Here is a 144,179-nt window from a genome sequence, read left to right on the forward strand (position 1 = left end):
CTGTCCAGCAGTTTCCTTTTTGTCCTGCCGATATATTGTTTAGTACAGCCACACTCATTTACATAAACGCCACCTTTACTGTTGCAGTGCAAATGTCCTTGTATTTTAAAGCTCTCTCCCATGCTTGTGGATTGAAAAGGCTCTCTAATGGATTATTTTTGTGTGTATCTACATAAAAAGCACAAAAGTACATATTTTAAAACTGCCACCTTCAGTTTGAGTTTTCCTGCAGTTGATTACGGTTGGAGCAATCATATTGTTCAGATTTGGAGTCCGTCTATACACCAATTTTGGTCTTTCTGACAAAATACCATTGAGGGTTTTGTCATTTTGTAAAATATGCCAATATTTATTAATAATTTTCTTCACCCTGGGTGCTTGTTGGGTATACTGCATGTTGATACACAGTGGAAAATCATGTTTTTAATTTACTTTCTCCTCAATCAGTGCATTTCTATTTATCTGTTTCACTTCTTGTTCTACTTCTAACAAATCCCCAAAGCATAATTCCTATCCAAAAAACGTTGCTGGATTAAACCAGATTGAACTTCATAATCAGCATCACTGGAACAGTTCCTTCGCAGTCGCAGATATTGACTTTTAGGGACATTACTCAGCCATCTCAAAAGATGGCAACTGTCCCAAAAAATATAGCTGTTCATATCAACAGCTTTAAAAAAAAAGTTTTTGTATTAAGCCGGTCATTGTTCCCAAAATAACAAGTTAGATCCCAAAAATGAATTTCAGACCTACTGTTCTCATACGTAAACTTTAGATTGTAATCATTTACATTGAGCCATGAAAGGAACTGCTCCAGGCTTGCCTCTTCCCCTCTCCAAATGAAGACCGAGTCATCGATAAATCGTTTCCAGAGCACGAGCTCCGCACCGGGGCCCTCCCGACTTCTCAGAACTTTAAGTTCCCAGTAGGCCATGAATAGATTGGCGAACCCCGGTGCGAAGAGCGTGCCCATTGCGGTGCCAACACGCTGTAAATAATAACTACCATAAAATTCAACATAATTGTGCTTTAAAGAGAATCTGTACTCTAATATTCTTACACTAAAAAGCATACCATTCTATTCCTTATTTTCTCCTGTGCCCCTCTGTGCTGTTTCTGCCACTCTCTGCTGCAATCCTGGCTTGTAATTAACAGTTTTAGGTAGTGTTTACAAACAAACTAACCAGCTTGTGATAGGCTCACATAAACAGAGTGTGTGAGTCATACAGAGTGTGCAGGGGGCCTGCAGAGGGTGTGTATTGCTTCTATCTAATCACAAGCAGCCCTGCACATTCCACATTCAAGCCTTAGCCCGACAGACACGACAGAGGAAAGGAGATAAGATTTATTACAGAGACAGTGCATTTAGGAAAGGCTGCAGTAAGCCAGAGCACATTAGAACAGGCATAGGAACTTATAGGATAGAAGAACTAAGGCTGAAAAATTTGTTATAGAGTCTCTTTAATATAAACTTAATTGCCTTTGCAATAAATTCTATTTGGATCTGAGGGATTTCAGTATATTCTGAGAGGAAAAAGGTGACGGCGTCTTTCCTTTTCTGATGATCGATAATTGTATAAAGGGAACCGATGTCCGCTACACATAAGATATAATCATCCTTCCATTCTATATCCTCCAAGATACGCAAAACATGTCCAGTGTCTTTGAGGTATGCTGGAGTTTGAACTACTGCTTGTTGCAGGAAATGGTCTATATATTCTGACAAATTGGCAGTCAATGACCCTATCCCGGAGATAATCGGCCTCCCCGGTGGATCGGTGACACTTTTGTGTATCTTTGGGAGGTGGTAATAGACCAGAAGTCTAGGGTGTGTTTGTAAAATATAGTCTGCTTCTTGTGATGACAGAATACCTTCCATTTCCCCCTCATTAATCAACAACTTTAAATCACTCTGGAGCCTGTTACTGGATTCCTTTTTAACATTTTTATATGTTATAGAATCATTAAGCTGTCTACTAGCTTCTCACATATATTCACTCTTGTCCAAAATCAACCCCCCCCCTTTTGTCAGCTGGACAAACAATAATTTCAGAATCCCCCGAAGTGTTTTTATCGCCGTCTTTTCCCCTTTCGTCAAAATTGTGTGTTTTTTATTTTTCTAATGTCTTTTAACACCATTTAACAACATTTTTTTTATCCAAATCAGTACTAATCTCATCTGTAAGTAATGTTCAATTGCCTCCAGTCCCCCTTCATGGGGTATAGATGTATACAAGCTGTTGACATCCATTGTAACCAATAGAACATTTCTCCTAAATCTCTGAAGACTGATATTGTCTCAAGGAACTCCTGTGTATCTCTTAGATAAGAGTCCAAGGTCAAAACTATAGGTTTCAAAATCCTACCTAGAAAAATAGCTATATTGGAAAAAACAGATCCTACCCCCGACACGATCGGTCGCCCTGGGGGAAGTTCTTATGAATCTTTGGTAACATGTATATAATTGGTATTCTCGGGTTCTCCACCATCAAAAACCATATGAGTTCCTTACCAATCATTTGCAATTCCTCCGCCCTAATCAACAGTTTCTGTATCATCTGTAATAGGGTCCATGGTCAATTTCTCAAAAGTCTTCATCACTCAATTGTTGCATTGTCTCTCCCCTATACATCGATGTATCCAGGACAACAATTGCCCCTCCCTTATCAGCCGCTCTTATGGTCACCTGTAACGATCGGTGTAACACAGAGAGGATCTGATTACCGGTGATCTGCAGTATCACTGGGAATACAGATATACACCAGATTATTGATGATCTGCAGTATCACCGATAATCAGATATATAAGCTAACCTCTGGACACCTGAGTAGGGTAGGAGTGTTTGATGCAACTGTAACACTTAGAGGACAAGGCCTCGGAGCAGTAAGAAGTACTGCACAGATTCCTTCCGAAGACCTGAACTCTCACAGGGGGAGGAGTCAGGCTGAGAGTAGGAAGGACAACCGAGAGCGACACTCCGGAGGGAGTGTCACTACCAGGGTTGGGAACCGCCTCTAAAGGTAAGGTCGGTTCTCGAGGTCGGACTAACCAGGTCGTAACCACACAGACAGATACAGTACAGATTCAGAAGGCAGATGCGGGGTCTAATAAACAAGCAGGGTTCGGCAACAGGGTATCAGAAATATCGAGGTACAGAATCAGGAGGCAGATGCGGAGTCTTAGAGCGAGCCGGAGTTCGGCAACAGAGTATCAGAATAGCAAGGTACAGGATCAGAGTTCAGAAGAATAGTCAGGCAAGCAGAAGGTCATAACAAATAATACAGTATAATTTCCTAACGCTAAGGTGTGAGATCCGTGGCCGTCAACACCTTTGGAAACTATGCTAGAACACAGATACAGACAGGTCTAAGTGCTACCACGTTGTGATCGCAACGCCAGACAACCAGCAACTGAACAGCCAGCAGTATATATACACGGACACTCTCCAGCACCTCCCTAAGTGCTGGACCAATGAGAGGAAACAGGATTGTCAGCTGACCAGCTTGGTCAGCTGACCTTCTTCTGGCTGCCATATAAGTTCTGCCTCTCTGCGCGCACGCGCGTCATTCTGAACCTTGGTGGACTATCAGTCCCAGCCACACCAGTACTGTCTTGCAATGTTTCTGCTGCCCCGTGCGCGGGGTTGGTCGCTCCGCCAACAGCACAGGCGGCGGCCTCCCCGCGCTGGGCAACAACGTCCGCATCAGGGCCATGCGCGCTAACCGCCGCGTCAGACGCGGCGGTTTCTCCGCGTTCCGCCATGCCCCTTTTCCGTGATTCCTCACAGTACCCCCCCCCCCCCCCCCCTCGAGGAGTGGACTCCGGACAGCTCCTTCCTGGCTTTTCAGGATGTAGAATGTAGAATTCCTTTTTTAAATTGTCCGCATGCATGTGACAATCAGGTACCCATGACCTTTCCTCAATCCCATAACCTTTTCAATGTACCAAGTACTGCAGTGAATTCTGAACTAGACGTGAGTCTAAAACTTTCTCAACTTTGTATTCAGGTTGATCGTGTACCATCACAGGAGGAGGAGGAGTGGGACCCACATGGACTGCTGGCTTGAGCAGTGACACGTGAAAAGTTCTTACGCCACGCATGCTGGCAGGAAGGTCAATGGCATAGGTGACATTGTTGATCTTTCTAGCTACCGGAAATGGACCGACATACCTGGGGCCCAATTTGTCTGATGGCTGTTTCAGGGTCAAGTGACGTGTGGAAACCCAAACCAAGTCTCCTGGCTGGAATCTCCACTCCAAAGAACGCCTCTTGTCAGCTTGACCCTTTTGATTCTGAAACGCCTTTTCCAAAATATCTCTCACCGTCCCCCAAATGTCTTTAAAAGACCTTTGCCAGGCCTCCAGAGCTGGAAACGGAGAAGAGGCCACTGGTAATGGTGAGAATTTGTGCAATCTTCCAGACACTACCTGGAACGGAGAAAATCCGGTGGAAGAACTTTTCAGATTATTTTGTGCAAATTCTGCGAAGGGCAGAAATTTGACCCAGTCATTCTGCGCCTCTGCAACGTAACACCTCAAAAACTGCTCCAATGACTGATTGACCCTCTCCGTTTGACCATTGGTCTGTGGGTGGTAGCCCGATGAAAACGACAGCTTCATGCCCATTTGGTGGCAGAATGCCCTCCAGAATCTAGATACAAATTGGACTCCCCGATCGGACACTATGTTTTCCGGAATGCCGTGCAGCCGGAACACGTGTATGATGAACAAGTCAGCCAATTCCTGGGCCGAGGGGAGTCCTTTCAAGGGCACAAAATGGGCCATTTTACTGAAGCGGTCGACCACCACCCAAATGACCGACATGCCCTCAGACCTCGGAAGCTCACCCACAAAGTCCATGGACAAGTGGGTCCATGGCTCACTCGGGGTGTGCAAAGGCTGCAACGTCCCTACAGGTGCCAGCCGGAAGGGCTTGCTTTTTGCACATACCGGACACTCCCTAACGAACTCCTTGCAATCTGCTGCCAGGGAAGGCCACCAAGCACATCTGGCCAGCAGATCTTGCGTTCTGGACGCCCCAGGGTGTCCAGCATTCTTATGTGAATGGACCATTTCTAGTATCTGAAGACGGAATGGTAATGGGATAAACATAACCCCATCCGGTTTTCCTTCCGGAATGTCCTGCTGAAAAGGACTTAAAGTCTCCTTCCAGTCCTCCCAAGTCTCGGTTGTGGCTAACACCAATTTCTGTGGGACAATGGTTTCTGGGACGGAGGGCTGTGCTGTCTCTGGCTCAAAGCACCTGGAGAGCGCATCTGCTTTGGTATTCTTACTGCCCGGAGTGTACGTAATTATGAATCTGAACCTTGAGAAAAACAGGGACCATCGAGCCTGACGAGGGCTTAACCTCTTAGCCCCCTCGATGTATTCCAGATTCTTGTGATCGGTATAAACCGTGATCGTATGCTCTGCGCCTTCTAACCAATGACGCCATTCTTAAAAAGGCCAATTTAATGGCAAGGAGCTCCCTGTTGCCTATATCGTAGTTTCTCTCTGCTGGAGAGAACCTCCGAGAAAAATAGGCACATGGGTGCAATCTACCCTGTAAGCCTGAGCGTTGGGACAGCACAGCCCCCACCCCGACCTCTGAGGCGTCTACCTCGACCACAAAAGGGAAGGAAGTATCCACATGTCTTAGTATGGGTGCTGAGCAGAAGAGCTCCTTCAAAGTGGAGAATGCCTGTAGAGCCTCAGGAGACCAGTGAGTAGTATCTGCCCCTTTCTTTGTGAGACTGGTGAGTGGTGCGATAACCGTGGAGTACCCCCTTATGAACCTTCTATAGTAATTCGCAAAGCCTAAGAAACGCTGCAAAGACTTCAACCCCACCGGCTGAGGCCATTCCAGAACAGCTGAGACTTTGGCAGGGTCCATAGACAGGCCCGAGGTAGAAATTATGTATCCCAGATGTAACCTCAAAGATACACTTCTCCACTTTAGTGTAAAGGGAATTCTGCCTCAGTTTGTCCAGTACAAATCTGACATGGGTCCTATGCTCAGAGAGATTTTTTGAAAAAATAAGTATATCGTCTAAATAGACTAACACGAATCTCCCTAATACCTCCCTAAAGACCTCATTGATGAGTTCTTCGAAAACGGCCGGAGCATTACACAACCCGAAGGGCATCACCAGGTACTCGTAGTGCCCGTCGGGTGTGTTAAAGGCCGTTTTCCATTCATCGCCCTTCCTTATACGCACCAGGTTGTATGCTCCCCGTAAATCTAATTTCGAAAAAATCTTAGCATCGGTGGCCTGTGTGAACAAATCGTCTATCAGTGGCAACGGATAGCGATTCTTCACTGTGATATTATTCAGGCCCCGGTAATCAATACATGGCCGCAGACCCCCATCTTTTTTCTTTACGAAAAAGAAGCCTGCCCCGGCCGGCGATCGGGACGGGCGAATGAAGCCCTTAGCCAAATTTTCACGGATATACTCCTGCATGGCCAATTTTTCTTTCCCAGACAAATTGTACAGATGGCCCCGTGGGGGCATACAACCAGAACGGAGATCGATGGGGCAATCGAAAGGGCGGTGTGGAGGTAACTTATCAGCAGCCTTGGGACAGAACACATCAGAATATTCAAAGTATTGCTCTGGTACACCCTCCACCTGAATCCTGGTTTGACCCAATGTCAGCTTCCCTAAACACTGCTGGAAACAATGAGCTGACCATCTTGTTAGCTGACCAGTGGCCCAATCTATGTGTGGTGAATGGACTTGTAACCACGGCATGCCTAGGATAATAGTGGAGGTTGACATATGCAATACAAAAAACTTAAGTTGTTCCCCATGCAGTACCCCTATAGTGACCTTCACCTCTGGTGTCTCTGACGGGGAACGATTCCGTTGCAGGGGAGAATCGTCCACTGCCGTGACTTGGATGGGAGGTTTCACTGGTGTGAGAGGAATACCCAATTTCTGAGCGAATTCATAGTTCATAAAATTAGCCGCTGAGCCAGAATCAATAAAAGCCTCAGTGGCTACAGACTCGTTCACCCAAGTAATCGTACAAGGAAGAAGCAATTTTTTTTCTTTAAGGGACGAAAATTGTGTGCCCAGGGTGTCACCCCCCACAACTCCTAGGCAAGCTTGTTTCCCGACTTATTGGGGCAATTTCGCACTCTATGACCCTTCTCCGCACAATACAGGCATAACTGCTCTGACATTCTACGTCTCCGCTCTACCTGAGATAGTTTTGACCGACCTATCTGCATTGGTTCGGGTGGAGGTAAAGCTGGTGGAGGTGGTGTCTCAGGGGGTGCTGCGTAGGACACTAACTTAACCTGGTCCTTGCCCCGGGTTTGGTGCTGATTGCGTAATCTGCAATCGACTCTGATGGCCGATGAAATGGCTGCATCAGGAGTCGTGGGCTCAGGCTCACTCAACATGAGATTAGACACTTCGTCCGACAACCCAGATAAGAAGCAGTCTAACAGGGCGTATGTGTCCCACCTGGCTGTCACTGACCACCTTCTAAATTCAGAGGCGTAATCCTCGACTGAACCCTTGCCTTGACGCAACAACTTGAGCTTCCGCTCCGAAGTCGAGGCAATATCTGGGTCGTCGTAAATTACTGCCATTGCTTTAAAGAATTCAACGACTGATGTCAGGGCTAAGTCTCCCTCAGGTAAACTGTATGCCCAGGTCTGAGAATCGCCCGAAAGTAATGTCTTGATAAATGTGACTCTTTGGGCAACAGTGCCTGAGGTTTGAGGTCTCAACTCAAAGTATGACAACACTCTACTCCTAAAATTGCGGAAGTCTGTGGCCAGTAAATTTCTCGGGCACTGGCATACGTATATCAGAACTAGGAGGGCATCGTACCTAGTCTACAGCCGTCCGGAGGGTTTGCAAAGACCCAGATAATGAATCAATCAGTGTCTGGTGGCAACCCAGCACTCGATTGATGTCGTCCATTGAGGAGACAATTGCCCCCAGACGGTCAGAGTGTACGTCCATATTGGTTTGGTCTGGCGTTCTGTAACGATCGGTGTAACACACAGAGGATCTGATTACCGGTGATCTGCAGTATCACTGGGAATACAGATATATACCAGATTATTGATGATCTGCAGTATCACCGATAATCAGATATATAAGCTAACCTCTGGACACCTGAGTAGGGTAGGAGTGTTTGATGCAACTGTAACACTTAGAGGACAAGGCCTCGGAGCAGTAAGAAGTACTGCACAGATTCCTTCCGAAGACCTGAACTCTCCCGGGGGGAGGAGTCAGGCTGAGAGTAGGAAGGACAACCGAGAGTGACACTTCGGAGGGAGTGTCACTACCGGGGTTGGGAACCGCCTCTAAAGGTAAGGTCGGTTCTCGAGGTCGGACTAACCAGGTCGTAACCACACAGACAGATACAGTACAGATTCAGAAGGCAGATGTGGGGTCTAATAAACAAGCAGGGTTCGGCAACAGGGTATCAGAAATATCGAGGTACAGAATCAGGAGGCAGATGCGGAGTCTTAGAGCGAGCCGGAGTTCGGCAACAGAGTATCAGAATAGCAAGGTACAGGATCAGAGTTCAGAAGAATAGTCAGACAAGCAGAAGGTCATAACAAATAATACAGTATAATTTCCTAACGCTAAGGTGTGAGATCTGTGGCCGTCAACACCTTTGGAAACTATGCTAGAACACAGATACAGACAGGTCTGAGTGCTACCACGTTGTGATTGCAACGCCAGACAACCAGCAACTGAACAGCCAGCAGTATATACACGGACACTCTCCAGCACCTCCCTAAGTGCTGGACCAATGAGAGGACACAGGATTGTCAGCTGAACAGCTTGGTCAGCTGACCTTCTTCTGGCTGCCATATAAGTTCTGCCTCTCTGAGCGCACGCGCGTCATTCTGAACCTTGATGGACTATCAGTCCCAGCCACACCAGTACTGTCTTGCAATGTTTCTGCTGCCCCGTACGCGGGGTTGGTCGCTCCGCCAACAGCACAGGCGGCGGCCTCCCCGCGCTGGGCAACAACGTCCGCATCAGGGCCATGCGCGCTAACCGCCGCGTCAGACGCGGCGTTTTCTCCGCGTTCCGCCATGCCCCTTACGGAAGCAGCCGCCACACGCTGAGTGGAGGCGGCTGCTTTTCCGCGATTCCTCACATCACCACATCATTTTTAGCCAGTGCATATATTGCTTGTCTTTCTTCAGTTGACACATTGCTAATGATGTGTTTCATTTTTTTAGCTTCAAAATCAGCTTTACCTGGTCAATGCAGCAAAGATTGTGGTAGCCAGGAAATGGAAAGAACATATCGTGCTTACACTTAAAAAATGGTTACAGAAAGTAAAATCAATTTACAGAGTAGAGGAGATAGGATTACTAAAAACAGATACGTTCGAAAATACATAAAAAATGTAAGAAGTCAGACTCACTTACTGTAACCCAATACACAGAGCATTTAAATCTTGCTTAACCTCCCTGGCGGAAAGCCCGACCTAGGGTTGGGCTAGCCGTCGCAGGGGATAACATGGCCCCGGGAGGATTTTTTTAAAATAAAAATTGCGCTATATGCTTCTGCTAGCACTTCGCTAGCTAATTATGTCCCCCAAGTGCCTCCCGTCCCCACCGATCACCCCCGATCACCGCCGTAATACGTACCCCCCAGGGATCCCACGATGGCGCAGCCACAGCCTTCACCTCCAGGCTTCGCTATGGGGAGGATCGGGACTGCGCATGAGGTCATGTCCGATCGCCTCCATAATGACGAGTGAAGCTGGATCGTCAAGCTGCGGCTCTCGTGGGATCGCAAAGGGGTAAATATTGCCGGCGTCGATCGCTAAAAGAACGCATCAGAGAACATATTAACAACATTAAAAAGGATTTGAGCAACATAGTGTTTCTTTATACGTTAAAGAAAAACATCAAAGCAATCAAGCCGGATTACATTTCTGTGGAGTGGAGAAACTGATTCCAAACTGGAGAGGCTACAATAGAATTAGGGAAGTCACAAAGAAAGAGACAAAATGGATTTTTGATGTGCAGACATTGAGTCCAAGTGGGTTAAACGTAGAATTAGATATCAATTGTTTTATTACTAATAACTAATGGCAGTTTATAAGTTTTATGGATATGTGATATAACTGTTTGTAATGGAGTTTCTCACATTATGACAGAAGGGGGCACCTTAGATATATTTTATATGGGGTGTTTTGTGGTGTTCTTTGGAGATCCCCTTTCATTTAGGGTGGGGGGATGGTATTTTGGATGGTGGATCTGGCCCTTGGGGTAGTTTTAATGTTGTGAGTAGTATATCTAATGCCCGTGTGATATGACCCCTTGTTCATAATGTGGCATGCTCATTTCCCCATTAGGGACTGTAATTTTAAATCATTTTTTTTGTATATGTTTGAATGTACTGAGAATTGATGTAGCATGTTTGCTGCCCTCTGGTGATGCTTGCACTCTATGTCCGCTGAAGATTTTAGTTATATTTCAAATCGGAGTATCCTACTGAGAGGGGGGTGGCGTTTGGGTATATAAGAAGCTGGCAAATGTGATGACGTCAGCCCCTGATTAGTCAGTAAGCTGACGAAACGTGTAGGGCGGAGCTACGTCCCCACGTGACCGGTTGTGAGGAAGTGGATATCGGAAGTCTGGGATCTGATGCGGCAGGCGTGAGAGCGGTGTCCGGGATTGTTCAACCATTGCCAATACAATGCGCTTAGACCCTTCTTCCTTTGTGAGTGCAATATATGTTTTTAAATACTTGTGTTATGCTATGTGGAGCCTTTCAGTTGTAGTGTCGCCGCGATTGTCCATTGCAATAGTGCCTGCTCTATGGTGATTACAGTGACCTCTATCATCCCGCTTGCTATTGTACCCTACCTCCGGATCTGTGGAGGCCTTAGAGGGTGAGTGTGGGTAAAACGGGGGGTGCCCACGTCTGGTGACAGCACGGAGTGGAGGGATTGCACTGGAAGCGGTGGTGGTACATTGAATTTGGAACCGGTTATGCTATGTTCCTCTTTTCTCTTGTTTACATGTGACGTGTCGGCTGATACATGCAAAGAGACTGGTCTGGATTTGGATTGATACTACTGTCTGTTGGATCGATTTTGGAATCCTGTTCACACTGGTGATATGTGACTTATATCTTTCCTGAACTTAGTCTTGAGCACGGTCATTTTTATTGAGCTTGGGGGACATAATTAGCTAGCGAAGTGCTAGCTTAAGCATATAGCGCAACATTTATTTTAAAAAAATCCTCCCGCGGATGCAGCCTCTAAAATTGCGTACCGCCAGGGAGGTTAAAGGAGTTTTAAGGTAATAAAAACAAATCTTTATTCGCCTGGCACTTCTTGAAGCCCCTAGACCAGCTTGGTCTGCGGCCTTCTGATAGTGATAGTGGGACCCTGGAGGGAATAAAGGGGACAGTGTGGGACCACAGTCTTCTAGGGGCTGGTAGAAGCCCTAGGTGAGTAAAGATTTTGTTTTTCCTCAGAACTCCCACTTAACGACCAGCTAACGCCGATAGGCGGCGCCTGGTCATTAGTGGTACAGCATGGTTTCCATGCCAGTTCACGGAGGGTGCCTCCATGAACAGTGTTCGAGCCGCCGATCGCGGCTCGCACACGTAATGTAAACACGCGGGGAAGAAATCCCCGCTGTTTACATCATACGGCGCTGCTGCGCAGCAGCGACGTAAGGCAGATCGGCGATCCCCGGCCTCTGATTGGCCGGGGATCGCCGGCATATGATAGGCTGAAGCCTATCCTACAATGCGCAGGACGGATATCCGTCCTGCGCAATACATGGAGGCAGAGGTAGGGAGGGAGAGGGAGGGAGCGCATAAAACGCTGCGGAGGGGGGCTTTGAAGAGGCCCCCCCCCGCAAAACGCAGCAAGCCGGCGGCGATCAGACCCCCCCAGCAGGACATCCCCCTAGTGGGGAAAAAGGGGGGGGGGGGAGTCTGATCGCCCTGGCTAAATCCTGATCGGTGCTGCGGGCTGTAGAGCCCATGCAGCACCGATCATTAGAAATTGCTGTGGTCCTTAAGTGGTTAAATCTGCCTCTTAGCTCAGAACGGCAATGGAAGCACGATCGAGGATGCACACAGCCAGGCCATGCATGCGCAGTGGCCATCGACTCTCTAAAAAAGTCACCCAGCCAAAAGAGGGGCAATGCGGAGGACTGGAGGATTGCTCAGTGGCAGGATGGACACAGGGCGGCTGCCGGGGGCTGGTAGAAGTACCAGGTAAGTTAAACTGGCTTTTTTATTTACTTAAGATTCCTTTTAAAGAAATGTATCCTGACTGTTCATTGGAAGGAGCAAAGCTCCTTCAAGCAAGTTGAACCTGAAATACTTTAGACACACAATGAGAAGGCAGGACTCATTGGAGAAGACACTGATGCTGGGAAAGATCGAAGGCAAAAGGAGGAGGGGGCGGTAAATGCTGAGAAGGTATATAGTATCGTGGAAGCAACAAACATGAGCTTGGACAAGCTTTGAGAGCCACTAAAGCAGAGCTTTTCAACCCTGTCCCTGTCAACAGTGCATGTTTTGTGGAAATCCACAGAGGTAGTTAATCAGCTCTGCTGAGACACTAATTACCTCACCTGTGAATGTTTGTGGTTTTCTGAAAAACATGCACTGTTGGTGGTACTTGACAGTGTGGAAAAGCCCAACACTAGAGGATACAGGGGGCTGGCGTGCTGTGGTCCATGAGATTGCAAAGAGTCAGACACGACTGAATAGCGACTGAACAACAACATTCTAAAATAAATGGAAGATATGTGGGTAGCTTTTGAATTTTCCAGAATCCAAATAACAACACAAATTGTCCCTTTCCCTGCTTTCCCAAAATTTGACACGGTAGTCGGTAGGTGAATCCCTAGATCTCTCTTCCCACGTCACTGAATTCCTCTACACCACACAATGTAGAGCACCTGGAAGTGACCATTGTAAACTGATTAAATCATTTGCTACTAATAGCATAATACAGGGTAATGGTCAGTCGTTCCTCAACCAAGCAAGGACGTTTTGGATAAATTCTGTAGAATGCATCAAAGAAATCGGAAGCCATTAACATGGTTGTTCTTGGTTCATGGATGTGCCCTTAAAGTGATCCCAAGGTGAAAATAAACTGATGCGATAAACAAGTGTATTTATCCTACTACACATAAAAATTACTTATTTTAAATATCCCATGGTTTTATTATATACAAAGCACATTGAATGTTTTGTTGTCTCTGCTCAGTGGCAGCCAATTAAGTGTCCCTAAATGGAAATACATGAACTATTGACCTTTTTTTATCTCCCCCTGCTCTCAGAAGTTGTATTCTGCCAGGAAAACTTGTATGGCTGCAATTAACTTACCAGTGATGTTTACTATATTCCTGACAAGGTTCCGACAAGAGAGAAGCTGTCACTTCCATGCCTAAAAAATAACTCTTTGAAACAGTAAAATAAAACAAGTAAAACAGCCTGGTTATTAATATGTTATGCACTGTACATGATTATCTCATCATGTCACATGACGCCTCGGGTACAATTTAAATGGTGGTGTAGGGGATAGTATTCCTGCCTATCAACACTATGGTCCCAGGCTCAAATCAAGGCCAGGAGACTGACAGAATGCAGTCTGTATGTTCTCCCGGTGCTTTCTTTGATTTCCTCCTACTTCCCAAAGACTTGCAGAGGTAAGTTTCTGGGCACCACATTACAGGAAAGATACTGCAGTTTTAGAGCAGGTGCAGAGACGAACAACAAAATTGATACGAGGGATGGAAGGTCTCACTTACCAAGGAAGGTTAGATAACCTGGGTTTATTTAGTCCAGAGAAAAGACGCCTTAGAGGGGTTCTAATTAACATTTATAAATACATCAGAGGGCAATATAAAAAGCTTGGCGGGTGAGCTTTTTGTCCCTAGTCCTTCTCAAAGGACTAGAGGACATGATCTATGCATGGAGGAAAAAAGTTTTAGCCATTTATTTAGGAAAGGGTTCTTTACAGTAAGAGTGATTAAGATGTGGAATGCATTGCCACAGGAAGTAGTTACAGTGGCTTGCAAAAGTATTCGGCCCCCTTGAAGTTTTCCACATTTTTTCACATTACTGCCCCAAACATGAATCAATTTTATTGGAATTCCACGTGAAAGCCCAATACAAAGTAGTGTACACGTGAGAAGTGAAACGAAAATCATACATGATTCCAAACATTTTTTTAAAATAAATAACTGCAAAGTGGGGTGTGCATAATTAATCAGCCCCCTTCGGTCTGAGTGCAGTCAGTTGCCCATAGACATTGCCTGATGAGTGCTAATGACTAAATAGAGTGCACCTGTGTGTAATCTAATGTCAGTACAAATACAGCTGCTCTGTGACGGCCTCAGAGGTTGTCTAAGAGAATATTGGGAGCAACAACACCATGAAGTCCAAAGAACACACCAGACAGGTCAGGGATAACGTTATTGAGAAATTTAAAGTAGGCTTGGGCTACAAAAAGATTTCCAAAGCCTTGAACATCCCACAGAGCCCTGTTCAAGCGATCATTCAGAAATGAAAGGAGTATGGCACAACTGTAAAACTACAAAGACACGGCTGTTCACTTAAACTCACAGGCCGAACAAGGAGAGCGCTGATCAGAAATGCAGTCAAGAGGCCCATGGTGACTCTGGACGAGCTGCAGAGATCTACAGCTCAGGTGGGGGAATCTGTCCATAGGACAACTATTAGTCGTGCACTGCACAAAGTTGGCCTTTATGGAAGAGTGGCAAGAAGAAAGCCATTGTTAACAGAAAAGCATAAGAAGTCCCGTTTGCAGTTTGCCACAAGCCATGTGGGGGACACAGCAAACATGTGGAAGAAGATGCTCTGGTCAGATGAGACCAAAATGGAACTTTTTGGCAAAAGACTTGAGACTGGGGCAGAGGTTCACCTTCCAGCAGGACAACGACCCTAAACATAAAGCCAGGGCAACAATGGAATGGTTTAAAACAAAATATATCCATGTGTTAGAATGGCCTAGTCAAAGTCCAGATCTAAATCCAATCAAGAATCTGTGGCAAGATCTGAAAACTGCTGTTCACAAATGCTGTCCATCTAATCTGACTGAGCTGGAGCTTTTTTGCAAGGAAGAATGTGCAAGGATGTCAGTTTCTAGATGTGCAAAGCTGGTAGAAACATACCCTAAAAGACTGGCAGCTGTAATTGCAGCAAAAAGGTGGTTCTACAAAGTATTGACTCAGGGGGCCGAATAATTACGCACTCCCCACTTTGCAGTTATTTATTTTTTAAAAATGTTTGGAATTATATATGATTTTCGTTCCACTTCTCACGTGTACACCACTTTGTATTGGTCTTTCACGTGGAATTACAATAAAATTGATTCATGTTTGTGGCAGTAATATGACAAAATGTGGAAAACTTCAAGGGGGCTGAATACTTTTGCAAGCCACTGTTTGTATTGGCAAATTCTATATCTACATTTAAAGGGGGCTTAGATCCTTTCCTCACGTTGAAAGACATCCATGGCCATAATTACTAGGTAATACCCGGTGGTGTTGATCCAGGGATTTTATCTGATTGCCATCTGGAGTCGGGAAGGAATTTTTTTCCCTTGTGGGGCTAATTGGACCATGCCTTGTAAGGGTTTTTCACCTTCCTCTGGAGCAACAGGGATATGTGAGGCGGCAGGCTGGTGTTGTACTTTGTTTTCTGGTTGAACTCGATGGACGCATGTGTTTTTTCAACCCAAATAACTATGTAACTATGTACGGTAAGTTAATTGCTTCCCTCCAAAATGTGCTTTATATGTTGATAAAGACATATGATTATAGTAGTGATCAGATTGTGAGCTCCGCTGAGGGACAGATAGTGACATGACTATGTGCTCTGTAAAGTGCTGTGGCAGATGTCAGCGCTATGTAAATACACAATAATATTAAAAAAATGTCTTTAGAAAACAACAAATCTCATTGCTCATCCCAAACAATGGTATTCTTCCTTTCATTCTGAGTGACAAGAACAGTGCTTTCATCTGGGCTTTGTGTATTAAAAGGAAGGTCCCTTGTAATTGTTCTTTGTTTAAAAACACAGAACCTGTGCCAGAAATGTGTTGTCATATGTGCTCCTCCCTCTGGCATTCCTATGTAATTGATTCATGTAAAGCGACGATGATCTGCCTTCCTAGCAATACCTGCACAGCAAGTATTAATAAACGTAGAACAATTATACATGATACAGCATATACAGGATCCAAACACACGCATGCAAATTTAAACTCAACACGCTGGTTTATTAACAAGGTCAACCGGGGTGTGGGCTCCTCCCATATCTGTCATTACTTCAGTATCTAGTCGTTTTTAGTTAGTGTAAATGCAAGAGTCCAAGGCACTGACACCAAACCAGGAGTCTATAATAACTGCACAGGGTTCCTTCGCTGCTTACCATGGCAGGTGAGTGAAAAATATTTGTCGCTGGGCCATGTAAGATAGTGTCAGGCTGACTGCACAGAATGTATAGGCAGCGATGGTCTGTTGCTTTGACTATAGATATTATATATTATATCATATATATTAACCTGTCAGCACACGTTACTCCCTTGTTGATTAAAAGGGTGTGTGCGTCTATTTGATCCCGGTGAAGGAAAGATGTTGACTTTTTGTTCTGGCTTTTTTTTACTTGGTATATCAGTGGGATAATATTTTTGCTTATTTACTCGTGTCTCATATGTCTTCCAAGATGGTCGTTCCTATAAAGTTGCAATGGTGTAGAGATTTTAGGGCAGACTTTGTAAACGGTGGATTTGAAAACAATTAACAAAACACAAACTATTTTAATTATGCAGGAGAACAGAGGCGCCAAGAGGATAAACGGAAGCTAAATGAGCTTAAAAACCAAATTCTTGGTAAATAGAGGAGGTAGTGGTGGACTTACCTCCTCCAAGTAGACAGACAACGACTGTAGTAAAGACAGTCAATATATTTTATTTATGAACTCCAAATATGTAACGCGTTTCGCAGGTTTGATTCCGCTTCATCAGGCAATAACAACGGAGCAATAACGTATGTGGCCAGTAGAAGAGCCAGGCACCTCTAGGCATGTTTAGAGACGTTTTCTAAACATGTCTAGCGGTTTTTGGAGCGTGTTTGTGTTGCAGATATCAGATATAGTTACAGTAAAGCTGTTACTGAACAGCTACTGTAACAAAAACGCCTGGAAAACCGCTCTGATGTAGCGTTTTTCACAGCGTTTTTCCACTTTCTACTATACTTTAACATTGAGGCAGAAACACCTCAGGAATCTAAAAAATGCTGCAGCCCCTGAGTTTGCGTTTGTGGAAAAAATGAGCCGCTCTGGTGTGCACCAGCCAGTGGCGGACATACGGCCGTGCAGGCCGTGCAAGCGCACAGGGGCCCCTCAAGCTCCGTTTTTGAGGGGCCCATTATGTATTGCAGGCGTTTTTTGTTTTGTTTTGTTTTTAGTTTTTTTTATCCCCGGGGGGCCCGACTCTTATCACTCCCTCACCTCGGCGGGCCCCCCTCCTGTTATGCTCGGCGCCTAGCGGGAGATACAGCTATTGTCTCCGGGCTGCAGCAGACACTAGAGCACCAGCCGCCTGTCCACTCCTGTCTCCTCCTCAGCAATACCGCTCTGCACGCACTGAATCAGGAAGTAGTGCAGAGCGGTATTGCTGAGGAGGAGACAGGAGTGGACAGGCGGCTGGTGCTCTAGTGTCTGCTGCAGCCCGGAGACTAATAGCTGGCTGTATCTCCCGCTCGGCACCGCGCATAACAGGAGGGGGGCCCGCCGAGGTGAGGGAGTGATCGGGCCCTCCTCCCAGCCTCGGCAAATAGTCCACCCACCAGGTAATCTTATCTTTCACCCTCCCAGACCGACCAGCCCGCCCCCCCAGGTAATACTACAGCTTCACCCCCCCAGGTAATCCTACAGGCCCCCCCGCCAGGTAATCCTACAGCCCCCCCCAGGTAATCCTACAGCCCCCCCCCAGGTAATCCTACAGCCCGCCCCCCAGGTAATCCTACAGCTTCCCCCCCCCCAGGTAATCCTACAGCCCGCCCCCCAGGTAATCCTACAGCCCACCCCCAGGTAATCCTAAAGGCCCCCCCAGGTAATTCTACAGCCCCCCCCCGGTAATCCTACAGCCCACCCCCAGGTAATTCTACAGCCCCCCCAGGTAATCCTACAGCCCACCCAACCACCCAGACCCAGGTATTCCTACAGCCCACCCACCCAGACCCAGGTAATCCTATAGCCCACCCACCCACCCAGACAATCCTATAGCCCACCCACCCACCCCCAGGTAATCCTATAGCCCACCCACACCCAGGTAATCCTAAAGCCCACCCACCCAGACCCAGGTATTCCTATAGCCCACCCACCCACCCAGACCCAGGTATTCCTATAGCCCAAAGGACCCAGGTATTCCTATAGCCCAAAGGACCCAGGTATTCTGATAGCCCACCCACCCACCCAGACCCAGGTATTCCGATAGCCCACCCACCCACCCAGACCCAGGTAATCCGATAGCCCACCCACCCACCCAGACCCAGGTAATCCTAGAGCCCACCCACCCACCCAGACCCAGGTAATCCTAGAGCCCACCCACCCACCCAGACCCAGGTAATCCTATAGCCCACCCACCCACCCAGACCCAGGTAATCCTATAGCCCACCCACCCAGACCCAGGTAATCCTATAGCCCACCCACCCACCCAGACCTAGGTAATCCTATAGCCCACCCACCCAGACCTAGGTAATCCTATAGCCCACCCACCCAGACCTAGGTAATCCTATAGCCCACCCACCCACCCACTCAGACCCAGGTAATCCTCCACCCACCCAGACCCAGGTAATCCTCCATCCCACCCTCACAGGTAATTTTATTAGCCCACACACCCACCTACCCTCCCGACCAGATAATCTTTTAGCTCACCCACCCTCCCGACCAGGTAATCGTTTAGCCCACCCACCCACCTGCAGCACTTTACAGAGTACATCGTTATGTCGCTCACTGTCCTTTAGAGGAGCTCACACTACTCCTACCATAGTCATAGTTGAATGTCTTATCATATTATTATGTATTTATATAGCTCTGACATTTTCTGCAGCGTTTTACAGAGTACATAGTCACGACACTGACTGTGCTCAGAGGAGCTCACTATCTAATATCTTCTATATGTATAGTAAATAGCGCATAATTTTTTATTAGGAGACAGGGCTTTACTCAAAGTTCCCTGTTGATGTCAACTGCTGAATTAACTGCTGCTAAGTTCATGTACCCGTCATCGCACGTACGATTGCACGTATTTTCTGGGCATATCTGCCGACTTGCTTGCACGTATTTTCTGGGCATATCTGCCGACTTGATTGCACGTATTTTCTGGGCATATCTGCCGACTTGATTGCACGTATTTTCTGGGCATATTTGCCGACAAGATTGCACGTATTTTCTGGGCATATCTGCCGACATGATTGCACGTATTTTCTGGGCATATCTGCCGACATGATTGCACGTATTTTCTGGGCATATCTGCCGACATGATTGCACGTATTTTCTGGGCATATCTGCCGACATGATTGCACGTATTTTCTCGGCATATCTGCCGACATGATTGCACGTATTTTCTGGGCATATCTGCCGACATGATTGCACGTATTTTCTGGGCATATCTGCCGACATGATTGCACGTATTTTCTGGGCATATCTGCCGACATGATTGCACGTATTTTCTGGGCATATCTGCCGACATGATTGCACGTATTTTCTGGGCATATCTGCCGACATGATTGCACGTATTTTCTGGGCATATCTGCCGACATGATTGCACGTATTTTCTGGGCATATCTGCCGACATCATTGCACGTATTTTCTGGGCATATCTGCCGACATGATTGCACGTATTTTCTGGGCATATCTGCCGACATCATTGCACGTATTTTCTGGGCATATCTGCCGACATCATTGCACGTATTTTCTGGGCATATCTGCCGACATCATTGCACGTATTTTCTGGCCATATCTGCCGACATCATTGCACGTATTTTCTGGGCATAAGGAAATAAATATGGCAGCCTCCATATCACTCTCACCCCGGGATCACTTTAAATTACAGTTAGCTCCGCCCTTATCCGGTCATTGCCACGCCCATTTTTTGCCGCGGCGCTACGTGCCGCAGGTTCTATCCACACCCATTTTTTGCCGCAGGTTATAGCCACACCCATTTTTTGCCGCAGGTTATAGCCACACCCATTTTTTGCCGCAGGTTATAGCCACGCCCATTTTTTGCCGCGGCGCGCTTCGCGCGCCGCAGGTCAGGGGGGCCCACAATTGATATTTTGCACAGGGGCCCACTGCTGGCTGTGTCCGCCACTGCCATTCACTTTCTGGTTTCCCCCCTGCAAGCATTTTAAAAAATGCTTCAGAACCGCTCTGGTGTGCACCAGCCTGAAGACTGCAATGAGAGACCTATCCATCTGCAATCAGCATGCAAACACTATCAGTAGTTTGCGTGCAGGGAATTCAGCACTGTTTGACTGTAGCTCAGCTGCAACAAACCGATGTCCCAGGTGGGATAGTAACATTTTTTTATTTATTTTTTTTGCATAGTTTATGTCTTTAATTATTTTAGTTATTTGAACCAAAAAGTTATTTTGCAAATTAGGGTGTATTTATAAAACTGTACTAAAATTTTTACAGATTTATTAACCCTTTGAAATAGCCCTGAAGTAAACTTGGGCTTTATGAACTTAAGAAATTATGCTTAACGCTATAATTCAAAGCTACTGCCTGTGAAAAATACTAAGGCGAAATATTCAGCATTTCCAGCAAATAGAGCTGCTGTAAATGGAACTTAGATCTTGAGTTTTCCTGCTGGTCAGTGAAGCCATCCATCACAATAAGGGGCCAATAATGAAGCTTCAAATATTAAGGGGAGGGACTTCCTTCTGACACTGAGGGATGTCCTGTCACTTTTAACAATAGTTGTTCTACTCCTGGGTATATCCCGAAACTTTTTTTGTTAGTTCTCATTGGTTTTTTTATCTGACATTTATTTTAATGTTGAAAGTATGTTTTCAAATGGATAACTGATTTCACAGCATAAAATATACCTTATAACTTTAACTCTCTCACACATAATGAACTAAGCTCTGGTTTGCGAACCCATTATTTTTTTTTTGTTTATCACAGCTGCACTTAAAGGGAATGTCAGAGGATTACAAAAAAAAAGAAAAAAAAAAGATCGACTTACCCTGGGCTTCTTCCAGCCCCTGGCAGCCGATATGCTTGCGATCATGCTTATGTGACCTGCAGGCGTAGAAGATGCTGACCTAGCAAGGTCGACATCTCCAACAGAGGGGATCCCGGGACTCCGGAGCTGCAGCGAGGGACATATCGGCTGCCATAAACAGGAGGGAGCCCCAAGTAAGTCGATTTTTGTTGTTGTTGTAATCCTCGGATGTTTCCTTTAAGAAACAATATGTTGCCAATGGTATCTTGCTTTGCAGTCTAATGTGGTAGAAACATTGCTTAATGTTGCCTTAACATGACAGAACTGCGTTGTTTACCATAAGGCTAGTGAACATATTTTGAGTTCAAGTGACTTTCTTTCTGAACTCACTTCTGGACGGCAGTGACTGAAATCTATGCCCTGTTTTTATGCTGCTGTTCCGGCCAGGGTGTAGATTTCACCTCACTGCCACCTCGTACTCTTGCCGCTCATTTCGCTCCCGCCGATCTCGTCGCTGTCTCCCAGCTGCAGCACACTCGTCCTACCATCTCTATGACAGCAGAGGTCCATGAGTCAGTCAGACCCTGTCATCAATGTGAGCAAATCCTGTTGGCTTACATTGATCACACGGTCAGGAGCCAATAAAAGCGGCTCCTGACCGGTTCACAGAGCTCTGTCATCATTGAAACAGCAGAGTGGGTGGCCTGAGGTGACGCCTGTGCAGCGTGTATGACAGAAGCAGCGGTTTCAGTTTGGCAATTCGTCCAAAGGAGCTGGTTTTTTTTGGTGTCAGTGGTCTTTTGGCTTTAAGGGGAGAGAGACCGTCCGCTGGTAATGAATGGGCTAAAATTAACAGCTCAGCTGAAGTTTTACTTCATTAACCTTTTAGGATTTTAAATTAAATCAAGGACATGGAGGGCTAGAATACCTTATGGTGAGAGGCTAGATGCTTTTTTTGTCTTCAGGGTCCCTCCCGCTCACTGGTCCTCTTCTTCTTTGACTGGCTCCATCAGTTGAAGAGCCTTGCAGAGGTTTCCCCCAGCAGTTCTGAACTACGCATACACAGCAAAAGGAAGCACTCGTCCACTGCACATGTGCGGTTAGGAACTCACTCACGCACAGTTCACAATTGCTGTCACTGCTGGGGTAAGCATCCGGGAGGCTGGGGACAGAAGAGCACCGGCGGTCAAAGCAGGTGATTTCGGCATTTGGCGAATAGTATTTAACATCGCCCAACCCCCTCGGAGGCGTACTAATACATATGTCAGGTAAAGGGGTCCAGGAGGAAGCATAAGACAACTTAGAATTCCATGAGCTTAATTCAATTGTCTTCCCCCCAATTCAGGGATTATTTAAGATGTATACAAGTGCTGGATAAATGTTGTCTCAAATTATCTAATCAGGGCCGGTTCTCTCATGAAGCAAGGTGAAACACTTGCATCAGGTGCAGAAATTACAGGGCAGAGTGTTTGTACTGTGTGTTTACACTTACAGCATGCAGTCAGAGTAGGAGGAGAAGCAAGAGGAAAGTGAGGTGAAGAGGTCATCATTGAGGAAAAGCAACTTGTTGTGTCGTGTGAGGAGTCTGACAGTGAGTGAGGAGGGGGGAGGCACGAGAGCAGTGGAGCGAAGGGGGGGGCGCATCCTCACAGGTTTGCCTCAGGCAGCAAAAAGTCTAGAACCGGCCCTGGATCTAATTGCTTTGGCTGACAGATTACCCTCAATCAGTATACAGGTGAAATGCTTGGCTCTCTGCCCAAGAAGCACATTCTGTTCTACAGGGAGGTAGGGGCGACAATAAGCATGATTTCCTCTGCTTCCTGCAGTGAGAACTACAAAAATCTGTCAGTCATCAGTCAACCGCATCATCACTGCAGAGAAGACATCAGGGGACAGCTAGATACATCTGAGGGCTGGAACCCACCAGAGCGCTTTTTTGAGCGTTTAGGGAGCGTTTTAAATCGCTTGCGATTTCCCTAAACGCTCTGTCAATGTAAATAAATGTAACAAATTCCACAGTAGTAATTGCGATTATCAAAATCGCAATCGCAGGACATGCAGCATTTTGGGCGCGTTTGCGCTTCAATGTGAAGTATTGAAGCGCTGGCAAATCACTCATAACTCGATACACATAGCGATTTGTGTGCGATTTTAGATTACTGCAAACTGTAAAAACAAATGAAAATGAATTGAAAGGACCAATCAGAATTAAAATCGCTAATCGCAAATCGCTATCACAATCGCTGTCAAAAAGCTTACACTTTTTAAAATCGCTACCAAAATAGTCGGAAAACACTCATGAAATCGCTTACAAAACCGCGAATTAAAAACACTAGCGATTGCCTTAGATTGTTATATTACTATCATGTTATTGTTATCCAAGACATTTACACACTATTGTTTCAGTTTATGGAAATTGAGTGTGCGCATGTAGCTTTACAGGGTTTACGGAGAGTGTAAAATTTGCCCTGGGGCCCATGGCTGGATAGCAGAGAAGGTTTAAAAGAAATGGGGCCTAAGGCAAGGTAGCAACTTGCGCTCTAAACGATAGTTTTTCTAATAAGCTGAGGCAGTAGAAGGGTCAAAGGCGGCGGCTGCTGGGCGCCTTGACACCCACAAGGCCCCAGGCACCTGTGGGATTGCTTTGTGCATGATCCTGCTCTGCTCTGTAGCTATGCCAATACACTCAAAAGACAACTGTAGTGAGAAGAATATGGTAGCTGCCATATTTACCATATTTCCTTTTAAACAATACCAGTTGCCTGGCAGCCCTGCTGATCTATTTGGCTGCAGTAGTGTCTAAACAACACCAGAAATAAGCATGCAGCTAATCTTGTCAGATCTGACAATAATGTCAGAAACACCTGATCTGCTGCATGCTTGTTCAGTGTCTGTGCATAAATCTATTAGAGGCAGGGCTGCCAGGCAACTAGTATTGCGTAGGAAATAAACATGGCAGCCTCCATATCTCTGTAGTTACAGTTGTCCTTTAAATGCAATTATAATGATATAAAAACCCCTCTGAGGATATATGGAACTCTGAATGGACAGAATCAGCTATTTGGGGATCCAGTCTGGAAACATAGCATATTTATGTTTTATCTTCACTGGAACAAGGAAATACAGCTTAACTCCACAGGACTGAAAACCAAATAACCAAAGCTAACCTGCTTACTGTTCCTCACACCAATAAATCAAAAGATTATCTACAGCATCAAAAAATGCACAATGAAGTGTATTGCTAAACAGAAAATCACTTTACAATCGATATGTGACAGCTGCTTGTATCTATCTTTACTTTTTGCTGTTGTGAAATAAACCTAATTGTGAAATATTTTCCTATGTCGCAGATTACCTTTGAATTCATATTTATATTCATTATTTTCCTACATTGCAGCAATTTCACGTGATTAGCTCGGGACCTAACGATTGTGTTTGATTGTATTTCAAGGTGCTTTTAAATAAAACATCCTGATCTTTATATTTATTTTGGATGCCTTGGTCACACTTAGGGCTCATTCACTCTAGGAGCGTTTTCTGCCTTTTTTCAAGCACAGGCGATTTTGTAAAATCGCCCACAAAACGCTTGTGCAATGAATCTCTATGAGAAGGTTCATATCAGCGCGGTTCGTGCGCTGTGCATTCCGCAAAGCGGTGCCTGTACCATTTTTGCCGCATTTTTGCTATAATGGAAGCTATAGGAAGAGTGCTAAACGCTCACAAAACCGCTTTATGCTGCGATTGCGTTCACGTATTTATGAATAAATACATTGTATTTATTATTTTCTGGGTCAAAGAGTTCACTTCCTGACTTGTGTCAGGGAGTGAATTACACAACCACTCTGGAAAAGCGCCTAGAAAAGCACTTTTACCAGAAACGCAGCACGCAGTGAAGCACCGGGAGTGGGTAAAAAACCGGGAGTGGGAACAGTTTTAGGTGTGCATGAGGCCTTAGCAGAATTAACACAAAATAATCTGTATGAGTAAGCATGTAAGGTTTGCATTATTCTGAAATCACTGAGTCAATTACATTACCTTAAAGTGTACCGGAGGCGACGTGATATGATGAGATAAACATCTGTTTGTACAGCGCAAAACATATCAATAACCAGATGTTTTTTTATTTCGTTTTTTGATTTTGCTGCCTGAAAGAGGCATGCAAGCTACAGCTTCTGTCTTGTCAGTACCTTGTCAGGAATAAAGTTTTCCTGGCAGAATACAAATTCTGAGGGCAGGGGAGGTATAGAATAAGGGCAATAGTTTAAATATATTTTAACTCTGGGACACTTAGTAGACTGCCATTGAGCAGAGATAACAAAACATTCAATTGACTTTGTAAATGTTTAAGGCTTCTTGCACACAGGGACGTTACAGGCGCACGTTAGTGCAGCCTGTAACGCTCTCCCAACGCACAGCAATGTAACACAAGTGGGCTGTTCACACTGCCCACGTTGCGTTACATTGTAACGAAGCAAAGTGCTGCATGCTGTGCGTTATGTGCAGCTAAGCCGCGTTAGACTGTTTGCACATGCTCAGCCATGTTGGGGAGGAGGGGAGAGCGGCCGGGCACATGGATAATTAATATTCACTGCACTCAGTGACATGCAGTGTTTACTTCCTGGAGTGGCAGCTCTGTGCGGCGATTGGCCGGGCGGGACCACGTGATGCCGCATGCGTCCAAGAGTACGCATCACGGCATCACAGACGCCAGAATGAGCTGCACAACGCGGCTCACTCCGACGCCCACACCAGAGAGCACCAGGCGTTGCGTTAGGGGCACGTTATGTGCCCTATAACGTCCCCTAAACGCAACGTCCTGGTGTGTAACTAGCCTAAATATAAAATAGGATCATGGGACATCTAAAAAAAAATCATTTTTAGGAGTAGGAGGATAAATACAATTATTTATCTCATCAAGTTATTTTTACACCTCAGGATCCCTGTGAGGGCTAAAGCTACATAATCCACAGAGCAGTCACTGAGTTTACAATCATCAATTACAATAGGCTATGGCCCTGGTTTACAAAGTGACAGTTAAAAACACGTGATCCTGCAAACCACAAATAATTTAATTGTGCCACAAGGAAATGTGGGTGTGGCTAATGGATATACTTTCAATGGTTTGGTTATATAAAATATTGTAGGTGCAGCCTGTAAAATGTGGTCTAAACAATATAATTTTGGACACAATTACATAATTTAACAGTTATATACCATAACCGCTATATTTAATGTTACACAGATATTATTGGCTACAACAGTTTAAAAGTATAAGCATAATGTATACATGGGGAGAGGTTAGTATTATGATGTACCAGTTATATATACAACAGTGTAGAGAGCGGTTAGTGTTAGGTATAGGTGGGAGGGTAGTGTTAGGCATAGGTAGGGCATTGCTTAGTGTTAGACATAGATGGTATGAGGCTAGTTTTAGGAGAAGATTAGTGTTATGCATAAATAGTGGAACGTTAGTGTTAGGGGTAGGTAGGGCGTAGGTTAGTGTTAGGCATAGTTGGCAGGACAGCCAAACTCCTTAGCACTTGCTAATTCAATAAATCAAGCCAATCATGCACAACCCGGAGTCACCCCTTACTCAAAAAGTGATAAGCCGTGACCGCCCGCCACCAAAAGATAACCCAACAGAAGTTCAGGGCTTTGTTAACATTCACGCAAAAGCTTTATTTAACATATTGGGTAATTTAAAAAGGTGATTAACACTTACATTGTGGGCCCCTGTGACAGGGACCCAACTGATATAAGTCATAAGAATTGGAAGATGCTGGCGCTGTTGCAAAACTCTTGTTTATTATTTAAAACTTGCTGTTACATGATGATGATGATAAAAATGCATAATTGATTCTGGAATAAAGGTGTACATACCGGTGCAAGGGGCAAACCCAGGATTTTCAATGTGGGGATTCCTGAAAGTTCTCCCTCAGCTGTGCACAATGTAATATAATAATTTCAGGTGACTACCTCTTGAAGCTCATCAAGAGAATGCCAAGAGTGTGCAAAGCAGTAATCTAAGCAAAAGGTGGCTACTTTGAAGAACCTAGAATATGACATTTTCAGTTGTTTCACACGTTTTGGTAGAGTACTATACTTCCACGTGTTAATTCATAGTTTGGATGCCTTCAGTGTGCATCTACAATGTTCATAATGAGAAGGTGTGTCCAAACTTTCAAACTTTTGGTCTGTACCGTATAATATATATATATATATATATATATATATATATATATATATATATATATATATATATATATATATATATACATATATATTCTATTTATAATATTATTAATGTGTATGCGATTTTAAGGCTATTGATTCTACTACAAATCTATAAATTCATGTTATTTATGGTGAAGTATTTTAACCACTTCACAACGGAGGGGTTTTACCCCTGAAGCACCAGCGCTATTTGTGCCTTGCAGCGCTGCTTCCATTGATTGTTTTCAGTGATATGATTGGTTATTGGGGACTGGGGTCCCCATAACCAATCATTGCACTGCAGAGCGGGGGTGTGTGCGCGCGCGCGGGTCGCGGGGGCGCGCGATCGCGCGCTGCACATTTGTTTACATTTAATTGTTATCAATGGAGACTGCTTCTGTTTGAAGCAGTCTCCCATTGTGTCCGCAATCGGCGCGTCTAATTGGATTTAGGAACGCTTGTTCCTAACATCCAATTAGTCACCTGCTGTGCTGGCTGGCTGGAGTGTGCGCGCGAGGTCCCCGCCCACTCCCAGCCAGTAAACAAACAAGTGCGCCTTTCTCCGTCCCTGGGGGTGAAGCAGTGCGCAGAGGGACGGAGAAATTTAGCACTGGGGGGTAAAGTGGTTAAGGATTAAATATATTATTGTTTATATGTGTGTAAGGGTGTTTGTGCAGTGGGGATGGTTAGGGTTAGGCACCACCAGGGGAGATTTAGAATTAGGCACCACCAGGGAGGTCTTAGTGTTAGGCACCACCAGGGGGGTCTTAGAGTTAGGCAGGGCCGGCCCTAGACTTTTTGCCGCCTGAGGCATAATAAGAAAAAAATCCCCCCCCCCCCCCAGCCGTGGGTGGAGGGGGGGGTGCCGAGCTGGAGGAGTAGCTGACAGAAAGGGGGTATTGGGCCTAGCGGTGGGGAGGGGGGGGTCGGACCCCCCCCCTCCCTCGCCAGGTTCCCCCGATCTGCGCTTCTCCTCCAGCATTAAGTAACCAGCTGTGTGCATAAAGATGAAGAGGCAACGGGCTGGGGAATCACTCACCTCTTCCGCGTTCCATCGTGCGCTCCACCGACGTCACTTCCTGCAAGGCCGTCCACTTACAATACAGTGGGCGGCGTTGCCGAAAGTGACGTCGGTGGAGCGCACGATGGAACGCGGAAGAGGTGAGTGATTCCCCCGCCCGTTGCCTCTTCATCTTTATGCACACAGCTGGTTACTTAATGCTGGAGGAGGAGCGCAGATCGGGGGACCCAGGCGAGGGAGGGGGGGTCCGACCCCCCTCCCCACTGCTAGGCCCAATTACCCCTTTCTGCCAGCTACCCCTCCAGCTCGGCGGGCGGCACCCAGCATCCACAGACAGGCGGGTGCCGCCCCCCCAGATCTGCCGCCTGAGGCAAATGTTTCACCCCGCCTCATGAGCGGGCTGGGCCTGCAGTTAGGGGTTGGTTAGGAGTTGGTTAGGGAGGGTTAGGCATCACCAGGGGGGTGGTTAGGGTTAGGCACCACCATTGGGGTGGTTAGGGTTAGGCACCACCAAAGAGGTCTAGGGGTTAGGGGTAGGTACAGGAAGGGTTCTGTGTATGGTTAGGTATAGTTACAGTACAATATTTGTAATATATACAATTTATTAAATTATGTATATTTACAAAAGGGGGGGGTGTAGAGGTTATGGAGAGATCTGTGTGAGCCAACAGTTAGGTATAATTGCAGTAAAATACCTGTAACATCTACCTCTGTATTACTATGCTTAATACAAGTGTAAATATCATTTTTTGTCATACATGCTATTTGACTGTCATTTCTTATTTCGTCTTTTGTTATAGACGGTATTTTACCGTTTCATTTCCGTTTATTCAACCTATTTAGCATTAGATTTTTGTTAATAAGCTATTATCGAAATATATTGTTTTACATTAGAACTTAAAATTTTGGCTATATCCCGCGCCATTTGTTCCATGCGCCCTTTTTTGATGCACGCTCTCCAAATACCCCAACTGATATAAATTGGCTTGAGCATCACACACAGACGCAATAGAACACTGTAGTGTTGTAGAGATATGCCCAGTCTCTCTTCCCTACTGGTTTTCGGGAATACGCCGTTGTCAGGGGGTAAGAGAGACTGAGCAGAGTATGGTATCAAATAATTTAAGCTTCTTCCTAATGGCATCCCACGGCCCTATATCAAAATGTTGCCAGGTTTTGTATGTAGGCTGTATTAGTGTCACCTTTATCACCTACATCTTTTAGAGAATGCAAACCTTAGAGTACAATCACCTTCACCACAAGCATCCTGTTGCATTAAAGAGGAACTCCAGTGAAAATAATGTAATAAAAAAAATGCTTCATTTTTACAATAATTATGTATAAATGATTTAGTCGGTGATTGCCGATTGTAAAATATTTTAAATCCCTGATTTACATTATGACATTTATTACATGGTGACATTTTTACTGTTGGCAGGCGATGCAGCTGCTGCATGCTTTTTTGGCAGTTAAAAACAGCTGTAAACAGCTATTTCCCACAATGCAACAAGGTTCACCGACAGGAAACTGCCAGGAGTACCACGGTCCTCAGAGTTTCTTGTGGGAGGGGTTTCACCACAATATCAGTCATACAGCGCCCCCTGATGGTCTGTTTGTGAAAAGGGAATAGCTTTCTCATGTAAAAGGGGGTATCAGCTACTGATTGGGATAAAGTTCAATTCTTGGTCGGAGTTTCTCTTTAAATTATGAGCCTGTATGTAAAGGTGGGAAATTACATTTGTTTCTTTTTTCGGTTTCTTTTTTCTATTCATACATTCATTTTTAACTTACCATGACAGCAAAACAATAACGGCAAAGTTCTACCTAACTATGTAGGATTAGTAGTATAGACACAATGTAAACAAATTGTGTCATATCAGTTTATTTTAACTTCAGGTTAGCTTTAAGCAATATCTATGGGTACAAAAGGAATATATATATATATATATATATATATATATATATATATATATATATATATATATATATATATAAATCTTCGTGGACATACAATTCCACAAAAATTTGATAGATTTGGAAAAATTTGATAGATTTGGGGTATATTTAATCATATCTAGTATCCAGATTTAGCAAACTTAGTATGTAATAGTGGATGAAAGGAAGAGAGAAGCATTTGTCTCTGGTAAATATTGTTTAGAAAAAATAATTTTATATGTTACACTTTAATAAAAAATAAAAGAAAATCATGAATATGCAGTAAGACACTTTTTTATCTGCCTTTTAAACTGAATGAAATGTGATTGCAGCCCTGAAGTTAAAGAGCTTCAGCATGGAGGAGGAGCTAAACATGGAGCAACACCAGACTATCTACTACAACATCAGCAGAATGGTTCTGAGGAGAGGCCAAGATTTTAGGGTAGTGCTTCGCTTTAACAGGCCCATCCAAACAGGAGACAAGGTGGAATTCATTATTGGCACAGGTAAGGGTGACTATGAGTACTGATCTTGTTTTTAGACCAAACATAAAGTGATTCAAGTGTATCCTTATAGAGAACCCGAAGCGGGTATTTTAAATCTTAAGAGGACACAGAGGCATGTTCTGTGCATAATCACATGCCTTAGTGTCTCTATTGCTGCCTCTAGTCGTGTCCCCCCCCCCCCCCGGGGGTCTGCTGTGCCCCCCATGAAAAAAGCGCAAGGCTAGCGACAATCTGTTTGTTGCTAGCCTTGTATTTACCTGCAGCCTGTCATTCAGTCACTCAGCGCTCCCCCGCCTCTGTCCCCGCCGCTGCCGCCTCCGTAAGCTTCTTCCAATCGGAAGCCAAGCCGCAGCCTGGGAGGTACTTCCTGCTGACTGAATGACAGGCTGCAGGTAAATAGAAGGAGGGAATAGAGGTGGCAATAGGACACAGAGGGATGTGAATGTGCACAGAACATGTCTCTGTGTTAAAATACCTGCCTTAGATTCTATTTAAAATGATGGGCATTGACAACCTTCCATTAGTTTCCTCTAAAGGTTCTCTTCTATCAATCAAAGTCAAGCTTTATATTTGTTATAGAAAGAAAATGTCACCACTAGTACAAAGTACCTTTTCAATTCAAATGAGGTGAAGAAATAGGTAATAACAGCATGCCAACCACAACAGAGAATAGGCATGTGGGTGTGTAGTCCACTACAGAGTCAACAGAATAAGTGTTTAATTGTATAGACATTTCACATAACATAATATACAGTACAACTATACAACATTCAGAATGATGTTATAAAGTTAAATTGTATGGTAGCCACAATGCATATTAATAGAAAGTCCTAACTATCATGTCTGTCCATCCTTAGACATGTCATGATGAATCATATCATGTCTGTGGATTCTTAGACAGTTCATGATGAATCACACAATAACACATTATTGTGTCGCATCAAGACACAACACATATAATAATATACTCATTGGGAGGCAGACCAAGCTTGAGCAACGCAAATAATTGTATGTATGTGCTTTAAAAAGTCATACACAAAACTGTTAGGGCCAATACCAGTAGTTGATTTAAATGTAAGGATTACACTGATCTAATACAACAAGCAACAAAAGGCTGCATTCTGTAAGAGCCTGATCCACGTTTCGCCACTAATCTGGCTTCTTCAGAGTATGCACACCATAAGAGGGCATGATATTAATGTGTAGAGACCCCAATCAAAGGCACTAATTCCAGTGTGGGAAGGATGGGAGATGGACCAGCTTCATTGGCAGTGGTGGCCACAACATACCTCTATCACACTGGTCACTTGATTTGCATATGCTTTACAACTTGTGGCACAACTCGTGTTCTATTCTGTTTATTCCCATCACAATTTATTAACACTGTTATATCCTATATCTACTGCTGGATTGGCTGATTATTTTCCCTTGATGGCGTTCAAATATGGCATCATATTATTATCTTTCAGTGGTATTTCTAGAGTAACAGTACACAGCGAGGTCATGGGGAACTAGAACTCCTAGGAGTGCTTCTACAAATTGACAGCCTATGCTGTGATTCACTCCCTTAAGAGGCTGTGTTTACCATGAAAGGCACGTCAGGCACTTCCAGTGTGTATAAAGATTTCTAATTATTGCCTCGGATCAGTATAATCTATGTAATTAAATGAACTATAAGTATTGGCTGCAATTGCTGGGTGTCCTACTTTTTTAAGCACAGGTAAACTGTTGTGTCACTCAGGCTGGACTGGCCTCGAGTGTATAATCTTGATAAAATAATCATTCTATTTGGTCCCTCTAGTGGTTCTCAGCTGTAGTAGGCTTGGCATTATTAGCTGATTTGTCCTAAACGCTGTTGAGATTCCTTTGGCCAAGTGGTACTACTGGCCTACTAATCAACCCCCCTCCCATAATTTCCTTTTGGAGAGATGCTAATGTCATTTCTGAAGCTGAGGAATTCTATAAGTGAACATGGGGTCGGAGGGGGATAGAGTACTCTGCCTTTGTGTTTGATTTGTGCTTGACAGTGACTCTGGAGTCTGTAGTAAGTAACAAGGATATAGAGGCTTCCATTGTGATTTCCTCTCAAACAATGCCAAATGCTTGGCTATTTTGCTAATTCCTCTGCCTCTTATACTTTCAGTTAATTGCCCAGAATACGTTTGCAGGTCAGGTGCTCTAACTATAGTCTGACTAACCCCATACTTGTCATTCAGACACCACTGAAGCCAGAGCGATTAGTAGGACAGACAGGCAATATGCATTGTGTAAAAGTATATATATATATATATATATATATATATATATATATATATACACACAGGTCCTTCTCAAAAAATTAGCATATTGTGATAAAGTTCATTATTTTCTGTAACGTACTGATAAACATTAGACTTTCATATATTTTAGATTCATTACACACAACTGAAGTAGTTCAAGCCTTTTATTGTTTTTCTTATTGATGATTTTGGCATACAGCTCATGAAAACCCAAATTTCCTATCTCAGAAAAAATTAGCATATCATGAAAAGGTTCTCTAAACGAGCTTTTAACCTAATCATCTGAATCAACTAATTAACTCTAAACACTTGCAAAAGATTCCTGAGGCTTTTAAAAACTCCCAGCCTGGTTCATTACTCAAAACCGCAATCATGGGTAAGACTGCCGACCTGACTGCTGTCCAGAAGGCCATCATTGACACCCTCAAGCAAGAGGGTAAGACACAGAAAGAAATTTCTGAAGGAATAGGCTGTTCCCAGAGTGCTGCATCAAGGCACCTCAGTGGGAAGTCTGTTGGAAGGAAAAAGTGTGGCAGAAAACGCTGCACAACGAGAAGAGGTGACTGGACCCTGAGGAAGATTGTGGAGAAGGACCGATTCCAGACCTCGGGGGGCCTGCAGAAGCAGAGGACTGAGTCTGGAGTAGAAACATCCAGAGCCACCGTGTACAGGCTTGTGCAGGAAATGGGCTACAGGTGCTGCATTCCCCAGGTCAAGCCACTTTTGAACCAGAAACAGCGGCAGAAGCGCCTGGCCTGGGCTACAGAGAAGCAGCACTGGACTGTTGCTCAGTGGTCCAAAGTACTTTTTTTCGGATGAAAGCAACTTTTGCATGTCATTCGGAAATCAAGGTGCCAGAGTCTGGAGGAAGACTGGGGAGAGGGAAATGCCAAAATGCCTGAAGTCAAGTACCCACAGTCAGTGATGGTCTGGGGTGCCATGTCAGCTGCTGGTGTTGGTCCACTGTGTTTTATCAAGGGCAGGGTCAATGCAGCTAGCTATCAGGAGATTTTGGAGCACTTCATGCTTCCATCTGCTGAAAAGCTTTATGGAGATGAAGATTTCATTTTTCAGCACGACCTGGCACCTGCTCACAGTGCCAAAACCACTAGTAAATGGTTTACTGACCATGGTATTACTGTGCTCAATTGGCCTGCCAACTCTCCTGACCTGAACCCCATAGAGAATCTGTGGGATATTGTGAAAGGAAAGTTGAGAGACGCAAGACCTAACACTCTGGATGAGCTTAAGGCCGCTATCGAGGCATCATGGTCCTCCATAACACCTGAGCAGTGCCACAGGCTGATTGCCTCCATGCCACGCCGCATTGAAGCAGTCATTTCTGCAAAAGCATTCCCGACCAAGTATTGAGTGCATAGCTGAACATAACTATTTGAAGGTTGACTTTTTTTTGTTTTAAAAGCACTTTTCTTTTATTGGTCGGATGAAATATGCTAATTTTTTTAGATAGGAATTTGGGGTTTTCATGAGCTGTATGCCAAAATCATCAATATTAAAACAATAAAAGGCTTGAACTACTTCAGTTGTGTGTAATGAATCTAAAGTATATGAAAGTCTAATGTTTATCAGTACATTACAGAAAATAATGAACTTTAACACAATATGCTTATTTTTTGAGAAGGACGTGTGTGTGTGTGTGGTGTGTGTGGTGTGTGTGGTGTGTGTGTGGTGTATGTGTGTGTGTGTGTGTGTGTGTGTTGTGACAAAAAATAAAATCTTCTATGAACTCACCGTACTACTAACAGAATACCTTGGGGTGTCTTCTTTCTAAAATGGGGTCATTTGTGGGGTTCCTATACTGTCCTGGCATTTTAGGGGCCCTAAACCGTGAGGAGTAGTCTTGAAACAAAATTTCTCAAAATGACCTGTGAAATCCTAAAGGTACTCATTGGACTTTGGGCCCCTTAGCGCAGTTAGGGTGCAAAAAAGTGCCACACATGTGGTATCGCCGTACTCGGGGGAAGTAGTACAATGTGTTTTGGGGTGTATTTTTACACATACCCATGCTGGGTGGGAGAAATAACTCTGTAAATGGACAATTGTGTGTAAAAAAATCAAAAGATTGTCATTTACAGAGGTATTTCTCCCACCCAGCATGGGTATGTGTAAAAATACACCCCAAAACACATTATACTACTTCTCCCGAGTACGGCGATACCACATGATTGGCACTTTTTTGCAGCCTAACTGCGCTAAGGGGCCCAAAGTCCAATGAGTACCTTTAGGATTTCACAGGTCATTTTTGTTTCAAGACTACTCCTCACGGTTTAGGGCCCCTAAAATGCCAGGGCAGTATAGGAACCCCACAAATGACCCCATTTTAGAAAGAAGACACTCCAAGGTATTCCGTTAGGAGTATGGTGAGTTCATAGAAGTTTTTATTTTTTTGTCACAAGTTAGCGGAAATTGATTTTAATTGTTTTTTTCACAAAGTGTCATTTTCCGCTAACTTGTGACAAAAATAAAATCTTTTATTAACTCACCATACTCCTAACGGAATACGTTTGGGTGTCTTCTTTCAAGAATGGGGTCATTTGTGGGGTTCCTATACTGCCCTGGCATTTTAGGGGCCCTAAACCGTGAGGAGTAGTCTTGAAACAAAAATGACCTGTGAAATCTGTGCTTGGGTGCAGACTAGGGTGGCTGCAGCCTGCCCTGGTGGTCCCTCGGACACTGGGACCACCAGGGCAGGAGGCAGCCTGTATAATACACTTTGTAAACATTAGAAAGTGTATTATACACTTTGTATGCGGCGATCGCGGGGTTAACATCCCGCCGGCGCTTCCGTATGGCCGGCGGGATGTTGCGGCGGGCGAGCGGTGACAGGCGCCGGCGGAGGATCGCGTCACGGATGACGCGATCGCTCCGCCCATGCCCTTACAAGGACCGCCGCCTCTGTGGGTGAGCCGGTCCTTAAGGGCTCCACTTCCCGGCCGCCCCTGTGCGTTAGGCGGTCGGGAAGTGGTTAAAAGTGTATCCATTCAAGTGCGAGTTATGCACTGACTGCCAGGTATAATGTGCAGTCACAGATGCAGTGAAAGGTATGCAGTGACTGCAAACAGCCGTTTGTGTAGTGACGGCCGTGCTGGACTGGTGCGCACCATGACGAGAGTGCAGGTGATGGTGACTTTTCAGCCCATATGCTCGCCCGGCTGATGTAGCTGAATGACAGAACAGTGACTGTCCAGCTGATCAAATCTGGTCTGACCACAATGAAGCAACGACCTTATTATCTTTTGTGTGCCACCCCCACCCGAGACACTCAAATAGCCGGCGGTCATTGCTTCATTGTGATGCGCAAGCCCCTTCACTGCGGCAAGGTAATGATCACGAAGGGGGATGGGCACATGTACACGAACCAGAAAAATTAGTGTAGCGGTCGCTGCTAGCAGCGGCCTTAAAAATTCAGGAATCCGCCTAGAGTCCTGGACCCTGTTGGTAGTGGCGAAGAAGGCAGTCCAGCGGCCTGCAGGCAGAGATGCTGTGTGTGGGGACTGACTTAGTCCTCGGTCGTGCAGTAGCCCTCCGTGATCCATTCCTCATTCATTTTGATAAAGGTCAGGTACTGAACACTGTCGTGACTTAGGCGACTTCTCTTCTCAGTAACTATGCCTCCAGCTGCACTGAAGGTCCTTTCTGACAGGACGCTTGAGGCAGGGCAAGAGAGAAGTTGTATGGCAAATTGGGACAGCTCTGGCCACAGGTCAAGCCTGCGCAACCAGTAGTCCAAGGGTTCATCGTCGCTTTTCGCAGAGTCTACATCCACACTCAAGGCCAGGTAGTCGGCTACCTGCCGGTCCAGGCGTTGGTGGAGGGTGGATCCGGAAGGACTATGGCGAGGAGTTGGACTAAAGAACGTCCGCATGTCCGACATCACCCTGAGATCGCTGGAGCGTCCTGTTCTTGCCTGCGTGGACTTGGGAGGAGGAGGGTTACTGCCAGTGGTACCTTGCTTGCGTTGTGCAGCCACATCACCCTTAAATGCATTGTAAAGCATCATAGACAGCTTGTTCTGCAAATGCTGCATCCTTTCTGCCTTTTGTTGAGTTGCTAAGAGGTCCGCCACTTTGTGCCTGTACCAAGGGTCTAGTAGCGTGGTCACCCAGTACAGGTCATTCGTCTTGAGTTTTTTGATACGGGGGTCCCTCAACAGGCTGGACAACATAAAAGAGGTCATCTGCACAAAGCTGGATGCAGACGTACTCTCCATCTCCTCTTGCTCTTCCTCAGTGATGGGATGCAACTCCTCTTCCTCCCCCCAGCCACGAACAATACCACGGGAACGTGGAGCAGCAGAAGCCCCCTGTGATGGCTGCCGCGGTTGTTCTCCTTCCGCCGCCTCTTCCTCCTCCACAGAAACACCTTCCTCATCATCACCATCATCAGAGTCTGACTCCTCTCCTTCCACACACACGACTCCTCTTCTTCCTCCTCCTCCCCCCTCTGTGCTGCCGCTGGTGTTGTGGAAACATCGGGTTCGTGTGTAAATGGCTCCCACGACTCCTGCTGCCCTAACTCTTCTTGTTCACGCTCCTCCACAGCTGTATCCACCACTCTACGCACGGCACGCAGGAAGTAGGCGTAGGGGATCAAGTCGCTGATGGTGCCCTCATCGCGACTCACCAGTTTGGTCACCTCCTCAAAGGGCTCCATGACCCTGCATGCATTTCGCATCAGTGTCCAGTTGTTGGGCCACAACATCCCCATCCTCCCAGATTGTGTCCTTGTACTGTAATGATACAGGTACTGGGTGACGGCTTTCTCCTGGTCTAGCAGGCGAGAGAACATCAGCAGGGTGGAATTCCAGCGAGTCAGGCTATCGCAAATCAGGTGTCTCACCGGCAAGTTGTTTCTACGCTGAATGTCCGCAAAGCGTGCCATGGCCTTGTAAGAGCGCCTGAAATGCCCACACAACTTCCTGGCCTGCTTCAGGACGTCCTCTAAGCCTGGGTACTTGGACACAAATCTTTGCACGACCAGATTAAGCACATGTGCCATGCAGGGTATGTGTGTCAGCTTTCCCAAATTCAACGCAGCAATGAGATTGCTGCCGTTGTCACACAGCACGTTGCCGATCTCAAGCTTGTGCGGGGTCAGCCATTGCTCCACTTGTTTGTTAAGAGCAGCCAGGAGAGCTGCTCCAGTGTGACTCTCCGCTTTCAGGCAAGACATGTCTAACACTGCATGACACCGTCGCACCTGGCATGCAGCATAGGCCCTGGGGTGCTGGGGCTGTGTAGCTGGAGAGGAGATGGCGGCACCAGCCAAGGAGGAGGAGGAGGAGGATGACGACAGCGAAGCGGTGATAGCAGGTGGAGAGGAGGTGGCTGGAGGCCTGCCTGCAAGCCGTGGAGGTGTGACAAGTCAGTCCTCTGCGCAGCCACGTACTCCCTGCTTGCTGCCATCGGTCACCAGGTTGACCCAATGGGCTGTGTATGTAATGTAGTGGCCCTGCCCGTGCTTGGCAGACCAGGCATCCGTGGTCAGGTGGACCTTTGACCCAACGCTGTGTGCCAGAGATGACACCACTTGCCTCTCAACTGCACGGTACAGTTTGGGTATGGCCTTTTGTGAAAAATAATTGCGGCCTGGTATCTTCCACTGCGGTGTACCAATGGCCACAAACTTACGGAAAGCCTCCAACTCCACCAGCTTGTATGGTAATAGCTGGCGAGCTAATAGTTCAGCCACGCCAGCTGTCAGACGCCGGGCAAGAGGGTGACTTGCAGACATTTGCTTCTTACGCTCAAATACTTCCTTCATGGACAGCTGGGTACTGCTGTGGGCAGAGGAGAAGGAACCGCTCAAGGGAAGAGGCGGTGTGGAGGAGGGTGGCTGTGAAGGTGCAAGGGAGAAAGTGGATGAAGACGATGCACCTGAAGGAGGAAGAGGAGAAGGAGGGTGGCTTGTCTTTTGAGGGGTGCTGCTTTTCCTCAGGTGTTCTTGCCATAGCTGTTTGTGCCTTCTCTCCAGGTGCCTTCGTAAGGCACTTGTCCCTATGTGAGAATTGGCCTTTCCACGGCTCAATTTTTGCTGGCAGAGACAACAGATGACTTTGCTCCGATCTGAGACACAAACGTGAAAAAAATTCCAAACCGCTGAACCCCCCTGGGGTGATGGCGCTAGGGTGGCATCAGAAGCTGACGTTGCACTGCCCCCAGCTGTTTCTGAGGACGAGCTCCCTCTGCTTCTATCATGGAGTCGTCTCCTCCTACTCCTCTCTGACTCCTCCTCTGAACTGTCCCCCTGGTCATCTCCTTTACCGGAAACATATGTGGTATCCGTATAAGCGTCATCATAATCCTCCTGGCCAGCTGCGCTTTCCTCAGACACCTCCTCAAGTGCACCAACTTCAAGTGGTCCACCATCATCCCCATCCACACACGTTACGTCCATACTATCGCCACCTAACTCAGACGTATGAGGTGATGTACCTGCGCCTTCTCGTTGTTGTTGCAGTAGTGGCTGGGAATCAGTGATTTCACCACCACCACCAAATAACTCCTGCGAAGTATCAAATGCAGCGGATGTGGTGCTTGTTGTAGCGCTGGTGGCTGCGAGAGATGAGGTGTTCTGTGTTAAATACTCAATCACCTCCTCATGATTTTGGGAAGTGATGGCACGTGCCTTCTGAGCACTGTATTTTGGGGCAGGTCCGCACGAAATCACACCAACACCACCTCGCACAGCCACAGACCTGCCGGTGCCTCGTGGCCTTCCTCTGGGTCTGCCTCTACCTCTTCCTCTACCTGGTTTGTCCATTTTGTCCATCTCAAGGGTATGCTAGCTATATGCAGTGAGGTGGGTTCTCACTCAACACAACAGGTAGTTAGATGCAGTGAGCTGGGTTCACTCAACACAACGCTAGGTATATGCAGTGATGAGGTGGGTTAAGTAAACACAACAGGTACTGGGTAGTTAGATGCAGTGAGCTGGGTTCACTGAACAGTAAAGGTACTTAAGATGCAGTGAGGTGGGTTCTCACTCAACACAACAGGTAGTTAGATGCAGTGAGGTGGCCAGGTGGGTTCTCACTCAACACAACAGGTAGTTAGATGCAGTGAGCTGGGTTCACTCAACACAACGCTAGGTATATGCAGTGATGAGGTGGGTTAAGTAAACACAACAGGTACTGGGTAGTTAGATGCAGTGAGCTGGGTTCACTGAACAGTAAAGGTACTTAAGATGCAGTGAGGTGGGTTCTCACTCAACACAACAGGTAGTTAGATGCAGTGAGGTGGCCAGATGGGTTCACACTCAACACAACAGGTAGTTAGATGCAGTGAGCTGGGTTCACTCAACACAACGCTAGGTATATGCAGTGGTTAGGTGGGTTAAGTAAACACAACAGATACTGGGTAGTTAGATGCAGTGAGCTGGGTTCATTGAACAGTAAAGGTACTTAAGATGCAGTTAGGTGGGTTCTCACTCAACACAACAGGTAGTTGGATGCAGTGAGGTGGCCAGGTGGGTTCTCACTCAACACAACAGGTAGTTAGATGCAGTGAGCTGGGTTCACTCAACACAACGCTAGGTATATGCAGTGATGAGGTGGGCTAAGTAAACACAACAGGTACTGGGTAGTTAGATGCAGTGAGCTGGGTTCACTGAACAGTAAAGGTACTTAAGATGCAGTGAGGTGGGTTCTCACTCAACACAACAGGTAGTTAGATGCAGTGAGGTGGCCAGGTGGGTTCTCACTCAACACAACAGGTAGTTAGATGCAGTGAGCTGGGTTCACTCAACACAACGCTAGGTATATGCAGTGATGAGGTGGGTTAAGTAAACACAACAGGTACTGGGTAGTTAGATGCAGTGAGCTGGGTTCACTGAACAGTAAAGGTACTTAAGATGCAGTGAGGTGGGTTCTCACTCAACACAACAGGTAGTTAGATGCAGTGAGGTGGCCAGATGGGTTCACACTCAACACAACAGGTAGTTAGATGCAGTGAGCTGGGTTCACTCAACACAACGCTAGGTATATGCAGTGGTTAGGTGGGTTAAGTAAACACAACAGGTACTGGGTAGTTAGATGCAGTGAGCTGGGTTCATTGAACAGTAAAGGTACTTAAGATGCAGTTAGGTGGGTTCTCACTCAACACAACAGGTAGTTGGATGCAGTGAGGTGGCCAGGTGGGTTCTCACTCAACACAACAGGTAGTTAGATGCAGTGAGCTGGGTTCACTCAACACAACGCTAGGTATATGCAGTGATGAGGTGGGCTAAGTAAACACAACAGGTACTGGGTAGTTAGATGCAGTGAGCTGGGTTCACTGAACAGTAAAGGTACTTAAGATGCAGTGAGGTGGGTTCTCACTCAACACAACAGGTAGTTAGATGCAGTGAGGTGGCCAGGTGGGTTCTCACTCAACACAACAGGTAGTTAGATGCAGTGAGCTGGGTTCACTCAACACAACGCTAGGTATATGCAGTGATGAGGTGGGTTAGGTAAACACAACAGGTACTGGGTAGTTAGATGCAGTGAGCTGGGTTCACTCAACACAACGCTAGGTATATGCAGTGATGAGGTGGGTTAGGTAAACACAACAGGTACTGGGTAGTTAGATGCAGTGAGCTGGGTTCACTGAACAGTAAAGGTACTTAAGATGCAGTGAGGTGGGTTCACTGAACAGTAAAGGTACTTAAGATGCAGTGAGCTGGGTTCACTGAACAGTAAAGGTACTTAAGATGCAGTGAGGTGGGTTCTCACTCAACACAACAGGTAGTTAGATGCAGTGAGCTGGGTTCACTCAACACAACGCTAGGTATATGCAGTGATGAGGTGGGTTAAGTAAACACAACAGGTACTGGGTAGTTAGATGCAGTGAGCTGGGTTCACTCAACACAAAGCCAGGTATATGCAGTGATGAGGTGGGTTAAGTAAACACAACAGGTACTGGGGTACATGCAGTACTGGGTAGTACAATGTGCAGCTCCCTGTCACACACACAGGTAGTCACTGAATGTGCTGGGCTGCTGGCAGTGGCACACACAATATCAATTAGCAAGGCTGTGCATGCAACAAAAGTGTCAGTTTGACACACAGAAAAAAAAATGTACAGGTTGAGCTCTGAAAAGAGCTGTTGCTGGGTGCTTTAAAAGCAATACTAATCAGTCAGGAGCAAGCAAAGCAGCCTAGAACCTAACTAATCTGTCCCTAGGAGAAAAAGTCTGCAGCAGCTGTCCCTTTCCTCTCTCTAGCAGGCACACGAGTGAGGCTAATGGCCGCCAGACCCTGCCTTATATAAGGGGGGGGTGGGGCTCCAGGGCTTAGTGTAGCCTGAATGGCTACAATGTGCCTGCTGACTGTGATGCAGAGGGTCAAAGTTGACCCTCATAGTGCATTATGGGGCGAATCGAACTTCCGCAAAAGTTCGCCTGGTGCAGGCGAACGCGAACCCCCTAAGTTCGCCTGGAACTGTTCGCTGGCGAACCGTTCGCTACATCTCTAGTCTTATATTCCAATGATACAGAATATAGCTACCAGTGTACTATACCTGCTCCTGCCACCGTGATCCTCTCCCCCTGGCTCTGGGTCCTGCATCCTCCGTGATCCTCAAGGATCATCTCCTCCTGGCAGTGCACTTCTCTTCTGTTGCAGTGGTAGGCAGGGACACTGACCACCTACCTCTGTGCAAAACTGTGGGCATGTGCACTGCTAGCGTACAGAATCAGTGAGCATGGAGCCAGCGGTATGGAGGACCCGGTGGTTTAGCACAGCGGTAGGCGGTCTGTGTCCCTGCTTACTGCGGTAACAGAATAGGAGCGTGCTGCCAGGAATGCAGGACCCGGAACCAGTGGGAGAGGGTCTAGGCGGCAGGAGCAGGTATAGTATTAAAGTGAAGTGTAGTGTAGTGTAAGTAAGGGCAGTGAAGTGTAGTTTAGCTAATTGTAGTGTAGTTTAGTGCAGTGTAGTTTAGTTGGTAGGGCAGTAAGGATAAGTGTACTTTAATTGGTAGGGGCAACAGGGATTAGTGTAGTGTAGCTGGGCATTGTAGTGTAGATAGAGTAGCTTAGATACAGTTTTAGGAGGTACAAAGGTCCATAAGACACCCCTGCATTGTAGGCGCACCTAGGCTTAGTTTTTGTTTTCTGATTTTTGCCCTCTAAACCTAGTTGCGTCTTATATGCCAGAGGGTCTTATATTCCGAAAAATACGATAGATCCTTCCCTGAGAGTTATTTTGTAAAGAATAAAGGAAACCCTGAGAATCCTCCATGAGTTTTAAAAACCTGTGTGGTTCTTGGCTTTTTACAAGATTACTAACTCAGTAAAGGAACCAGCCCGAAGGCTCCCTGCACACCGCAAATCCGTTTTCCGATTCCGATTCCGTTTCCGATTCCGATTCCGATTCCGTTTCCGATTTTCCTTGAATACATTCAACAGAAAAACGGATCAAAAAACGCAGCATGCAGTTAAGATTAAAAATCTGAATCGGAATCGGATGTAAAAACAGATTAAAAAGCGGAATCGGAATCTGAAATGCATGCAGTGTGCAAGAGGCCTTAAAGTGTTGCTATCATAAATCCAACATAGTGGGGGTCTGATCCCTCTATTACAGTAATTATAGATTGATGGTATACCTTGAAATTAATGAGAGCACTCAGTATTTCATTTTATATAAAAAAAATTGTATTTGCCTATCATACAGCATATATACAAAAATATGAACAGTTCCAAGTAGCGTTTCCCTATAACAGTACCCCTTCTGATTAAACCTTTATAGTCAAGCATCAACAATGTAATGAGGATATCAGATCAATGTAAAGGGAAGGTCCAGGAAACCAAAAATATGAAATTGACTTATTCTTTAATGATCAAAAAGTACAAACATTCACCAAAGTTCATAAACAGTGGGAACAGTTTATCCACACACCAACAATAATACAGTATATAAGGCCCACCATGGGCTTGAGGTGCTGTATAGCTTTATATTTTTCAGGCGATCCTCATTTTATTCTTGATGGTACCATTGGTGTAGTGGAGAAACCTTGAAGGATTTTTTGACTAATCCTCCCAATATTTTGATTGCATATAGTCATGCAAACATGAATCTTCCAGAGGCGTAGTTATGCGTGGGCAAGGGGGGACACATGTCCCCGGGCGCAGCACTGTAAGGGGGCGCAGATCATGGCCATCGCACCCCCAAGTGAGTGAGAGGCAGCTCGCTGGCTGCCCAAAGTGCCACTGCAAGAATTCTGACATCCCCCTTTACAGGAAAATGATGGCGGATTATTAGCCATCTCTATTTCTATTATTATTATGTCTCAGAATAAAGTCTACAGTAAAAATGAAAAGTCATGATATCTACCATTTAAGCAAGTCCTTGTTCATTGAGGGACATTGCTTGTGGAGTTGTCAGATTGACTATAGATACAGTAGTAGTATTAAAGCAAATCTTAAAGGGAACCTGTACTAAGTAAAAATATTTAAAATAAACACGAGGTAACTTCAATTGAACATTACATAGTTACCTTGCCATCAGTTCCTCTCAGAAGCTTACCATTTTCTTCTGACAATAATCCCTTCCAGTTCTGACAGTATTTTGTCAGATCTGAAATATATCAGTTGCTGTCAGTAAAATATCAGTTGCGGTCAGTTATAGCTGAGAGGACAACTGATGTACCAGGTAATGTCCATGTTTCCCTATGGCTCAAGTGGGCGATGTTACAGATTAACTGTGTGCTGACCAGAAAGCTGTCATGGGTAATGGCCATTTTCAAAATGGAGGATGGTAAAATTCCATTGATCACAGTGAACAAACAGGACGCGGGAGAGGAGAAAGAGACTGAGTAGTAGAGTACACAGGAGGTAAGTATGACTTGTGTATGCTTATTTTGACTTTTAATTTTCAGTTCAGGTTTTCTTTAAAGAAAACCCGAGGTGTGTTTAAAGAATGTTATCTGCATACAGAGGCTGGATCTGCCTATACAGCCCAGCCTCTGTTGCTATCCCAAACCCCAATAAGGTCCCCCTGCACTCTGCAATCCCTCATAAATCACAGCCATGCTGTGAGGCTGTGTTTACATCTGTAGTGTCAGTCTCAGCTGCTCCCCCGCCTCCTGCATAGCTTCAGTCCCTGCCCCCGTCCCTTCCCTCCAATCAGCAGGGAGGGAAGGGATGCAGGCGGGGACTGGAGTTCTGCAGGAGGCTGGGAGAGCAGCAGACTGACACTATAGAGATAAACACAGCCAGCTCTGACAAGCTGTTTGTCAGCAGCGTGGCTGTGATTTATGAGGGATTGCAGAGTGCAGGGGGACCTTAGGGGGGTTTGGGATAGCAACAGAGGCTGGGCTGTATAGACAGATCCAGCCTCTGTATGCAGAGAATATTCTTCAAACCCACCTCGGGTTCTCTTTAAAGGGATACTGTAGGGGGTCGGGGGAAAATGAGTTGAAGTTACCCGGGGCTTCTAATGGCCCCCCACAGACATCCTGTGCCTGCGCAGCCACTCACTGATGCTCCGGCCCCGCCTCCAGTTCACTTCTGGAATTTCTGACTTTAAAGTCAGAAAACCACTGCGCCTGCATTGCCGTGTCCTCGCTCCCGCTGATGGCACCAGGAGCATACTGAGCAGACCAAAGACCATACTGGGCATGTGCAATACTCTCCTGGTGACATCAGCGGGAGCGAGGATGCAGCTACGCAGGCGCAGTGGTTTTCAGGCTTTAAAGTCTGAAATTCCAGAAGTGAACCGGAGGCGGGGCCGGAGTATCGGTGAGTGGCTTCGTGGGTACAGGATGTCTGCGGGGGGCCATTAGAAGCCCTGGGTAAGTTCAAATCATTTTCCCCCGACCCCCCTACAGTATCCCTTTAAGTGAAAATAAACTAATGAGATAATAAATTGTATGTGTAGTACAGATAATAAATGGAACATTGGTAGCAAAAAAAAAGGGTCTCATATTGTTTTACAGTAAAGGAAGAGTTTAAAAAAATTGAGTTGTTATTTATGCACAAGCGCTTCTCTGAGATATTGGAGGAACTTGGACAAACTAGTCCTGTTTTCTGAAAAACATGCCAACAGCCAAGAAAGAGTGAACGATAACTTGAGATAAGATTTTACTGCAGGAAAGTTCAAAGGGATTTGTTAGCTCTGCTCTGTGGTTTTAAAACTGCAACTGTGACAGTATGAAGTAATGTTATAAATAAAGCTATATAACAGAAAATAAAGATGTAAGACTCTTTTCTTTGCTACTAATGTTGATTTATTTTCCGTAATACACATACAATTCATTTTCTCAAGTATATTTTTGCTTTAGATTTGCTTTCACATTTACTGCAGTGGGTGTTTTGCTAGTCCAGATTTGGTTATAGTATTTGTAGAACATGTGTATGGATTCACTCTTGAATCTGAAGTTTTTATCATAGTGGTAGCTTGTGTAGATATGTAGGAAAATTCTAGCAAATAGTTGTTTCCTGGAAAAACAAAAAACAAATGGGGAGTGCTGGATTTTATTTAAAATATTGTTTGCTTGATTAATAAAAGAGGACACGGTGGCACTGCATAAGCCACTGCATTAAGCACCCAGACTTGCTAGATGGTGTGTCTGTTCAAAAAGTTAAACTGTTCCAAAGTTCTCAGCAATTCAAATTACAAAATAGCCACTTGCAGTAAGTTGTTTTCAAATATGATCAAAGATTTCACCTCTGTTAGAATTCAAACAAATGTTGGACTGTCCTTCATTCTGGTGAATTGGATTTCCTCTTTCAATTGTCCACTAAGGAGCAAAGTCCAAGTTATCAGCTGCTGTCCATGTATTGCGTAATTGAATGTTTTTGAAGAATATTTTTCTTAGATTTTATGTGTAGTATTACCAACTCTTCAAATGGTACTGGCATGGCTAGGCAAGCCATTATCCACAAGTTTAAAGGCTGTATATGAGTAAACCCAGCAGTCAATCTTGTTCAGGCCCTGGGCATTTTGTTGAAGCATTAAGATCAATTTATTTTTAAGTCTTGTAAGTTGTGAAGTTTTGTCTTCATCAACTGTATCAGCAAATACCATTGTAGCGCTATATTTGCAAATGATTGATGCTGTTCTCAGCACCTTTGATGAAAAATAGGAAGGAGAAGAAGGGAAAAATAACTCAAAAAAGTAACATGCAACATTTTGGTGAATTTTTCTAAACTACCTTCCCAGTTCCCACTTGTGGTTCAAAATGAAAAAATGGGGCTGGGTGCATTCTTACTAGTTTGGTCTAGTGTCTGTCTGAACGTATAACAGCAGGTTCACTCTCTTCTTGCTTATGCCTTTTTTAAGTATTGCTGCTATTCTTTTAATACAGTGACATCATAAAATATGTGCCCTATCATATAGCAACAGCTGTTGATATTTCATTTGCCATGGCTTCATCTACAGGTCCACACCCCAATGAAGAGGATTACACAATGTCTGCTTTTGAACTGAACTCAAAAGAAGACACTTACTGGTCAGCAACAACAGACTCCACCTCCTCTGCTGATGTCACTGTCACCATAGCCATCCCAGCCGACGCTGCAATTGGTCATTACAAAACAAAGCTCTACATCATCTCCAAGAAAAAGAAAAGCTATTTCAAGTTGCATGATTTTATATTATTGTTTAACCCATGGGCTACAGGTAAAAGCACATGAGTTTCTTGTTGATGTAACTGTAAATAAATGACAGTTATTTTGGACATTGAGAAAACATTCCTTTACATTTTTATATAATGCTGTGGGGTTTAAGGGATACATGAAATTACATCACAAACATACCACTAATAGGTAATGTCTGTTACTTGAAACTAAATGGAAACACCCAGTGTAATTTAAACATAAATAAAAGGACACATCAGCAAAATTTTGAGGGTCCACCACTCACACTAATTTGTGGTGACATTTAAACCACACACCAAAAAACAAAAACAATAATAAAAAAAAAACAAAAAAAAACTGATCATTAAGAGGACCAATAAAACCACCCAAATGTATCTTACCATAAACTTCAGTATGTTTTGTGATTTTTTTTTTAATGATAAATGCCCCCCCCCCCCCCCCCCCTTTTCCCCCCATACATGATTGGCAAATCAAAAACAATGGTTATTTAATTCATTCTAAATGCTGACCCAGGACTTCACATATAAAACCATTGCTTCTACATGTTCCAGTACTCTACCATACAGTCTGTCCAGATTACTCCGGATCTCTAACAGCATCTTTAACTTAAAGGGGCACTATGGTGAAAAATTTTAAAATTTAAAATATATGCAAACATACAAATAAGAAGTAGGTTTTTTTCTAGAGTAAAATGAGCCATAAATTAATTTTCTCCTATGTTGCTTTCACTTACAGTAGGTAGTAGAAATCTGGCAGAAGCAACAGGTTTTGGGCTAGTCCATCTCTTCATGGAGGATTCACAGGGATTTATTTATTTTCAAAAGCACTTAGTGAATGGCAGTTGCTCTGTCCAACTGCCAAAAAACTGTGTAGCAAGCAGGAAAGCTGGTCAGCATCATTGTTTAAATCCTTTTTAGGGAATATCTTTATAAAGAATAAAAGCCTTGCTGAGAATCCCCTATAAAGAGATGGACTAGTCCAAAACCTGTCGCTTCTGTCAGATTTCTGCTACCTACTCAAGTGACAGCAACATAAGAGAAAAGTAATTTATGACTCTTTTTACTCTGGAAAAAAATGTACTTCTGATTTGTCTATGTTTGCACATATTTAAAATGTTACCATTTTTAGCCATAGCGCCCCTTTAAATACTAGCTATTCCAGATATGTGACAAACTGACTTTGATTGTAAACACTCACAAAGCACTGAAGGAGGAACACTTTACTAATATTGGGAATTACCTCTCTTTGCCTTTAAACCACATGTGTCGAACTCCAGGCCTGGAGGGCCAGGTCCATGCCAGTGTTTAGGATGGACTGAGAAAGAAAGGAACGTGTTTTACCTGATGGATCACACCTTTCCTGATTCAGACCCATCAATTAATTTGAGCTGTAGCAAAAATGTGTGAGGATCTCGGCCCTTGTAGGACCGGTTTGACATCCCTGCTTTAAACCAACCTTGTTTTTATGGCATAGAACCAGTGAGATACTGGAAACATTCCTTTCATTCACTGGTCCATGCTGACTTGTACAGCTTTTTACCACATCTCAAACCACCACCAACAGTCTGGACTATGTTTGCTTGTTTTCTTGTCACAAGGCAGGTTGAGGACATCCTGATCATGATGCCATACTTTGATCTGACAATCTGTTTGCCTTAGCAATACTGTATATGACTGTCATTAGATCAGGAACCATAATTTTTCATACTTTATTCCCTAATTCCATGCCAAATTTAGCGGTTAATAGCAAAGCTCCCATACATGCTGTTGTCACCAAAATTGCTACAAATGCAAGGGAAGAGTGGGAACAAGTCAAAAAGGCTTTGTAGTTTCATTGATAGTTGATTTTGAAAATACATAGCAAAAAAATTTTTTAAACAAACATTTTTCTCAGTTTAAAAAAAAACATTTTTCCTTTGCATTTTCAAAATTGATTATCTTAAAAACTACAAGGTTTTTTTTTTCCGCTGACAACAGCATGTATCGGGGCTTTGCTACTAGCCACTAAGGTCGCCACAAAATTATTGGAACTTTTGCGTAATTACGCACAATTATGAATGGATTAGGCAAAATCAATTGAATGACCAAACTGTAGTTATTTATGGCCGTAATTGTGAAAAATGACGTGAAATTTCACGTAATTGTAATTAGCAGATTATGATATCACTATTTTTATGCTCACTTCAGATGTGAAAATGGAAGATTTGAGCTACCATAGCCTTTCTGTCAGACTTAATCTGTCTGGCCATCCTCATCTGCCCTCTCTCATCAACAAGGCTTTTTCCTACACAACCATTGACATGATTTTAATTTTTTGCACCATTCTGAGCATAGAGACTGCTGTGAGTGAGAATATATAGAGATCATCCATTATAGAAACAATCATTACAGTCTGTTTAGTATCAACATTCATGACATGTTCAGAATCCCTGAAATCACCTTTTTCCCATTTTGGTCTTCATTGTGAAGATAAGTTGAAAATCCTGACCCGTATCGGCAAGTGTGTTTGAATTGTAATGTTGCCACTTTGTTGGACAATTAGAAATTAATAAATGTATAAATAAGCAGGTATTTATACAAGTACAGTTTATAATGATAATGACGATATTGATTATATGACTTCAGATGATGTGGTCTACATGGAGGATGAAAATGAAAAGCTTGAGTATGTTCTGAATGACAGTGGCATCATTTACTTTGGTCAAAAAGATTCCATTAAACCAATGGGATGGAATTTTGGGCAAGTAAGTGGATTGATTATTTTACTGTAAACGTGGTAAGAAAAATATGGAAGATGCCATTGCTAATCTGCTTCTGAAAAATCTCTTTAGACTGATCTGCTGGGAAACTGGCAATAATAGTTTCTCACTAGGAGCCTTGAGTCCATTACATTAAAAGCCAGGGCTGGTAGATTTTTAACTCACATGATTACTATTATTAATTGGATTTACAATAAATAAAATTACAGACAATTATAAAGGGGCAATCAACAACACAATACAGGTAAAAATCAATAAGATCACATTACTCTGTGGGTAGAGAGCACAATGATATACAAGTATGATACACAAAGAGAGGGGGCCTACCAAAGGCTTACAATTTAGAGGGTGGGGTGACACGAAAGGAGGGGGCTGCATTGAGAGGTTCTCGGCATAGAGAGTTAGGGCAGCTTTAAGGTGGGGTAGACCTCCTTACCCAGTTGCCGACCGCCCACTGCACAGGGGCAGCCGGCAAGTGGATCCCGCAAGGACCGTCTCATGCGCAGAGGCGGCGGTCCTTGTACGGGCATGGGCGGAGCAATCGCGTCAACCAAGACGCGATCCTCCTCTGGGGATCGATGGCTGGGGATTTAGCCTCCAGCTCGCCGGCCACTTAGCAGCGCCGGCGGGAGGAGGAATACAAATCTCCGCCGATCCATGCGTATAATAGGCTTTGTAATGTAATGTATACAAAGCCTATTATGCAGGCTGCCTCCTGCCCTGGTGGTCCCAGTGTCCAAGGGACCACAGGGCAGGCTGCAGCCACCCTAGTCTGCACCCAAGCACACTGATCCCCCCCCCCTGCCCCCTGATCACCCACAGCACCCCTCAGACCCCCCTGCCCACCCCCCAGACCCCTGTTTGCACCCAATCACCCCCCTAATCACCCATCAATCACTCCCTGTCACTATCTGTCGACACTACTGTGAAATCCTAAAGGTACTCATTGGACTTTGGGCCCTTAGCGCAGTTAGGCTGCAAAAAAGTGCCACACATGTGGTATTGCCGTACTCAGGAGAAGTAATATAATGTGTTTTGGGGTGTATTTTTACACATACCCATGCTGAGTGGGAGAAATCTCTCTGTAAATGGACAATTGTGTGTAAAAAAAATCAAACAATTGTCATTTACAGAGATATTTCTCCCACCCAGCATGGGTATGTGTAAAAAATACACCCCAAAACACATTATACTACTTCTCCTGAGTACGGCAATACCACATGTGTGGCACTTTTTTGCAGCCTAACTGCGCTAAGGGGCCCAAAGTCCAATGAGCACCTTTAGGCTTTACAGGGGTGCTTACAATTAGGCACCCCCCAAAATGCCAGGGCAGTAAACACACCCCACAAATGACCCCATTTTGGAAAGTAGACACTTCAAGGTATTCAGAGAGGAGCATAGTGAGTCCGTGGCAGATTTCATTTTTTTTTGTCGCAAGTTAGCAGAAATGGAAACTTTTTTTTTTTCTTTTTTGTCACAAAGTGTCATTTTCTGCTAACTTGTGACAAAAAATAAAATTTTCTATGAACTCACCATGCCTCTCAGTGAATACTTTGGGATGTCTTCTCTCCAAAATGGGGTCATTTGGGGGGTATTTATACTATCCTGGAATTCTAGCCCCTCATGAAACATGACAGGTGGTCAGAAAAGTCATAGATGCTTCAAAATGATAAAATTCACTTTTTGCACCATAGTTTGTAAACGCTATAACTTTTACCCAAACCAATCAATATAGGCTGAATGGGTTTTTTTTTTAATTAAAAACAGGTTTGTGCACATTTTTCGTGCTGCATGTATACAGAAATTTTACTTTATTTGAAAAATGGCAGCACAGAAAGTTAAAAAAAAATCATTTTTTTGACAAAATTCATGTCTTTTTTGATAAATATAATAAAAAGTAAAAATCGCAGCAGCAATCAAATAGCACCAAAAGAAAGCTTTATTATTGACAAGAAAAGGAGCCAAAATTCATTTAGGTGGTAATTTGTATGTGCGAGCAATAAACCGTGAAAGCTGCAGTGGCCTGAATGGAAAAAAAGGGTCTGGTCCTTAAAGAGAACCTGTACTGAGTAAAAATATTTAAAATAAACACATGAGGTAACTTCAAATGAACATTACATAGTTACCTTGCCATCAGTTCCGTTCAGAAGCTCACCATTTTCTTCTGACAATAATCCCTTCCAGTTCTGACAATATTTTGTTAGAACTGAAATATATCAGTTGCTGTCAGTAAAATATCAGTTGCTGTCAGTTATAGCTGAGAGGAAAACTGATGTACCAGGTAATGTCCATGTTTCCCTATGGCTCAAGTGGGCGATGTTACAGTTTAACTGTGTGCTGATCAGAAAGCTGTTACGGGGTAATGGTCATTTTCAAAATGGAGGACGGGAAATTCCCTTGATCGCAGTGAACAAACAGGACGCGGGACAGGAGAAAGACACTGAGGAGTAGACTACATGGAAGGTAAGTATGACTTGTGTATGCTTATTTTGACTTAATTTTCAGTTCAGGTTTTCTTTAAAGGGGGTAAAGCCTATGGTCCTCAAGTGGTTAAAGATGTGAGTTTTAAAGGCTTGTTTGAAGGAGGGTCAAGCCTGATGGGCAATAGTAGAGAGCTCCAAAGGATGGGGGCAGCTCTAGTGAAGCCCTGAAGTCGTGCATTGGAGTTTGAGATGCATTGGGTGGTTAAGGTGGCGGTTATTGGAAGAGCAGATTGGGCAGGCAGATACAGTGGGTTGCAAAAGTATTCAGCCCCCTTGAAGTTTTCCACATTTTGTTACATTACTGCCACAAACATGCATCAATTGTATTGGAATTCCATGTGAAAGACCAATACAAAGTGGTGTACACGTGAGAAGTGGAACGAAAATCATACATGATTTCAAACATTTTTCACAAATAAATAACTGCAAAGTGGGGTGTGCATAATTATTCGGCCCCCTGAGTCAATACTTTGTAGAACCACCTTTTGCTGCAATTACAGCTGCCAGTCTTTTAGAGTATGTCTCTACCAGCTTTGCACATCTAGAGACTGAAATCCTTGCCCATTCTTCTTTGCAAAACAGCTCCAGCTCAGTCAGATTAGATGGACAGCATTTGTGAACAGCAGTTTTCAGATCTTGCCACAGATTCTCAATTGGATTTAGATCTGGACTTTGACTGGGGCATTCAAACACATAGATATGTTTTGTTTTAAACCATTCCATTGTTGCCCTGGCTTTATGTTTAGGGTCATTGTCCTGCTGGAAGGTGAACCTCCGTCAGTCTCAAGTCCGCCAGTCTCAAGTCTTTTGCAGTCTCCAAGAGGTTTTCTTCCAAGATTGCCCTGTATTTGGCTCCATCCATCTTCCCATCAACTCTGACCAGCTTCCCTGTCCCTGCTGAAGAGATGCATCCCCCGAGCATGATGCTGCCACCACCATATTTGACAGTGGGGATGGTGTGTTCGGAGTGATGTGCAGTGTTAGTTTTCTGCCACACATAGCGTTTTGCATTTTGGCCAAAAAGTTCCATTTTGGTCTCATCTGACCAGAGCACCGTCTTCCACATGGTTGCTGTGTCCCCCACATGGCTTGTGGCCAACTGCAAACAGGACTTCTTATGCTTTCAGTTAGCAATGCCTTTCTTCTTGCCACTCTTCCATAAAGGCCAACTTTGTACAGTGCATGACTAATAGTTGTCCTATGTACAGAGTCTCCCACCTGAGCTGTAGATCTCTACAGCTCGTCCAGAGTCACCATGGGCTTCTTGACTGCATTTTCTGATCAGCGCTCTCCTTGTTCGGCCTGTGAGTTTAGGTGGATGGCCTTGCTTTGGTAGGTTTACAGTTGTGCCATACTCCTTCCATTTCTGAATGATCACTTGAAGAGTGCTCCTTGGGATGTTCAAGGCTTTGGAAATCTTTTTGTAGCCTAAGCCTGCTTTAAATTTCTCAATAACTTGATTCCTGACATGTTTTGGACCTGTCTTGTGTGTTCTTTGGACTTCACGGTGTTGTTGCTCCCAATATTCTCTAAGGCCTGGTGCACACCAAAACCCGCTAGCAGATCCGCAAAATGCTAGCAGATTTTGAAACGCTTTTTGTTATTTTTCTGTAGCGTTTCAGCTAGCATTTTACGGTTTTGTGAAGCGTTTTTGGTGTAGTAGATTTGAGATATTGTTACAGTAAAGCTGTTACTGAACAGCTTCTGTAACAAAAACGCCTGCAAAACCGCTCTGAACTGCCGTTTTTCAGAGCGTTTTGCGTTTTTCCTATACTGAACATTGAGGCAGAAACGCATCCAAAATATGCCTCACCCCAGGAGGATTCGTTTCTGCAAAACGCCTCCCGCTCTGGTGTGAACCACCCCATTGAGATACATTGACCAAGCGTATCCGCAGCCGCAAGCGGCTGCAGAAACGCTGAAAAAGCCGCTCGGTGTGCACCAGCCCTTAGACAACCTCTGAGGCCCTTACAGAGCAGCTGTATTTGTACTGACATTAGATTACACACGGGTGCATTCTATTTAGTCATTAGCACTCATCAGACAATGTCTATAGGCAACTGACTGCACTCAGATCAAAGGGGGCCAATTAATTATGCACACACCACTTTGCAGTTATTTATTTGTAAAAAATGTTTGGAATCATGTATGATTTTCGTTCCACTTCTCATGTGTACAGCACTTTGTGTTGGTCTTTCATGTGGAATTCCAATAAAATTGATTCATGTTTGTGCTTTGTGGCAGTAATATGACAAAATGTGGAAAACTTCAAGGGGGCCGAATACTTTTGCAACCCACTGTATGGCCTAGTGCACACCAGAGCGGTTCGGCTGCGTTTTGCGATCCGCTTGCGGCTGCGGATACGCTAGGGTAATGTATTTCAATGGGGTGGTGCACACCAGAGCGGGAGGAGTTTTGCCTCCAATGTAAAGTATAGGAAAACCGCAAACCGCTCTGAAAAACGGCAGTTAAGAGGCGTTTTTGTTACAGAAGCTGTTCAGTAACAGCTTTACTGTAACAATATCTGAAATGTACTACACCAAAAACGCTTCCCAAAACCGCAAAATGCTAGCTGAAACGCTACAGAAAAATAAGAAAAAGTGTTTCAAAATCTGCTAGCATTTTGCGGATCTGCTAGCGGTTTTTGGTGTGCACCAGGCCTATGTATCTGCTGACTAGGTCAGAGAAGAAAGTCGTCCCGGACTCGTGTATAGATTTGTAGGCCAAACATAGGATCTTGAAACTGAGTAGGGAGGGACAGGTCAATATTAGTTCACCTGGCACTGAAAGAAAGAACTCTTGTGCACAACTTTTTAACTCTCTAGACCTTCTTTTTCACTCATTCAATTTTTGTTTTAGATGTGGGAAGGCGTTCATGTAAAAAATCAGTGCATGTGAGCACATAATTTATCACCCCTTAACCCAGGTGATAAGATATCTCTCATATGCTTTATTTATTCATGGCAAGGGACAGAGGGGAATGTTCCATCCTAATCCTGTTGGATCTCTCAGCGGCTTTTGATACAGTTGACAATGAAATTCTGCTTAACAGACTGCAGGAGTACTGTGGCATCAGTGGATCAGTCCTCCAGTGGTTCAGATCATTCCTGACTGACAGAACACAGAGAGTATCCCTAGGACCTATAATGTCCAAACCTGCACCTCACCAATTCGGAGTGCCACAAGGATCAATCCGATCCCCTCTGCTGTTTGCAATCTACATGTTGCCACTCGGTACACTTATCCAACGACATGGCCTGACGTACCACTGCTACGCCGATGACACACAGCTATACCTGTCCTTCAAACCTGGTGGAACAGACCCTACTCCAAAAATAAACTCTTGCTTAGCTGAGCTACAGGCATGGATGAATGATAACTGGTTGAAACTGAATGCTGACAAAACTGAGGTCCTCTTTGTCCAAAGCCAGTGCTCGCCATCAAAACAGCTCTATCCTAAAGCAACACCAATCAGGATTGGGAATTCAGACAAACAGCTCCAACCTTATGCGCAGCCTTGGCGTACTAATCGATGGGGATTTCAGCTTCAGAAACCAAATTTCATCTGTAGTTAAATCTCCCTACTTTCATCTGAAGAACATTGCAAAGATTAAACATCTGATTCCCCCAGAGGATCTTCCAACCCTAGTTCACGCCTTCATCACATCACGGCTGGACTACTGCAATGCCCTTTATGCTGGCCTCCCCAAAAAGGACCTGCGTCGCCTGCAATTAGTGCATAATGCTGCTGCCAGATTGCTAACAAACCAGCCTCGCCACTGCCACATTACGCCGATCCTTCGCTCACTGCACTGGATACCAGTAGAATGGAGAATACTCTTCAAGATTGGACTGCTGACATTCAAATCCCTGCACAATCTGGGCCCTGGATACATGAAGGGCTTGCTGAAGCTGCACCACACCTCTCACAACCTCAGATCAGCAAGTTCTATAAACTTGGTCACTCCCAGAGTGCACCCCAAAAAATCTGGAGATAGAGCCTTATGTCATGCTGCCCCTACTCTTTGGAACTCCCTGCCACACCCAGTAAAGACAGCACCATCCCTGGGCAATTCAAATCCAGACTTAAAAGCCACCTGTTTAGCCTGGCATTTCTGGACTTATAAAATTCTTCCTCTGTACCACGATGGTCTGAGCCATGCTTATGCGCTTTGAGTCCTATGGGAGAAAAGCGCTCTACAAATGTTATTTGTTGTTGTTGTTGTTATATGTTTTATTTAAAAATATGTTTCCCCCCTTGTATGCCTCTTTTTCCATGTCAAGGGCACCCTTGTTCATGTCATAGACAAAGTGCTCAACTCTACTTTGTGCATGTAGACGTAGTGGGATGTGGGTGTCAAAAACACCCTCTAGTGAAAAGATACAGGAGACAAAAGTGGGAGCCCAATGGTGTAGTATGTCAAAAACAATGGAACGTAATAAAAGTAAGACACTACTCACAAAGGTGGGTTGCAGGGGGGCAACCGACCACAGGAAGCAGGTGGAGACAACAAACCCGACTCCACTCGGGGTGGTCCCTAGGGACCTGGATGCGGTCGCTCTCCTTGGTAAAAGAAAGGGGACAAATATCCGCCATGGTCGAAGCCACGTGTGGTCTGTACCCACCCTTCAGACGGGTGAGGTATGGGGGTATGATTGCACAATAAGGGTATAAGAGGCGCCCTGGTGTAATAAAAGCATCTAAAAGCAGTTTAAAAACAGAAAATACATTTGAGGTAGCTTACCTCAGTGACGAAAAAATCTTTGTATTTTACAAAGGTTTTTATTAGTAGCACAGGCAACGCGTTTCGCGGGTCAGAGCCCGCTTCCTCAGGCCAATAACAGTGCCAAACTAAATGACAGATTCAGCAAAGGGAGCCTCCCTTTGCTGAATCTGTCATTTAGTTTGGCACTGTTATTGGCCTGAGGAAGCGGGCTCTGACCCGCGAAACGCGTTGCCTGTGCTACGAATAAAAACCTTTGTAAAATACAAAGATTTTTTCGTCACTGAGGTAAGCTACCTCAAATTTATTTTCCGTTTTTAAACTGCTTTTAGATGCTTTTATTACACCAGGGCGCCTCTTATACCCTTATTGTGCATGTAGAGATGGAGAAATGACCACATGCATGTGGTGGTAGGTCCTTTGGCTTATGGTGGAATCTGGGAGGCCCATATCAGAAATAAGAGAAATCCCAGATGTCCATCACCTCCTAGGTAACTACAGTCAATGGGTAGAGCAGGCACACTATTGATATGCTGGGTGCTTGATAAAGTAAGTGCATTAGCAAAAAATATCAGCACACCAATTTGCAAGTTTCAAGCACTCTTTTTATTGTGCACAGTTGTCCACAGTTAGTCAGACAATTCATTTGGGGGTTTCGCAGGGTCCCCCTTTATCAAAGTGTGTGGTTTACCATCTGGTTTCTTTATTCTCAGCAGTTTGAAAATCATTTTGTAAAACGTTTATAATTTTTCAAATTTTTAGCAATTCTTCGCTTTCAACAGAGTGATTTTTTGTGTTTGTTTACTATTAATAGCTTTAGAAGGTACTTTGCTCCTAACTCATGAATGGCAATTTAGGCAAAAATTCGCTAAAAATTACGTACAATTTCAGCGATTTTTTTTTTGCAAAAATTCACATTGCGAAAAATACAATGAATTTTTGCAAACATATTTTCAAAGTTGCAAATGGCATTTCAATGCAAAATTGACTTTGGTGAAAAGCAAAGCAACACAGATTTTCAGTCTTAACCACTTGAGGACCACAATCTTTTCGCCCCTTAAGGACCAGAGCCTTTTTTTCCATTCAGACCACTGCAGCTTTCACAGTTTATTGCTCGGTCATACAACCTACCACCTAATTTTTACCTCCTTTTTTGTCACTAATACAGCTTTCTTTTGGTGCTATTTGATTGCTGCTGTGAGTTTTAGTTTTTATTATATTCATCAAAAAAGACATGAATTTTGTCAAAAAAAATGTTTTTTTTTTTACTTTCTGTGCTGACATTTTTCAAATAAAGTAAAATTTCTTGTACATTTTTGTCCACATTTATTCTGCTACATGTCTTTGATAAAAAAAAATACATTCAGTGTATATTTATTGGTTTGGGTAAAAGTTATAGCGTTTAGAAACTATGGTGCCAAAAGTGAATTTTCCCATTTTGAAGCATCTCTGACATTTCTGACCACCTGTCATGTTTCATGAGGTGCTAAAATTCCAGGATAGTATAAATACCCCCCAAATGACCCCATTTTGGAAAGAAGACATCCCAAAGTATTCACTGAGAGGCATGGTGAGTTCATAGAAGATTTTATTTTTTGTCACAAGTTAGCGGAAAATGACACTTAGTGACAAAAAAAAAAGTTTCAATTTCTGCTAACTTGTGACCAAAAAAAATGAAATCTGCCACAGACTCACTATGCTCCTCTCTGAATACCTTGAAGTGTCTACTTTCAAAAATGGGGTCATTTGTGGGGTGTGTTTACTGTCCTGGCATTTTGGGGGGTGCCTAATTGTAAGCACCCCTGTAAAGCCTAAAGGTGCTCATTGGACTTTGGGCCCCTTACCGCAGTTAGACTGCAAAAAGTGCCACACATGTGGTATTGCCATACTCAGAAGAAGTAGTATAATGTGTTTTGGGGTGTATTTTTACACATACCCATGCTGGGTGGGAGAAATATCTCTGTAAATGACAATTTTTTTTTTACACACAATTATCCATTTACAGAGAGATTTCTCCCACTCAGCATGGGTATGTGTAAAAATACACCCCAAAACACATTATACTACTTCTCCTGAGTACGGCGGTACCACATGTGTGGCACTTTTTTGCAGCCTAACTGCGCTAAGGGCCCAAAGTCTAATGAGTACCTTTACTGCCAGGGCAGTATAGAACCCCACTAATGACCCCATTTTAGAAAGAAGACACCCCAAGGTATTCCGTTAGGAGTATGGTGAGTTCATAGAAGATTTTATTTTTTGTCACAAGTTAGCGGAAATAGATTTTAATTGTTTTTTTTTCACAAAGTATCATTAACACTAACTTGTGACAAAAAAATAAAATCTTCTATGAACTCACCATACTCCTAACGGAATACCTTTGGGTGTCTTCCTTCTAAAATGGGGTCATTTGTGGGGTTCCTATACTGCCCTGGCATTTTAGGGGCCCTAAACCGTGAGGAGTAGTCTTGAAACCAAATGTCGCAAAATGACCTGTGAAATCCTAAAGGTACTCATTGGGCTTTGGGCCCATTAGCGCAGTTAGGCTGCAAAAAAGTGCCACACATGTGGTACCGCCGTACTCAGGAGAAGTAGTATAATGTGTTTTGGGGTGTATTTTTACACATACCTATGCTGGGTGGGAGAAATATCTCTGTAAATGACAATTTTTTGATTTTTGTTACACACAATTGTCCATTTACAGAGAGATTTCTCCCACACAGCATGGGTATGTGTAAAAATACACCCCAAAACACATTATACTACTTCTTCTGAGTACGGCGATACCACATGTGACACTTTTTTTCAGCCTAGGTGCGCTAAGGGGCCCAACGTCCTATTCACGGGTCATTTTGAGGCATTTGTTTTCCAGACTACTCCTCACGGTTTAGGGCCCCTAAAATGCCAGGGCAGTATAGGATCCCCACAATTGACCCCATTTTAGAAAGAAGACACCCCAAGGTATTCTGTTAGGAGTATGGTGAGTTCATAGAAGTTTTTATTTTTTGTCACAAGTTAGTGAAAAATGACACTTTGTGAAAAAAACAATAAAAATCAATTTCTGCTAACTTTTGACAAAAAATAAAATCTTCTATGAACTCGTCATACACCTAACAGAGTACCTTGGGGTGTATTTTTTCTAAAATGGGGTCACTTGTGAGGTTCCTATACTGCCCTGGAATTTTACGGGCCCAAAACCGTGAGTAGTCTGGAAACCAAATGTCTCAAAATGACTGTTCAGGGGTATAAGCATCTGCAAATTTTGATGACAGGTGGTCTATGAGGGGGCAAATTTTGTGGAACCGATCATCAGCAGGGTGGCCTTTTAGATGACAGATTGTATTGGGCCTGATCTGATGGATAGGAGTGCTAGGGTGGTGACAGGGGGTGATTTATGGGTGTCTCAGGGGGTGGTTAGAGGGGAAAATAGATGCAATCAATGCACTGGGGAGGTGATCGGAAGGGGGTCTGAGGGGGATCTGAGGGTTTGGCCGAGTGATCAGGAGCCCACACGGGACAAATTAGGGCCTGATCTGATGGGTAGGTGTGCTAGGGGGTGAAAGGTGGTGACAGGAGGTGATTGATGGGTGTCTCAAGGTGTGATTAGAGGGGGGAATAGATGCAAGCAATGCACTGGCAAGGTGATCAGGGCTGGGGTCTGAGGGCGTTCTGAGGGTGTGGGCTGGTGATTGGGTGCCCTAGGGGCAGATAGGGATCTAAACTGATGGGTAGCAGTGACAGGTGGTGACAGGGGGTGATTGATGGGTGATTGATGGGTAAGTAGTGGGTGTTTAGTGGAGAGAACAGATGTAAACAATGCACTTGGGAGGTGATCTGACGGCGGGTCTGCAGGCGATCTGATGGTGTGGGTGGGTGATCAGATTGCCCGCAAGGGGCAGGTTAGGGGCTGATTGATGGGTGGCAGTGACAGGGTGTGATTGATGGGTGGCAGTGACAGGGGGTGATTGATGGGTGATTGATGGGTGATTGACAGGTGATCAGTGGGTTATTACAGGGAAGAACAGATGTAAATAATGCACTGGCGAATTGATAAGGGGGGTGTAACAATTGTGGGATATCTCCGTGTTCAGCGCACAAAGATGTGCGCTGACACTGCGGAGGTCCTCCACAAGCGTGTCAAGATACTAGAACCCAGCTTTTGGTGTAAGCACCAGTAGAGGGAAATTCCTGTCGGCAGATGGCGCTGGGGAGTGCAGAGGAACCAATCCTCTGTACCTCCACAAATGCCAGACAGGAATTGTACGAAGCGCAGAACGCAATCGCAAGAGAAGCGATTGCGAATGAGAACGAGCAAAGGGACAGGTTGTATGTGTGTGCGCCAATCTAGTCGCCACCCCGCGACCGCGCACACACAACAGCAGGTGCGAAACAGAAACGCAACCGCCAAGAACGGCGATTGCCAGAAGTGACACAAGGCAGATCAGAACAGAATACGAGGATAGCAAAGGCACAGCAAATCATACAATGAGAAGATACGGAAAATAATAAACGCTAGCTAACCGCGAACACCGCACTCATTCGCAACAGTGCACGCGGTTATGCGCGGTCTCCACGTGATAAGCACAATAGAGACAAGCACGCCTAACTAACCATCAACAGACAAACACGAAACAAAGAACGTGAACGCTTGCTTAACGGTTACCTCATCGAGCCTACAGCAAGCGCCCGTATCAGACAAGACAGACAAACGAGAAACAGGAACTAGGCAGAAAGGATCCACTGCTCTTCCGCCAGAGCAAGTGTGATCCAAGCAGGAACACAGACCAGAAAGATCCACAGCCGCTAACGCTAGCGGCTAGTGCGATCTAAACAAGACAGATCAGATGAGGTAGCTGGTAGCAACCGCTGCTCCAGCTTACACTCCAGGAACTAGATCAGAAGGATCCACAGCCGCTACCGCTAGAGGCTAGTGCGATCCAAACAAGACAGAGCGATTCGCTATCAACCGCCGCTGGTGACAGCGCAATCGCGACAGACAAGACAGGACAGAATAGGCAGTACAAATTATACACAAACTGACTGCACTAACTAGGAATGCAAGGAGCACTCCCCAAGAATTAACTATACTAAGATAGCAGTGGCTGACACTCCAGGTGAGTCCAGCAGGAACAAACCTCTATGAGCAGCGAAGCATTGTGGGACACACAGTACTTATAGTACACGCCTCCAATGAATGTGGCCAGGCAATTTGCATGACAACGTATGCAAATTCCTCAGCAAGCACAAGCTGCAAAACTGACAGAAGGTCTTCTTTCCAGAGTCCTGCAGCATGCAGACCTGAATAATGATCAAAAGGCTGCCTGCCTGCGCAGACAGCTGAGCAGATCGTTACAGGGGGGTCTGTGGGCAATCTGTGCGTGTGGGCGGGTGATTGGGTGCCCGCAAGGGACAGATTAGGGTCTGATCTGATGGGTAACAGTGTCAGGTGGTGATAGGGGGTGATTGATGGGTGATTGATGGGTAATTAGTGGGTGTTTAGAGGAGAGAACAGATGTAAACAATGCATTTGGGAGGTGATCTGACGGCGGGTCTGCAGGCAATCTATTGGTGTGGGTGGGTGATCAGATTGCCCGCAAGGGGCAGATTAGGGGCTGATTGATGGGTGGCAGTGACAGGGGGTGATTGATGGGTGGCAGTGACAGGGGGTGATTGATGGGTGATTGATAGGTGATTGACCGGTGATTGACAGGTGATCAGTGGGTTATTCCAGGGAAGAACAGATGTAAATAATGCACTGGCGAATTGATAAGGGGGGGTCTGAGGGCAATCTGAGCGTGTGGGCGGGTGATTGGGTGCCCGCAAGGGGCAGATTAGAGTCTAATCTGATGGGTAACAGTGACAGGTGGTGATAGGGTGTGATTGATGGGTGATTGATGGGTAATTAGTGGGTGTTTAGAGGAGAGAACAGATGTAAAAAATGCACTTGGGAGGTGATCTGATGTCAGGTCTGCGGGCGATCTGATGGTGTGGGTGGGTGATCAGATTGCCCGCAAGGGGCAGGTTAGGGGCTGATTGATGGGTGGCAGTGTCAGGGGGTGATTGATGGGTGATTGACAGGTGATTGACAGGTGATCAGTCGGTTATTACAGGGGGGATAGATGCATACAGTACACGGGGGGGGGGGGGGGTCTGGGGAGGATCTGAGGGGTGGGGGGTGATCAGGAGTCCCCAGGGGGCAGTTTAGGGAATAAAAATAATTGTGTTGACAGATAGTGACAGGGAGTGATTGATGGGTGATTAGGGGGGTGATTGGGTGCAAACAGTGGTCTGGGGGGTGGGTAGGGGGGGAGCTGAGGGGTGCTTTGGGCGATCAGGGGGCAGAGGGGGAGATCAGTGTGCTTGGGTGCAGACTAGGGTGGCTGCAGCCTGCCCTGGTGGTCCCTCGGACACTGGGACCACCAGAGCAGGAGGCAGCCTGTATAATAGGCTTTGTATACATTACAAAGCCTATTATACACTGTCAGCGGCGATCGGGCAGCTAGTAACCCGCTGGCGCTTCCGAATGGCCGGCGGGTTACAGCGCGAGGGGGGCGGAGCCTGTCACTGGCAGCTGATTGCATAACGAATGACGCAATCGCCGCACAGCCACGCCTGATTCCGCCTCCGCCGATGGGCGTATTGCGGTCGTTTGGGCCCAGCCCTTGCTGCCGCCCATCGGCTGGGGGCGGTCCTTAAGTGGTTAAAGGGAACCTGAAGTGAGAGGGATATGGAGGCTGCCATATTTATTTCCTTTTAAGCAATACAAGTTCCCTGGCTGTCCTGCTGATCCTCTGCCTTTAATACATTTAGCCATAGACCCTGAAGAAGCATATGTAGATCATTAATGATTTCTGACATTATTTTCAGATCTGACAAGATTAGCTGCATGCTTGTTTTTGGTGTGGTTCAGCCACTACTGCAGCCAAATAGATCAGCAGGGCCAACTGGTATTGTTTAAAAGCAAATAAATATGGCAGCCTCCATATACCTCTCACTTCTGGTGTCCTTTTACTAAAGAGGCCCCCGCCGCATGTTTGTGCCCACCACAGATATACTTCCTTTATTTTGCATAAACTACAATTTTTTTTACAGAACCCTTCTGCAGAATACATTTAAACAGTGTTCTATTAAAAGCATATAAAAACTGTGCCAGACCTGGGGCTATTGTACCCTTTCACAAGCTAAGTTTGTTGATGTTTCTTTTCAGTTTGAAGAGGGAATTCTGGAGACGTGTCTACTGATCTTAGACAAAAGTTTAAACCACAAGGAAAATAAGACCCTGGACTGTGCTAAGAGAGATAATCCTGTTTACGTGGGCAGAGTGCTGAGTGCAATGGTAAGTGTGTCCACATCATAGTACCACAGATGGCTGCATAAGGTATGTTGTGCACCTTTTAGATGTAGTAAGTGTTCAGATTTCTGTATGAGTGTCCTCTTGTCTGGCATCACTTTCTGCACTTAGACCTTTTGAATGAAGCTGCGCTGCGTAATATGTTGGCGCTTTATAGATACAGGGTGGGCCATTTATATGGATACACCTTAATCAAATGGGAATGGTTGGTGATATTAACTTCCTGTTTGTGGAGCATTCCTTGATGAACAGTTTCCTGGAAAGTGGATTGGTCGTCGTGGGACAGTTGAATGGCCCCCAAGGTCTCCCAATCTGACCCCCTTATATTTTTATCTTTGGGGTCATCTGAAGGCAATTGTCTATGCTGTGAAGATAAGAAATGTGCAGCACCTGAAACTACTGATACTAGAAGCCTGTGCTAGCATTACTCCTGCGGTGTTGCTATCAGTGTGTGAAGAGTGGGAGAAGAGGGTTGCATTGACAATCCAACACAATGGGCATCACACTGAACACATTCTATAAGTGGTCAGAAACTTGTAGATAACTCATGAAAGAATAAAGTTACATTAAAACCAAGCATACCATTGTTTTTGTTGTGAAATTCCCAATAAGTTTGATTTGTCGCATGACCCTCTTCCTATTGAAAAAACAAAAGTTGGATTCAAAATGGCTGACTTCAAAATGGCCACCATGGTCACCACGCATCTTGAAAATTTCCCCCCTCACATATACTAATGCGCTACAAACAAGAAGTTAATATCAGCAACGATTCCCATTTTATTAAGGTGTATCCATATAAATGGCCCACCCTGTACAATAAATAAATAAAGCAGGTAAGTTCAACAGGGAATGAGCCATTCCCCGCTGCTGCCAAGAAGATTAGCGCCCAACCCTCCTGCTTGGTGTTTGCTGCGCCGGTGCTCAGCCTTAGTATATTGTATAGTAAACAGTGATGGGGGGTTTGGCTCTGTTAGTGCTGAGCTATATTCAGCTCCGGCAGTGCTTGGCTATAGCATAGCTGAGTGCCAGGTGTGTATGGTGCTGGGCTCTCGACTATAGCATAGCCGGGTGTCAGGGGTGTGATTTTGGCATCAGGGTTTTGGATGCAGCACTGAGTGCTCAGCTATAGTATAGCCTAGTGCCGGAGAGGGGTAGTTTTATTGCAGGGGGTTTGACTACCAATATTGCTCATGGCACTGAATGCTCAGCAATCAGCTATAGTGTTGTGGAATTAGAGATTAGTGTTTGGGGATAGGATTGTGATGAGGAAGTATTAGGCATAGTTATAGGAGGGTTTGTGACTTAGTGTTAGGAGATACGGTAAGGAGGGGAGGTTAATTTAATGTTATAAATAAGCAATTATGGGAATAGTGACATGATTACAAATGCTAAAGCCTCATATGGATTTTGTATAGAATATTCAGGCAGGGAACACACTACATGCGTTTTTGCGCGTTTTGCCGCGAACGGCAAAACGCGCACGATTTTAGAGGCTATTGAAATTAATAGCCTAGCTCGGGAAACGCTGCGCCGCATGCGTTTGTGCGCGTTTGCGTTCGCGTTTTCTCCGCGTTTTGTACCCGCACAGTTTTCTGCTTTTTTCCGCACATTGCATGACACTACATGCCATGCAAACGCAGAAACGCACGCGGAAAAACGCACGCGTTAGACGCGACCGCAAAACCCGACGGAAACCTGGGAAACGCAGGGGAAAACGGCCCTGCAAGTGTGTTCCCTGCCTCAAAGTAAAGGCGATCTTGGGGACAAAATTAACAAGTGCTTCTTTTACATGTATGCCTTTTTAGATAAGCAGAGTCAGAGAGATGCACTGGTGGCTTCATCTGTGATCATTTTCTCTTGTGAGAGCAGCTTTCTCTGTCTCATATGCCATGTCTGTGACTGGCGACAGGGGTTTAGCTGCAAACCAGGGGGCCCCCAGCAAAACTTTGTGGCTACACATGTTATGGGGGTGAAGATCCTGATAGCCACACTTGTTTATGACTCTTGTAAGATGGGCCCAGTCTGCAAAGGAAAGATTGTAAACATTAAAGAGAGTCTAAAGCCAATTTAAAAACATATTTTTACTTGTTATTTAGGTTAAGGAATATGGCCAGCGCTAAAACGCCGCATCCCAGCGGCAGAACAGGGGTTTTATACCCCCCAAATCTCTGGGGCAAAAACCGGGGAGTGCTTCCTGGTAGAGGCGGAGCTTTGTGCTGTAGCTCTGCCTCTACTCACGTCAATCCCGGCTGATCGTTGCCTCTCCCCGCCCCTCTCAGTCTTCTTTCACTGGGAGGGGCGGGAAGAGTCGGCGATCAGCGGAGGCTTGACGCGAATGAGCTACAGCGCTAAGCTCTGCCTCCTCGGGCAGCAAAATCGTGACTTTGAAAGTCGTGGATTTTTGCCCCAGGATTTGGGGGGTATAAAACCCTCATTCTGCCACAGGAATGCGGCGTTTTAGCGCTGGCCACATTCCTTAACCTAAATAACAGGTAAAAACAAGTTTTTCATTTGGCTTCAGACTCTCTTTAATGTTTACAATCTTTCCTTTGCCTCTTCTTGGTGACCCGCAGACTGGAGCCCATCTTGCAAAGGTCATAAACAAGTGTGGCTATCAGGCTATCTTCACCCCCATAACATGTGTAGCCACAAAAACACCTGATCTGGAGTGTCAAAGAAAGAGAAGGCTAGTAGTTGGGGGCCCCCACACCTCTGGGCCCCCCTGCAGTTGCAGGTGCTGCTTCCCAATAGTTATGCCCCTGACTGGAGTTTACAGAATAAAGCTAAATAAATAGTAAAAAGCCATTTGTGAGACATAAGACATTCTTTCATCATTGTGTCCTCCAGATAAACAGCTTTGATGATGAAGGAGTACTAGAAGGAAACTGGGGTTCAGATTTTGATGATGGAATCGATCCTCTGGACTGGACTGGAAGTGTGGAGATTCTCACCAAGTGGCGCAAAGGAAAATGCAAGCCTGTCAAATACGGGCAGTGCTGGGTATATGCTGGAGTCATGTGTACAGGTAATTAATAGTGCAGCAAAATATATTTAAATCAGTGAATAAATCGGTCAATAGATTATTATGGATTCCTATCTTATCAATACACACATCCTTAATTATTGATGTCGTAAAACATAAACGTTATACAGTCGACATACTTTCAGGGGAAAAAAATGTGATTCATCTTATTTAACTTGTCGCAGTTATTTTATTTAGAAGCGGTCTTAGATATGTGTGACTAGTGCCGCTGTACAGGGCGCCAGGAGCAGTGGTGGGCTCACTAGTCCGTAAGGACTCGAATTTGTGGTTTAAATGAGGCTTAATTGCCTAAGGTGTGCGGCTGGGAGAGAGGGGGTTACTTACCCATAAGTCCGTGTCAAACGTCGTGCACACGTCCTATTTGACGCATTGCAAGACTCACTCCTTCAAGTGCTCCTCCTTCAAGCCGGAAGGAGGAAGTGTGCGGTAGTGAGTCTTGCAACGTGTCCAATAGGACGCATGCAAGACATTTGAAACACATATAAGACAACAGACTTATGGGTAAGTAACTCCCTCCCACCATGGGTGCACCAGGTGCCAGGCTAGGTGAGGGTGATAGGTGAGGGAGGCAGGGAGGACAGCAGGAGGCAGCGGCTATGCATTCTAAAGGACACATTCTCAGCTATACTGTATAGTTCCGCGGGGGGTGTCGTGTGTCGCATCGGGGCGGCGGAGATCTTCAATTAAGTTAATGAAGATCGCAAGATTAGGTACAGGTAAATATTTATGGTTAATTTAGAATAATAAAATACTTTTTTCATGGTTGCATTTTTATTTCATTTAAACCTTTGCGGAAATGAGTAAGGGCTACTTTGTACCCCTACACTCATTTTTCCTTGGGAGGGGCGGGCATAGGGGGTCCCCTTCTTAAAAGGGACTCCCAGATGCCACCATGAACCCCCCTTGGAGAGTCATCGCCCCCACATTTTCCTGGGGCACCGGAGATGGGGAAGAGCCCCTTGTCCATGGATTGGACAAGGGCTCCGGGGAAGAGGGGAAGGCTTGGCCGCCCCTCTCCCCCGGAGCCCCCCCATACCATGGACCATGCGGGCTGGTATAGGTCAGGGTGCGAAGCCCCAGTTGGCTGGGGCTCCGCATTCTGGCTATCCCAGCCTGCATGGGGGTCAAAGGGGCTACAGAGGCTCTGGAAGGGGGGACCCCACGTTATTTTTTCTTTATTTCCCACTATCAGCACAGTAAAAAAAAATGTTTATTTTTTTTTTTACCAGTTTAGCCCGCAGGTGTTTTCACCTTCAGGACAGAATCAATTTACCCCTATCAGCGCTCCTCCCATTCATTCACCAATAACTTTATCACTTTTCATCACACGTAAATGATCTATATCTATGATCTATATTTTTTTTCACCACAAATTAAGCTTTTTGCAAGCGATACTTGTTTTCAGTAATTACTTTATTTTCTATGCATTTTTAAAGCAAATACACAAAAAAAAAAAAATACACCATTTCTCCAATTCCACCCCTTATAATTTGAAAATAAGCAATGATACTATAAATAAAACCCACCCATTTTAGTCCCGGCTTTGTTCCTAGTACAATGTATGGCAACAATATATTATTTGGAAATAAAGGGGAATTTTTTCAGTTTTCTTTTTTGTGTCCCATCAATTGTAAGCCATTATCTATTAAAATTAATATAATTAAATCACTTCCAAAGACCCTCCCCCTCCCCCAGTTAACAAGCAAACAATTTAAAATAAAAAAAAATAAAAACAATCAAAAAAATCCATAAATAGTCACCTTAGGGACTTATATTTTATAATATGTTTATAACTGTTATTTTTTTTTTTTTTAATAAAAAATCTGTGCAGGGTAATTTTATTTTTTGCCACTAGATGGAAATAAACAGTGTTTTACAGTGTTTGAACGTTAATGAAGTTAAAAAAAAAAACCCCAACATTCTTATGAATGGACATGACCTCTGATCGGGGCCATGTCCATTCCTCACAGGCATTGCGATTGGTTCAGAGAAGCTTTCTTTCTCTTCCCCAATCGCTGAAATGGAAAACCACCGAAATGCATGGGCCACCGCCCGCGCACCCCAGCAGTACCGCTGTTTGCAAACTGGACGAGAATTCTAGTCCAGTTTGCCTTTAGCTGAGTCTATTTGGACAAAAATACTTGTCCAGATAGGCTTAAGTGGTTAAATATTGTTTCCCACTATCTTTTTAACATATTCTGAAAATTTGGTGTTGCTAGGATGTAAGGGGCCTTTGCTATTAACTGCTAAAGTCGGCGGGAATGGTTTCACTAAGAATTGTCATTTGCCGCGTTGAAATGTATACTTTTTTTGTAACGATCGGTGTAACACAGAGAGGGACTGATTACCGGTGATCTGCAGTATCACCGAGAATACAGATATATACCCGATTATAGATGATCTGCAGTATCACCGATAATCAGATATATCTCTAACCTCTGGACACCTGAGTAATATCTGAGTGTTTGGTGCAACAGTAATACTTTGAGGAGAGCACCCGTACAGAGGGTGCAAGGCAGTAGGAGGTACTGCCTAAAGAACAGATTCCTTCCAATGGCCTGAGGCTCCCCAAAGGGCGGAGCCAGGCTGAGAGTGGGAAGGACCAGAGTGTGAGTGACACTAGGGGTGAAGTGTCACTGACAGGTCTGTGAAATATCTCCCAACTGGGGAAATAGTTCTCGAGGTCGGACAGGCCAGGTCGGCAATAGACAGACAGATCAGGTACAAAGACAGGAGACAGAATTGGAATCCAAAGACAAGCAGAGTTCGGCAACAGAGTATCAGATATAGCGAAGTACCAATTCAGAGATCAAGAGAGTGGTCAGGAAAGCAGGAAGTCATAACAAATAATAACAATGCCTATTCTTTAGGTGTGAGCTCAGTGATCATCAACACCCTGGAACTAGTCTGATATATAACAGAGTGGTAATACAGTTCCCTAGTCTTGGGTGTGAGTTCCTTGATCATCAACACCCTGGAACTAGTCTGAAGTATAACAGAATGATAATACAGTTCCCTAGTCTTGGGTGTGAGTTCCTTGATCATCAACACCCTGGAACTAGTCTGAAGTATAACAGAGAAATAACAACACAGATTTAGCAAAAGGTCTGAGTGCTACCACGTAGTGATCGCAACGGCAGACACCAGAGAAATGACCAGCACCTAGTATATATACCCTAGCGCTCTCCAGCGCCTCCCCTAAGTGCTGGACCAATAGGAAGTGGTAAAATTGTCAGCTGACCGGCTTGGTCAGCTGACACCCTTCTGGCTGTCATAAAAGCTCTGCCTCTCAACGCGCGCGTGCTTCCTTCTGAACCTGTGTGGACTATCAGTCCCAGCCACACCAGACCTGTTTTGCAATGTATCCGCTGTGCAGGACGCGGAACCAGCCATACCGCTATCCGAGCATGCTGCGGTTTCCCCGCGTTCCGCCATGCGGACAGATGTAGGCCTATGCGTGCAAACCGCTGCGTCGGACGCGGAATCCGCCGCCTGGTTGAACGCGGAATCAGCCGCCTTACCTTGAGTACTCGCGGTGGCTTTTCCGCGTTTTCTCACATTTTTCCTTTGACATTTTAAAATCTATTTTCTCAAAAACTTTAAGGTCTTTTTGAAAAAAATGTTTTCCTCTTGTTTCCACTGTTAACATATCTGGCAAATTTATTGTTCCTACCATGTAAGGGGGCTTTGCTATTAACTGCTAAAGTCGGCGGGTTTAGGGGGCTTTTTAATCACAAATACTTTTTTGTTTGAAATTTTAAAGTCAATTTTCTCAAAAAATAAAAAGTTCCTTTTTATTTTTTTTAAGTTGTAGCCACATCTCATCTTTATAATCCATGCAATTTAGGTGATTGTAGCATGTATGGGGCTTTGCTATTAGCTTAAACACCTTTTCCGTGATCACAGGCGTGAACTTCCGTGATTGCCTCATTCACAGGAGAAATCCGGGTCGCATTCGTGAGTCCATTTCAAATCCAGAAATTAATCACGCCATTTCCGGATTGTTTTTTCAACCACGGCCGAATAGTCAAATCCATGATTGGGGGGTATCTGAGCATCACTGCTGTTTGAGTTCCCAGTTAGGAAAAATAAATGATAGTCCCTGATTTACAAATGACCTAATTCTGTGGTAATAAGTCAAAAAATGTTTTTCCAATAGGACCTTGTCGTTTTTTTGGGCGTTGTTGAATCACTGTCTGAAAGTGGAAAAAAGTTAAAGTGAACCCAAGCCGGAACATTTTAATAAAAAAAAAAAACATACTACCTGATCCGGGGGGCTTGCCGGATCAGGTAGCCTCAATTACCGCTACTCTCCACTGCTCCTGCGGCCAGAAATCTTGTAGTTTCAGTGACCCCTGGGGTCAGGAAGCTAGGAAGCTGCAGCTCTGGCTCTGCGTCTCATCACAGAGCACAGCACAGGGAGGCATGGGAGAGGCGGGGAATGGGTGGAGGAGATGCAGAGCTGAGCAGATCTAAGCCTAAGAGAGGAGGGGAGGAATGTTCCTAATGCCAGAGGGGGCATTCTTGCAGGAGTGCCTCTACTGCAAGATACGCCCCTTCCTCTGTTAGATGCCAACAAGCTGCTTGTCGGTATTCACGGGGGAGAGGGGGGGGGGGGGTGACAGCTGGCGCACGGGGGGCAGAGAGCATTGCAGAGGTGGGGGACACAGAAGCATGGAATGGAGCAGGGAACATGCCTCTGTGCCCCATTTCCCCCCCCCCCCCCCCCGCAGCACTTCAGGTACACTTTAAATTGGAAAAGTGAAAAGGTGGTCCTAACAGGGTATAAACAAGAAAATTGTCTTTCCTCCAGCTGTTTTAATACCATCAATATCTCTCTCCTGTGACTGTTCACTCTCCAGGCAAGTAAAGCAGTGTGAATTGCACCAGTGTAACCAGTATACTCTCCCAGTAGTGTCACCTTTGACTTTTTTTTTTTACAATTTACAGCTCTCCGATGTTTGGGCATTCCTACAAGAGTGGTGACAAACTTTGATTCAGCCCATGACAAGGATGCAAACTTGACCATTGACAGTATATACAGCAGTTCCGGAAGATCAAAGAGCAAAGACACCATGTGGTAGGATGCATATTGCTCTTTATTTATTGTCAAAACATGAACGTAATCTAAGCAATAAAAAAGGGGGTAACAGTGGCGTAACTACAATTCATGGGTCCCACAGCAAAACTTTGATGGAACCTCCAATTTTCACACCCCTTTCCTATGCCTCCCCTTAGGCCCCGTTCACACTTGCGGTTCTCTGCCAAACGGACCGGATGACCTGACCGGATCCGGACCGGATCCGGATCGGAACCGTACGGTTCTGATCCGGATCCGATCCGGATCCGGTCAGTTTGCATCAGGTGTTCATCAGGATGCGATCCGGATCCGTTTGGCAAAAGATAGTAGAAAAGGAATAAAAATGTTGGGGTCTGGGAGGTCAGCAGAAGGTGGACCTGTGGAATCAGGCCCTCCGCTGTTTAGCACTCACCTCCACCTCTGACATACTGCCAACATCTCCAGCACGTTTAAAATCACTGCTGCTCCACTCCAAAATGCTTGCCCATGTGTCCCCATCCAAAATCGCCGCTTCAATACGCATAGGAAGTGGGGTAGAACATCCGGATTTTTAGCCAGTGTGTTGTGCGCTCTCCGGTTCTCATTGGTTTGTATTGGCCGGATGGTGCAGTCCGGCTCCGCTCCGGACATGGCTGCCGGAGGAGTAGGACCAAAAAATAGCGCATGTTGGGTCTTATGCCGGAGTCCGGATCCGGTCCGGACGAAACGGACGCATGTGAACGGACGCATAGGCTTTCATTGCTATGCCGTGCGTCCCTTCCGTCCGTTCTGCATGCGGTCCGGCTCCGGCACGGCGATTCCGGACGGCGACCGCTAATGTGAACCGGGCCTTAGGGACCATCTCACAAGGGTCATAAAGCAAGTGTGGCCATCAAGGGTCATAAAGCAAGTGTGGTTATTCTGTGACAAGTGTAGCCACAAAACACCTGATCTGAAGTATAGTCCCCTGTCTTGGAGGGAGGGATGGTTAGTAGGAGGGGCCGCCCACAGCTCTTTTGCCCCCCTGCATTCGCAAAGACTGCTCCCTTCTAGTTACAACCCTGGGGGGTAACTTGGGAAAGAGGTGCCCAAGTGGGATAACATTTACATTACCAGCTAACTATATAAGCTCTGCGCTCAGCTGAAGTATATAACTGGCACTATAAATTGGCATGAGTATGTTGGTGTAACCTCCCACAAAACGCGTTGCCATAATGTGAATAAACCATATTCATCTATCAAACGAGTGTTATCTATTGAAGTAAGCACGCCGCAGTGAACAATGGGCGTGGCCATAACATGGTGGGGCGTGGTCATAACATGGTGGGGTGGGGCTAACTAATAAAACAGAGCTAACTAATGTAGCTGTGTAACTGAGGCAGTGGGCGAGAGTTACCGAAATGCCAACAAAGACCTTAAAGTACCAAATACAGCCATTATGACCATCAAATAATAAATGTAGCAACTGTCAACTCTGACACATGACATGCAAAAAATGTTTCCCCCGACCACTCGAAATGCAACAACCACTGCCTCCAACATTTTAAATGCAACCAGTGCTATCTCCGACACTTGAAATGCAACCCCCATTACCTCCAACATTTGGACCGCAACAACCGCTACCTCCGACATTTGAAATGCAACAACTGCTACCTTCGACACTTGAAATGCAACAACCGCTACCTCTGACAGTAGAAATGCAACAACCGCTACCTCCGACATTTGAAATGGAGCAAAGAGGAATGCAATAAACATTACCTCCCACACATTAAAATGCAGTGAATGTTACAACCCATACATTAAAATGCAGTAAACATTAAATGTAGCAAATGGTACCTCTGACACATGTGAAAAACACGTTATCCCACATATGTTAAATGCAGCAAATGTTACCTCAGACTTAAATTCATTAAATGTTCCCCCTCCCACTGGGTGCTGGTGGGATGGGAGGGCGATACTGGGTGGGGAGGAAGGTGACAGTAAGGAGGAGGAGGGTGACAGTGGGGTGGAGAGGAAGGTGGCAGTAGGGAGGAGAGGAGGGTGACAGTAGGGAGGAGAGGAGGGTGACAATGAGGTGGAGTGCAGGGTGACAGTGGGGCGGAGAGGATGGTGACAGTAGGGAGGAGGAGGAGGGCGACAGTGGGGAGGAGGGTGACAGTTTAGAGGAGAGCAGGTTGACAGTGGTCAGGAGAGCAGGGTGACGGCAGGGAGGAAAGGAGGCTGACAGTGGGGAGAAGGAGGGTGACAGTGGGGTGGAGAGGAGGGTGACGGTGGAGAGGAGGGTGACAGTGGAGAGGAGGGTGACACAAGGTGGGGAGAATGGCTATGCTGACTGGGTGGGGAGGGTGACACGAGGTGGCAGGGTAGGTGACATTCCCTGGGTGGGTGGGTAGGAGGGTGACACAAGGTGAGGAGGAGGGTGACACAGACTGGATGGGTAGGAGAGTGACACTGTGTGGGGAGGAAGGTGACACTGGCTGGGTGGGGAGGAGGGTGGCACAAAGTGAGGAGGAGGGTGACACCAACTGGGTGGGGAGGAGGGTGACACTGGGTGGGGGAGGGGTAGGAGGGTGACACAAGGTGAGGAGGAGGGTGACAGCGACTGCGTGGGTAGGAGGGTGACAAGGTGAGGAGGAAGGTGACACTGATTGGGTGGGGATTAGGATAACACTGGGTGGTGGGAAGGGTAGGAGGGGTGACACAAGGTGAGGAGGAGGGTATGGAGGAAGGTGACACTAACTGGGTCGGGAGGCACTGACTGGGTGGGTTGGAGGGTGACAGTGACACTGAGAGACAATGACAGCTCTCTCACCTCACCATCTTCTTTTCCTGCTTCTCCTCGTGAGTTGTGGACTGGCAGCTGCGAGCATGCTGGGGGCGGGCCTAATGGATCCAGATGGCTGCTCTGATTGGAGGGCGGGCAGGGCAAAACACCACTCTTGGGGCGGTGCTGAAGCGGCCTAGGTGGGCAGAAAATACGGAGACGGAGCTTAGGAGGCCAGGAGGCCGCATAATTGGAGGGTGGGGAGAGCCAAGAGGAGACCTATGGAGGCGGAGCTGAGGCGGCCGGAAAGATGCGTAAATGTAAGTGGGCAGGACAGCAAGCTGGGAGGGCAAGGTTGATGCGGCCAAGAGGCCGCACCCTCCCGCGCTACGCACAGTGGCCAGAGTTCCTGCTGACGGGACGTCCCGCAGCTGAAAGTGGGACGTTTCGCGGGACGCTAGCCAGCCTAGGACGGGGGACCCCGTAAGCGGGACGTGTCCCAGGTAAAGCGGGACGTCTGGTCACCGTACATTTACCCACTGCTCTGTGTTAATTATGCAGCCTATAACCTGACCCTGCATTGCGAGCATTCCAATCTAATCAGAAATGTTTCCACTGTAATCTCAGTCAGCCTGGCTCTATTTGATACATAGCCAATGAGAGGGAAGCTTTTCATCTCCTCTCCCACATTCCTGTTCCTCACTGATTGGCTGAGTGACACTGAAGCGAAAAAAAAGTTTGCTATAATGAATTGTATGTGTAGTACGGATAAGGAATAGAACATTAGTAGCAAAGAAATTAGTCTCATATTTTTATTTTCAGTTATATAGTATTTTTATAGCATTGCATCATATTGTCATATTTGCAGTTTGCTCTGTCTTATATTTTAAAATACAGATGGGCTGCTTCACTATAACAAATAGCGTGCCTTATCAGAGTTAACATGCCTTATCAGAGTTAAAATGCCTTGTCAGTGTTAGCGTGTCTTATCAGAGTAGCATAGCGAGTGCTACAAACTTATGCCTGCTAATCGGCAATGACGAGAGCTCCACTCGTCCTGCCCTGAGCTCCTGCGGGTCCAATCACTTTAAAGGACATTATTCTCGGACTTTGATTGGCCCAATAGGCCTGTCACTTGACAGGAAACTTGACAGGCAGCCTATTGGGCCAATCAAAGTGCGGGGATAATGTCCTTTAAAGTTTGTAGCGCTCGCTATGCTACTCTGATAAGGCAAGCTAACCCTGACAAGGCCCGTTAACTCTGATAAGGCACATTAACACTGATAAGGCATATTAACTCTGATGAGGCATGTTAACTCCGATAAGGCATTTGTTATGGTGAATCGACCCCAGAGTGTGGTTTGCAGAGCTAGTGACTCTGAACTTCTCTTCTCACTGAAGCTTATCTAAAGCGGTCTGTCACAAATGTTTGTGATTTAGGCCTCTTGCATTCCGCTTTTTAATCTGTTTTTACATCAGATTCCGATTTTTAATCTTTACAGCATGCTGCGTTTTTTGATCCGTTTTTCTGTTGAATGTATTCAGGGAAAATCGGAATTTAAAATCGGAATCGGAATCAGAATCGGAAAATGGATTTTCAGTGTGCAGGGAGCCTTATAGTGCTTCAGCAACCAATTTGGGTTGGGGAGATTAGAGAAGCTCTTTTGCATAGATAACTGAAGTTTCTTAACTCTTCCTGTACTGGAAACAATATAGGACTTTTTTCTTTGTTATTAATGTTCTATATTGTTAGCTGTACTACACATAGGGCCTGATTCACAAAGCGGTGCTAACAGTTAGCACGCTGGTGAAAAGCCCTTTATCACGCCTAAACTCAGTTTAGGCATGATAAGTTTAGGTGTGATAAGTTTAGGTGTGATAAGTTTAGGCATGATAAGTTTAGGTGTGATAAGTTTAGGTGTGATAAGTTTAAGCGCCAACTGCGTTAGCACCGCAGTGCACAGCTGATCAAAAGTTTTACGCTAGCAAAGACTGGTGCACTTCGTATAAAGTTTAATGGCGCTGCTTTGCGTGTGGGACTTTGCAAGTGATCTAAACTTATCTAAACTTAGCATGCCTAAACTTATCACACCTAAACTTATCATGCCTAAACTTATCACACCTAAACTGGCTTTTCACCAGAGTGGTGCAATGGTTATTATGCCTAAAGTCTCTAACTGGGTTAGCACCGCTTTGTGAATCGAGCCCATACAATTCATTACTTCACATGTTTATTTTCACTTAATGACAGGAGCACGTGGTAAAAACAGCATGCCCTACTAACTTACGGGCGCTCCATTAACTTAACCGCCGCTTCACTGAATCCACCCTGAGCCCCAGCGGGTCCAGTGGCTTTAAAGGAGAGATCCCTGTAGTTTGTTTGGCTGCCTGTCACGTGCACTGCATAGCGTGCACTGGAGATTTTTACCTCACGCACCTGACATTAAGCTGCGCTGCTTTAGCTTTGGTCTGAATCTCCCCACATAGGTGTTTATGATTTTTTGGGTTAATATTATCTCAGTGTATGTTAGAGCATAGGCATTGTGAAGGAAACCATTTTACGCTGATGCAGGATTATGCAAATTGTGTATGCAAATATGTTCAGCTTGAAAATGGACCAATCAGACTAAACCTTGGTGTGATTTGAATGGTCCTCTTCAAGCTGCATCCAAACAGTTTGCAAAATCCCACAGTCTGAACTATTTGCATCTCATTAACCATCTCTAACAGAGCACAGTAGTTAATGCTTGTTAGATAATTACTGAAAAATTGTGCAAATTTTAACAATCTATATTGCATAATTACTAAATAAGTTTTACTGGTTTTCCTACAGGAACTATCATGCTTGGAATGAAAGCTGGTTTACAAGAAGTGAGTTAGGTGAACGTTATGGAGGATGGCAGGTACTGGATGCTACTCCGCAAGAGTTAAGTGGAGGTAGGTTTGCTTGGCCATATAATAAACATAATATAATCTAGTAATGTTGTGTGGGCAGTCTCCGTGAGGCAGGATTCACACTGTACAATGGCATTAGCGATGCGGTGCATCTAGCCCGCCACACCACATCGCACCGCCAAAAACAGGCCTTCAGGTAACACCGCGTTAGTACACGGTGTTCCCTGTCTGGCATTCGGCCAAGCAGGAAGTGACGAGTGTCTGCGGTCACTTCCTGCCTCGGTTATGCAGAAGTGCATGGAAGCATATTGTAATGCTTCTGCGCATGCGCGGCGCAATGCCAACTTCATTAAAGAAACCTGCGTGCGTCACCAGAGACTAACATGAATTCCGGCCCGACACAGATCACCGGAGGAGCCACACGGTAATGTAGGTAAGCGCTGGCGTTAAATCGGGCACTTCCGGCGCAGCGTACTGAAACATATGAACTTCCCCATAGGCTTTCACTAGGCTGCGGTAGCAGTGCGCAATTTGCCGCAGCACACCACGCCAATGTAAAAGGGCCGTCAGAATCTAGAATACTGTTGTGTACATCCTATCAGGGGCACTGCTGGACCCCTCTTGGGCATGTGCAAAGTAAGATTCAAGGTGTCAACCATGAACCTGCTACTAAGGTACTACCTATACTTCTTTGATGACATATATGAGAGAGATGGTTATATTTTTAAAAATAAACCTAATGGTAGGCTTGCATTACAAGCAGAGTAGAATACAATCATATTTAGTATAATCATGGTATTTGAGCTGAATAAGAGACAAAGTGACTACAGAGAGGTACAGTACCTTCTCAGCCCTATACCTATACATTAAATCCTGTTCCAGCTGGCAGCTATCCTTTAAAGGGGAACTGAAGAGAGAGGTATATGGAGGCTGTCATGTTTATTTCATTTTAATCAATACCAGTTGCCTGGCAGCCCTGCTGGTCTATTTCTCTGCAGTAGTATCTGATTAAAACCAGAAACAAGCATGCAGCTAGTCTTGTCAGATCAGACTTATAAGTCTGAACCACTGAAACACCTGATCTGCTGCATGCTTGTTCAGGGGCTATGGCTAATATTATTAGAGGCAGAGGATCAGCAGGGCTGCCAGGCAACTGGTATTGTCTAAAAGGAAATAAACATGACAGCCTCCATATACCTCTCTCTTCAGTTCCCCTTTAAATGTTTTGTCCTGATTACTATTCATTCACAGAGTTCATGTTGCCATACACTGTATCTAAGCTTAGTGTCAGTAAATCCAGGCCACCACCCTATAGAAAATACTAGATTTACCTGTCTATAATCTCCTGCTCCTTATTCTTTTAATATTTCTAAACCATTGGCAGACCTGGCAACCAAGGTTTGTGAGTGCCACCTTTTCTATCCTTTAGAAGTTTGTGTCATAAACTACTACATTATACTTGTCCCCAGTATATCCTTGTTATTTTTAGTCTCTGGAAAGGTCCATGGCCATCCAGCCCACTTTCTTAATTTATGTACAATTAATGGCATACTAAGATTACATTGAAGCCAGCATAACCTAGCAAAATCGGGAGTATTTTTACAGGTTTGCTTTACTGCACTGGATTGGAGTTCACTTTAAGATTGCAAAGAGTATCTGATTCAACTTGGAGTTCCCATTTAGACTGCATTTAGACGTCTCTAAGAAGCAATTCATCTGTATGCCCCACATATGGAAAACAATAATTGTACTAGATGTTGAAGAGGAACTTTACCAAAAAATAGTAGTAGGGGAAAAAAATAAATCAGTACATTGTGAGAAGTTAAAAAACAGAAGAGAGATCAAGACATGGCTATTCCCCATGTAATGTGTTCATGTTGTTTGTTCCACAATTAGCCTGTTAGTTATCATCTTTACAACTGGCAGACAAGAACAAAAATAGACAGCACAAACTGCCATTATCTATAACCGCACCCACTAACAATGTGCACAAATGGAGATGATGCTTGCTTGGCAGTTGGAAACAACTGATATTTACCGCAATGCAACAAGATTCACAGACTGGAAAATGTCAGGACCATGAATATGTCATCACACTGTGGGAGGGGTTTCATCGCAATATCAGCCACACAGACCCCCCTGATGATCTATTTGAGAGAAATTAAATATTTCTCGTTTGGGATGATTGGGATGAAGTTCAATCCTTGGTTATAGTTGTTCTTTAAGGAAACTAACACTCCTACATTCATTCCACAATTAGATGTGTCCAAATACACCAATACCGTACTACGCAGGGATCCATCTGAAAATGGCGCCCTGTGAATAATGGCGCATGGTGTTACCGCTAATCCGTTTGACACTTATCGCTATTTAACGTTAAAGCCTTATTATTTAGCTCTGTTTATTTTATTGAAAATTAGCATTAACACACAGAACCCTCTCTGTACCTATCCCTAACCCCTAGACCCCCCGGTGGTGCCTAACCCTAACCACCCCCCTGGTGGTGCCTAACCTTAACCACCCCCCTGGTGGTGCCTAACCCTAACCACTTCCCGGGTGGTGCCTAATCCTAAGACCCCCTGGTGGTGCCTAACCCGATCCACCCCCTGGTGGTGCCTAACCCTATCCACCCCCCTGGTGGTGCCTAACCCTAACCACCCCCCTGGTGGTGCCTAACCCTAACCACCCCCCTGGTAGTGCCTAACCCTATCCACCCCCCTTGTGGTGCCTAACCCTATCCAACCCCCTTGTGGTGCCTAACCGTATCCACCCCCCTGGTGGTGCCTAACCCTAGGCACCCCCTGGAGGTGCCTCACCCTAAGCACTCCCTGGTGGTGCCTAACCCTAACAGTGTTACATTAAATACATTCACCGTTTTGCAGGCATCCACCTGAAAATGGCGCTTGCGAATAATGGCGCACGGTGTTGCCGCTAATCTGTTTGCCGCTTATCGCTATTTAACGTTAAAGCCTTATTGTTATTTAACGTTAAAGCCTTATTGTTATTTACCGTTAACACACAGAACCCTCTCTGTAACTATCCCTAACCCCTAAAACCCCCTGGTGGTGCCTAACCCTAACCACCCCCTGGTGGTGCCTAACCCTAACCACCCCCTGGTGGTGCCTAACCCTAACCACCCCCTGGTGGTGCCTAACCCTAACCACCCCCTGGTGGTGCCTAACCCTAACCACCCCCTGGTGGTGCCTAACCCTAAGACCCCCCTGGTGGTGCCTAACCCTAACCTTGACAGTGTTACATTAAATCCATTCCACATTTTGCAGTTAAATAACGTCTGCAGTTTGGCTTATGTAGGGCTCTATTGATAAATAACGTTAGTGTGTGCCACTATTGATAAATAACGTTAGTGTGTGCCACTATTGATAAATAACGTTAGTGTGTGCCGTTTTTCTTCTTTTTTCCCTGTGCGCCATTATTATGCAGTACTAACGATAAATAGCGATAAGCGTATCTTTTTAATGCGGCGCCATTTTTATGCATAGGCCCTGTGCGCCATTATTCACTGATCCCGTTTTGCAGATAAATAACGTCTGCAGTTTGGCTTATGTAGGGCGCTATTTATTAATAACGTTACTGTGCACAATAACGTCTGATGTTTGGTGTATGAACGGCGCATTGATAAATAACGTTACTGTGTGCCGTTTTTCTTCTTTTTTCCCTGTGCGCCATCATTATGCAGTACTAACAATAAATAGCGATAAGCGTATCTTTTTAATGCGGCACCATTTTTATGCATAGGCGCTGTGCGCCATTATTCACTGATCTGACTGCACAGACCATACTCACCTCTCAGGGAATTACAGTGGAAAACACCTTTGCTTAGGCTGGATCCAGCGGAAAAAAAAAAAAAAAAGGATCAGAAATCTCTCCTCCTCTTGCAAAGCGTCCTTGTCTATGTCAAGGACACATGGCTCATCCCACCTTGTGCTCAGGAAGATAAGGATGGCTAACCCTAACCTTGTGGAGATCAACCCCTATTTTAACACCTGCAGGTGAATCAGACAAGAAAAGACAATCTATTTAGTAACATTTGTTCAAATTCTTCTTCTTCTGCAATTGTCAATATTGTTTTAAGGTAACCTGAAGTGAGAGAAATATGGAGGCTGCCATCTTCATTCTCTGAACAATGCCAGTTGCCCAATTTCTGTGCTGATGCTCTGCCTCTAATACTATAGTTCAGCCACTGACCCAGAATGAGCATGCAGATCAGACGCTTTGACTCTGATCTGACTCCAGTGCTGTATGCTTGTTGCAGGTGTGTGATTCAGAAACAACTAAAGTCAAAAGCTCAGCCAGGCAACTGGAATTGTTTTTTTAACCTTCCTGGCGGTTCGGGGTAAGCTGCGCAGGAGGTTTTCTCAGGCCCTGCTAGGCCGATTTACTTAATTTTTTTTTTGCTGGACGCAGCTAGCACTTTGCTAGCTGCGTCAGCACACCGATCGCCACCGCCCCACGCCTGATCGCCGCTATCTGTCGCGCCACGCGGCCCCCCCCAGACCCCGTGCACTGCTTGGCCACACAGTGCCAGGCAGCGCCGAGAGGTGGCCCGGGACTCCCAAAGACGTCACGACGTCGCCATGGCGACAGGGGAAGCCCTTTGAACGGGATTTCCTGATCGGAGATCGCCGAAGGCTCGCTACATGATTTAAAAAAAAAAAACTGCTGCGCTGCCTCCTGGCGGAATTAATTAAACCGCCAGGAGGGTTAAGAGAATGAAGATGGCAGCCTCCATATTCCTCTCACTTTAGGTTCCCCTAGACACAGACATGAAGATTCAGTTTATCGCTCACATTACAAAGAACTTTTTATAAACCTGTTGATTTGATGTGATGCTATGTTTTTCATTGGTTCAGAATCGCAGACCTAACAATGTGTCTACCTTATGCTAGATATTCACTGTTGTGGCCCAGCCTCTGTACATGCCATTAAAGAAGGCGACATTGACCTGGACTATGATGGACCTTTTATTTACGCTGAAGTGAATGCTGATCGTGTCACCTGGGTCTACTATGACAAAGATGTGAAGGAGAAGGTGTACACCAACACTGAGGCGGTGGGACAGAAGATCAGCACCAAGGCTGTAGGAAGCGATGAACGAGTAGACATCACTGGCAACTATAAGTACCCAGAAGGTATCCGAAACAAGAAATGTCAATTTCGTATTAAATAGTACTAATCTGGTGGTAATGTGCAAATGCAAACTAACTTAAAGAGACACTAAAGCGGAAAAGAAAGATGATATTATGATTTATATGTGTAGTACAGATAAGAAATAAAACATTAAGATCAGATACATCAGTCTAATTGTTTCCAGTACAGGAAGAGTTAAGAAACTCTAGTTGTTATCTCTATACAAAAAAGCCATTATCTCTACGACTTTCAAAAGTCGTGGAGAGGGCTCTTTTCTGACTTTTATTATCTCAACTGTAATTGAACTATTTACTTTTCCTCTGGCAGAGGAGAGTTCATTAGTTCACAGACTGCTCTGAAAGAATAATTTTGAATGCTGAGTGTTGTGTAATCTGCACATATTAGAGAATGATGCAATGTTAGAAAAAACACTATATACCTGAAAATAAAAATATATTTTCTTTGCTGCTAATCTTCTAGTAATTATTCATAGTACACAACCAATTCATTATATCATATATTTTTTTTCGCTTCAGTGTCTCTTTAAGCAAGTCATTTTTAAACTCAGTATACTGGTGTTTCCATGGTGCCAATACAGTTTATTGGCTTAGTGGCACTAGCTGGACAGTTTGAGCGTATGGTGCAAGCTGTGCCACTTAAATATTATATAGTGAAACAAACACAAGCTTCTGGGTTAAAATGATATGTAACAGCTGAGTGCTGGTGCCTAAATGATAAAGTGTATTGTTAGCTCTTAAAATGAACCTGAGGTGAGCGTGATATGGAGGCTGTCATATTGATTTCCTAATACCAGCTGTCTGGCAGTCCTGTTACAACCTTGAAAGAAGCATGTGGCTGATCCAATCAAACGTGAAAGCACCTGATCTGCATGTTTTTTCAGGGGCTATGGTTAACAGTATTACAGATCTTGCATTGTTAACCTCCCCGGCGTTCTATTGAGATCGCCAGGGAGGCTGCGGGAGGGTTTTATTTTAATTAAAAAAAAACTATTTCATGCAGCCAACTGAAAGTTGGCTGCATGAAAGCCCACTAGAGGGCGCTCCGGAGGCGTTCTTCCGATCGCCTCCGGCGCCCATAATGAACAAGGAAGGCCGCAATGAGCGGCCTTCCTTGTTTTGCTTAGATCGTCGCCATGGCGACGAGCGGAGTGACGTCATGGACGTCAGCCGACGTCCTGACGTCAGCCGCCTCCGATCCAGCCCTTAGCGCTGGCCGGAACTTTTTGTTCCGGCTGCGCAGGGCTCAGGCGGCTAGGGGGGCCCTCTTTCGCCGCTGCTCGCGGCGAATCGCCGCAGAGCGGCGGCGATCAGGCAGCACACGCGGCTGGCAAAGTGCCGGCTGCGTGTGCTGCACTTTATTTGATAAAAATCGGCCCAGCAGGGCCTGAGCGGCAGCCTCCGGCGGTGATGGACGAGCTGAGCTCGTCCATACCGCTCAGGAGGTTAAAGTGGATCCGAGATAAACTTTTACTCATTGCATAATTGTGTTCCTTTCATATAGTTTATAGGGCATTCCTCAAGCCAAATACATTTTTGCTTTTGTTTTAATACTCTAATAAACAAAACAAGCCTCGCCCACAGCTTTTTCATTTTGGCATTTTCAGACAGTAGCAAGGGCTTATGGGAGCTCAGTCTGGGCAGGATGAGGGGGAGGTGTTACTAGCCAGAGATTTCAGAGGCAGAGTGGAGGAGGGGGAATTAGGTCTACACAGGCTGAGGGCTGGAGATGCAGATCAGCTTGCCTTTGTGTAATGTTTACAAACAGAACATAGCCGCTGTCATTGTATCACAGGAAGAAATAATCATATTCTGTTGAAGCTGTTTGCAGCTAGATTTGCTGTGTAAACTATCTAAACTTTAGATAATATATATATAGACAAGTTACTTGTTATAGTTAATTTTTTCATCTCGGATCCACTTTAAAAAGGATGTAAATATGACAGTCTCCATGTCATACTCACATCGGGTTCCCTTTAACTCTATAATAGCCATCTGGTGATCTGGTGACTGATAAGCCGTGGGGAAGCGGGACCACTAAAATTATGAATTTTAGAAAAGCAAAGTTCAATCAACTCCGGCGGGCACTTAGTTTGGTGAACTGGGATAATGTACTTCAAGGGAGGAGGGTGTGTGTGTGTGTGTGGGGGGGGGGGGGGGGTGGCGGGGGGGGGGGGGGTGTTACTGAAGGGAAATGGCAAGCTTTTAAACTTATTCTCAATCAATATTGTAATATGTATATTCCATATGGAAACAAAACGTCTCAGAATAAAAAAAAGGCCTTTATGGATGAATAGAAAGGTTACAGATAAGATGAAGTCAAAAAAGAATGCCTATAAGGTCTTAAAACAGAAGGGGGCTGAGGCTGCATTAAGCAATTGTAATTAACCCTTTCTGGACCAGCACCCTCTGCCCCCTTAAGGACCAGAGGGTGCTGGTCCAGCAAACCGCCGCTTCCCGACGAATCGCCGCAACAAGTCCCACAATGCATTGCAGGAGTCTGACAGCCACAGTCATGACTCATAAAGGCAAATGCATTGTGGGATTTGTAGTTCCTTAACAACTGGAGGGCCAAGTTTGCCCATGCCTGGCTTACATGAATGACAGGGCCAGGAGCCAATGAAAACGGCTCCTGCCCGGCTCACAGTGCTCTGCCGTCATAGAGGCGGCAGGGCATCACATTGCGGCGGGGGCAGAGCGGACCGAGCGACGGGGATGGGCGGGGGCGCGCGGTTAATGGGACGTAGAGCGCCCCCTGCCCGCCGTAGATTCATACTCGCTCGGTCCACAGGTAGTTAAGGAGTGCAATAAACGTTGTAAAAAAGAAATTAGGCTGGCAAAGATTGAAGCAGAAAATCAAATCACTAGGGATATCAAATCTAACCCAAAGAAGTTTTACAAGTACATCAACTCTAAAAAAAAAAAAAAGAAAGGTTTACTGTATAGGACTCCTAAAGGATGAGGGTGGGAACTCAATGGTGGATGACCAAGGTAAGGCAGAGTTATTAAATGCTTTCTTTGCTTCTGTCTTCACAAGGGAAACATCACTGTTGCAAATGACAGATGCAGAAGAGTCTTAATCTTCCAATTGTAATATTAAATACTTAAAGAGACTCCGTAACAAAAATTGCATCCTGTTTTTTTATCATCCTACAAGTTCCTAAAGCTATTCTAATGTGTTCTGGCTAACTGCAGCACTTTATACTATCACTGTCTCTGTAATAAATCAATGTATCTTTCCCCTGTCAGACTTGTCGGCCTGTGTCTGGAAGGCTGCCAAGTTCTTCAGTGTTGTGGTTCTGCTATGAACTCCCCCCTCTCTGCACACTGCCTGAGTATTATTTAGATTAGAGCAGCTTCTCTCTTATCTTTTACAAGCTGGATAAATTGTCCTCTGAGCTGGCTGGGCTTTCACATACTGAAGAATTACAGACAAGGGCAAAGCTGTTTGCAGGAAGAAAAGAGCAGCTTGAAACTTCAGTGCATGAGAACAGGGGGAAGGAACACACAAATGATCTCTTGAGATTCAAAAGGAATGCTGTATACAGCCTGCTTGTGTATCGATGTATTTTCTATGTGTGGACACACTGTACATCAACCTACTTCCTGTTTTGGTGGCCATTTTGTTTGTTTACAAACAAACTTTTTAAAACGGTTTTTAACCACTTTTAATGCGGCGAGGAGCGGCGAAATTGTGACAGAGGGTAATAGGAGATGTCCCCTAACGCACTGGTATGTTTACTTTTGAGCGATTTTAACAATAGAGATTCTCTTTAATGCTGGAAAAAGTGATGGCAAGACTAAATTAATTAAAAATAGACAAGGCACCTGGCCCGGATGGCATGCATCCTCGTGTCAGAAGGGAAATAAGTTTAGTTATAGATAAACTCCTTTATCTTATCTTTTGTGATTCTCTTGCAACTGGCAGAGTTCCCAGTGGATTGGCGTACAGCCCACGTTTTCCCATTATTTAATAAGGGCAAGAAATTAGATCCGGAAAATTATAGACCTGTAAGCTTAACATCAGTTGTATGCAAACTATTTGAGGGGTTACTAAGAGATACTATACATGACTGTAACATCTGAAACTTGGCGGCTGCGGATACGCAGGCTATACCAGCAGCCGCCTTTGTTCCCTGTTCACAGGCCTTATCCGTCCCGGCGGCGTCCAGCACGCCGGGAACGGCATTGTCTCTTGCTCATAGGGTCTCTGTATCGCGCGGGCACACGCAGAGACAGGACCTTTATGCTGGAAGAAGGCGCGTCAGCTGACCTGCCGGTCGGCTGACGTCAGGAGTGACTCGCGCCGCTCGGATTGGCTGATTGCTAGGGGGCGTGGCTTTGGGCTCTCCTGGGCTTCTTAAGCCTTCACAGATCATTGGCAACTTGTCTGCTGTTGCGAATACACTAGTGTTAGCGCTCAGACCTAGTGAGGTTCCTGTTGATGATAGATGTATGTGCAGTGTTTGTGATATACATCTATCTATAGTTAGAAATTATTACGTTGTACTCTGATAACCTGTGCACAATTCTGGCTACTCTCTGACCTTGCTATTGCTAAAACGATTCTGTACCTCTGCCTTTCTGACTTAAGTTGCTGAACCTCTGCCTGATATTAACTACTCTCTCGCCTGCCGATGTTGTACTATCTCTACCTGCCTGTTATCGAACCTTGCCTGTCTGACTACTCTACTCACCAGTGGGCCCTTGCCACTGGTGAGGTGCTCTAGCTATTAGAACCTAGCAGCCCCTCTGGTGAGGTTCAGACTTACTTGCATAGCTCCAGTGACTGATAGTACCTTGCCAGCTCCTCTGGCAAGGTCTAGTTAAACTATTCAGTCATTTGTGCTGCTAGTACCTTACCAGCTCCTCTGGCAAGGTCTAGTTAAACTATTCAGTCATTTGTGCTGTTAGTACCTTACCAGCTCCTCTGGTAAGGTTTAGCCAAACTTCGTTAATTCTTTCATTATTAGTACTTTGCCAGCTCCTCTGGTAAAGGTATTGTTATTTGTGTTGGTAGACCCTACAGCTCCTCTGGAGAAGTGTATATTGTTGCACCAAACACCACACCTTACTCTCAGCTAGCTATACTAGTATTATTGGTGATACTGCAGATCACCACATAATCAGGTATAGCGTCTGTATTATTGGTGATTCTGCAGATCACAAATAATCAGACGTCTGAGTTGCAGCACCCAATCGTTACAATAACTTCATAGTAGAAAATAATCTTATTTCTCAGCATCTACATGGGTTTACTAAAGACAGGTCCTGTTTGACTAACATGCTCAGCTTTTATAGGTAGTGAGCGCTAATGTGGATATTGGGAATGCTGTAGATGTGATATACTTAGACTTCGACACTGTTCCCCACAAAAGTCTGGTGCAAAAGTTGAGGATGCAATGACTGGGGAAGAGTCTGTGTGTATGGATAGGGAACTGGCTAATGGACAGAAAACAAGGAGTTGTGGTCAATGGATCATACTCAAAATGGGTGACTGTTAGCAGTGGGGTCCCACAGGGGTCTGTACTGGGTCCAGTGATCTTCAATTTATTTATTAATGATCTAGTAGATGCAGTAGAAAGTAATGTTGCTATTTTTGCAGATGATACAAAATTGTGCAGAATCATCAACTCTCAGGGAGATAGTGACATATTGCAACAGGATCTGGATAGGATGGCTATATGGGCATTGACAACAAGTTACATAATCGTATTCAATACCAAGCCACTGCAGCTAAAGCTAATACAATTTTGGGATGCATTATAAGGGAAATAAAAACTGGAGATGCTAGCATAATATTGCCCATGTTTAACTCCCTAGTAAGGCCACATCTGGAATATGGAATTAGTTCTGGGCACCACATTACAGGAAAGATATTGCAGTTTTAGAGCAGGTGCAGAGACACGTAAAAAAATTGATATGAGGGATGGAAGGTCTCATTTCCCAAAAGAGGTTAGATAAACTGGGTTTTTTTTAGTCTAGAGAAAAGACGCCTTAGAGGGGATCTAATTAACATGTATAAATACATCAGAGGGCAATATAATAGCTTGGCGGATGAGTTTTTTGTCCCTAGGCCTTCTCAAAGGACTAGAGGACATGATCTGCGCATGGAGAAAAAAACGTTTTAGCCATTTATTTAGGAAAGGGTTCTGTACAGTAAGAATGATTAAGATGTGGAATGCATTGCCACAGGAAGTCATTATGGCAAACTCTATACCTGCATTCAAAGGGGGCTTAGATGTTTTCCTTGCGTTGAAAGACATCCATGGCTACAATTACTAGGTATTGCTCAGTGACGTTCATCCAGGGATTGTATCTGATTGCCATCTGGAGTCAGGAAGGAATTTTATCCCTTTTGGGGCTAATTGGACCATGCCTTGTAAGGATTTTTGTCTTCCTCTGGATCAACAGGGATATGTGAGGGTGCAGGCTGGTGTTGTACTGTGTTCTCTGCTTGAACTCGATGGACGTATGTTTTTTTTCAACCCAAATAACTATGTAACTATGTAACTGCCTATTGCCAAACTACACTATGCAGCTATCAAGCTCCTGGAACTTAGATTAAGCACTGAGACGATGAAAGTCATCAGTTGGGATTTTAGATTAGGCTTAGGCACCATGTTGGAGGGTTAGAGGGACCCTGAGCTGTGCCTTAAAAAAGGAAACCAGACTTACCTGGTGCTTCCTCCAGCCCACCGTAGCCCGTGAGCTCCCTGGCATCCTCCTGTCCCCCTCCGCTGTATAGCAGCTGTGTCTTCACGCCGGCCACAGTAAGAGCCCTGTGCATGTGCAGTTTGGTTTTTAGAGAACCGCGCTTGTGCAGGGCTCTTGCGGTGGCCGGCGTGATAATGCGATGGCTACACAGCGGGGAGAGCACGCGCGACTTTACCCGAAGTTGGCGCATTACCGGAGCCACAAGTGGGACAGTAGAGGGGTCAGGAGGATGCCGGCGACCTCGTAGGCTATGGTGAGCTGGAGAAAGCCCCAGGTAAAACCGGTTTTCTTTTTAAAGTCACAGCTCAAGGTCCCTTTAAAGGACATCCAAAGTGAAAATAAACGGATGAGAAAAACAATTGTATCTATCCTCCTTCTAAAAATGACTTTTTTAGATTTTTAGATACCCCACAATTTTATCTTATATTATAATCTAGTTTTTATTGTTTCGTTGTTTCTGCTCAATCATACCTTCAAGTATGCTACAGCACAAATCTATGAATTATTGACCCTTTTTATCTCTTTCCTGCTCCAGGAAGTCTTTTACTGATAGGAAAGCATTTTATGGGTGTAATCACTTATCAGTTAGGGTTCTGCTATAGTCGTACCCAGTCCCAACCCGGATAGAAACTGTCATTTGCATACCTGATATTTAACTCTTTCAGGCAGAGAAAGAAAAAAAAGGAACACAGCCTAGTTATTTGTGTGCTTGGCACTGTACATACACATGTCTATCTCATCATGTCACATGTCACCTCGGTTGTCCTTTAAGGTGGCCATACACCAATTGATTTTTCCCGTCAATATTTAGCAAATGCAATTACTCTCATCAAATCTGCTAGAACTAGATTTTATACTGAAGAAAGTGCTGATGATTAGCCAATCACTGACCAATTTTAACCATTTCCATGTACTATGAAGTCAACAGACATTGAATACTATGGGCCGATTGTGTAGGAAAACCCTCATACTACGTGGAGTTGGTAAAATTGGCCAATTCACCAATCATAATTAACAGTGTGTACCAGGCTTAAAGGACAACTGTAGTGAGAGGTATATAGAGGCTGCCATATTTATTTCCCCTTAAGCAATACCAGTTGCCTGGCAGCCCTGCTGATCTATTTAGATGCAGTAGTGTCTGAATAACACCAGAAACGAGCATGCAGCTAATCTTGCCTATTCCGACATTAATGTTGGAAACACCTGATCTGCTGCATGCTTGTTCAGGGTCTATGGCTAAAAGTATTAGAGGCAGAGGATCAGCAGGACAGCTAGGCAACTGGTATTGCACAAAATGAAAAAAAAAACATGGCAGACTCTCTACAGTTGTCCTTTAAGGCTGGAAAACCATGAAGAGCCTAATTGATACAGGAAACCTGATTTTTTAATTAATGAGAGATTGTCTGCTATTGGGTTGAATTTGCAGCTCTCATCTGGGCCACATCAGAATATAATGAAGATTGCTGAAAGTTAATGGATTTATGCTTATGTTGTAGCATGCACACTCCCACAGATAAAGTATTTTTACAATAAATCCATGGGTTTATTACGAACATACTGTATGTTATATAAGCAAATTAGGTGTTGTTAACACGATACATAGATTAAGTAAAGCCCAGTATGAAAAAAGATGCAAGGAAAAAAATGGCCGCTGGTAATACTAATGGTAGAATATTGGTAATGTTGCCGTACTATTCCTGACAGTAGAGCACTGGTAATTATACCGATATTCTATTATCCACTAAAGTAGAATATAGGTAATTTTACAGGTATTCTACTAACCCTCTGTACTACTCCCTATCTATGCCCATTCCCCACCTACTCCTAACACTGCTGCAGAAATCGGGCCAAATCCACAGTTTCTCGCATGAAAATCGTGCGGGGAAACTGCCATAGGGGATAATGCTGCCGCTGTACAAATAAATTGCCTTAGCGGTTCGGTTGACATTGCGGTATTTTTCTGTGCGGGAGGCAGCAAATACCATAGCATTCGGCTGCATCCTCATACAGGAAGGAAGTGCCGCCAAGCTTCTCGCAGGATGCACGGCGACTAGTGGAAACGGGCCCTAAAGCCAATAAGTAATTAATTACCAGGCCAGTAATTAAAAAGCCCCGAGTCTGGTGAAAATGTAGCCAAACTCTGATTAACGTCTGCTATATAGCCACTGGAAAATTCCGTACACAACCACCTCCACTACCATACACGCTCCACCGCAGGTCTCCTTGTCAGGAGCCTTAGGCGCCTCTCTGACATCCACTATTTTTTTTTGGGGGGGGGGTGCCAACAGCAACAGCTATTTATAGCTGCTATTTTAATTGCAGAAACTTTTTAAAAAGAGCATTTATTTTAACTGTTAACAATTTTCTCTGTTTTAGGATCTGATAAAGAGAGAGCTGTTTATCTGAAGGCTCGTAAGAAGCTCATAAAAATGGGCATCATTAATAAGGATGATGCAAATAAACGAGGCATTGGGAAGAAACGCCGCAAGAAGAGAAATGGCGAGGTTGACTCCACTGATCCTTGGGATGAAAAGAAGGAAAGTTTAGACATTAAAGGGAATTTCGATCTGACATCCTCTGCGGCATATGGTGATGACATCAGCTTAATGCTAACACTTACAAATACCGGCAAAAAGACTGAGAAGGTGAAAGTAAAATTAAGTGCATCTTCTATTTCGTACACCGGTCGGCCAACAGCCGAGTTATTTTCAGATCAGAAGTCCGTCACATTGGCCTCCAAGAAAGGTAATGTTATTCTGTGTGCAATTCCATGCATATATCAACCCTCCATCAAACCTAAAAAGTAATGCTGGGAATAATACACAATGAGAGTTTTCAGCAGATTGATTGTCCGATCGATTTTCCATTCATTTTTTTCTGATCGATTTCCATTCACTTCAATGAGAGATTGAACAGAAACACGATTGAAAATCACATCGGACCTGTCAGAAATTATCTATGGAACCATCTATCTGCCAAAATACCTCATGGTGCATTTCCAGCATAAGTAACGGAGAGCCTGATTTACTAGCGCCTAGGGTTCTTTTACACTTAATGCGATGGTATGCGTTAGTTCGCGTTGGTAGGCGTTTTTTCCATAGCAGTGCATTGTAAAAAATATTTCTGTTAAAACGCGTATATTGGTCACTGTGCCATAGGAAAACATGGACATTACTTAGAAAATCTTTCAGTTTTAACTGAGAGCAACTGATTAAGTGTAAAAGTGGCCTTAGAAAGCTCCAGTGGCATTTTACATTAAAGTGGTAGGAAATTCAGCATTTCTTCTTTGCTCTAAAATAATATTTACAGCATAAAATCTACTACACAGCTCTTTCTTCTCCAACAGAAAGCTTTAACATTATTTTTTGTTTACATTCCATTGTCTGCTACAATTGGTATACTTTCCTAGCTGTGCTGAAAATGAGCTCTCTCTGCTGTAGAAGCAGAGAGCTGAGAAGTAATCACTAGATAGATGTTATTATATAAATACAGCAGTTATGCAAGAAAATGCACTGGCAGCTTTCAGAGCAGATGAACTGTACTTTGGGAATCTAATTTGTAAATATACTTTACAAATATGGTAACTTCATGGGTAATAAAAAGTAGAAGGGTGTATTTTTGTTGAATGTTATGTCAGAATTTTAAGCCACTTTAAAGAGGAACTCCAGTGAAAATAATGTAATAAAAAGTGCTTCATTTTTACAATAAATATGTATAAAAGATTTAGTCAGTGTTTTCCCATTTTAAAATATTTCATCTCCCTGATTTACATTTTGACATTTATCACATGGTGACATTTTTTACTGCTGGCAGGTGATGTTAGTGGAAGCAGATGTGCTTCCTTTGGCCTAAAAAGATTGGACACCCCTGCTTTAGATGAAGGCTTCTTGTAATAGAGGCTAAAAAAGCAGCTTGTCCTCAAATCCTGTAAGACTGGCTGCTCTGTCTACTGCGGGTGGAGAATCCAGAAGAAGTAGGCCTGTTGTGGTCCAGATTGGGAAAACAGTGGAGCAATAGTAGGAGTCATGGCTTTGCAGGGTCTTCCACTCTACACTTCAGGACTGTGTGGCAGCCAAAATCTGCTGTTTGCTGTGTCCTTTGCTATTCTCCAAACCTAAATCCAGGATTCAAAGTGACAATAAAGATACTGCTCCTCTATGGTCTGAGTGACTCAGCAGTGAAAACATCTGAGAAGATTCTGTGTCAACAGATGCCACGGTCACACTTTAAGCTGCATTAGCAGGACAGCTACTACTTTGTGTAGGTGATTTTGAGATGGAGGTTAAAGGAAACCGAGTACCATTTTTAACTCTCAGGGCAGCTCAATAGCAAATTAAAAATGCATGCCATTTTACCTCAGAATCCTTCTACTTCATCCTTCCTCCATCGGTCCACAGGTCACAAGCAACAGAAGATGGAAGGCAGATAAGGACTCTCAAGCCCACAAGCTTAGGTCAAACAAACCCATTAAGCATTAGGGAGAGCAATGAGTCTTCCCTATGATGCCTCAACCAGATAACATTAGTCACACAGTGAAAAAGGAGGAGGGGGGGGGGGTAGGGTTGGTGTCTAACATCTCAAAAAATGGCTGCCATTTCCGTTATTTGAAACTAGTAGCTGCTAAGATCCCTTTAAAATGGACCTGAACTCTTGCGCAGGACAGATGAAAAACAGAGAGGAATGTAGACTATATGTATTTAGAGAGTTTAGCCTGTTTAATTCTTTTGTTTAAAGGTTATTATGCTGTTGTGTATCTTTTAGAGCAGAGAGGACATTCTGAGTTCAGGTCCGTTTTTAAGATGCTTTGCGAATTCTGAAGATGGTCCAGGAATTTCCACGTGAGAGTTTGGTTTCAGGGGTTGTGTTTATAGCTCAATGACTGCTAGGAGTTACTGATCTTTGCAATGGTTCATCAACACTGTTCAGTAATCCAGGAAAAGTTCTCTATCTTGACTAAAAAACAATTAATGAAATCTTAAGTGTTTGTTCTTCTTTCACAGACGTAAAAATCCCAGTGAACCTCCTTGCCTCAGAGTATGAAGAGGAGATGATAAATCACAATCTCATTGAAGTTGTTGCTCTGTGCATATTAAATAATAATAAGAAAATGCTGGTTCGGAAAGTGGTATCTATTGATAGACCTTCTCTGCAAATCCAGGTACAGAAGACCACGGAATGGGCTGTCAAAAGTGTTGAAATCAAATTCAACTTTAAAACAAGTATTTCCATGAGCATATTACATCGACCAAAATATGTATCACATTAGTATGATTAGGGTTAGAAGCTGTAACGGACCTCCTCCTGTGTATATAGAAAAGTTACTGTTCTCCCTTATGCCCTACACTAAAGTTATGGACACATGCTGTACTAGTGTCACCTGTCAGGATAAGCTCGATCTTTCAAGTGAAACTGTGGTATATGAGCTACATACAAACACAACCCATAGCTATAGCTAACATGTGGTGTTCATCCTTCATCGTTATGATACTCTATGTCAGAATAAGATTAGCCACACTGTTGTAGATGGTTGGTTCCTGAACACAACACAAGTCATGGGTCTGTTTCTATGGAGAAAAGGGGGGTGGGTGACATAACAATGAAGCACCTTCCAGTGGGCGGAGTAAGGAGGGGAACAATGCACTTTGGGGTGGCTGTTAATCGATCTGGCATCCTGGATCTTCCATGGCACTCATTACCTCAGATTGATAGAGAGCCAGGCAGTCATCTGCAAGGGGGCGGGGCTGCGCACAAGAAGCCGGCACAGTTGGAAAAAGACCCAGTCATTATATTTACATTCATGAAGGCCAATCAAAGGCTTTGGATTTCAAAGCATCTCTACTAAAAATATCATAAATGATCTAGGAAACCTGGACTGGATTATGTTTTAATTGCTGTTTAGAGATGTCGCGAACCTCCGATTTTCGGTTCACGAACCCCGTTCGTGAACGTTTGCGGAAGGTTCGGTTCGCTTGAACTTTCGCGAACCGCAATAGACTTCAATGGGGAGGCGAACTTAAAAATTTTGAAAAATTTCTGCTGACTGCAAAAATGATAGAAAAGATGTTTCAAGAGGTCTAATACCTGGAGGAAGACGTGGTTGAGTGAAATACACATCAAAAGTCCCAGAAAAAAATCTGGATTTAATACAAAGCAGTGTTTTATGATCAGAAATCTCATTGAATGTTCAATTGCAGGCCTACACTGCTTTATGATTATGACACCAGGAATCCCTCTCTCCCTCTCCCCCTCGTCTTCCAGGGAATTGTAGTATTTCAAAAGCCAGTTTACATACCGTGGCTGGGAATTGAACCCAGGTCTGAGTGTGTGGTAGGTAACTCACTTAACCACTATACAACCAACCAACACTACATGCTGAAGCCAGCCTAGCATGTACCATTATAATCAATCCAAGAGAAAAATGTGCTTGCTTAAAGGAATTCTATCAAATTTTCTCTATTTCTGTAAGCATTATAAATCAATTTGCCAACAAAAGTAAGAATAAGCACAGCATATATTTTTGCTGTGCAGCCTGTCTTTGTCTTTATTTAACTTACTGTAGGTGTCCCCTGAGAACTGACGGCGACGGGGAATTGGGGCAGTTCATTTTTGCAAGAGGGGAATCCTCTTGCTGAGTATAGCTGTAGTTTACTCTATTCTGATACACAGCAGTGAGTTATAAAGCACACGATTGGCTCATAAAGTTACTGAGAGGAGCCTTCTCTCACTCCTAGTCTGACGGAGACTGCTGAACTGCGTGATTGTTTCTACACAACGTAAACATATGACCTGAAGGAGGGCGCCGTCATTGCTCTGAAGAGAAGCCGTAGAGGAAGATTTATTATGATAATAAATCTTCCTCTACGGCTTCTCTTCAGAGCAATGACGGCGCCCTCCTCCAGGTCATATGTTTATGTTGTGTAGAAACAATCACGCAGCTCAGCACAATCTCCGTCAGACTAGGAGTGAGAGAGGGCTCCTCTCAGTAACTTTATGAGCCGATCGTGTGCTTTATAACTCACTGCTGTGTGGGGAGCATCAGAATAGAGTAAACTACAGCTATACTCAGCAAGAGGATTCCCCTCTTGCAAAAATAAACTGCCCCAATTCCCCGTTGCCGTCAGTTCTCAGGGGACACCTACAGTAAGTTAAATAAAAACAAAGACACACTGCACAGCAAAAATATATGCTGTGCTTATTCTTACTTTTGTTGGCAAATTGATTTATAATGCTTACAGAAATAGAGAAAGTTTGATAGAATTCCTTTAAGGATTTGTAGCATGTCAAAAGCCAACTCACATTGGCTGGGAATAGAACCCAGGCCTACCGCTCTGTAGGCTGCTATCCTAACCATACATTAGTATGTTGTTTTCATAATGCCTGGTGAAAGGTATGTGCTCTGTCTGTGCACATACATTTTATGATATTTAGTGAATACATCCCAAAGTGTGTTCACGTATGTGTGTATTTGCTTTATTTTCTTTCTACAGGTCCATTCACTTGCCTTTGTAAATAAGCCATTGGGAGTGGAGATTACCTATACAAATCCTTTATCTACTGTCCTGAGTGATGGTGTTTTGGCACTTGAGGGGGGTGGTTTAATCCACAGGAAAATGAAAAGAAAGTAAGTAATCTCTATCACCCACTGTAAAACTGTCAAATGGGTGAACTGTATGAAGCCAGAGCTAGTGGCATAGGTACAGAGCCATGGGCCCAGTTCTAATTTCACACTGTACCTCTTGATCTGCTCCCAAATGTGGTCTAGGATATAGATCACACTGTTCAGATGCCATTTGCGTTTTATGTTTGTTTGTGTACTAATGGTCCAGTGCATCTTATAGTCTGAAAAAGTATTTAAAGTGCAGTGCTACACATCTATTTACATGTCCCAAAAACTCAATGATTTGCCAAACATAGAAAGAAAGGAAGCTTACAGGGTACATGAGAAGGAGGTAATGTGTTCAGCTTCAGCCTGCTGCCACCGATGCCCGCTGCCACCAATGATTGCAGGAGGGGGAGCGCTGAGAGGAGAGCCCGAGGTGGGGGGGGGATTCCCCCCCTCCCCACCGATCTGCCACACTCTCCTCTTATGCTGTGACCCCCTCCTGCTCCCCAAAAGTCCCTGAGCAGGCCCTGGGGGCGGATTTTTTTTTTTGCAGGGGGGCCCAGGGATTTCTAGCTACGCCCCTGCACAGAGAGAGAAACATTTGCAGGGTAATCAGTAATAAATGCAACAGCCAGACTGATAAACCCGTCTCATCGCAGCGCCTCTACAACTCCCCTCTGTAAAGCTTTCAACTGGCTCCCTATCTGCTTCAGGATCAACTTCAAAATTCTGTGCTTGGCCTACAAGTCGGTCGCAGGACCTGTCTGACCTACATTTCCGATCTTGTCCACAAGCACATACCGGCCTGAAAAGTACCTAAAAGTTGGTGAAAAAGTTCTCCCAAGATTATTTTGAGTATTTTCTTGCTTGCTGGTGGTTTGAAGGGCATTTTATGACAAGGTGTAAAAATATCAGCTAGGAGAAAACTCCAGAGAAAAATTGAATTGCATATGTGCCATAGACTGATGGGAACGCCCACAAAATAATTTAGCTATTTATCCCTTAAAGCGGAATATAACCCTGCATTTCAACTTTGCTCTAAAATATTATTTACACTCAGCATATTATATGCAATCAGCATTTTGTTTACTAGACCAGCATTGGAAGGGTTACACACAGAGCTTTAGGGCCCGTTCACACTGCACGCGTTTCCAGCCGCGTTTTGGAAACGCGTGCAGGTGGCCGACACGCACGACATCAGACATTGCATAGAGTGCAATGTCTGATGTTCACACTGCATGCGTTCCGGACCTGTGCGGTCCGGGAACGCATGCTGCACGCAGATTTTGCTAAAACGCGTGGCTGTCCCATACACTTTTCAGTGATGGGATCAGCCACGCAACGCACACAAATGCGGATGGCGTGCGTTTGTACGCGTTGTGTTTCCGCATGCGTTCCACACGCATGGCCATCCGCATTTGTGATCTGAACGGGCCCTTAAAGTTCCGGGGATAGAAATGCAGACGCATCCGAAGTTTAGATAGATACATTTAAGTAAACACAATGTAACAAGTGGCGAATGTTACACACTCTCTGGCTGTCCTCCAGCTCCTGCACAGTCAGAGAGTGTGTGTCACATTCCACACTTGTTACATTGTGTTTACTTAAATGTATCTATCTAAACTTCGGCTGCGGCAGCATTTCTCTCCATGGAACTTTAAAGTTCTGTGTGTAACCCTTCCAATGCTGGTCTAGTAAAAAAAAAATTCTGGTTGCATATAACATGCTGTAAATAATGTTTTAGAGCAAAGTTGAAATGCAGGGTTATATTCCGCTTTAAGAGATGTACAAATGCATGAATGTTATTGTAATTTTATTGCTTTTGCTTGCAGAGTTCCAAAGTTGGATCCCAGAGAGACACGCATTGTGGTGGTAAACATTACTCCTCATCGGCGAGGTAAAAACCAGCTTGTGGTGGAACTTACCTCCAAAAACTTCCCAGCCATCAAGGGCTTTCACAGCATACATGTGTCAGACGTATCAGAGAAACGTGGTGAAGATGTGGAAAAGAGACGTGGTGAAGGTGTGGAAAAGAGACGTGGTGAAGACATAGGAGAGAGACGTGGGGAAGATGTAGAAGAGAGACGTGGTGAAGATGTAGAAGAGAGACTTGATGAAGATATAGAAGAGAGACTTGATGAAGATATAGAAGAGGGAGAAGATGAGGAAATGCTGATAACTTTATTTGACTGAAATGATAAATGTAACAGAACTTACTTACTTAACTTACTTTCGGAGGCACTGTAGGGAATTATAGTTTTATGAATTAAATTATTCCGGATACTGACTTATGGTAATTTCCCTGGTTTCAGCATCAGAAACACTTCCTAAATCAATATATATATGTTACTGTACACTGGTATTTAACAGTGATGATTGTAATCAGCTGATTACGATTACGTAAAATTATGTGTACATTTTCGCAATTACGCCCATACGTAATTTATTTACGAATTGTTAATACCATCGATTTTGAATAATTATTCGTAATTATGAATGAATTTACGAGTAATTTCGTGCCGACTTTGGCAGTGAATAGCAAAGCGCCCATACAAGCTATCGCTACCAAACAAAAATACTACATTTGTTAAGGAGAAAAGTGGGTACACACCAAAAAAAGAATTGTAAAAAAAGACCTTGTAGTTTTTGAGAAAATCGATTTTAGAAATGCAAAGAAAAATGGTTTTTAAACTTTTTAAACTCAAAAAAAAAAATCCAGTTTAAAAACCATTTTTCCTTGTATGTTTAAAGAGAACCAGAGATGAAGCACCCTCTTGTATTTTACCTTATAAATCAGTGGGAACATGACAGTAAACACCTAATCTGCCCTTTGTTTCATTGTTCTCTGTGTAATCTTAATGTTATCACCTCTGATAAGAATCCCCGACTGAGAAGTCAGGCTGCTCCGTCTAGCTTTGCTACAGAAAGATTATAGCTAAGTCTGTATTCTGTGGTGTTATTTCAAGCCCAAGCCTGCCCCCTTGTGGCTTTGCTATAATGACTCAGCAATAATCATTCCCAGCAAAGCCAGATTTAATTGCTCAGTCTGGGATTCTTGTGACTGCTGAAACAGACACTTTTAGCAGTGAGGGTGAAACAGAGAGCATGGTAAGTGTTTTCTCTAATGTTCTTACTGATATACATGGTAAAATACACAAGGGTGCTTCGTCTCTGGTTCCCTTTAAAATTGATTTTCTCAAAAACTAAGAGGTCTTTTATTACAATTCTTTTTTTGGTGTGTACCCACTATTCTCCGTAACAAATGGTATTGGTAGCAATAGCATGTAATAGCTTTGCTATTCAACACCAAATTCGGCACAAAATTATGCGTGCATATAAAATTAATAACGCTTTTCAAAAAATGTTGCATTATGATTACAATGCGTATGTGCGAATTACGATGCGTAATTACGCATAGACGTAATTCCTGTTCATCACTGATATTTAACCGTGGCCTCCCAGTGATGTTTTGCCTAGGCTGTTTAGCTACAGAGAATTCTGTGAGACCAGGCATTATTTTCACTGGCTTCAGAATTCTCAGAAACAAGAATTCCGCAGAGCTGCACCTGACAGGACTAAAGATGCCAGCACCTGTGATACATTTCAGAATGTAAATCAAGGAGAGGAAAGATTTTTGAAAGGGAAAACACTGACTAAATAACTTATTAAAGATTATTGTAAAAAAAAATAAAATAAGCTATTTTATTCATGAAAGAGAATCTGTATTGTTAAAATCGCACAAAAGTAAACATACCAGTGCGTTAGGGGACATCTCCTATTCCCCTCTGTCACAATTTCGCCGCTCCCCGCCGCATTAAAAGTGGTTAAAAATAGTTTTTAAAAGTTTGTTTATAAACAAACAAAATGACCACCAAAACAGGAAGTAGGTTGATGTACAGTATGTCCACACATAGAAAATACATCCATACACAAGCAGGCTGTATACACCCTCCCTTTTGAATCTCAAGAGATCATTTGTGTGTTTCTTTCCCCCTGCAGTTCTCATGCACTGAAGTTTCAGGCTGCTCGTTTCTTCCTGCAAACAGCTTTGCCTTTGTCTGTAATTCCTCAGTATGTGAAAGCTCAGCCAGCTCAGAGGAAGATTTATCCAGCTTGTAAAAGATAAGAGAGAAGAAAGAAGCTGCCCTAATCTAAATAATACACAGGCAGTGTGCATAGAGGGGCCTGGAAGGGGGAGTGCATAGCAGAACCACAACACTTTAGAACTTGGCAGCCTTCCAGACACAGGCCGACAAGTCTGACAGGGGAAAGATGCATTGATTTATTATAGAGACTGTGATAGTAGAAAGTGCTGCAGTAAGCCAGAACACATTAGAATAGCTTTTGGAACTTGTAGGATGATAAAAAACAGGATGCAATTTTTGTTACGGAGTCTCTTTAAGTTGTTTTCACTACACTTCCACTTGATACCTGCAGAAAACAATCTTAACTGATATTTAATGTGCAACCAACCAGAATTCATTCCAAACTAATTTGAGTTTAGTCACTTGTTAAAATACGAGTTGCTATAGGTTATATAACAGACTTTGCACAACACCAATGTCTCCTGATGCTGTCGCACTAAAACCATTGGTCTATTATGAATTATTGGCACTGTATTTATAAGATGTACATTCAATAGATTCTAGACTGAAAATATTGATGCTGTTCTATGCATGTTGTAAGCTATATTTTCAGGAGTTCTTTAAGCAGCCATACATTTATGTACTTAACCCTTTAGCAGCCAATTTATTTAAAGGCTTGCAAGTGCTCCAGGCCAATTTATTTTAGCACTTTTTTATTTCTTCATTTGTTACATTTTCTTGCTTCTAATTAGTACTGCTGTAATGTGTATTTATGGTGACCTGTCACTAGGGGGCAGTGTGAGACAATAACAGAGGACTTCTGTTTTCATTTCTATATTTTCTGATAGGGAGATAGATCAAAGCATTCCAAGAATTTACAGCACAACGAGTTCTGCTGACTGAGGTCAAAAGAAATGCACTTATCTCAAATGAGATAACTCCTAATGAGAAACTGCTAATGGACTAAGTGCTTATAATAAATAGATGTAAATGGACCACTACTTATCTTGACATAAAAATAATGTATGTAATAAAGTATTTTTATTTTTTTAAGTGTAAAGCAAAGAACATGCCTTTTGAAAGAGATCTGTACTTAAAAATGTATGTACAATGATCATGCTACTCCCCAGTAGATCTTCTTAAAGTAAACCTGAAGTGAAAATAAACTAGTATACAATTGTATCTGTAGACCTAGATGACGTTTTTTTTTGTTTTATCTGAATGACAAGTGTTGCTTAATGTTTTACAAATCTGCCTTTCTCTTGGTCTGAGTTTCTCTGCACATTGCATGAAGTCACCGATAGGAAGGCAGAGGCCAGAGGATGCCTAGTGCCTGCAGCAGCAGTGAATGGAGGGCGGCTGACCGGCTAAGGGTGAGCAGTTTGTTTGTCACGGACTCGTAGCCAGCCAGCTAGCGTGTTATTGTGTTAAGCTGCAGCATGTCATGTTTATGTCTCCGAAAAACAAAAATATCCGTGCGCAGCTCCACACACACCACACAATCCTGATAATGCTGCCGATTTCAATTGATGCCTCAATGTCAATTAATAAATCTCAAATAAAAAGTCTATAGTAATCAGCGCAATAAAAAGTTTCTCAATCCTTTTCACTGTGACTTGTAATCTTCTCAATCCACCACCACGCCGCTTGTGAGATCACTCACCAGCTCCTTAGATCATACTAAATGATCATATGCGTACAGTCAATCAATCAGCCCGTCTGGTCATATGTGGGCTCTTCACTGCCGCCTCCTCAAATCCTCAAAGGTAAAAAGCATAAACAAGCTCCACATAGCGTAATCCAGTTCACTTTAAAAAAAAATTTATTCCATTAAAAACACAAGCTGTTACACTCACGTGTCAACAATGTATGTCTATGACAGGCATACAAGTAAGCGCAGGGTTTGTTAAGATAGCGGGCAGCGTCCGGCTGATTCCTCCACGCAATACCGCCGTCCAGCTGACATCCGCGCACCTCCGCAATCCCTCACGCGTCCTGTAGCTCCTCCCCAACCGGTTTCGTCCACGTGACTTTCTCAAGGGGTCAAATGTCACGGGCTACGGCGCTTCCCTTTATAGCTATAGCGCGTCGCGCCCACCAGCTTACTGCGCCTGCGCCTGCCCGTTTCCACAATACTGTTATACATCACAATAAAAATACATCATAAAACATTACATAATATGTATTATCCTGGATTCTTCACATATTACAAGTACTTCACAGATTGAGAACCTCCATTCATCCCTCATTCATACCACTCACTCATTTAAAGAAGAACTCTAACTAATCAGTAGCTATAAAACAATTCATGTTATATTCCATATTCAGTCCTTCCGGAAACATAGTTCTTAACCTCAATATCCATTTGGTCTCCCGCTTTAGCAACTCCCTTTCTCTATCTACTCCCCTCCAATGATTATTTATATTCTCCAATACACAATAATTAAGGCCAGAGCAATCTTTCCCATGGGCTTCCAGAAAATGTAAAGGTACCTTATGATCTTTATGCCCTTTTTGAATTTTATGGACATGCTCATATAATCTTCTTTTAAAAGACCTAGTAGTTTGACCCACATACTGAAGCCCACAAGGGCACTCCAGCATGTAGATCACATACTCAGTGTTACAACTAGATAATAGGATAACAGAGGCGCCAATAGGATAAAAAACACTAAAAGAACTTAAAAACCCATTTTGGTAATAGAGGAGGCAGTGGTGGACTCACCCCCTCCAAGCAGAACACACGACTGTGGATTTTCAGTCAAAACAATTTTATTGGATACTCCAAATAAAGTGCAACGCGTTTCACGGGATACAAACCCGCTTCATCAGGCAATAACAGATAGGAGTAAACAGCTGTAACAGAGACAATAGAGTAAATGAAACTGTAGTGCTTTGGCAAAATTCATTCTGATTATTCGGACATTGATTTGGCTATGAATATATTTCAATAGTGGCATAAAAATATGTTGCATAAATCTGCATGCATATGCATGAACCTGTGTTTGAAGTACATGCAATCAACAGAGAATTGTGGTATACAATAGCAAAGATTATTGGGGGGGTGAAAAAAAAAAAAAAAAAAAAAGTGCATACCTATACATAAACCTGTGTTCGACAAACATACAATTGACAGAGGATTGCGGCAGGAATTAGTATCCAAACTATTGCTAGTTTTAGTGGAAGTACGAATCGCACAGTGAATTATACGTTTAAATTAAATAAAATATATATATTTTGTTGCATAAATTTGTATGCATATACATAAACCTGTGTTCAAAATACAGTTGACAGAGTAGATGGGGTAATGGGCAGGATTCAATGGGAAAAGGCCACGGTGGACAGGAAGTGCATTCATTTGGCTATGAATATACCTCAAGAGTGGCATAAAATACGTTGCATAGATTTGCATACCTATACATAAACCTGTGTTCGACAAACATACAATTGACAGAGGATTGTGGCAGGAATTAGTATCCAAACTATTGCTAGTTTTAGTGGAAGTATGAATCGCACAGTGAATTATACGTTTAAATTAAATAAAATATATATATTTTGTTGCATAAATTTGTATGCATATACATAAACCTGTGTTCAAAATACAGTTGACAGAGTAGATGGGGTAATGGGCAGGATTCAATGGGAAAAGGCCACGGTGGACAGGAAGTGCATTCATTTGGCTATGAATATACCTCAAGAGTGGCATAAATTACGTTGCATAGATTTGCATACCTATACATAAACCTGTGTTCGACAAACATACAATTGACAGAGGATTGTGGCAGGAATTAGTATCCAAACTATTGCTAGTTTTAGTGGATGTATGAATCGCACAGTGAATTATACGTTTAAATTAAATAAAATATATATATTTTGTTGCATAAATTTGTATGCATATACATAAACCTGTGTTCAAAATACAGTTGACAGAGTAGATGGGGTAATGGGCAGGATTCGATGGGAAAAGGCCACGGTGGATAGGAAGTGCATTCATTTGGCTATGAATATACCTCAAGAGTGGCATAAAATACGTTGCATAGATTTGCATACCTATACATAAACCTGTGTTCGACAAACATACAATTGACAGAGGATTGTGGCAGGAATTAGTATCCAAACTATTGCTAGTTTTAGTGAAAGTATGAATCGCACAGTGAATTATACGTTTAAATTAAATGAAATACCATAGCAAAGATTTGTAACCGAGATTAAGCTTATATAAAATGACTACTGAATATGGAATCTAGTAATTAGAACCAATATGTAATAGTACCCAAAAGGTATTAAAATGTGCCTGTAGAGGTAAAGGAAAGATAGGACTTACCATCTGCCAGTATCATCAACACTGAGCGCCTCTGTGCTGGTTGAGGACGCTTTAGCATGTTAAATAGAGGAGGTAATGGACGGGAGCCAATGGGAAGATGCCACAGTGAATCAGGAAGTGACGTCAGGAATGAGACAGCAAAAAAATTAGATGGACTGTGTGATGTGCCGTTAAAGTCGCACCAGCAGTGGATAAGATGTATGGGAAGGGTGCGCCGATAACTGTGCATTAAATTAAAAGAAAAAAGGGTGTGTGTTTAAGTAACATAGGTGTGCACATGTGCACTAATGACCCAGGTAGCCATCTTAGCGGAGGCACAATTGTAAGAAGCAGTAACAAGCTGCCATATGTGTGGCAGAGTAGTATTGATAAATAAGAGGGGTGGCTGGGCGCCCTCTAGTGAGCAATTTCAGAATAGTATGTGTAGGTAATTAAAAATAGTGGTTGAGCGATGTGAGGATTTTAATGCACACTTTTGGTAAAGTAAATCATTTAGGTACCTATAAATCTGTACAGTATGAAGGTAAACAAAAATAGACAAATGCATTATGGAAATGGTGAACATTAAATTCAAAAGCATACAAAAAACTGATAAGTGTTGCATATTAATTATGAACATTATGTTTGTAAATTGCAAAGATTATGGAAACGCACACTGTATTGTCAAGTAGTAACCATAAAATCAATATTTAAAACATGATATAACATATAATAATAAAAAATGATATATGAAACATAAAAGATAGATAATAAAATATGGATTAGATATTACAATTAAATTCAATTCAGACAAAATATAGCACGTAAAGTAATAAAATCTGATAATTATTGCGCTAAAAAGAGAGGACTAGCTAAAAGGTATAACGGATATTTGGGATAGGATCAGTATATTTTTTCCAAGACTTCATTGAGCCCTTCTGGAACCAGTGTCTTTAGCGTCTGGATCCAGTACATCTCGAGTTTTTTGAGTTTGTTATGAGCATCAGATTCTGTTTCATTAATGGTGTCGATTAAAGTGATGGTGAATGTGTCAGGGTTGCTATGGTGCTCGGAGTGAAAGTGACGTGAGACACTGTGCATGGGGTATTTATTCAATATGTTTCTTTTATGTTGGCCAATGCGGCTACGGGCTATTTGTGTGGTTCTGCCAACGTATTGGAGACGGCAGGCACAAGAAATAACATAGATAACGAAGTTTGATTGGCAGGAGATGAATTTCTTGATTGGATACTGTATGTTGGTGATGGAGGAACTGAAGGATGGGGTGTTAGTTACAAAACAGCATGCCAGGCAACGTGGGTGATTACATGACCAAGAACCAGGCATGGACGGGGTTGGGTTGGTGACAGCTTTAGTATGGTGATTTCGTAGTCGACTAGGGGCAAGTATGCTTCGGAGGTTTGGTGCCCTCCTATAGGTGATGAGAGGTTTGGGTGGTAGGATGGGTCTGAGAAAGGGGTCCTGTAATAGAATCTCCCATCTGTTGTTCAATATAGTTTTTATGCCCTGATGTTCTCTACTGTAACGAGTAATGAATCTGGGGGGTGGGTTGTTATCAGTACTATTCGTAGGAAGTGGGTGAGATGATGTGGAGAATTTAGCCTTATGGCACGCATCACGGATTAATTTTTTGGGGTACTTCCGGGCAGTGAATTTTTGGGTAAGTAATTTAGATTGCATTTCATAATTATGAATATCAGTACAATTTTTATGGATTCTCCTGAATTGGTTATATGGTGTGTTTTGGGTCCATGGTCGGTAGTGGAAGCTTTGGAAATGGATATAATTATTTGAGTCAACAGATTTGAAAAAGGTTTTAGTTTTGATTCGATTTTGTTCAATAAAGACGGTCAGATCAAGAAAATCGATGGAGTTGGGGTGGTGCTGAGAGGTAAATTCCAGGCCCGCTTTATTGGTGTTGAGAAATTGTAAAAAAGATGGGATTAATGTAGTGTCGCCTTTCCAGATGAAGAATAAGTCATCAATATAACGTTTGTACAGTACAATGTTGTTCTTAAATGGATTATTATGTTGTAAGAGTTGTTGTTCAATTAAGCCCATGGTAAGGTTGGCGTAGGAAGGTGCAAATGAACTGCCCATGGCTGTGCCACTGATTTGGTGATAGAAACTATCTTGGAATGAGAAAATGTTATTGTTTAAGATGAATTCCGTGCATTGTAAAAGAAAGTTTTGTTGTATGACTGGCATGTCAGGATTGGTGGAGAGGAAAAACTGTATAGCAGAGAGGCCGAAGTGGTGTGGAATATTGGTATAAAGAGAAGTGATATCACATGTTAACCAGTGGTAGTCAGAGGACCAGGTGATGTCAGCTAACAGTTGAATGAGGTGTAGGGAATCTTTGAGGTATGAGGGAAGTTGTACTACTATAGGTTGGAAGTGTTTATCAATGAACCGGGAAAGATTGCTGGTCATGGACTCAATGCCTGCTATGATCGGTCTGCCTGGTGGTTTATGGAGATTTTTGTGTATTTTAGGCAGATAATAAAAGAAGGGGGTTTTTGGGTGGAAGTTAATAATGAAGTTTCTTTCGTTCTTTGTGATGATGTTATTAAGTAATGCTTGATCAATGAAGTCTTTCAGGATTTTGTTGAGTGCAGATGTAGGGTCAGAGGTAAGTTTCTCATAATGTTTCATATCGTTTAGAAGTCTAGCAGATTCTTCCAAGTAGTCAGGCCTATTTAAGATTACAATCCCACCGCCTTTGTCGGCTGATTTTATAACAAGGTCTGGGTTTTTTAACAGGGTTTGGAGTGCTCGTCTTTCTGGATAGGTAAGGTTGGGTTTTATGGTGTGGGTATGTGAAGGAAGGTATTGAAGGTCGTCTAGAACCATGGAGTAGAAGGTCTGAATGAAATTTCCTTTGGATGCTGTAGGGTAAAAACGTGATTTGCCTTTAAGCTGGGTTGTGATGCATTTTTCAAGTAATATTTCATCGGAATTAGAGGGGACTATCGGTAGCTTGTCGTCGTCTGTGATGATTAATGGAGTGGATGTCAGGAGGGATTGGTTCTTTTTTATGGCGAAATGTCTTTTCAATGTAAGTTTGCGTATGTATGCATTCAAGTCAGTGAAAAGTTCGAACATGTTTGTGGAGTTCACCGGACAAAAGGATAATCCTTTTTCCAACAATGAAATTTCATGTTGAGTTAGGTTATGATTGGAGAGATTGAAAATGCATTTGATGGACTGGGTATCGGATGTTGGCCGTGTTTGGTTTTTATTTTTATTTTTCTTTCTACCCTTGCCCCTGCAGCCCCTCTTCCTAGGCTTGGGCAGTGGATACATGGTGTTAGTTACAGGGGGGGTTACGGTTAGGTGGTTGTTGGGCTGAGGAGTTGAGTAGTTAGTACATTCTGTGAGAGGGATTTGGGGAGTTCTAAAAAAGAATTTGACAGGTTGGTTTGGGGTTTGTTGTTCAGGGTGGGCGCTGGGTGGGATAGAACACTGAGGGGCTGGAAGAAGGATTTGATGGAAGTTTGTACAACATTAGGGGCAGGGTGAGGAGGGGACTGTATGGATCTAATGGTCTGTGGTACAGTGGATTGGGGATTGGGAGAGAGAGATTTGTTTGGTGAAGATAGGACAGATTCACAAGTGCTCACCTGTGATGCCCTAAGTTCTGTTAGGGAGGATTCGAGCAACTGTAGTTCAGTGAGGTTTTTTTTTCACCCCCCCAATAATCTTTGCTATTGTATACCACAATTCTCTGTTGATTGCATGTACTTCAAACACAGGTTCATGCATATGCATGCAGATTTATGCAACATATTTTTATGCCACTATTGAAATATATTCATAGCCAAATCAATGTCCGAATAATCAGAATGAATTTTGCCAAAGCACTACAGTTTCATTTACTCTATTGTCTCTGTTACAGCTGTTTACTCCTATCTGTTATTGCCTGATGAAGCGGGTTTGTATCCCGTGAAACGCGTTGCACTTTATTTGGAGTATCCAATAAAATTGTTTTGACTGAAAATCCACAGTCGTGTGTTCTGCTTGGAGGGGGTGAGTCCACCACTGCCTCCTCTATTACCAAAATGGGTTTTTAAGTTCTTTTAGTGTTTTTTATCCTATTGGCGCCTCTGTTATCCTATTATCTACATCAAGTCCACCCTTGGTGGAGGGTTGTACCCTTCCTTCTTCAACTACAGAGAGCGACTTTTTAATCCTGAGTGGGGTCAGGACAATCTCCCCACCTGCTTTGACAGTGGTTGCCTACTTGGTAACCCTGGTTTGTGAGTATTAAATTAATATTATTACTCTATCAATTATACCTTACCAGTACATACTACACTATATTGGGCTCTTGGTGTTCTCTCTTTTTCTCAGTGTTACAACTGTAAGAATCACTCATTTTAAAAGTTTCCCCTGTGCAATTGGATCTAAAATGATCCTGGAACAATTTTGGACTTCTAGTATTTCTACATCCAAAACAGTCTAAACACTTAGTGAAACCTTTCCGTCCCACTGCATTTTTTATTGGTTCATTAATCACACTTTTAATGAGCCTGTCCTTAACATTAGGAGCTTTCCTAAAAATCATTTCTGGCCTATCAGGCAACTTATTCTCCAAAATCTTATCCATTTTCAAAATTCCCCAATGTTTTTGCAAAATTTGCTTAATCTCCTGATGCTGTACATTATACTGAGTAATCATTGGACAGAAAAACTCTTTTGCCTCTTTTTTGCTTCTTCTTCCATCTTCCTTCACTAACAACTGTTTCCTGTCCATTTCTAGAACTTCATCTCTCTGTTTTATCAAAAAGTCCCCATCATAACCTTTTTCCTTAAACCTGTCTGTTAAAATCATACTTTGCTCCAAAAAATCTTCTTCACGCGTAGCATTCCTCCTAATCCTACAATATTGATTCTTAGGGATATTTTTTATCCAAGGATCATAATGGCAACTGGAAACCGGAATGAAACTATTCCTATCTGTTTTTTTAAAAAAGGTACGTGTATTCAACAGTGTTCCCTCTTTATACACTGTGACATCCAGAAAATCAACTTCACTTAAACTATATTGACAGGTGAATTTTAAATTGAGGGAATTGTCATTAATATTCGCTATAAAATTATTCAGGGACCTCTCATCACCCTCCCATAGAAAGAATGCGTCATCGATAAATCTTTTCCAACATTTTAGTTTGGGCCATCTGTTCCCCAAGATTACTGTCTTCTCCCATTCTGACATAAAAATGTTTGCCAGGCTGGGTGCAAACTTTGCCCCCATCGCTACTCCTTTGAGCTGTAGATAAAAATTACTCTCGAACCAGAAAAAATTGTGTTCCAAAGCAAAACAAATGCATCTCTGTAGGAAGACCACCTGCTCCGGTTCTAACATACCATCATCCTCCAATGCTAAATTAATGGCCTGCATTCCTTCTCTATGGCCTATCACCGTGTACAGTGAAGCGACATCTACTGTCACTAAAAAAGTTTGATCAGTTATTCTTAAGGTCTCCAAAATACTCAAAAAATGCCCCGTATCTTTTAGAAAACAGGGTGTTCTCCTCACTAGAGGCTGCAAATAAAAATCAATATACTCACCTAATCTCGCTGATAATGAGCCTACCCCACTCACGATGGGTCTCCCAGGTGGCTTCTGCATGTTTTTATGTACCTTAGGTAAATAGTATATGGTTGCAATTCTCGGGGTTTTCGGTATTAAATACTCCTTCTCTTTTTCTGTCAAAACACCTTCCCTTACTCCATCTTCCACTAGGGATTTAAGTGCTCCCTTGAATCTCACTGTAGGATCCCCCTTTAACCTCTTGTATGTATCCTCATCCTCTAATAATCTATACATTTCCTTCAAATATTCAGGTTTGTCTAGTAGAACAATTCCCCCCCCCCCTTATCTGCTGGCTTCAATACCACATCACCCCTCTTTGCCATAGACTTTAGGGCCATGTCTATATATTTCGGTCTGTATGCCTTTTTAATCCTCAGATCTCTCAAATCATCCATCACAAGTTTCTCAAACACCTCCACACAACCATTATTCTGCAAGACAGGATTAAATAATGACTTGTTGGATAATCCAGAATGTATAATCAAATCCATATCCTGTTCCCCCGTCTTTGTCTTATCTTGATTACAAAAAAACTTCTTTATATTCAATTTTCTCATAAAACACTTGAACTCAATCATAGTATCCACTTTGTTACATTCCTTCGGGGGTGCATATTTTAAACCCAAGTCTAACAGTTTCAATTCCTGTGGGGTAAGTTGAACAGAACTCAAATTATATATTCCTTCCCCTAGGTTCCTCTCATCTTTTTGGCCTTTTCTCCTGTTTCTTCCCCCTCGCTTTCCTCTAAATCGTCCGCAGAACGTTTTTTGGGGGTATGTGTGTGTTCGGTTATTAAAGTCTGCTTGTTCGCCACTTTGTACGGTTCCTTGTGATTTATCTGAAAAGGGTGTCCATTACTGCTACCCTCACCCCCTCTCTCTAATACTTCTTGTTCTTTTTGTAAATCTGCTATGGCTTGCTCTAAAGGTGAAAATCTATTGCCGATAGGGATATGGAATTTGGGCTTCCACCCCCTGTTCTTTGGGGGATCTCCCGACTTCCTGTATTGTACTTGTTTCCATCCCTCTCTATCCCACCCATTCCTAGGAGATGCTTGATAAAAGGGTTTGGACCAATTCCCCCTCTCCCGCTGATTCCATCTTGGGGTTCGGGGTCTACTAAAATCTCTATGAAAAAATTGTTGTTGTCTAGGTGGACCCAATCCCCTGTTGTTATGCACATTCAAGGGCAATTGTTTTGGACGACCACCCAAAGGTTTATGACCTCCCTCCTGTCTCACAGGTTTCTGAGGTAGCTTTCTTGTCTCATCTCTCTGTCCCTCCCCCTTATCCTCTGAATCTCTATTCTGGACATGATTCTCCTTTCCTTCTATTGTTGATTCTGCTCCCAGATCTTTCTTTTGAGGGACTTGCCATTTAAATACATTCCTATTATGATAATCTGTGAGGTCTCTGATAAACTTCCGTTGTTTCTTTCTCTTCACCTCCTCATCTAATCTTTTCAAATAACCTTGTAGGTCCTTAGACATGTCTGAATAATTAACATGGGTCTTCAGATCCTGCATAATCCCTCTGACCCTTTCCAAATCATCATTGATTTTCCTCAGTTTCCTTCTCTTTCTAACCAACAGGAAACGAATTAGCTCAATGCCTTTTTTATTAAAGAATTCAAACCATTCCTCATCCTCTGTTTCACTTCTTTCTCCCTCATTCGGGGCAATTTCCCACCTAAGACGTCGTGGTATGATCCCCTTCGATTCATTCCTTTCCATACACACGACGTCCCACCAGGCATATATTTTCTTCTCAGATATATGACTTAAGTTTTTAAAACTTGTTTCTAAATCTTGGCAAGTTTCTTTTAAAGATTCATCAAAAATCATGTCTAGATTAAAATTCCTCTGATCTAAATAGTCAAACACTTCCATTGCAGCACAGAATAAAGAGCAAATGGCAAAAACAAAAAACAAAAATATCCGTGCGCAGCTCCACACACACCACACAATCCTGATAATGCTGCCGATTTCAATTGATGCCTCAATGTCAATTAATAAATCTCAAATAAAAAGTCTATAGTAATCAGCGCAATAAAAAGTTCTCAATCCTTTTCACTGTGACTTGTAATCTTCTCAATCCACCACCACACCGCTTGTGAGATCACTCACCAGCTCCTTAGATCATACTAAATGATCATATGCGTACAGTCAATCAATCAGCCCGTCTGGTCATATGTGGGCTCTTCACTGCCGCCTCCTCAAATCCTCAAAGGTAAAAAGCATAAACAAGCTCCACATAGCGTAATCCAGTTCACTTTAAAAAATTTTATTCCATTAAAAACACAAGCTGTTACACTCACGTGTCAACAATGTATGTCTATGACAGGCATACAAGTAAGCGCAGGGTTTGTTAAGATAGCGGGCAGCGTCCGTCTGATTCCTCCACGCAATACCGCCGTCCAGCTGACATCCGCGCACCTCCGCAATCCCTCACGCGTCCTGTAGCTCCTCCCCAACCGGTTTCGTCCACGTGACTTTCTCAAGGGGTCAAATGTCACGGGCTACGGCGCTTCCCTTTATAGCTATAGCGCGTCGCGCCCACCAGCTTACTGCGCCTGCGCCTGCCCGTTTCCACAATACTGTTATACATCACAATAAAAATACATCATAAAACATTACATAATATGTATTATCCTGGATTCTTCACATATTACAAGTACTTCACAGATTGAGAACCTCCATTCATCCCTCATTCATACCACTCACTCATTTAAAGAAGAACTCTAACTAATCAGTAGCTATAAAACAATTCATGTTATATTCCATATTCAGTCCTTCCGGAAACATAGTTCTTAACCTCAATATCCATTTGGTCTCCCGCTTTAGCAACTCCCTTTCTCTATCTACTCCCCTCCAATGATTATTTATATTCTCCAATACACAATAATTAAGGCCAGAGCAATCTTTCCCATGGGCTTCCAGAAAATGTAAAGGTACCTTATGATCTTTATGCCCTTTTTGAATTTTATGGACATGCTCATATAATCTTCTTTTAAAAGACCTAGTAGTTTGACCCACATACTGAAGCCCACAAGGGCACTCCAGCATGTAGATCACATACTCAGTGTTACAACTGTAAGAATCACTCATTTTAAAAGTTTCCCCTGTGCAATTGGATCTAAAATGATCCTGGAACAATTTTGGACTTCTAGTATTTCTACATCCAAAACAGTCCAAACACTTAGTGAAACCTTTCCGTCCCACTGCATTTTTTATTGGTTCATTAATCACACTTTTAATGAGCCTGTCCTTAACATTAGGAGCTTTCCTAAAAATCATTTCTGGCCTATCAGGCAACTTATTCTCCAAAATCTTATCCATTTTCAAAATTCCCCAATGTTTTTGCAAAATTTGCTTAATCTCCTGATGCTGTACATTATACTGAGTAATCATTGGACAGAAAAACTCTTTTGCCTCTTTTTTGCTTCTTCTTCCATCTTCCTTCACTAACAACTGTTTCCTGTCCATTTCTAGAACTTCATCTCTCTGTTTTATCAAAAAGTCCCCATCATAACCTTTTTCCTTAAACCTGTCTGTTAAAATCATACTTTGCTCCAAAAAATCTTCTTCACGCGTAGCATTCCTCCTAATCCTACAATATTGATTCTTAGGGATATTTTTTATCCAAGGATCATAATGGCAACTGGAAACCGGAATGAAACTATTCCTATCTGTTTTTTTAAAAAAGGTACGTGTATTCAACAGTGTTCCCTCTTTATACACTGTGACATCCAGAAAATCAACTTCACTTAAACTATATTGACAGGTGAATTTTAAATTGAGGGAATTGTCATTAATATTCGCTATAAAATTATTCAGGGACCTCTCATCACCCTCCCATAGAAAGAATGCGTCATCGATAAATCTTTTCCAACATTTTAGTTTGGGCCATCTGTTCCCCAAGATTACTGTCTTCTCCCATTCTGACATAAAAATGTTTGCCAGGCTGGGTGCAAACTTTGCCCCCATCGCTACTCCTTTGAGCTGTAGATAAAAATTACTCTCGAACCAGAAAAAATTGTGTTCCAAAGCAAAACAAATGCATCTCTGTAGGAAGACCACCTGCTCCGGTTCTAACATACCATCATCCTCCAATGCTAAATTAATGGCCTGCATTCCTTCTCTATGGCCTATCACTGTGTACAGTGAAGCGACATCTACTGTCACTAAAAAAGTTTGATCAGTTATTCTTAAGGTCTCCAAAATACTCAAAAAATGCCCCGTATCTTTTAGAAAACAGGGTGTTCTCCTCACTAGAGGCTGCAAATAAAAATCAATATACTCACCTAATCTCGCTGATAATGAGCCTACCCCACTCACGATGGGTCTCCCAGGTGGCTTCTGCATGTTTTTATGTACCTTAGGTAAATAGTATATGGTTGCAATTCTCGGGGTTTTCGGTATTAAATACTCCTTCTCTTTTTCTGTCAAAACACCTTCCCTTACTCCATCTTCCACTAGGGATTTAAGTGCTCCCTTGAATCTCACTGTAGGATCCCCCTTTAACCTCTTGTATGTATCCTCATCCTCTAATAATCTATACATTTCCTTCAAATATTCAGGTTTGTCTAGTAGAACAATTCCCCCCCCCCCCCTTATCTGCTGGCTTCAATACCACATCACCCCTCTTTGCCATAGACTTTAGGGCCATGTCTATATATTTCGGTCTGTATGCCTTTTTAATCCTCAGATCTCTCAAATCATCCATCACAAGTTTCTCAAACACCTCCACACAACCATTATTCTGCAAGACAGGATTAAATAATGACTTGTTGGATAATCCAGAATGTATAATCAAATCCATATCCTGTTCCCCCGTCTTTGTCTTATCTTGATTACAAAAAAACTTCTTTATATTCAATTTTCTCATAAAACACTTGAACTCAATCATAGTATCCACTTTGTTACATTCCTTCGGGGGTGCATATTTTAAACCCAAGTCTAACAGTTTCAATTCCTGTGGGGTAAGTTGAACAGAACTCAAATTATATATTCCTTCCCCTAGGTTCCTCTCATCTTTTTGGCCTTTTCTCCTGTTTCTTCCCCCTCGCTTTCCTCTAAATCGTCCGCAGAACGTTTTTTGGGGGTATGTGTGTGTTCGGTTATTAAAGTCTGCTTGTTCGCCACTTTGTACGGTTCCTTGTGATTTATCTGAAAAGGGTGTCCATTACTGCTACCCTCACCCCCTCTCTCTAATACTTCTTGTTCTTTTTGTAAATCTGCTATGGCTTGCTCTAAAGGTGAAAATCTATTGCCGATAGGGATATGGAATTTGGGCTTCCACCCCCTGTTCTTTGGGGGATCTCGCGACTTCCTGTATTGTACTTGTTTCCATCCCTCTCTATCCCACCCATTCCTAGGAGATGCTTGATAAAAGGGTTTGGACCAATTCCCCCTCTCCCGCTGATTCCATCTTGGGGTTCGGGGTCTACTAAAATCTCTATGAAAAAATTGTTGTTGTCTAGGTGGACCCAATCCCCTGTTGTTATGCACATTCAAGGGCAATTGTTTTGGACGAGCACCCAAAGGTCTATGACCTCCCTCCTGTCTCACAGGTTTCTGAGGTAGCTTTCTTGTCTCATCTCTCTGTCCCTCCCCCTTATCCTCTGAATCTCTATTCTGGACATGATTCTCCTTTCCTTCTATTGTTGATTCTGCTCCCAGATCTTTCTTTTGAGGGACTTGCCATTTAAATACATTCCTATTATGATAATCTGTGAGGTCTCTGATAAACTTCCGTTGTTTCTTTATCTTCACCTCCTCATCTAATCTTTTCAAATAACCTTGTAGGTCCTTAGACATGTCTGAATAATTAACATGGGTCTTCAGATCCTGCATAATCCCTCTGACCCTTTCCAAATCATCATTGATTTTCCTCAGTTTCCTTCTCTTTCTAACCAACAGGAAACGAATTAGCTCAATGCCTTTTTTATTAAAGAATTCAAACCATTCCTCATCCTCTGTTTCACTTCTTTCTCCCTCATTCGGGGCAATTTCCCACCTAAGACGTCGTGGTATGATCCCCTTCGATTCATTCCTTTCCATACACACGACGTCCCACCAGGCATATATTTTCTTCTCAGATATATGACTTAAGTTTTTAAAACTTGTTTCTAAATCTTGGCAAGTTTCTTTTAAAGATTCATCAAAAATCATGTCTAGATTAAAATTCCTCTGATCTAAATAGTCAAACACTTCCATTGCAGCACAGAATAAAGAGCAAATGGCAAAAACAAAAAACAAAAATATCCGTGCGCAGCTCCACACACACCACACAATCCTGATAATGCTGCCGATTTCAATTGATGCCTCAATGTCAATTAATAAATCTCAAATAAAAAGTCTATAGTAATCAGCGCAATAAAAAGTTCTCATTCCTTTTCACTGTGACTTGTAATCTTCTCAATCCACCACCACACCGCTTGTGAGATCACTCACCAGCTCCTTAGATCATACTAAATGATCATATGTGTACAGTCAATCAATCAGCCCGTCTGGTCATATGTGGGCTCTTCACTGCCGCCTCCTCAAATCCTCAAAGGTAAAAAGCATAAACAAGCTCCACATAGCGTAATCCAGTTCACTTTAAAAAATTTTATTCCATTAAAAACACAAGCTGTTACACTCACGTGTCAACAATGTATGTCTATGACAGGCATACAAGTAAGCGCAGGGTTTGTTAAGATAGCGGGCAGCGTCCGGCTGATTCCTCCACGCAATACCGCCGTCCAGCTGACATCCGCGCACCTCCGCAATCCCTCACGCGTCCTGTAGCTCCTCCCCAACCGGTTTCGTCCACGTGACTTTCTCAAGGGGTCAAATGTCACGGGCTACGGCGCTTCCCTTTATAGCTATAGCGCGTCGCGCCCACCAGCTTACTGCGCCTGCGCCTGCCCGTTTCCACAATACTGTTATACATCACAATAAAAATACATCATAAAACATTACATAATATGTATTATCCTGGATTCTTCACATATTACAAGTACTTCACAGATTGAGAACCTCCATTCATCCCTCATTCATACCACTCACTCATTTAAAGAAGAACTCTAACTAATCAGTAGCTATAAAACAATTCATGTTATATTCCATATTCAGTCCTTCCGGAAACATAGTTCTTAACCTCAATATCCATTTGGTCTCCCGCTTTAGCAACTCCCTTTCTCTATCTACTCCCCTCCAATGATTATTTATATTCTCCAATACACAATAATTAAGGCCAGAGCAATCTTTCCCATGGGCTTCCAGAAAATGTAAAGGTACCTTATGATCTTTATGCCCTTTTTGAATTTTATGGACATGCTCATATAATCTTCTTTTAAAAGACCTAGTAGTTTGACCCACATACTGAAGCCCACAAGGGCACTCCAGCATGTAGATCACATACTCAGTGTTACAACTGTAAGAATCACTCATTTTAAAAGTTTCCCCTGTGCAATTGGATCTAAAATGATCCTGGAACAATTTTGGACTTCTAGTATTTCTACATCCAAAACAGTCCAAACACTTAGTGAAACCTTTCCGTCCCACTGCATTTTTTATTGGTTCATTAATCACACTTTTAATGAGCCTGTCCTTAACATTAGGAGCTTTCCTAAAAATCATTTCTGGCCTATCAGGCAACTTATTCTCCAAAATCTTATCCATTTTCAAAATTCCCCAATGTTTTTGCAAAATTTGCTTAATCTCCTGATGCTGTACATTATACTGAGTAATCATTGGACAGAAAAACTCTTTTGCCTCTTTTTTGCTTCTTCTTCCATCTTCCTTCACTAACAACTGTTTCCTGTCCATTTCTAGAACTTCATCTCTCTGTTTTATCAAAAAAATTGAGAATTGAGAAAGTTGAATATAAAGAAGTTTTTTTGTAATCAAGATAAGACAAAGACGGGGGAACAGGATATGGATTTGATTATACATTCTGGATTATCCAACAAGTCATTATTTAATCCTGTCTTGCAGAATAATGGTTGTGTGGAGGTGTTTGAGAAACTTGTGATGGATGATTTGAGAGATCTGAGGATTAAGAAGGCATACAGACCGAAATATATAGACATGGCCCTAAAGTCTATGGCAAAGAGGGGTGATGTGGTATTGAAGCCAGCAGATAAGGGGGGGGGGGGAATTGTTCTACTAGACAAACCTGAATATTTGAAGGAAATGTATAGATTATTAGAGGATGAGGATACATACAAGAGGTTAAAGGGGGATCCTACAGTGAGATTCAAGGGAGCACTTAAATCCCTAGTGGAAGATGGAGTAAGGGAAGGTGTTTTGACAGAAAAAGAGAAGGAGTATTTAATACCGAAAACCCCGAGAATTGCAACCATATACTATTTACCTAAGGTACATAAAAACATGCAGAAGCCACCTGGGAGACCCATCGTGAGTGGGGTAGGCACATTATCAGCGAGATTAGGTGAGTATATTGATTTTTATTTGCAGCCTCTAGTGAGGAGAACCCCCTGTTTTCTAAAAGATACGGGGCATTTTTTGAGTATTTTGGAGACCTTAAGAATAACTGATCAAACTTTTTTAGTGACAGTAGATGTCGCTTCACTGTACACGGTGATAGGCCATAGAGAAGGAATGCAGGCCATTAATTTAGCATTGGAGGATGATGGTATGTTAGAACCGGAGCAGGTGGTCTTCCTACAGAGATGCATTTGTTTTGCTTTGGAACACAATTTTTTCTGGTTCGAGAGTAATTTTTATCTACAGCTCAAAGGAGTAGCGATGGGGGCAAAGTTTGCACCCAGCCTGGCAAACATTTTTATGTCAGAATGGGAGAAGACAGTAATCTTGGGGAACAGATGGCCCAAACTAAAATGTTGGAAAAGATTTATCGATGACGCATTCTTTCTATGGGAGGGTGATGAGAGGTCCCTGAATAATTTTATAGCGAATATTAATGACAATTCCCTCAATTTAAAATTCACCTGTCAATATAGTTTAAGTGAAGTTGATTTTCTGGATGTCACAGTGTATAAAGAGGGAACACTGTTGAATACACGTACCTTTTTTAAAAAAACAGATAGGAATAGTTTCATTCCGGTTTCCAGTTGCCATTATGATCCTTGGATAAAAAATATCCCTAAGAATCAATATTGTAGGATTAGGAGGAATGTCACGCGTGAAGAAGATTTTTTGGAGCAAAGTATGATTTTAACAGACAGGTTTAAGGAAAAAGGTTATGATGGGGACTTTTTGATAAAACAGAGAGATGAAGTTCTAGAAATGGACAGGAAACAGTTGTTAGTGAAGGAAGATGGAAGAAGAAGCAAAAAAGAGGCAAAAGAGTTTTTCTGTCCAATGATTACTCAGTATAATGTACAGCATCAGGAGATTAAGCAAATTTTGCAAAAACATTGGGGAATTTTGAAAATGGATAAGATTTTGGAGAATAAGTTGCCTGATAGGCCAGAAATGATTTTTAGGAAAGCTCCTAATGTTAAGGACAGGCTCATTAAAAGTGTGATTAATGAACCAATAAAAAATGCAGTGGGACGGAAAGGTTTCACTAAGTGTTTGGACTGTTTTGGATGTAGAAATACTAGAAGTCCAAAATTGTTCCAGGATCATTTTAGATCCAATTGCACAGGGGAAACTTTTAAAATGAGTGATTCTTACAGTTGTAACACTGAGTATGTGATCTACATGCTGGAGTGCCCTTGTGGGCTTCAGTATGTGGGTCAAACTACTAGGTCTTTTAAAAGAAGATTATATGAGCATGTCCATAAAATTCAAAAAGGGCATAAAGATCATAAGGTACCTTTACATTTTCTGGAAGCCCATGGGAAAGATTGCTCTGGCCTTAATTATTGTGTATTGGAGAATATAAATAATCATTGGAGGGGAGTAGATAGAGAAAGGGAGTTGCTAAAGCGGGAGACCAAATGGATATTGAGGTTAAGAACTATGTTTCCGGAAGGACTGAATATGGAATATAACATGAATTGTTTTATAGCTACTGATTAGTTAGAGTTCTTCTTTAAATGAGTGAGTGGTATGAATGAGGGATGAATGGAGGTTCTCAATCTGTGAAGTACTTGTAATATGTGAAGAATCCAGGATAATACATATTATGTAATGTTTTATGATGTATTTTTATTGTGATGTATAACAGTATTGTGGAAACGGGCAGGCGCAGGCGCAGTAAGCTGGTGGGCGCGACGCGCTATAGCTATAAAGGGAAGCGCCGTAGCCCGTGACATTTGACCCCTTGAGAAAGTCACGTGGACGAAACCGGTTGGGGAGGAGCTACAGGACGCGTGAGGGATTGCGGAGGTGCGCGGATGTCAGCTGGATGGCGGTATTGCGTGGAGGAATCAGCCGGACGCTGCCCGCTATCTTAACAAACCCTGCGCTTACTTGTATGCCTGTCATAGACATACATTGTTGACACGTGAGTGTAACAGCTTGTGTTTTTAATGGAATAAAATTTTTTAAAGTGAACTGGATTACGCTATGTGGAGCTTGTTTATGCTTTTTACCTTTGAGGATTTGAGGAGGCGGCAGTGAAGAGCCCACATATGACCAGACGGGCTGATTGATTGACTGTACGCATATGATCATTTAGTATGATCTAAGGAGCTGGTGAGTGATCTCACAAGCGGTGTGGTGGTGGATTGAGAAGATTACAAGTCACAGTGAAAAGGATTGAGAACTTTTTATTGCGCTGATTACTATAGACTTTTTATTTGAGATTTATTAATTGACATTGAGGCATCAATTGAAATCGGCAGCATTATCAGGATTGTGTGGTGTGTGTGGAGCTGCGCACGGATATTTTTGTTTTTTGTTTTTGCCATTTGCTCTTTATTCTGTGCTGCAATGGAAGTGTTTGACTATTTAGATCAGAGGAATTTTAATCTAGACATGATTTTTGATGAATCTTTAAAAGAAACTTGCCAAGATTTAGAAACAAGTTTTAAAAACTTAAGTCATATATCTGAGAAGAAAATATATGCCTGGTGGGACGTCGTGTGTATGGAAAGGTATGAATCGAAGGGGATCATATCACGACGTCTTAGGTGGGAAATTGCCCCGAATGAGGGAGAAAGAAGTGAAACAGAGGATGAGGAATGGTTTGAATTCTTTAATAAAAAAGGCATTGAGCTAATTCGTTTCCTGTTGGTTAGAAAGAGAAGGAAACTGAGGAAAATCAATGATGATTTGGAAAGGGTCAGAGGGATTATGCAGGATCTGAAGACCCATGTTAATTATTCAGACATGTCTAAGGACCTACAAGGTTATTTGAAAAGATTAGATGAGGAGGTGAAGAGAAAGAAACAACGGAAGTTTATCAGAGACCTCACAGATTATCATAATAGGAATGTATTTAAATGGCAAGTCCCTCAAAAGAAAGATCTGGGAGCAGAATCAACAATAGAAGGAAAGGAGAATCATGTCCAGAATAGAGATTCAGAGGATAAGGGGGAGGGACAGAGAGATGAGACAAGAAAGCTACCTCAGAAACCTGTGAGACAGGAGGGAGGTCATAGACCTTTGGGTGCTCGTCCAAAACAATTGCCCTTGAATGTGCATAACAACAGGGGATTGGGTCCACCTAGACAACAACAATTTTTTCATAGAGATTTTAGTAGACCCCGAACCCCAAGATGGAATCAGCGGGAGAGGGGGAATTGGTCCAAACCCTTTTATCAAGCATCTCCTAGGAATGGGTGGGATAGAGAGGGATGGAAACAAGTACAATACAGGAAGTCGGGAGGTCCCCCAAAGAACAGGGGGTGGAAGCCCAAATTCCATATCCCTATCGGCAATAGATTTTCACCTTTAGAGCAAGCCATAGCAGATTTACAAAAAGAACAAGAAGTATTAGAGAGAGGGGGTGAGGGTAGCAGTAATGGACACCCTTTTCAGATAAATCACAAGGAACCGTACAAAGTGGCGAACAAGCAGACTTTAATAACCGAACACACACATACCCCCAAAAAACGTTCTGCGGACGATTTAGAGGAAAGCAAGGGGGAAGAAACAGGAGAAAAGACCAAAAAGATGAGAGGAACCTAGGGGAAGGAATATATAATTTGAGTTCTGTTCAACTTACCCCACAGGAATTGAAACTGTTAGACTTGGGTTTCAAATATGCACCCCCGAAGGAATGTAACAAAGTGGATACTATGATTGATTTCAAGTGTTTTATGAGAAAATTGAATATAAAGAAGTTTTTTTGTAATCAAGATAAGACAAAGACGGGGGAACAGGATATGGATTTGATTATACATTCTGGATTATCCAACAAGTCATTATTTAATCCTGTCTTGCAGAATAATGGTTGTGTGGAGGTGTTTGAGAAACTTGTGATGGATGATTTGAGAGATCTGAGGATTAAGAAGGCATACAGACCGAAATATATAGACATGGCCCTAAAGTCTATGGCAAAGAGGGGTGATGTGGTATTGAAGCCAGCAGATAAGGGGGGGGGGGGGGAATTGTTCTACTAGACAAACCTGAATATTTGAAGGAAATGTATAGATTATTAGAGGATGAGGATACATACAAGAGGTTAAAGGGGGATCCTACAGTGAGATTCAAGGGAGCACTTAAATCCCTAGTGGAAGATGGAGTAAGGGAAGGTGTTTTGACAGAAAAAGAGAAGGAGTATTTAATACCGAAAACCCCGAGAATTGCAACCATATACTATTTACCTAAGGTACATAAAAACATGCAGAAGCCACCTGGGAGACCCATCGTGAGTGGGGTAGGCTCATTATCAGCGAGATTAGGTGAGTATATTGATTTTTATTTGCAGCCTCTAGTGAGGAGAACACCCTGTTTTCTAAAAGATACGGGGCATTTTTTGAGTATTTTGGAGACCTTAAGAATAACTGATCAAACTTTTTTAGTGACAGTAGATGTCGCTTCACTGTACACGGTGATAGGCCATAGAGAAGGAATGCAGGCCATTAATTTAGCATTGGAGGATGATGGTATGTTAGAACCGGAGCAGGTGGTCTTCCTACAGAGATGCATTTGTTTTGCTTTGGAACACAATTTTTTCTGGTTCGAGAGTAATTTTTATCTACAGCTCAAAGGAGTAGCGATGGGGGCAAAGTTTGCACCCAGCCTGGCAAACATTTTTATGTCAGAATGGGAGAAGACAGTAATCTTGGGGAACAGATGGCCCAAACTAAAATGTTGGAAAAGATTTATCGATGACGCATTCTTTCTATGGGAGGGTGATGAGAGGTCCCTGAATAATTTTATAGCGAATATTAATGACAATTCCCTCAATTTAAAATTCACCTGTCAATATAGTTTAAGTGAAGTTGATTTTCTGGATGTCACAGTGTATAAAGAGGGAACACTGTTGAATACACGTACCTTTTTTAAAAAAACAGATAGGAATAGTTTCATTCCGGTTTCCAGTTGCCATTATGATCCTTGGATAAAAAATATCCCTAAGAATCAATATTGTAGGATTAGGAGGAATGCTACGCGTGAAGAAGATTTTTTGGAGCAAAGTATGATTTTAACAGACAGGTTTAAGGAAAAAGGTTATGATGGGGACTTTTTGATAAAACAGAGAGATGAAGTTCTAGAAATGGACAGGAAACAGTTGTTAGTGAAGGAAGATGGAAGAAGAAGCAAAAAAGAGGCAAAAGAGTTTTTCTGTCCAATGATTACTCAGTATAATGTACAGCATCAGGAGATTAAGCAAATTTTGCAAAAACATTGGGGAATTTTGAAAATGGATAAGATTTTGGAGAATAAGTTGCCTGATAGGCCAGAAATGATTTTTAGGAAAGCTCCTAATGTTAAGGACAGGCTCATTAAAAGTGTGATTAATGAACCAATAAAAAATGCAGTGGGACGGAAAGGTTTCACTAAGTGTTTGGACTGTTTTGGATGTAGAAATACTAGAAGTCCAAAATTGTTCCAGGATCATTTTAGATCCAATTGCACAGGGGAAACTTTTAAAATGAGTGATTCTTACAGTTGTAACACTGAGTATGTGATCTACATGCTGGAGTGCCCTTGTGGGCTTCAGTATGTGGGTCAAACTACTAGGTCTTTTAAAAGAAGATTATATGAGCATGTCCATAAAATTCAAAAAGGGCATAAAGATCATAAGGTACCTTTACATTTTCTGGAAGCCCATGGGAAAGATTGCTCTGGCCTTAATTATTGTGTATTGGAGAATATAAATAATCATTGGAGGGGAGTAGATAGAGAAAGGGAGTTGCTAAAGCGGGAGACCAAATGGATATTGAGGTTAAGAACTATGTTTCCGGAAGGACTGAATATGGAATATAACATGAATTGTTTTATAGCTACTGATTAGTTAGAGTTCTTCTTTAAATGAGTGAGTGGTATGAATGAGGGATGAATGGAGGTTCTCAATCTGTGAAGTACTTGTAATATGTGAAGAATCCAGGATAATACATATTATGTAATGTTTTATGATGTATTTTTATTGTGATGTATAACAGTATTGTGGAAACGGGCAGGCGCAGGCGCAGTAAGCTGGTGGGCGCGACGCGCTATAGCTATAAAGGGAAGCGCCGTAGCCCGTGACATTTGACCCCTTGAGAAAGTCACGTGGACGAAACCGGTTGGGGAGGAGCTACAGGACGCGTGAGGGATTGCGGAGGTGCGCGGATGTCAGCTGGACGGCGGTATTGCGTGGAGGAATCAGCCGGACGCTGCCCGCTATCTTAACAAACCCTGCGCTTACTTGTATGCCTGTCATAGACATACATTGTTGACACGTGAGTGTAACAGCTTGTGTTTTTAATGGAATAAAAAAATTTTTTAAAGTGAACTGGATTACGCTATGTAGAGCTTGTTTATGCTTTTTACCTTTGAGGATTTGAGGAGGCGGCAGTGAAGAGCCCACATATGACCAGACGGGCTGATTGATTGACTGTACGCATATGATCATTTAGTATGATCTAAGGAGCTGGTGAGTGATCTCACAAGCGGTGTGGTGGTGGATTGAGAAGATTACAAGTCACAGTGAAAAGGATTGAGAACTTTTTATTGCGCTGATTACTATAGACTTTTTATGTTTATGTCTCCGGTTGTTGCATATGCTCCCTTGCTGACTGAGAACAATAAATTAAGCAGAAATAATACATGACATATTAGCATTACGTAACAAAATTTGCACTTTAGCTAATGTATAATATAATTATATAATAATAATAATAATAATAATAATAATTTTTGGGTGCTGTGCTATCATTCCAAATCGAGGGGGGGGGGGGGGCAGGCGGTATGGGGGGGTCATCCTCACAAGTTTGCCTCAGGAAGCAAAAAGTCCAGAACTGGCCCTGTATACTGTAGGTGATATCAGTGTGCCAAAAAACAGTGCAGAAAAAACTTCTGACACTACACCTTTGCTGGTCACTTCCTGCTGTGTGATCAACCAGCCTGCTGTATGATCAACGTGTACTGACTGTTATCGTGTCACTTCAACATCTGTGCAACCATACTGTGTGTGGCTGCGTCACCGTTATAGCCCACTGCTCAAAAGTAATTTAGTGTCTGACATTTGTGACGATGCATGCTGTGGTATCCCTACACAATGTCACAACAACACCCATGCAGGGGCGAACTGACCATTACCCGAGGCATGACGTCACTGTCTAGACCAGAGCAGCGCCGCTCGTGCTGGGGATAGGAGGTAGTGTTCTGCCGCACCTGCCGCCCGCTGACACCGCAATTCTGGAGGGGGGAGCCAGGAAGGGGAGCCCCAAGGTGAGGGAAGGGGGGAGGAGACGCCCCCCCTTCCCTGCCGCTGTGCCCTGCTCCCCTTCACTGCTCTGCCACCCCTCCTTCTGGGGAGATCTGGCTACATATCCTGCGGATGCCTATAGACCTAGCTATCTATAATGGAGACACCTATAGACCTGGCTACCTATTCTTGGGACACCTATAGACCTAGCTATCTAAACTGGAGACACCTATAGACCTGGCTACTTATACTGGTGGGGATACCTATAGACCAGACTTCTTATACTGGGGACACCTATAGACCTGGCTATCTAAACTGGGGGCACCTATAGATCTGGCTACTTATAGTGGGGACACCTATGGACCTGGCTACCTATTCTGGGGACATCCATAGACCTAGCTACTTATATTGGGGATGCCTATAGACCTGGCTACCTATTCTGGGGTCACCTATAGACCTGGCTACCTATTCTGGGGTCACCTATAGACCTGGCTATCTAAACTGGGGACACCTATAGACTTGGCTACTTATACTGGGGACACCTATTGACCTGGGTACTTATACTGCAGACACCCATAGACCTGGCTACCTATTCTGGGGACACCTATAGACCTGGCTATCTAAACTGGGGACACCTATAGACCTGGATATCTAAACTGGGGACACTTATAGACCTGGCTACCTATACTGGGGATACCTATAGACCTGGTTACTTATACTGGGGGCACCTATTTTGGGGGAACTGCAGCCAGATTATTTTTGGGGAACCGCTGCTGCCAGATTAAGTGCATTTTGGGGAACAGCTGCCAGATTATGTGTATGTTTGGGAACCATGGTTTGGAACCGCTGCCAGATTGTGTATGTTGGGGGAATAGCTGCTTTCAGATTATGTGTATTTTGGGGGAACCACTGCTGCCAGATTACATGTATTTTGCATGATACGTGTATTTTTGGTGATCCGCTGCCAGATTATACATATTTTGGGGAACCGCTGCCAAATTATGTGTATGTTGGGGGAACTGCTGCTGCCAGATTATGACTATTTTGGGGTAACCCCTGCCACATTATCTGTATTTTGGAGACACCTCTGCCTAATTATGTGTATTTTTGGTGAAATGCTGACAGATTACATGTATTTTGGGGGGAAACACTTTGGCAGAGCTCAAACTTCCTCGGCAGACTTTTTTTACACCACTGCTAAGGTCATGTATATTTGGCCCCACCCGTGACCATGCCCACGCAGGGGTTTTTTATCAGTAAAAGATATATTTTGTCAGTACATTTTTATATCTTTGTTAGTAAAAAAAATAACGTGAAAGGTTGGCAACACAGGGTCCCATAATCTCCTATTGCCCGGGGACCCCATAATCTCCTATTGCCCGGGGGCCCTATGAGTCCGCCCCTGCACCCGTGTGGCCAACCGTACTGTGATATCAGTGTTCTAAAAAAAAGCGTCAGACATTTTGTTGGTTACTGCCTGTTGTGTACTGACTGTTACTGTGTCACTTCAACATCTGTGTGACTGTGTTGTGTGTTCAAGGTGATCTCCGTGTGCTCTCCCCAAAAAATGTGATTTGTGCCAATACCCCTTGGCTGGTCACTGATTGCTGTGTGATCAATGTGTGCTGTTACTGTATTATTTTTCCACCTTGTGACTGTACTGTGTGTTCTAGGTGATCTCTGTCAGCTAAAAAAAAATAAAAAACATCAGATTTGTGCCAGTACTCCTTGGCTGGTCACTGCCTACTGTTAGTGGTGGTCGATCATCCCAATTTCGCCTTCGCGAACCATACTGTGAACGATCATGAACTGGCGAGCCCCATTGACTTACAGTGGGTTGCAAAAGTATTTGGGCCCCCTTGAAGTTTTCCACATTTTGTCACATTACTGCCACAAACATGCATCAATTTTATTGGAATTCCGTGTGAAAGACCAATACAAAGTGGTGTACACGTGAGAAGTGGAACGAAAATCATACATGATTCCAAACATTTTTTACAAATAAATAACTGCAAAGTGGGGTGTGCAGAATTATTCGGCCCCTTGAGTCAATACTTTGTAGAACCACCTTTTGCTGCAATTACAGCTGCCAGTCTTTTAGGGAATGTCTCTACCAGCTTTGCACCTCTAGAGACTGAAATCCTTGCCCATTCTTCTTTGCAAAACAGCTCCAGCTCAGTCAGATTAGATGGACAGCATTTGTGAACAGCAGTTTTCAGATCTTGCCACAGATTCTCGATTAGATTTAGATCTGGACTTTGACTAGGCCATTCTAACACATAGATATGTTTTGTTTTAAACCATTCCATTGTTGCCCTGGCTTTATGTTTAGGGTCATTGTCCTGCTGGAAGGTGAACCTCCACCCCAGTCTCAAGTCTTTTGCAGTCTCCAAGAGTTTTCTTCCAAGTTTGCCCTGTATTTGGTTCCATCCATCTTCCCATCAACTCTGACCAGCTTCCCTGTCCCTGCTGAAGAGATGCACCCCCCGAGCATGATGCTGCCACCACCATATTTGACAGTGGGGATGGTGTGTTCAGAGTGATGTGCAGTGTTCATTTTCTGCCACACATAGCGTTTTGAATTTTGGCCAAAAAGTTCCATTTTGGTCTCATCTGGTCTGATCTTTCTTCCACATGTTTGCTGTGTCCCCCACATGGCTTGTGGCAAACTGCAAATGGGACTTCTTATGCTTTCTGTTAACAATGCCTTTCTTCTTGCCACTCTTCCATAAAGGCCAACTTTGTACCGTGCATGACTAATAGTTGTCCTATGGACAGATTCCCCCACCTGAGCTGTAGATCTCTGCAGGTCGTCCAGAGTTACCATGGGCCTCTTGACTGCACGAAGCCCCTGGTAAGTAGCACTTATTTTCCATATACATGCCTGATAACGCCTTTAATCTCCATGCACACTTCACGGTTAATTCACAAAACTTCATAAATAATTTCTCCTTACCTATTATTCATCTTATTAATAAAAATATGTTTTCAGCATTATCCCCCCTAAAAAAAACATGAAAAAACATTCAAATTAAAACACCGGAATACCTTCATAATTGCAGGAGTCTAACTCCACAATAGTGATGAGCAGAAATTACGCCAATAAGTAATTACACATCGTAATTCGCAATAACGTATCATAATCATAATGCGAAATTTTGGGGAAAAGCATCATTCATTTCGAAAAGCCCACATCCATGCTATTGCTAGCAATTTTAGAGAATAGTGGGTACAAGTTAAAAAGAATTATTCAAAAAGATCTTGTAGTTTTTAGAAAATCGATTTTAAAAATACAAAGAAAAATGTTTTTCAAACTGTCATTTTTCTGAGTTTAAAAATCATTTTTTTTCTTTGCATTTTTAAAATCGATTTTCTCAAAAATTACAAGGTATTTTTGAAAAACTATTTTATCCTTCTCCTTAAGAAATGTAGCAATTTTGGAAGCAATAGCATGTATGGGGGCTTTGCTATTGGACGGCAAAGTTGTCAAAAATTATGCGTAAATTACGCGTAAATTCATGGGTAATTACAAATGATTATACAAACTCAATTGAATTAATTTGTAATTACGTATAGATGTAATTGTGAAAAAAATTACGCAAAATTTTGCATAATCGTTATCAGCTGATTATGATTACCACTGCTCCATAATTGATCCCCTGACCAACTGTTCTGCGATACGCAAGTCTCTACCAGTATCCATACTCAAAACGATGACATTTTAATTATATGACTGGTGGAGATGTCCTCACCCAGGTGAACGGGACTACGCGGGACTACTCGTGACTGTCTCGAAGTTTGGTCAATACATACCCCAGTGTTAGCTACTATAAGCACTGGGGAATCGCAGTCATAGCTCAAAAGATCATGGAAATTGAATAATTCAATTCTACAATCTCCTCACTTTCTTCCTCAGAGTACACAGCACCTATCTGAGTTCTCTGAACACGACTCCACCGAAGGAATAAACAAGACCACGGTATGGAATGCCCATAAGGCCTATATGAGAGTCATCTTTATTGAATATGGCTCTATACAAAACACTCCCTAACCTTACAGACACCCAGAGATGGAATAAGATGTTTTTGGGCCCTAGGCTAGGTTGTAGATTTGGCACCCTTTTTGGGGTCTTTTTGGTAAGCTGAAGTGTAGAGAGGTCAGAGAAGGTGGCAGGTGGGCCCCTTGACACCCACTAAGCCTCAGGCAGCTGTCTAGGTTGTCTGGTGGATGATCCTGCTCTGCAGACAGCTTATAATCCCCAAATAAAGCCCTGGAACAAAAACGTACAACAACTATGATATGGTTTCACTCCCACAACTACTGTAGTACCCCTGCAACATGATTTAAAGTGGAATATAACCCTGCATTTCAACTTTGCTCTAAAACATTATTTACAGCATATCATATGCAACCAGCATTTTTTTTACTAGACCAGCATTGGAAGGGTTACACACAGAGCTTTAAAGTTCCGTGGATAGAAATGCAGACGCATCCGAAGTTTAGATAGATACATTTAAGTAAACACAATGTAACAAGTGTGGAATGTGACACACACTCTGACTGTGCAGGAGCTGGAGGACAGCCATAGAGTGAGTCACATTCCTCACTTGTTACATTGTGTTTACTTAAATGTAAACATCTAAACTTCGGATGCGTCGGCATTTCACTCCATGGAACTTTAAAGCTCTGTGTGTAACCCTTCCAATGCTGGTCTAGTAAAAAAAATGCTGGTTGCATATAATATGCTGTAAATAATGTTTTAGAGCAAAGTTGAAATGCAGGGTTATATTCCGCTTTAAGGAACCTCCGTTATCAACAAGTACATACAGTAAGTGTCAATCCCAACTGAAAGAACTAAACTATACTGACAATAACAAAGCAGGAAAAAGACTAAAGCTCAAAATCAAAGAGAAAAAAATGTGGAAAAATGTAACACCCGGTTACTAAAATACTCCACCATAAATTGATTATTATCACCAATTGTAGAATATAAAAGACGACATTAAAACCCATCAGCCTACAAATTCAAGGATTAATTCATATTTACAAGTTATTAACCTCCCTCACCTTCACCCTGAGCAAACCCTCAACAGAACTTGAAATTGAGACGGCCATAAAAACGCTTAAAAATTATAAATCTCCTGGTATTGGCACCTTCATTAACATGTATTATAAACAATTCCAGCAGATACAAAAATCTTTAGGGCCCATTCACACTTGCAAAACACTAGCGCTTTTGCTAGCGTTTTGCTCAGGTGATTTTTGGCGATTAACGCGAAAAAAAATCGCCATTTACACTTGGCAATTTTTTCACGATCGTGATTAGCGCTTCTATAGCACTAAACGCAATCGCCGGGAAATCGCGGGAAAATGGTGCCGAAATCACCGGCAAAACGCTCAGATGTGAACGGGGCTTTACTCATAGAAGTTTTAAATGAAGTAGCTCTTAAAGGGGAGTTTCCTAGAGAATCCTTAAAGTGGACCTGAACTCTTGCACTGGACAGAAGTAAAACAGAGAAATGCACCCTGTATGTACTTAGTGAGTTTTAGTCTGTCTAATTCCCCCCTCATCTGTGTGTAATCACAAGTTGTAATTGGGTCCTTAGCTGTATCAGCTGACTGCCATGGCAGAGAGGTCATTTGTAAACTCAGTATGTTAACAATATGTATGCCTTCATGAAAGTAGACAAACTGCAGATTTATTGCAGGATTTGTATCAGCTGTAACAAAGACATGTTTTTCTTTCAAGGACTTCCAAAGCGAACATCAAAATCTATTTTCTACTCACCTGGGGCTTCTTCCAGCCGTTCGCAGCCATCTTAGTCCCTCGTCACAGCGCCAGTCCTCGTCGGTGTCCTCGCTGGTTACCCACCGGCGGAGTCGGCTCTTCTACACCTGCGCGGGCACTTATGCCTGTGCTTCCACGTCATCTGGCGCGTACTGCGCCTGCATAGTAGTTGTGCGCAGGCGCAGTATGCACCAGATGATGTGTACATGCGGGCACAGGCACAGAAGAGCCGACCCCGCTGGCGGGTCGTCATCATTGTGGGCGGCCAGTGAGGACATCGAAGAGGACCGGGGCTGCAGCGAGGGACTGAGACTGCTGCTTGGGGCTGCAAGAAGCCCCAGGTGAGTAAAAAATAAATATTGATGTTCACCTCGGAAGTCCTTTAAAGGTTATTATGCAGTTGCTTTTCTTTTAGAGCTGAGATGAAGTTCTGAGTTCAGGTCTGCTTTAATAGCCAATAAACTCACTATTCCTAAAGAAGGCAAAATCCCTGCAGAGCCAGGCAGCTTTAGACGGAGCTGGGAAAAAAGGGCGCATGCCGCTAGTGGACAAAAAGGGCGCCGCCATTCACTCCCATAATAAATAGCGTTTAATGGGCGCCGAGTAGGAAAAAAGGGCGCCGGAGCTAAATAAAGTTTATAAACGGCGCCAGGAGCTAAATAAAGTTTACAAACGGCGCCCGGCGATGTTTAATGATTTATAACTGAACTTGTGGTGATTTACGTTTATAAAATGCACCCGTGCCGAATAACGTTTATGAAAATACTAAACATATTTATCTTATTTAAATAATTAAAACATTATTTAAAGTTTTATCCCTTACTGTTTGTAAAACATTATTATTCACAAAATAAAGCGATCAGTACGTAACGTAAATTGCAAAATATTTTTTGAATCCACAATTAGTAAAACATTATTATCCACATAATAAAGGGGGGTCTTAGGTTTAGGCACCAACAGGGGGGTCTTAGGTTTAGGCACCAATAGGGGGGTCTAGGGGTTAGGGGTAGGTACAGGGAGGGGTACTTAGGCACCAACAGGGGGGGTCTTAGGTTTAGGCACCAACAGGGGGGTCTTAGGTTTAGGCACCAACAGGGGGGTCTTAGGTTTAGGCACCAACAGGGGGGTCTTAGGTTTAGGCACCAAGAGGGGGGTCTAGGGGTTAGGGGTAGGTACAGGGAGGGTTACTTAGGCACCAACAGGGGGGGGGGGGTCTTAGGTTTAGGCACCAACAGGGGGGTCTTAGGTTTAGGCACCAACAGGGGGGTCTTAGGTTTAGGCACCAACAGGGGGTCTTAGGTTTAGGTACCAACAGGGGGGTCTTAGGTTTAGGCACCAACAGGGGGGTCTTAGGTTTAGGTACCAACAGGGGGGTCTTAGGTTTAGGCACCAACAGGGGGGTCTTAGGTTTAGGCACCAACAGGGGGGTCTTAGGTTTAGGCACCAACAGGGGAGTCTAGGGGTTAGGGATAGGTACAGGTAGGGTTCTGTGTAAGAGTAGGCTTAGGTATAGTTTTATTAAAATTTTAGTAATAATTACTAATGTATTACAACACTTATTACGAATGTAGTTATATTTATATCATCTTTATAAACAATATTTTCAGATTTTATTATAAGAACAAACCATAAATGACGGTTATTCACAATAATATACAATTATAACAATTAAACATATATTATTGTTTTTTTTATAAACGTAATTATAAGTTTAACTTTTGAAACAGGGAAGATTAACGTTTTCACAATTTCCGATTTCATAAACATTATTTAATGATTTATAATTTTGTTAAACATTATTTGTAAACGAAATATAGCACACTATATTTATAAACCCTATTAATGATTAATTATTATTTAGAGTTTACACCCCGCGCCCTTTTTGTCCAGGCGCCCTTTTTGTACGTACGCGCTTTAGACTAATTTCCCTATTGAATTTGGTCACATTGGACACAGTCACAGTCTGCTGGTCACATCGACCCTGTGGTTAAAAATACCCGAAATGTTTGGACCTTACTCAGGCACACCCACAACCTAACAGAGAATATCCCTTCAAATATCAATCAAGACATTAACCTTTTTCTTGGAAAATACGACACTAAACTCCTGGAAGAAACAAGACCTGACGTTAGACCAATTATTCAAGGGTACCACCCTCAGATCTTTCTCTATAAGTACAGTAACAGTACCTCCAAATTAGACACTATTTCAATCTCAATGTTTACATTCCTCCTACTGTAGCACCGACAATGTCTACTCTGCTGTCAGACCAAGGGAAGCACTGGAAAGGTACTTCAGTTTTATTTAGGCATCTAATCACTTGTTCACAGCATGAGAACAAGTGTCAATTACATAAATGGTGGCAATCAGTCAACACTGATTTTAAATTGGAAGACTGGAGGGAGGCAATGCAAACTCTAAAATCAGCTTAACATTTCACTACCCACCATGAGAACTTTTTAAAGACAATCTGCCATTGGTACCTTACACCGGACAAAATTGTTCTCTTCTCTCCAGAAGCTTTACCTCTATGCTGGTGAGAATATGGACATAAAGGAACATTAGAGCATATACTCTCGTGCTGCACCCGTATCAGGCACCTCTGGAACCCCATTTCATATGAACCATCTAACACCACAGGTTGCTCTCCTCCACCGGCATGTTAATTCCCAGGGCTGGTTTCAGCAACAAAGGGGCCCCAGGGAAAAAAATAAACCTGGGGGCCCCCCCAACATATACCCCGGAACAAAAATCGGCATTAGGGGACCTTTTTTGCAGCTGGTATAGTCAGGGTGTGAAGTCCCAATCGGTTGGAGCTCCACATTCTGGCTATCCCAGCCTGCATGGGGGACAAGGGGTTAAAAAGTTTCAGGAGGGGGTACCCCACATATTTTTTTTTTTTAAATTCCCACACTCTAAACATAAAAAAAAAAAAAAGGGAAAATAGGAAAAAATGCCAGGAATCTTCATGCAGCCATATTGCGGCTGTATAGCGATCCCTGGCCAAAGTGCTGCGGCTGCGTATGGACCCCCTGGAAACCCTGTCAGGAAATGTATTGCTCTTTCTTTTGATGCATGTAAAATTACACAACCGTTAGGTTTGCTACTAAAAGTGACATTTACCGCATTTAAAAGTATACTTTTTTCCTTCGAAACTTTAAAATCGATTTTCTCAAAAACTATAAGGTCTTTTTGAAAAATAGTTTTTTCCTCTTATGCCTAATGATCTCCTTAACATATCCTGCAAATTTAGGGTTTCTAGCATTTAAGGTGGATTTGCTATTAACCGTTAAAGTCGGCAGGTTTTTAAATGTGTATTTTTTTTCCTTTGAAACTTTAAAATCGATTTGAAATTTTATTTTTCTCTTGTAGCCACTGGGGGCCCCTACAAGCTCTGGGGCCCTGGGGCAGCTGCCTTCTTTGCCTCTATGCTAGCGCCGGCCCCGTTAATTCCTTACCCCCACAAGCCCCACTCATTCCCTGTCAAATGATCACAGCAACAACATCCCTACTTGCAGGGCACTGGAAATCCACCTTTATCCCAACCCTGCCGATGATCATCAATAAGGTTGACTTCTGCTTGAACACAGAAAAATCCTTGCCAATACGTACAAACTCTAGACAGAAATTTCTGTGGAAAGCTACTTATTGGAAAATGTATTACCCACCACAAAACTATTTCATTAAATCAGTTAAGATACTCCCACATATACTAATATAAGTCCCAAACCCTACAAGCCTCTTCAGTATTTAAGGCCCCCTTACGATACACTTAAGCATCCTATTAGTAGATACTATAACCTTCCTCCCCCTGAAAGTGTATCTGAAATAGGGATTAAAAGAAAAACAATATCCATACCTCCAACCCCCTCTGGCCTGATCACTCCCTTGGTGTCCTGAGTCGCTGCCTGGTTTGTCTGCAACTTTCCCTGTAAGTTGTCCAGTCGGGGCAGGCGCAGTCATGCAACATCCAAGACTCTTGATATGTAACTTCTGAAGGGATATGTATTACCTAGCTAGATTAGGAGGCCTAAGCCTGATTGAAAGGTAGGATAGTCTGTTGTCTTAGTAGGGAAATTCCCAGACTGCCGAGGTTCATCCTCCTCCTCAGCAACCTACATAATAGATATATCTTGCCCCTGTTCTATGATTAAATATTCAACACTATCCATATGTACCATTGGTTACTGATAATACACATTTCCTCATTGTGGATACTAAAATGTTGTATTTCACACAAGGGTTATAAGTCCACGTTTTGGCTATGGGATTAATTTTATTTATTCACACTAAATGTACGACTGTTATGACATGTTTCTATGTTGGATGTATGTGTACTTTGTTAACTTAACATTCTCTAACCATCTCAGTGTACGGCAGGAAAAGGAGAGACTCCAGGCTCCTCCTCCAAGGGAAACACAATTGACAAGAAGTTTAAAAGGCCCCCACCCCCTGCTACCCTCAGTATCTTGTGTTTCCGGCCTGCCGAGGACACAGTTGACAGCTGTAGTTTATTTATCTATTTGGCGACTTTGTGTAGCTATGCAGAGCAGTTTGTTTGGGATAAGATCCCATCCTGGCCTGTGATCAGGCGTTGGGAAGTTTATCCTGCCTGCAATAGTTAGACATAGTGCTTCTGTTCCCAGGTGGTCATCATGTCTGTGTGTGTTATGACACTGGGAATCTCCCCCCTTCGGTAGCCTGAAGGGTCGCAGATGATCTCACTTAGCTCGGCCAGGTGGGCAGTTTGAGCGGTGAGTGCACGCGGGTGCACAGTGGCATCTGACAAGGGGGAGATGGCTAGGATGAGACGGCGCCAAGATTTTTGTATATGGACAACGCCGTCCTCCAGCAGCCGTAGGAAGTGATCACAGCAGAAGCTTAAGGATGTGGTACTTCCGGATCACTCCAGTATAATGGAGGAGACAGAGACGCCGGCTGAGCGGTTGCTGTTGCAAGTCATGGCGGATCCTCTGTCGGCAGACAACACGGTGATGTAGCGTTTACCATGTATTTGCTTGGGGGGGAGAATCTGAGGGGACAGTACAAAGATTAGAATCCCTAAGTTTCTCTTTTCTCCAGATGGGGCTCAGCGATTGCTAAAAGCCCTTACTCCTGATCCTATTCCTGTGAATTTACAGAAGTAATTTTCAGGTCTAGCATTTGCATAGGATTGTTACATGCTAGCTGTGGGGACTGATAATTATTTGCTGGGGAAATGCATTCACATGGCTGAGATTAGAGTGGTTTCCCTTGTATGTTTTGTGTTATTTCTTCTCCTGTGTCCAAACAAGCAAGGAATAGATGCAGGACTGGATGAAGGTGGAATGTTGCCATTTGCAACAATAGGTTTCCCCGGGATTATAACAAATTAGCTGGTCAAGCCTGCACAGGAATAAAGTTGATTGGCAGAATTGGGGGTATAGAAACTTTCACCCAACAAATCTCTGAATAATTTCAGGTGGTCCCCTGATTTGCATTTGTGTGCAGATTATAATTTGCTTAGGCTGCTTAGCCCTGCATTTATTTGCTGAGACTTATTAACCTTGATTTTATTTGCATATGCTTGTTAGCCTTGTTTTCATTTTGCATAGGCTTGCAAGACTTTATTTCTTTTGCAGAGGCTTGTTAAGCCTTACATTTATTTGCATATACTTGTCAGCTTTGCTTTTATTTACATATGCATGATAGCTTTGCTTCAATTTACAGAAGATTGTCAGCCGTGCATTCATTTGCATTCATTAGCATTTATATGCATAGGCTTGATAGCTTTGCTTTCATTTTGCAGACGCTTGATAGCTTTGCTTTCATTTTGCAGACGCTTGATAGCTTTGCTTTCATTTTGCAGACGCTTGATAGCTTTGCTTTCATTTTGCAGACGCTTGATAGCTTTGCTTTCATTTGGCAGACGCTTGATAGCTTTGCTTTCATTTTGCAGACGCTTGATAGCTTTGCTTTCATTTTGCAGACGCTTGATAGCTTTGCTTTCATTTTGCAGACGCTTGATAGCTTTGCTTTCATTTTGCAGACGCTTGATAGCTTTGCTTTCATTTTGCAGACGCTTGATAGCTTTGCTTTCATTTTGCAGACGCTTGATAGCTTTGCTTTCATTTTGCAGACGCTTGATAGCTTTGCTTTCATTTTGCAGACGCTTGATAGCTTTGCTTTCATTTTGCAGACGCTTGATAGCTTTGCTTTCATTTTGCAGACGGCTTGATAGCTTTGCTTTCATTTTGCAGACGCTTGATAGCTTTGCTTTCATTTTGCAGACGCTTGATAGCTTTGCTTTCGTTTTGCAGACGCTTGATAGCTTTGCTTTCATTCGCATAGGCCTGGTAGCCTTGCGTTCCTTCGCATAGGCTTGTTAGCCTTGCGTTCCTTCGCATAGGCTTGTTAGCCTGGCGTTCCTTCGCATAGGCTTGTTAGCCTGGCGTTCCTTCGCATAGGCTTGTTAGCCTGGCGTTCCTTCGCATAGGCTTGTTGGCCTAGCGTTCCTTCGCATAGGCTTGTTGGCCTAGCGTTCCTTCGCATAGGCTTGTTGGCCTAGCGTTCCTTCGCATAGGCTTGTTGGCCTAGCGTTCCTTCGCATAGGCTTGTTGGCCTAGCGTTCCTTCGCATAGGCTTGTTGGCCTAGCGTTCCTTCGCATAGGCTTGTTGGCCTAGCGTTCCTTCGCATAGGCTTGTTGGCCTAGCGTTCATTCGCATAGGCTTGTTGGCCTAGCGTTCATTCGCATAGGCTTGTTGGCCTAGCGTTCAATCCGCATAGGCTTGTTAGCCTTGCGTTCATTCGCATAGGCTTGTTAGCCTTGCGTTCATTCGCATAGGCTTGTTAGCCTTGCGTTCATTCGCATAGGCTTGTTAGCCTTGCGTTCATTCGCATAGGCTTGTTAGCCTTGCGTTCATTCGCATAGGCTTGTTAGCCTTGCGTTCATTCGCATAGGCTTGTTAGCTTTGCGTTCATTCGCATAGGTTTGTTAGCCTTGCGTTCATTCGCATAGGCTTGTTAGCTTTGCGTTCATTCGCATAGGCTTGTTAGCCTTGCGTTCATTCGCATAGGCTTGTTAGCCTTGCGTTCATTCGCATAGGCTTGTTAGCCTTGCGTTCATTCGCACAGGCTTGTTAGCCTTGCGTTCATTCGCACAGGCTTGTTAGCCTTGCGTTCATTCGCACAGGCTTGTTAGCCTTGCGTTCATTCGCACAGGCTTGTTAGCCTTGCGTTCATTCGCACAGGCTTGTTAGCCTTGCGTTCATTCGCACAGGCTTGTTAGCCTTGCGTTCATTCGCACAGGCTTGTTAGCCTTGCGTTCATTCGCACAGGCTTGTTAGCCTTGCGTTCATTCGCACAGGCTTGTTAGCCTTGCGTTCATTCGCACAGGCTTGTTAGCCTTGCGTTCATTCGCACAGGCTTGTTAGCCTTGCGTTCATTCGCACAGGCTTGTTAGCCTTGCGTTCATTCGCACAGGCTTGTTAGCCTTGCGTTCATTCGCACAGGCTTGTTAGCCTTGCGTTCATTCGCACAGGCTTGTTAGCCTTGCGTTCATTCGCACAGGCTTGTTAGCCTTGCGTTCATTCGCACAGGCTTGTTAGCCTTGCGTTCATTCGCACAGGCTTGTTAGCCTTGCGTTCATTCGCACAGGCTTGTTAGCCTTGCGTTCATTCGCACAGGCTTGTTAAGCCTTGCGTTCATTCGCACAGGCTTGTTAAGCCTTGCGTTCATTCGCACAGGCTTGTTAAGCCTTGCGTTCATTCGCACAGGCTTGTTAAGCCTTGCGTTCATTCGCACAGGCTTGTTAAGCCTTGCGTTCATTCGCACAGGCTTGTTAAGCCTTGCGTTCATTCGCACAGGCTTGTTAAGCCTTGCGTTCATTCGCACAGGCTTGTTAAGCCTTGCGTTCATTCGCACAGGCTTGTTAAGCCTTGCGTTCATTCGCACAGGCTTGTTAAGCCTTGCGTTCATTCGCACAGGCTTGTTAAGCCTTGCGTTCATTCGCACAGGCTTGTTAAGCCTTGCGTTCATTCGCACAGGCTTGTTAAGCCTTGCGTTCATTCGCACAGGCTTGTTAAGCCTTGCGTTCATTCGCACAGGCTTGTTAAGCCTTGCGTTCATTCGCACAGGCTTGTTAAGCCTTGCGTTCATTCGCACAGGCTTGTTAAGCCTTGCGTTCATTCGCACAGGCTTGTTAAGCCTTGCGTTCATTCGCACAGGCTTGTTAAGCCTTGCGTTCATTCGCACAGGCTTGTTAAGCCTTGCGTTCATTCGCACAGGCTTGTTAAGCCTTGCGTTCATTCGCACAGGCTTGTTAAGCCTTGCGTTCATTCGCACAGGCTTGTTAAGCCTTGCGTTCATTCGCACAGGCTTGTTAAGCCTTGCGTTCATTCGCACAGGCTTGTTAAGCCTTGCGTTCATTCGCACAGGCTTGTTAAGCCTTGCGTTCATTCGCACAGGCTTGTTAAGCCTTGCGTTCATTCGCACAGGCTTGTTAAGCCTTGCGTTCATTCGCACAGGCTTGTTAAGCCTTGCGTTCATTCGCACAGGCTTGTTAAGCCTTGCGTTCATTCGCACAGGCTTGTTAAGCCTTGCGTTCATTCGCACAGGCTTGTTAAGCCTTGCGTTCATTCGCACAGGCTTGTTAAGCCTTGCGTTCATTCGCACAGGCTTGTTAAGCCTTGCGTTATTTTCAATCTACAGAGAATTGAAGCGATTAAGCTTTTTGGGAGAACCAAAGACTGATTGGTCCAGATATGCATTTTAGATGGGAATCTTCTTCAGTCAGTGCCAACATTTTGGTTGAAAGGTGCTTCAGGCAGCAGTCCCTCCCTCATGTGAGTAGGGGGTTACTCGCCTATCTCTCCTTTTCCTGCCGTACACTGAGATGGTTAGAGAAAGGTCAGTTTAGACTTACCTGGTAAAGATGTTTCTAAACATCTCAGTGTACGGCATACTACATCCCTCCCTCTATGCTGCCTTCTATCCTTTCTTCCTGACTTTTTTTGCACTGTTTTGGTGTGGATTGAGCTGTAGACAGGAGTCTGGGTCACGTTTGGGTGTCTCATTGGCCGGATTTCTTGTCTAGATACTGAGGGTAGCAGGGGGTGGGGGCCTTTTAAACTTCTTGTCAATTGTGTTTCCCTTGGAGGAGGAGCCTGGAGTCTCTCCTTTTCCTGCCGTACACTGAGATGTTTAGAAACATCTTTACCAGGTAAGTCTAAACTGACCTATCAAGACTTGCTTTGTTAATGCTTCTGTAATTCTTAAAAACAATAAAAACTACTGAAACAAACAAAAAAAAAAACCACAGTGATACCAGGGGCCCGATACACTGTAGTGCAGCAATTCAGTTATGGAAGGGGTTTTGAAAAAAAGGAGCGGTAACCAAACATTGTTAGCAAGTGTGGGTAATGCCCGGTGACGGTAAGCCAGAATCCCTCTGGGTTATCCAAATGGTAGCATTCCAAATTAATTTGGTTATGTTGCCACATGACATAAATGTCAGCCCCCTAGCTCCAATAAGAGCAATGAGTGTGTTGTTTTTTTTTTTGCTGTGCTAATTAAATTTTGTCCATACTGGCTATTGATCTCACTTGGAACGTAAGCAAGGGAGAACATTAGCCAGAAGGTAAGGTTCAAAAATAGATACTTACCTAAAGAGAGAAATGCTTCTGGATCCTTGAGGCTTCCCTCAGCATCTTATGTTCCCCTGTCGCTGAGCACGGGCTGCTGATAAGGGCTAGTCTACAATCTTCTTTAAAACAGATACTTATGGAGAGGGAAGGGTCTGGGTCCTATAGAACCTTTCTGTTCCTCTCAGAGTCCCCTTGTTCCAGCGATGTCGCACCTGCAGTATTCAACCTAATGCTCTTTGCTGCCACGGGAGGCTTCATACTGCGCCTGCATGAGCGCCCTCTCACTCGCGCTTACGCATGTGCTGTACAAAGCGTCTTTGGAAGCTCTTGGGCTCCCGAAGCCTTCTAAAGCTTCCCATGGCAGCAGAATAGAACGAGGAGACAGTGTTGGAACGAGGGGACAGGAAGGCTCTATAGGATTCAGAGCTTTCTCTCTCCATAGTTAAGTAACTGTTTTTTTTTTTTAATTATTATTTCAATTGACACTGGCCTCTATTCACAATGATTTACCGAATGCGGTAACCAACTATTGGAAAATTTCAGATGGAATTAAAACCATGTTGACATTCACAATGTTTTCCACATTCATTTTTCACATGCGGAAAAAGGGCGGTAAAGTGATAATAATGCAAAAAACTGTCGGCAAAATTACCTTAAGACTTTTTACGCAAAAAACGAAATTCACAATCAAAAAG

At 43.5% G+C, this 144,179-nt stretch overlaps 1 protein-coding gene across 1 annotated transcript; it reads left to right on the forward strand.

Moving 5' to 3' along the window:
• Positions 1-16,325: 16,325 nt before the first annotated feature.
• On the forward strand, positions 16,326-100,947 carry LOC137542233 (protein-glutamine gamma-glutamyltransferase E-like). Its single transcript, XM_068263994.1, has 13 exons — positions 16,326-16,435; positions 30,733-30,906; positions 47,566-47,805; positions 50,408-50,526; positions 64,953-65,081; positions 67,944-68,121; positions 73,090-73,219; positions 78,796-78,899; positions 83,765-84,007; positions 93,116-93,484; positions 95,740-95,897; positions 98,227-98,360; positions 100,175-100,947. Exons 1-13 carry the CDS (start codon positions 16,429-16,431, stop codon positions 100,533-100,535), a joined length of 2,346 nt encoding a protein of 781 aa, XP_068120095.1. The 5' UTR covers positions 16,326-16,428; the 3' UTR covers positions 100,536-100,947.
• Positions 100,948-144,179: the final 43,232 nt, after the last annotated feature.

This window comes from Hyperolius riggenbachi, chromosome 12 (assembly GCF_040937935.1).
Source record: "Hyperolius riggenbachi isolate aHypRig1 chromosome 12, aHypRig1.pri, whole genome shotgun sequence".
Lineage (NCBI taxonomy): Eukaryota > Metazoa > Chordata > Amphibia > Anura > Hyperoliidae > Hyperolius > Hyperolius riggenbachi.

Coding starts and splice junctions, on each gene's coding strand:
- LOC137542233 (XM_068263994.1), top strand. Junction 47,806..50,407: donor GTTTAACCCATGGGCTACAG/GTAAAAGCACAT, acceptor ATATGACTTCAG/ATGATGTGGTCTACATGGAG. Junction 93,485..95,739: donor CACATTGGCCTCCAAGAAAG/GTAATGTTATTC, acceptor CTTCTTTCACAG/ACGTAAAAATCCCAGTGAAC.